The 144,179-nt window shown below is 42.6% G+C and overlaps 3 protein-coding genes, 7 non-coding genes and 3 pseudogenes across 16 annotated transcripts in view; all 13 read left to right on the top strand.

Moving 5' to 3' along the window:
* Positions 1 to 12,317, top strand: part of LOC132890854 (plasma membrane calcium-transporting ATPase 1-like) — a 14,645-nt gene extending 2,328 nt beyond the window's left edge. Inside the window, exons 2-20 of one of the 5 annotated variants that reach the window (XM_060928130.1) lie at positions 2,699 to 2,896; positions 3,284 to 3,541; positions 3,768 to 3,893; positions 4,810 to 5,002; positions 6,058 to 6,095; positions 7,133 to 7,282; positions 7,420 to 7,634; positions 8,202 to 8,444; positions 8,639 to 8,880; positions 9,141 to 9,378; positions 9,584 to 9,763; positions 9,991 to 10,078; positions 10,176 to 10,282; positions 10,472 to 10,663; positions 10,745 to 10,958; positions 11,145 to 11,356; positions 11,464 to 11,571; positions 11,656 to 11,844; positions 11,982 to 12,317. In XM_060928130.1, coding sequence (XP_060784113.1) covers positions 2,699 to 2,896; positions 3,284 to 3,541; positions 3,768 to 3,893; positions 4,810 to 5,002; positions 6,058 to 6,095; positions 7,133 to 7,282; positions 7,420 to 7,634; positions 8,202 to 8,444; positions 8,639 to 8,880; positions 9,141 to 9,378; positions 9,584 to 9,763; positions 9,991 to 10,078; positions 10,176 to 10,282; positions 10,472 to 10,663; positions 10,745 to 10,958; positions 11,145 to 11,356; positions 11,464 to 11,571; positions 11,656 to 11,844; positions 11,982 to 12,317 — 3,527 coding nt within the window. The remainder of the gene's footprint in view (positions 1 to 2,698; positions 2,897 to 3,283; positions 3,542 to 3,767; positions 3,894 to 4,809; positions 5,003 to 6,057; positions 6,096 to 7,132; positions 7,283 to 7,419; positions 7,635 to 8,201; positions 8,445 to 8,638; positions 8,881 to 9,140; positions 9,379 to 9,583; positions 9,764 to 9,990; positions 10,079 to 10,175; positions 10,283 to 10,471; positions 10,664 to 10,744; positions 10,959 to 11,144; positions 11,357 to 11,463; positions 11,572 to 11,655; positions 11,845 to 11,981) is intronic. The other 4 variants (XM_060928132.1, XM_060928131.1, XM_060928134.1 and 1 more) reach the window with 4 other exon arrangements.
* Positions 12,318 to 25,951: 13,634 nt separating this feature from the next.
* Positions 25,952 to 26,142, top strand: LOC132891089 (U2 spliceosomal RNA). Its single transcript, XR_009655267.1, has one exon. It is a non-coding gene; the product is annotated as a U2 spliceosomal RNA (small nuclear RNA).
* Positions 26,143 to 45,826: 19,684 nt separating this feature from the next.
* LOC132891088 (U2 spliceosomal RNA) lies at positions 45,827 to 46,017 on the top strand. Its single transcript, XR_009655266.1, has one exon. It is a non-coding gene; the product is annotated as a U2 spliceosomal RNA (small nuclear RNA).
* Positions 46,018 to 46,131: 114 nt separating this feature from the next.
* LOC132890853 (uncharacterized) lies at positions 46,132 to 52,524 on the top strand. Of its 2 annotated transcripts, none has more exons than XM_060928129.1 (4): positions 46,132 to 46,890; positions 49,782 to 50,366; positions 50,823 to 51,010; positions 51,526 to 52,524. In XM_060928129.1, exons 1-4 carry the CDS (start codon positions 46,858 to 46,860, stop codon positions 52,241 to 52,243), a joined length of 1,524 nt encoding a protein of 507 aa, XP_060784112.1. In that variant the 5' UTR covers positions 46,132 to 46,857; the 3' UTR covers positions 52,244 to 52,524. The 2 variants fall into 2 exon arrangements, with proteins under 2 accessions (XP_060784112.1, XP_060784110.1); XM_060928127.1 differs by having other exon boundaries at positions 46,132 to 49,052.
* A 901-nt stretch (positions 52,525 to 53,425) lies between these two features.
* Positions 53,426 to 60,460, top strand: LOC132889927 (plasma membrane calcium-transporting ATPase 1-like; annotated as a pseudogene).
* A 9,385-nt stretch (positions 60,461 to 69,845) lies between these two features.
* LOC132891087 (U2 spliceosomal RNA) lies at positions 69,846 to 70,036 on the top strand. Its single transcript, XR_009655265.1, has one exon. It is a non-coding gene; the product is annotated as a U2 spliceosomal RNA (small nuclear RNA).
* A 675-nt stretch (positions 70,037 to 70,711) lies between these two features.
* Positions 70,712 to 73,622, top strand: LOC132889925 (plasma membrane calcium-transporting ATPase 1-like; annotated as a pseudogene).
* An 8,929-nt stretch (positions 73,623 to 82,551) lies between these two features.
* On the top strand, positions 82,552 to 82,742 carry LOC132891086 (U2 spliceosomal RNA). The gene has a single exon (XR_009655264.1). It is a non-coding gene; the product is annotated as a U2 spliceosomal RNA (small nuclear RNA).
* Positions 82,743 to 85,355: 2,613 nt separating this feature from the next.
* Positions 85,356 to 87,811, top strand: LOC132890234 (plasma membrane calcium-transporting ATPase 1-like). Of its 2 annotated transcripts, XM_060927021.1 has the most exons (3): positions 85,356 to 85,461; positions 86,425 to 86,632; positions 86,792 to 87,811. In XM_060927021.1, the coding sequence occupies exons 2-3, from the start codon at positions 86,573 to 86,575 to the stop codon at positions 87,125 to 87,127; spliced, it is 396 nt and encodes a 131-aa protein (XP_060783004.1). In that variant the 5' UTR covers positions 85,356 to 85,461; positions 86,425 to 86,572; the 3' UTR covers positions 87,128 to 87,811. The 2 variants fall into 2 exon arrangements, with proteins under 2 accessions (XP_060783004.1, XP_060783003.1); XM_060927020.1 differs by lacking the exon at positions 85,356 to 85,461 and having other exon boundaries at positions 86,324 to 86,632.
* A 9,234-nt stretch (positions 87,812 to 97,045) lies between these two features.
* Positions 97,046 to 103,576, top strand: LOC132889924 (plasma membrane calcium-transporting ATPase 1-like; annotated as a pseudogene).
* On the top strand, positions 98,231 to 98,421 carry LOC132891085 (U2 spliceosomal RNA). The gene has a single exon (XR_009655263.1). It is a non-coding gene; the product is annotated as a U2 spliceosomal RNA (small nuclear RNA).
* A 13,034-nt stretch (positions 103,577 to 116,610) lies between the features above and the next one.
* LOC132891084 (U2 spliceosomal RNA) lies at positions 116,611 to 116,801 on the top strand. The gene has a single exon (XR_009655262.1). It is a non-coding gene; the product is annotated as a U2 spliceosomal RNA (small nuclear RNA).
* A 4,498-nt stretch (positions 116,802 to 121,299) lies between these two features.
* On the top strand, positions 121,300 to 121,463 carry LOC132891081 (U1 spliceosomal RNA). The gene has a single exon (XR_009655259.1). It is a non-coding gene; the product is annotated as a U1 spliceosomal RNA (small nuclear RNA).
* The last annotated feature ends 22,716 nt before the right edge of the window (positions 121,464 to 144,179 follow it).

Raw genomic sequence — 144,179 nt, 5'->3', positions numbered from 1 at the left:
TTCATACTCTATGTAATACCCAACAACTAGTGTGAGATTTTTGGCTTGTATCTTCAGTTTCTGAGATTTAGGGGTCGTGGCCCTAATAAGTGTTGCTGGGGGGACCTGCAAAGTTCCAGGATTCATTTTTGAGCAATTCATGCTAGATGCTTGGAATTTCCAGGGATTGTGTGATAGAACTAGATTTTTATTTTTTTTATTTCTAAAATGGTTGACCTACAGTTATGGCTTGCTGAAAACTTTTGTATTAAATTCTTTTGTGCCATGGTGCCTGGTATATGTTTGCACCAAACCACATCAGAGCTTTTTTTTTTTTTTTTTAAATACAATACTCCTTTTGTAGTACTTTTCTTAGCAACTAGGTGCATGTTTGGGGGGGGGATGAGAGCATTTAATTTCTGATTCATGTGGCACTAAACATGAATAATACCTATATTTCAAGTCACTATTGCCCATGTATAGCAAAGTCTACCATTAGAAATGACTCGTACCACTAGAAAAAGTAAGTTTGAGTTAGTAAATGCACAAAATTATAACGTTAGTACTATGAACCAAACTATATTAAGGCATCAAACACGCACTGTTTTAATACAAATGGACATTTCTGCCAAACTCAGTTCTACAACTTAAATAACAGCAATGTCAGGAAGCTAAAAGCTTTGAAGAAATGGTGTCTGCTTTGAGTTTGTACAATGCACTGAGATTCAGAAAAGGTGAAAATGTATACTACCTGCCAGTTGGTGTAATTGGGGCATCAGTGGTCTTCAGGATATGCACAAGTGGAACCCAACAGAGATCCTCTCTCCTGGGCTAAATGCAAGTCTTAGAGGGGCTACGAAATTGTATAAATGTGACTTGTTCCGCATCCAGTGTTACCTATCCACCACTTTTGGTCATGCATGCATACAGCAGGTTTCCCAGAAACTGTAGCTACAAGACAGATTTTGCAGATTTTTAATATGGTTTAATTCAAGGTACCAACTTCAGTTACTAATTAAAACATGCACTTTCCAGTATATTAGACTTTGCATATTGCCTTGTATGACTTTTTTTTTTTTTTGTATTAATGTCTCAGATCAGAAATTGACTTCAGACCTGCATCTAGTTACCAAGAGTACAGAACGGAGTATGCTGTATAAAATTGAAAAGATCTGATAATTTGTGGTTCAGTGTGAACATATTGTGGGCTCCGAAGAAGAAACCTTTATTTGTCACATGCACACTTCAGACACAGTGAAATTCATCCTCTACATTTAACCCATCTAAAGCAGTGAACGCGCGCGCGTGCGCACACACTCAGAGCAGTGGGCAGCCACACCAGAGCGCTCAGGGAGCAGTCGGTGTTCGGTACCTTGCTCAAGGGCACCTCAGCCCAAGGCCACCCCACGTCAACCTAACTGCATGTCTTTGGATTGTGGGGGAAACTGGAGCACCTGGAGGAAACCCACGCAGACACGGGGAGAACATGCAAACTCCACACAGGCCCTCTCCGGCCGCTGGGTTCGAACCCAGAACCTTGCTTTTAAAAAGAATGCTTTACGTATACTCGTGAATGCAGCACCGCTATGCATGCAAACCTTTAGACGCACGTTAATCCTTTCAGAAGAACCACTTGACCTTGGTTTCATTCATTGGTTAAGTTTTCAAGAAAAAGCTCATGACCACAGCCTGCCACTTTGGTCCATTTTGTCTGCATGATGGTAAGAGAATGGCTTTTGCATTCTACTTGTAGAATGCATTCTCCCTCTGTCAAAAGTGTAGACTATGGGGGGGGGGGGGGGGGACTATTGTTTGTATGCAAGTATAACCTAACGAACTACACAGCCCCTCACTTACGGAAAGTGTACCTGTTGGCTATTTACTCAACATGTCCCCCTATGCACCTGTGTGGTCCCCCCCCCCCCCTTTTTTCCCTTTTTTTTTTTTTAATAAGTCTCCCTATCTCAACCATAGATACAAGCTGAAAATTTTGCACACTAGCTGTTGGGTACATTTGGCATTTTATATTAAGTATGAAGAAAATCCAAGCTGGTCAATTGAGAAGCTATTTTTCTAAAGTCTGAGTTACCATGGAATTGCCAATAGAACACCCTAGTTTTCTAATTAGTGATTTTAGTCTGGCTCTGTAATAAACTGATAAGTGAGTGGATGGGCTTGTCTTTGTGTAATGCATAATTCATATCAATTTGGGACTCCGGACACACCGCAGACCTGATATTACTTCAGCAAGTAGATATAGACATATTTTATTTAAAAAGAGTGAGCACTTCTTGGAAGGGGGGAGACGATTTTTGGATCTTGCTTACTTGGACAATCTTATTGACCTTGCACTTTGCAGGCTTTGCTGTTGAGCCACGAATCCTGTTTTAGTGTTGGGCCTGTATTTAAGCCAATTCCTCTACCAGGTCTTGCAGTTTCGGGGCCTGGGATTTTCCATGCATGTGACCTAGAACCGGTCCGTTTTAAAGTTTGTACAGCTCCCATATTAGTGCCTTTTAAGTTGATCAGTAAAATTGTGCACTTTTTTTTTTGTGGACTGTTTACCTTGGGGTGAAATACATCTGAAAGTGATTGACTGCACTACTGATCAACTTGTATCCAAAATTTTTGCAGTGTGTCATGACTTTCTTGTATTATATACAAGATGTAGATCGTGAAAGTTATTGATTTTAAATGGCCTTTTTTCTTCTCATTTTAGGGCTGAGCATAAATGCTGATGACCTTGCAAAAAGAAGAGAAGAATTTGGAAAAAATTTCATACCTCCGAAGAAGCCAAAAACATTCCTTCAGTTAGTGTGGGAAGCATTGCAAGATGTGACACTAATTATTCTAGAAGTTGCAGCCATGATATCCTTAGGCCTTTCCTTCTATAGACCTCCAGATGCTGAAAGAGAAAGTGAGTGCATTTTAAGAACTATCCTTGCATTGATTACAAGTACATGATAGAAATGCATGAGCTTTTTAAAGGTTTCACACTAGCATTTGGCTTGTTGGTGTTATTCAGTTGTTACGCTGTTCTAAAGATATTGTCATGTTATAAGAGTCCTGTGCTAAGCTTGTCTTTCAGATGATAGTTTGACAAATACTTTGAGTGTTTTTTAAAATGATCAATATCTGAATCGAGTGCTGTGGGTCGTCGTCCGTGCCCCCCCCCCAGTTGTAGCCTAATCTATTTACATTTTAGACATTGAAGAAATCCTGTGAATTTTCATGTTGTGGTATGGAAGTGCATTGTGGTGTTACTCCTTAACTAGCAGTTTGGGGTGTGTGTTTTGTATGGCAGACTGTGGAAGAGCTGCAGGAGGAGTGGAGGATGAGGGTGAAGCGGAGACGGGATGGATAGAGGGTGCTGCTATCCTTTTATCTGTCGTCTGCGTAGTGCTCGTCACTGCCTTTAATGACTGGAGTAAAGAAAAGCAGTTTCGTGGCTTGCAGAATCGCATTGAACAGGAGCAGAAGTTCATAGTGGTACGAGGAGGCCAAGTCATCCAGATTCCTGTGGTTGAGATTGTTGTTGGAGACATCGCTCAAGTAAAATATGGTACAGTGCCTCTCCTGTAGCTCCAGTATTACCTCAATGATGTTTTCTTTATGTAACCATGACCAATTGAAGGTGTTATTGCCATTTCGTCAACGCAAGGCCAGTTTATTTTGCCTCTTGCCCCTCCTTCTGTTTTAGCTGATTAAAAGCTTTTATTTTGGCTTGTGAAGTAAAGCCTCTGTTTTTTGTCTGAGGCCTGACCATCTGGCCTGTGCTGTGCCTTCAGGTGACCTCCTTCCTGCTGACGGCATTCTAATCCAAGGAAATGATCTTAAAATTGACGAGAGCTCCCTCACAGGAGAGTCGGACCATGTCAGAAAGTCACTGGACAAAGATCCCATGCTACTCTCAGGTTCTGAGTTCTTAGAATTGTCATATTCAGACAGGGAGATGTTTTATTACTGTGCAAGAGTTTGAATGTGTGTTGTTGATCAGAAATCTTTATTCATTGACAAACATTATAAAATAATGAGCATTACATAAGACCCAGTAGCACAACTGGCGAGACAGTAGTACAGTACTTTTGTAAACAGCATATATCTGAAGAAATGGCTGATTTCATGCATGTGTGGTTCCACGAAATTAAGTTGTATGTGAGCTGATGGCTGATGAGGTGCATGGCACCAAGTTGGCTATAAGCCATGTATGACAAGATTTGAGTGGAAGAACGATTTTTCTGTTCCCATTTCACTGGATTGAGAGATGGATTTTTTTTTTTTGCAAACTTGATAACTTTGTCAAGTCATTTCCGCTTAGAATGTAAACAAACTGGCGAAATGACGGGAGCAATTTGTGAAAAATGCTGTAATTATTGAAAAAGATGTTCTTATCATACTTTTTATTCCAATCTTTTTTATTTATTTTTTTTTGGGGGGGGGGTTGTGGCTGGCAAACCAACTTCATGGTGCATTACTGCCACTGGCTGGGCTGGAGTATGGAACAGGTGATATGGGGGGGCAAACTTTTTTTTTTTTTTTTTTTTTTTCCCTTCCCCCTTTTAAATACTTGCTGATTTTGGGTTTTGTTTTCGAGTAGTTTTTATTTTGTCCTTGGATGGTTCAGCAACATGCTTTTGCCATCTTGTTGTTCTCTACTCAGGGTATACGAGCTGATACCCTAGTAGTAGAGTAGCCAATCAGTGTGCGATTGCTCATCCAGTGAATGTGGAAATGTACATGCACAATTGCATTTATCTGAACTTGAACAAAATGTTCTAAACCATTAAATGTTCTCTTAATGTTTTGTAACTGCTGATTGTCTTGCTTCAGGCACTCATGTTATGGAGGGATCAGGAAGGATGTTGGTCACCGCAGTGGGCTTGAATTCTCAGACTGGTATCATCTTTACCCTCCTTGGTGCAGGAGAGGATGAAGGAGAGGATGAAAAAGAAAAGGAGAGGAAAAAAAAGGAAAAAGAGTGGCAAAAGGAGGACAAAAAAGAAAAGGACAAAAAAAGTAAGCATTTGGACAAATGCTTGCACTTTCACATTATTCAGTGCATGTAAGGTAGGCTGCTAAGATATTGGACTTGAAGTGTTCCAAGCATGCTTGTCTACTTAATACTCAGTCTGCAAATTGGTAAGTTACTTTTTTTGGTATGTGTGAATGGCGATTGTCCTGTATGTTAACGGTTCAACACCATACACTTGCATGTACACTTCCAAAAAGGACCGTTTACCTCTGGTATGTTAGTTATGCATTATTTGCAGTGTAATCAACAAATGCACTATATAACCAAACGTTTGTGGACACCTGACCATTACACCAGTGTGTGCTTATTGAGCATCCATTCCAGATTTAGTCCATTCTTTGCTCCACTCTTCTGGGAAGGATTTCCCTTAGATTTTGGAGCATGGCTGTGGGGATTTGCCCATTCAGCCACAAGAATAGTAGCAAGTCATTGAGGTGTTGATGTTGGATGATCTGGTTCATCCCAAAGGTGTTCAGTGGGGTTAAGGTCAGGGCTCTGTTTAGGCCACTGAATTTTTTTCCATGTCAAACTTGGTAAACTTTTTTTTTTTTCTTTCATTGACTTCACTTTGTGCACAGGGGCACTGTCCTGCTGGAACAGGTTTGGCCTAGACCCGTTAGTTCCAGTGATGGGCAACTGTAATGCTACAGCATACAAAGACGCCCTATAAAATTGTGCACTTCAGACTTTGTGGTAACAGCTTGGGGAAGGCCCACATGGTGACCTCACACACTTTGGTGATCTAGTGTACCTCGCTCACAGTGGTCTTCCAAATGTTTGTGTGATCTTTTAATGAGTTTTCATCTACAGCAGAGGTCATGTAGAATGATTGGACTTGCTCCAGCAAAGGGAACGGTTCTTCCCTGTATGATAACGTGCATTACCACCACACAGCTCCTGTCTGCTGGCTGTTGAGGTGTTTCTGATCTGTGAAATGAGGGTTTGATATGTGCCCCAAGTTCATGAATAATAATGCAGAAAACCAATACAAATCATTGAACAAAAACTGGTCTTGCATTTAATGTCCTGTGACTATGCCTTTTTCCAACAGACAAACCGCAAGATGTATTGGACAAATACAAGGGTAAGAACTTTACAAAACATCTGACTTCATTATATTCGTCCAAATGGAGGCAGTTCTACTGTAACTGCAAGTGTAAACCTGAGAGCTGATTACTAAAACTGAAAACTATCCTTTTGTGTGTCTCTACTTGCTGCCCCAGTCATATGGCGCGCCAATGACTTTGCCTTTTTATGCTGATAGTAACAAGGAGCTTACTGAGACCTCGGAGGCTACAACGCTTCCCACCCTACTTATCAGTACATGGAGTATTAAATGTCTTGATCCTTTTTTTCATTGTGTTGTGCATTTACATTAGACATTTAGCAGACTCTTATCTAGAGCGGTGTACAACATAACCAGAGCAGGGGTTGGGTGTCTTGCTTAAGGGCACTTCAGCCATTCCTGCTGGTCTAGGGAATCAAACTGGTGACCTTTTGGTCCCAAAGCAGCTTCTCTGTCCATTAGGCCATGATGACCCTGTTTCCAAAAAAAAGTTGAGATGTGTAAAACAAAAACCAGAATGTTAAGATTTGCAAATCATGAAAACCCTGTATTTCATTCCATGTTTCAAAATGGTATAAAGACAACATATCATGTTCAAAGTGAAATTGTTTGAAAAATGCATGCTCATTTTGAATTGGATGCCAGCAGCACATTTTAAAAAATAAATAAGTTGGGACAGGGGCATGTTTGCTATGGTGTTGCATCACCTGGAGAAAGGACATCCATCATTACTTTAAGACATGAAGTGGTGTGGGGTGTTTTTTTTTTTTTTTTTTAATTGATACAAATAAAGAAAAAACATTTGACTGGTACGGTGTGTAAATATCATGCTCCAGATAGGAGCTTGAAGAGCAAAACCTGTTGAAGGTGAAATAAAGGACATGTGAACTTGCTTTGATTATGTCGTGTGCAGCACTAGGTGGGATCGAGGCAAAGATGGCATTGCCTTGCAACTTTTTTTTTTTTTGGCATATGATCCTAAAACCAGTTTTTGACAAGTTTGTTACACTTGTGTACTGATCATGTCGTCACTGCTGCTGATATTGGCTGTGCAGATAAAGATGGAGTTGGTGCTGAAGGGCAGCTTCTCAGCAGTGAGGATGGGGAAGTGGTTGAGGAGAAAAAGAAACCCAGTCTGCCAAAGAAAGAAAAATCTGTACTTCAAGGGAAGCTCACCAAACTAGCTGTGCAAATTGGAAAAGCAGGTTAGAAAAGAAATGGTGTGCTAATATTTGAATTTTACTTTTTACTTAAGTTCCTTGTATTCTACATGAAGGATTGTTTCACATTACCTGAAGCTATTCAGAAGCTCAATAACTTGCACTTGTGTCTTACTCACCAGGTCTTTTTATGTCAGCCAGCACAGTAATCATCTTGGTAGTACTGTTTTTGGTGGACACTTTTGTCATCCAAGGGCTTCCCTGGACTAAAGAGTGCACCCCAGTCTATATCCAGTTCTTTGTCAAGTTCTTCATCATTGGCGTTACTGTGTTGGTCGTTGCTGTGCCTGAGGGACTTCCTCTTGCTGTCACTATCTCCTTGGCGTACTCTGTCAAAGTATGAGTCCAAAAGCATTAAATTAAACTTTGTCCATACAATCTATAGAAAGGGTTTACAATATATCTAGTGAGCAGGTGCACACTGGCTATGGCCAAAGGTTTCTGGACACCTGACAATAACACTCGTATGTGCTTTTTTTTTTTTTTTTTTTTTTTTTTTAAAAACATCTCATTCCAGATGTGGTTAGGCTTCCCAGTAGAATTTGGTGAGAAGGCCTGGGGTACAGTTGGCATTTCAGTTTATCCCAAAGGCGTTCATTGGGGTTGAGGGAAGGGAAATTATAATGCTATGACACACTTGGACATCCTATACAATTGTGATTTTTAACTTTGTGGCAACAGTTTGGGGAAGGCCTTTGGTCTGATGGTCAGGTGTCCACAAACCTTTGGCCATATTGTATAGCTCTAGAAATGGCATGGTTCGTTTACTTGTATAAAGTCATAAGTAAACAGCTTTTGAATACCAACTTGAAGTGTTTAGTAAAATTATTATTCTTGGCTGTATAATGTTTCTCTTCATTTAGTTATGATGCTTTGCAACTGTTCTCTTGTCTTGATCTTTCAGAAAATGATGAATGATAACAATTTGGTCAGACACTTGGATGCATGTGAGACAATGGGCAATGCCACTGCCATCTGCTCTGATAAGACGGGCACGTTAACCATGAACAGAATGACTGTGGTGCAGGTGTATATAGGAGATAGACACTACAGGAGGGTGCCTGAACCCGATCTCATTCAAAGCAAGATCTTGGACCTGCTGATCATTGGCATTAGTGTTAACTGTGCATATACTACCAAGATCATGGTGAGAAATCATGGCTAGTGCAGTATGCATGTTTTGTAAGCTTATTTTTCCAGTGAATTTGTTGAAATGGTGTCTGAACCTAAACTGTTTCATTTCCATTCTACTAAATACTAGTGAATGAAATCCACTCTAAATACAATAGGTTTTTAAGTGCAGACTTGTAGTATAAATTTGTGCATTTTCTTTCTTTGTAGCCACCTGCGAAGGAAGGTGGACTACCTCGTCAGGTGGGGAACAAAACTGAATGTGCCTTGCTGGGGTTTACTCTTGACCTAGGCAGAGACTATCAAATCATCCGCAAAGAATATCCAGAAGAGAGGCATTTCAAAGTATATACCTTCAACTCCGTGAGAAAATCCATGAGTACGGTGTTGAAAAATTTTGATGGAAGTTACCGAATGTTCAGCAAAGGAGCCTCTGAAATTCTCCTGAAGAAGTAGGTTTACACTTGAGCTATTTTGGACTTGGAACGAGTGTAAATGTGGTGCCAGTGCTATGGATGAATTCAACTGAAGATTGAAACATTTGGTGTTGCTGTTTATGACTTCTTGGTGTGGTAGCATCTGCAGAAGTCTAGGCTTTCCATGTTATTGCTCACTTTTCTTACTATGGCCTACTGTAAAAACAGAACCTTAGACCTGTGGGTATATGGTATAGAAACCAATATATGCTGTACGTGTTGCTCTGTGTTTGCAGATGTTGTAAAATCTTAACAGCTAGTGGTGATGCCAAGGTCTTCAAGCCCAGAGATCGAGAGAACCTACTGAATAATGTGATTGAACCCATGGCTTTAGAGGGTTTGAGGACAATCTGCCTGGCCTACAGGGACTTTCCTGCATCAGATGGGGAACCAGACTGGGACAATGAGGCCAACATTCTCGCAGGCCTCACCTGCATCTGTGTCGTGGGCATTGAAGATCCAGTACGGCCAGAGGTGAGCGCACGCCTTGGTCTCATTTTACAGGTTTTGTAGCTAGTTTCTGCAGTTGCAGTACATATTCCTGCAATTTTAAATAAATCTGATTGACCAATGAAGATGGTCTTATTTCAGATGCTGAAAATAGTCAGCCATCCCTCAAGACTAATTTACTAGAGTACAGTATGTATGTTTGAAATATTGGGTGCTTTTACTGCCTCAGGTCCCTGATGCCATTAAGAAATGTCAGCGGGCAGGAATCACGGTACGTATGGTTACAGGGGACAACATTAACACTGCCCGTGCTATTGCCAGTAAGTGTGGCATCCTCCATCCTGGAGATGACTTCCTGTGCCTTGATGGCAAAGAATTCAACAGGCGAATACGCAATGAACTAGGAGAGGCAAGTTTACTAGCAATATACATAAATTTGTAATAGATGTTTTGAAGGGCTTTTTTTTTTTTTTTAAATGTAAACCATGCTGCATTGCTCAGCACTTGATTTGGATATTTATCCCATAAACTGACAAATGTGAAACAAGCAGCGTAGACCCAAAAAAAAGACCATATCTAAGAAATAAAGCATGACTTTCATGGTGTTTGTCAATCTATCATATGTCCTCGTTTCAGATTGAACAAGAACGTATTGACAAGATTTGGCCTAAACTGCGGGTGCTGGCGAGATCCTCTCCAACTGATAAGCATACATTAGTAAAGGGTAAGATTTTTAAACCAAGATGGTTTGATATTGCAAATTGTATCCCATTTTATAGATACTCAATCCAGCAATGCAACACTTGTGTGTACCATCTTAGGTATAATTGATAGCACTGCTGTAGAGCAAAGACAAGTAGTAGCTGTAACAGGAGATGGAACAAATGATGGCCCTGCCTTGAAGAAAGCTGATGTTGGCTTTGCCATGGTATGTTTCAAAATGCTGAACAGGATTTAAAAAAAAAAAAAAAGTGGAACGGGGATATACTGTGTGTGTGTGTGTGTAGTAGGGTGTGTGGGTTTTTTTTTTTTTTTTTGGGGGGGGGGGGATACTAATACAATTTGTGATGGATGTTGAGAGACGGTGGACACTCCATTATTTGTCATGTTTCTTTAGGGCATTGCTGGAACAGATGTGGCCAAAGAGGCTTCAGACATCATCTTGACGGATGACAACTTCACCAGTATAGTGAAAGCTGTCATGTGGGGGCGAAATGTCTATGACAGCATCTCAAAGTTCCTGCAATTTCAACTGACAGTCAATGTAGTGGCTGTAGTTGTGGCATTCACTGGTGCCTGCATCACACAGGTCAGTGTTCCCTTCAAATAATCCTCTTCTACTGGAGGTATTTTTATGTAGATGGCTAAGTTGAGTTTATCCCCCCCCCAGGACTCTCCACTAAAAGCAGTCCAGATGTTGTGGGTAAATCTGATCATGGACACGTTTGCATCACTGGCTCTGGCCACTGAGCCACCCACTGAGGCTTTACTTCTGAGGAAACCCTATGGTCGCAACAAACCCCTCATCTCCAGAACAATGATGAAAAACATTTTGGGTCATGCTGTATACCAACTCACTATCATCTTTACTCTGTTGTTTGCTGGTAAGAAGTGCATTTTGGGTTGGTTTGAGAAGCAATTTTACTCGTGTGAAAAGCCTGTATTAATAAGGGAGAGTAAACTGAAACTCCCTTGTGCAAAAACTGCAATATGAAGTAAACTTGAGGCCAAGAAATGGAATCTACCTTTTAATAACTAAAACTTTTGGCTTGTGACTCTTCCTCTAAAAGGTGAGAAGATCTTTGATATTGACAGTGGCAGGAATGCTCCTTTACACACCCCTCCTTCAGAACATTACACAATTGTCTTCAACACTTTTGTCATGATGCAACTCTTCAATGAGTTCAACGCTCGCAAGATCCACGGCGAGAGGAATGTTTTTGATGGTATCTTCAACAACCCAATCTTCTGTTCCATTGTTTTTGGCACATTTGTTGTTCAGGTAAAGAAAGACGGTCGTATTGTGGTAATAAAATTTTAGACTGAACAATGCTAGGGTTGGTTTGGGGGGGTTGGTTAATATTAATGAACACAAGTGCTCTCTTGCAGGTTGCGGTTGTCCAGTTTGGTGGAAAACCCTTCAGCTGTGTAGGACTTAGTATTGAACAGTGGCTTTGGTGTGTCCTCCTTGGCTTTGGATGCCTTATCTGGGGTCAGGTGAGCCCAGCGACACCTTGTCCTGTCTGTTGTTTTTATTTTGGGGGTTTCATGGTCCTCATTTGTTGCGATACCAATCCATAGCTGATAACCACCATTCCCACAAGTCGGCTGAAGTTCCTGAAGACTGCTGGCCATGGTACCCAGAAAGAAGAAATCCCAGAGGAGGAACTGGAGGAGATGGAGGCCCTGGATGAGATTGACCATGCTGAGATGGAATTGAGGAGAGGGCAGGTCCTCTGGTGTCGGGGCCTCAACCGAATACAGACACAAGTAAGTGATGGCTGTACCATCCTAAAAGATGGAGTGACATTCTACGGTCTTTCCCAGGCTAGACAAAATGCTTCATTAGTAAGTAGTCCATAGGTAATTCACACTTTGCTTTGGTTTATTTTTTTTATTTTAAACAGATCCGTGTGGTGAATGCTTTCCGGGAAGCCATGTCCCGTTATGAAGGCTTGGAGACTCCAGAATCACGAAGTTCCATTCACAACTTCATGACCCACCCAGAGTTCCACATCGAAGACTCTGAGCTGGCCATCCCCCTAATTGATGAACTGGAGCCTGAGGAAGATGGGCCAACAAAACGCACTTTTGTACCGTCGGCCATTCCTTCTGGCATATCTTCACCTTCCCAGAACAATAATTCTGCCAACAGCAGAACACATCACTACAAGGACTTGACAAAAACTGCCAAGAGTCAAACCCCTGGTAGTCCCATGCACAGTCTGGAGACGTCACTGTGATTTCACTCATGCTGACTAAGATCACATCTATACCAACTATGCTATGACCATGTCAACAAGGTCGGGTGAATGTGATTTCTTGGAGTAAGACGTTCCTGGATCAAAATCCCTGTGTTACTAAAATTTCACTTAACCAATCACTACCTGATGTAATAATGGTGTGCCTTTTAGTCCTCGCTTGAACATTTTTCCCCAGATATATTTCAACTCTGCATTTTCAGTTTAACAATTTACGTGACTCCATAATGAAGTTTGAAGCTGCACCACTTTCATCATGTTTTGGTTTGGTAGGTATGTAGTCTGCTAAACTAGTGCAACTTGGCGGAACTAACATCAACAAACTGAGTGCTTATTTAGGTTTCAGTGGGTTTTAACAGATTAACAATTTTGATTGCAAATGTACGTCTGCAGTGCAGAGCTAGACAGTAACTTTCTTGTCTGGAAATGAGATCCATGTGTCTGGATGGCATTTTCAAGCAAATAGTCAGAGTGGGTGTGACTGTGATTTGAGTGAAAGAAATATTCTAAAAACAAGGCCATGGTCAACCTATTTGAAGAATCATGTTCACAGAGGAGGCAACCAGGTATTTTTGCAGTGAGATGGAGACTTTGTCTGTAGGATTATTTAGTCTGAGAATGTAGTTAATCTTTTTATTGGTTTGTAAATGTTTTCTTCCCAGGGGATCTATGAAAAATAAAGGATTTATGGTTCATGCATTTTCCTTCAATTATTTCTTAATGGACTGGGTTCTGAGTTTGATCCAAATTGCTTATTCCTGTGTGCATGGGTGGGGTTTTGGTTTTTTTTTAATTAAGACTTTTTTTGTTCATATTTAAGTTAAATGGTTTTGTTTACATACTGTTGGAATAACACCTTCACATGAAATTTGAGCTACATTTAAGCTTTGTACATGGTTGCTGTGTATATAAACTTGAAAAGGAGTATACCAATTTATAGTACTGTTAATCCTTCAACATTTTGATTTAGCTTAGGAGTCTGGCATAATGGGAGAAAAGGGTTGTCACACAATATACAACTTGAACAAAAACTTTTACTAAATTGTGTACGCCATAGGCTAATAATTAACTGTTGTATTAAAGTGTTAGATGTGCGAACACTTTACCACCTGCCTTTTTTGATCACTGCATCTTTCTCAAGATTAGGTGCTGCAGTTCCTGGTTATTTCATTGCTAACACACATTTGGCACAACAATGCCAAATCACAGTAGTTGCACTCAGTAAGGACTTGAAATATAAGGGTTTAAAATTCAGGAACTTCAAGCAAAATTTATATGCAGTTTTGTGACGTCTTTCTACCGATATTCTCAGGCATTGTGTACTTCTGAAAGATGAACACACTGGAGTTTTAACAAATTGTCCCACAGGCAGTTTGGGAATATAACAAATTGACTATGTACAGAATACAGAAGGTTTTTTTTTTTTTTTTTTTTTTTTACCTCATGACCTGATATTGGCTTCTGTTAATTGTAAAAGGCAATTGGTTATGTTCTGTTGTGCAGCACATGATAAAGGTTGGGGATTAATGCTGATCCGTCTGTCTTTTTAGGGATATTCCCCCCCAGTAATATTTCAGTTACTTACGAGTAGTGTAAACTGTGGTTCAATATACATTTTAAGTGTGAGTAACCTGTTTTTGGCAATAAAAGATGTGTACTTGGTTAACTCAACAGCTGATATTGCAACAGAGTTTACAGTAGGTGATTGTGTACCATTGTTGATTTTATTGGTTCAAGGAGAGTTTTTGTTCAATGGAAGACAATTCAATATACTTTTTTTTTTTTTTTTTTGGGGTCGGTTTTAAAAGATGTATTTGGTGCAACAAACTAACGTTAGTGTTTTTCTGTGATATTAGGCATTTTGAATTTAAAGGATATACTTCAAGGGGTGGCCAGGCCTCATTTAAAGGTGCTATTTGTAACCATAATTTAAAAAAAAAATCAGAATATGAAAAGTTTCAATATTTGTCAGAAACGTCTCGTGTGTTTTTGTATAGATATCTACTGAAGTTAGCATTCTAACCAGCTAGCCCTAAGAGAGGCCTGACCAGCTGGCTTGAAATACTACTTTGTACCTTGAGGTAACAGTGAGTCACTAGCATCTGTCTGCCCTCAGTCCAAAATGAGAACAGGGAAAAAGTCAGTCAGGTATTGCACATGAATGCAGCTTTGCTCACAATTCTAAACTCTTAACAGCAGCCGTGATATGAGCTGGACAGCTGTATCAAGTTCAAGATGATCACTAACGTGTGCTGAAAAAGCCTCCCCCACTAGATTTGTTGTTGGGCTCTTTGTGTGTTAACGTTGCTAAAACGGTTGGCACAAAGGCGTCTCTGAACATGCACAATTATGTATGATCAGTACACAAAAAGCAGTACGGAGGGTGTCGTTTAATAGTAGTCGGACAGTACTCGGATCTACTACATCTGTAATATGCAAAGGTGCTACACTACGATATCCCATAATTCAGCTGGAGTCAAGTATCAAGAATGGTTTAATACATATCTTCAATTGCAGAATTTTTTATTCTTGTGGCATATATGAGTAGGTCATCTGTGAACATATGAGCTTGAGGACAGGTTAAATAGTGGCGGAGAATGTCAGAACTTGAACTTGGTCGTATACTCCAAAAACGTACTACAGTAATGGTTGAGTCGTAGGTTCTTAACCGACATTAGTAGGCCTACACGCGGAGTGCTTGGATGCGACCAAATGCAGTGAGATGTCAATTTGCTCTGGTTGCCCTGCCAATGACGCTGTGGAAGTTCAGTGACATAGATGGAATAAGTAGCTACAAGTTTATTCAGAAGGCTTAGTCTTGCGAACTTTGCTTTATGACCCCTTTAAATAAACAGACAAGTCAACAGGTATCTTTGTGCCAAGTGACACCTACGGTCAATTTAGAGCCACCAATTAGCCTAACCTGCATGTCTTTGGACTGTGGGGGAATCCGGAGGAAACCTATGCAGACACGGGGGGAATATGCAAACTCCATGCAGAAAGGCCCCTGATAGCCACTGGGCTTAAACCCATAACCTCCTTGCTGTGAGGCAACAGTGCTAACCTCTGCACTACTGTAAACAAACTAATTACAAACTATTTAAAAGCCATTTGTATAGTGACTTTTGTGTATATGTGAAGTGCTTAATTATGTTTCAACATGCAGTTTACAGGACATGTTGACTAGCCCTGGTTTTTAATTAACATTCATGTTACTTTGTGTGGGGGTGGCACGGTGGTGTAGTGGTTAGCACTATCGCCTCACAGCAAGAAGGTCCTGGGTTCGAGCCCGGTGGCTGGCCTTTCTGTGTGGAGTTTGCATGTTCTCCCCATGTCTACGTGGGTTTCCTCTGGGTGCTCCGGTTTCCCCCACAATCCAGAGACATGCAGGTTAGGCTAATCGGTGCCTCTAAATTGGCCATAGGTGTGAGTGTGAATGGTTGTCTCTGTGTCAGCCCTGCGATAACCTGGTGACTTGTCCAGGGTGTACCCTGCCTCTTGCCCATAGTCAGTTGGGATAGGCTCCAGCTCGCCTGCGACCCTGTAGAACAGGATAAGTGTTGACAGATAATGGATGGATGGGTTACTTTCAGGGCTTTACATTAGCACCTGCCCACCCACCAAATGCAGGTAAAATTCGGCTTTGGCGGGTAATGACTTTAGTCCCACTAGCCACTTTGGCGGGTGCTTTATTCTGTGGTATGACAATATATTTTAATTGTAGTTTTCTCTGAAGGCATCTGATATAATAAACACGTTGCAATGTAATATTACGCACCTACAACTCCCATGAGCACCTGCATAAACATTCTGACAACGTTAGAATTGTTGAGAACGTACTTTAACGTCTCAGATAAAATCAGTGATACGGTAACCTGCGGTTAATGAACGAAGCAACAAAGTTGCTGACGACTGACAAGTGCACTATGTGGCGGCGTATCGCTGGAGTTTCAAACCCTGCTGCTCAGGAAAAAAGGGGCAGAGATGAACAGGGCTGGAGGCAGCATTTTAAAATCACCGAGGTCAGTGATGTGTAATGCGCCCGCCGAAAAATGTTCAACATATTTAAATGAGAGGGGTGAATTACACGTCACACAAGAGATCTCATCTCATTATCTCTAGCCTCTTTATCCTTCTACAGGGTTGCAGGCAAGCTGGAGCCTATCCCAGCTGACTACGGGCGAAAGGCGGGGTACACCCTGGACAAGTCGCCAGGTCATCACAGGGCTGAGACATAGACAGACAACCATTCACACTCACATTCACACCTACGGTCAATTAGAGTCACCAGTTAATCTAACCTGCATGTCTTTGGACTGTGGGGGAAACCGGAGCACCCGGAGGAAACCCACGCGGACACGGGGAGAACATGCAAACTCCACACAGAAAGGCCCTCACCGGCCACGGGGCTCGAACCCAGACCTTCTTGCTGTGAGGCAACAGTGCTAACCACTCCACCACTGTGCCGCCACACAAGAGATCTATTCCTGAAATTACTTTTAATGGTGTTTGAACTGAATATCATCAGTTTTGAAAAAAAATCATGTATGTGGCAAGAGTAAGAATAATTTAAGCTTGTTTAATGGTTTGATCTGGCCCAAGCAATGAGGACAAAAGATACCCTAACCACGTAGCCTATGGAACTAAGATACATTAACAATCTGGCATCAGTTACACAAAAAAAAATTCTGGGAAAAAAAATCAGTATACACCACCATGTTTTAGGCAAAGTTATCCAAGGCAAAACATAAGTTGAAACTTTCCACTCTATTGCTTTGGCTTCTCGAATGATTTATTTTTAAAATCACAAACAAGGCAGGCTACAACTGCGCTGCTTCAAAAATGTCAATTTAACAGCTTCATGAAAGTGCACTGATGGTTACCATGGAAACCCCATGTCTCCTGCACTGCGTTCCTCCGCCGAGTCGCGCGCTCATTCGCTTTTGTGTTCTTGGCCTCAGAGCCGCGTGTGCGAAACAGACACAGAAGACAGAATCAGCGTTTAACATAATTAACAATGCACTTTTTATGGAGACGTTTTAATGTTATTCTTTATTTTTTTATCCAGTTGAATATTTAGCGTACAAATGTATTTTCAGTTCTTAAAAATGACCGAGGTCCGGACCTCAGTGGCCTCAGAGCTGGCTATGGCCATGGAGATGAACAAGACACTAATAGGAAGATAAGACAGTTCAATGACAAATGGAAGTTCGGGTGAGATTGGCTAGTTCATAGCAAAACCGAAAATACCCTGTATTGCGAAGACTGTAGAAAGTCTGGCAAAGACAGGCACCAGTAATTTTAAACTCAAAACTATAAAGGACCACGAAAAGTCAAATGCACACATCGGTACTATAACATCAAAACAGGCGAAGACAGCTGGTCACTACAGGACAGCATTGCTTTCAGTCCCTGGCTGTCATGAAGTCGGCTGAGCTGGAGAGGGTGAAGCTGCTGTTTAGAACCGTTCACGCGATTGGAAAGAAGTTGATCCCGCCCCAGCTATCAATTTACGGCCTGCTGGAAGCCTCAGGTCACGAAGATCATTTTTCATGGACCATTCAGACTCATTCAGACCCATTCAGACTTGATAATACACATAATACTTGCATATCAAAACATCAAATGTTTTTCAATGATAAATGTTTTGAATTGGACTTTTAATATTAGAATCAATTCAGTTGTACTGAATGTTATTTTTCATATTATATGATATTTCATATTGTAAGGGGCTTGAATTTGAGTTCAATAAACAGAATACTCTGTTCATATTTTTGTCTGAATTGGTTGCATGTTTTCATATAGGGAGCTACCTTAACAGCACTGAATACTTGAGTGCTACTGTAGAGATACATTATACGCTGCCATTCATAATTAAATCTAGATCTTCCGAACTTTAACATATCATAGTGAAGAAAAAACTGCGATTTCCTGGCAACAAAATTGTAGCTAGTGAAAAGGCTGAATGGCTAGTGACTCGGGAACTGGGATGTAGTGGTGCGTAAACGCACATAAACGCCGTTTACCCACCTCCAGATTTTAGGAAATAGCGTTTATGAACCTCTAAATATAGTTTACGCACGTCCAAGCATAGTTTACCCACCTCTAAATACAGTTTACGCACGTATGTCTCTTGTTTTATACAGATATTAAAACAGCTTTTCCGTTATTTTTCAATTGCCTACACCTAGTAGATCCTGCACAAGTTCTTGTGGGTTTTATCAACACTGCGTAGCCTACGCGTAGTAATTGTCTGTCTACCGCTCGCCCTCTTGCGGGAGCCAGCAGACTGCGAGATTCATTAGTCACTGATTACGTGTGTGAAGAAATGGTGAAGAAATGGATATTAGGCGATTTCTGAAGCGTCGGAGCATCACCCTTCCAGCTGATACCAGCAAAACGTCTTGACACAGTGAGTCCAAAAAGAATCCTGAACTTCACGTTTTTAGGATAAACTCCTCATCGTTTTGGTTTGTGGACCATGCCACTAACTAACGTTAGGTTGTTAACTTGTGCCAACAAATTAGCCTACCTTTCTGGCAGACAAATGACGTTGTTAGTGCAGTCTAAAGTTTTTGGTAATTATTATATCAACATAAATTCAGTATTTGTAGCGCACTGTAAGACAAATAGTTGTCATTTCATGTTAATCTCGAAGTCATGATGACAGCATGCTAGCTTCATGTCACGGACATAATATAGAGAACTTAAGGCCCGGTCACACAGCGCTTTACGGCTTTATCACGGCCAAAACCCGTCAAAAAGTGCTCTCCCGTGAAGCAGACGATGTTGTTCGTGTTGATGTCGAAGTTAAGACGTGTTACAGCCTCATCGCGTCTGTAGCACTGCCGATCACGTGTTGAGCGCGGACGTAAAACGGGCACTCCACTGCCATAGCACTGCCAAATCACGGGTAACCGCGGCTCAGCATCGTTGGAAGAGCGGCTTGCACGGCTTGCACGGCTGGTCTTCACAGTTGCCGATCCAGATCTCTTAGGCTGGTGTCAGTCTCTGCACAATTTCATCGTACATCGCAGGAGGCATCCTCATAAAGTTCTGAAAGGCTCTTGGATCTTCGTTACACAGCTCGACCATGAGACGGTCGTAAAGCCCAAGCTGAGGTCTCCTCGCAATCCAGTCACGCACCCAGATGTTCCGTACCACCCTCCTCCTCCTTCTTCTTCTTCTCTCAGCAAGGATATGTTGAGCCTGTATCAGTTGGTTCTGTTGGTGCTGGAGCATTAAGATGAGGACATCACAGCGTTGAGGGTTCATGTTCACCCCTTGACATCTAGACTGCAAGTGCCGAGGTCTCAGAAAATTACGGTATTTACATGCCGCAAATCAGAAGTGATGCAGAAGTGATTAGACAGTGATCAATCGAATTTAGAACTTGTTTGAGACGTCGTTTAACGGGCTTAGACAGTGCTATGTACGCGGAAAAATCCATTTCTCAGTGATAAGCCGCTAAACACACGCTATATCCCGTGATACCAACGCGTAACACCCGTCCGATGACCATGCTCTGCCCGTGATAGACCGCCAAACTTTCGCGTCTTACCACGTCTCCCCAAGTTTTAATAACGGCCGGGACACTGATTATCACGTGTTTTTCACGTGTGTTGCACGTCTTTACCACGTGTGCCGGCCGTGGTTGTCCGCGGTCTAAAGTTTTGAGCAGTCCAAAACTTTTTGCCGCGTCCGACGCCGTTCCGATTTTCCCCTGCGTCCTGTCACGTCTGTATATCGACTGTAACACGTCTTAACTTCGACATCAACACGAACAACATCGTCTGCTTCACGGGAGAGCACTTTTTGACGGGTTTTGGCCGTGATAAAGCCGTAAAGCGCTGTGTGACCGGGCCTTTAGCCTAAAGTAACGTTAGGCAAGTCACTCCTCCCCGCCCTTCTCGGTGTGTGGGTGTGTGTTTATTTTTTAAAGAAGGCTATAGCATTCAGATTGGGCAGAAATACTTGTCCACATGATTGGTGCAGGCCCGGCGCCAGGAACAGTTTACTAAGGGGGCAATTAGAAATCGCAAGGGGGCAAATATTTTTCATATAGTGTGTAGTAGTGATGGCGGTCTGACAACGTGTTTCAAACAATTAACTGCGCCAACCACAAAACCACGGACCCGAAGGTTGCTTTAGTCCGGGAAAATCATGTGATACATGACCAGGGCAGTTGCGCTTTATCAACACCCGTGCCCACCTGTTAACCCTCCCCTCCAATTTTCTCACAGACACGCGTTACAACCGGAAAGATGCCAAACATAAAAACACACACAAACCTACAGGCAAGTCCTTTAAATTTAAAATACATACAAATAACTCCGCGGCATGAAAACAAAACGTCAATGCAAGTAAGGTACTTGCCTCGGCGGCCAAAATCTCATCTCATCTCATCTGTAGCCGCTTATCCTGTTCTACAGGGTCGCAGGCAAGCTGGAGCCTATCCCAGCTGACCACGGGCGAAAGGCGGGGTACACCCTGGACAAGTCACCAGGTCATCACAGGGCTGACACAGACAACCATTCACACTCACATTCACACCTACGGTCAATTTAGTCACCAGTTAACCTAACCTGCATGTCTTTGGACTGTGGGGGAAACCGGAGCACGGCCAAAATCATAATTTAAAAAAAAATCAACAGACCTCGCAGCTGCACCAGTAATAACCTTCCTGACTCGCACCGAGTCAACGCTAACCACTTAATCCGCGATCCCAGTTTAGGCGTGTAGGGGACAAAACACTCTGAAGCCTACTAAGAAAGAAAATGGATTCACAATATTGTGATTGAATTCGTTTAATTCGGTGGGGGAAAGACTACTCCCGCAAACTTGACTGCATATTACAGGATATTGCAGAGACAGTACACTTGTAAGTGTACATGTAAAAACCCCGCCCACACGACCCCTCCCCTTGTCCTTATCACAGGTCTGTGTGTGCGCGGCTATCAGCATTTCACACATACACCCACAATAACTAGTAGTCCCGAGTAGTTAGGATTGATACATATGTCTAAAACAGGGTTAATATTAAATTCAGGCTTTTTGAAATAATCCTACCTTAATACAGTTGAATTCTACGATTGCAATGTAAGAATCATAACAACCAATCAGATTTGTTCTACCGTGCCAGTTTTAGTAGTGATTTATGTGAAATGTATTTTTGTGCAATGCGCAACCACTTAATATTTCGTATTTGAAAATGCAAATTATTAATACGTCTATAATACATTATATTTTCATAAGAAAACAATTAAGTGATCTGAGTCTCCGTTGAGGGGGCGGGGCTGTAGCCACGAGGGGGCGACGCCCCCTTTCGCCCCCCCATGGCGCCGGGCCTGGATTGGTGTACTTAGCCGTTTTAATTTAATTTTACAGATAGTGGTGGAGAGACAGACAGTGTTGCGGGGCCAGGAGAAACAGCAGGAGGAGAGACAGAAGGAGGAGAGAGTGAGAGGAGGAAAATAGGGCAAAGAGAGGATGAAACAGGATCAACTACAAGAGGAGAAAAGGGAGGAAAAGAGAGAAGGCAAATGGATGGAGAATCAGATAGGCCTTTAAGAGAAACTTTGATAGAGGAAACTGAGAGAGAAACAGAGAGAGGAGAAAATGAGGGAAGAAAAACAGAAATAGACAGAACAGAAGGAAGAGAAAATGAGGGAGGAGAATCAGACAGAGAAGATGCAGAGACAGACGAAATGGAGGCAGAGGAAACTGAGACAGTATCAGAAAGCATCAGATGCCATCCACACATCTGGACTGAAAGTATGTGTAATTTGCCATTCTTACACACAGTCTTTATTTTTCTCTCTTTATTGATTATTTAGATTTCATAAACACCACTCTACTTGGTGTCTCACACACACACACACACACACCCACACACACACACACACAAATGCTTGGACTCACTCACACATGCACACAAGTAAACACACATGCACATTCACACACACACACACACACACACACACACACACACACACACACACACACACACAAACACTTTCATACACACATACAAAAGTTAACATTCTTCTAGTGCAAGGTCTACTGCTGTGATATATCTGTCAGCTTATGGATTTCATATGGCCTACTGTTGGTATGTGTAATTTGCCATTCTTTCACACTGACATTATATTTCTCTTTATTAAGATTTAATAAACCTCAAACATACTTATTGTGTATCTTGTTTTATGAATGATACAGAGTAGAGACCTCAGGGAACCCTTGTCACACACATACATGCACTCACACACACAAGTACACACACATGCACATTCACAAACACTCTGTCATATACACACACACACACACACACACACACACACACACACACACACATGCACTGTCATGCACACACACACACACACTCCTATGTGTCAGAAAAGTTGTTTCATACAATACGCATCGTAGCATCCTTGCGTCATGCTTGCGTCGACTATGAATTGGCCCTTACAACGTCGTGGTCCCCCGATCCCAAAATTTATAGTTTACCCACCTCTTTTTTTACCACTACACCCCTGCTCGGGAAAACCACTAGCCACAGTGGCTGGTGAGCAAAAAAGTTAATGTAAAGCCCTGGTTACTTTGTGTGTCGAGTCCACTAAAGTAGGTCCTGCTTGAAGTTACTGTAATTGGTGAAAATCAGGGTCATTTAGGGCAAGTTGCATTCATGCTTAACAAACAAGCACTCTCGAGCGAAAATGTTGCCTGTAAATAGTGTTGAAAACAGGGATACGTCGTTAAAAATGTAGAAACCCGCCACCGCCATTATTAATTTCTCCTCCATTGTACTTGGGACTGGTGTGAAGGGAACCAAAATTTTCACGACTGTAGCGGGGAGCACTTCTTCATTCTGATTGGTTGTCTCTGAATGCGTCATAGCTCATTACCATAAAGTGGCCCGGACTTCCGCTTTAGTCTGATGCCCATAACTAATGGTCTTTTTCTCTTCCCCCCCCTTCTCACTAATGGCTGGTCGCTGCTGAGAGGCGCTGGGTTTCTAGTCGGTTACACGGTTTGGACCCAGAAATAGTTATCAGCGTGTCTTAACAAACGGACAGAAGCAAAACCAGAGTCGGTGTTGCTTTCCACCTGGAGACAACTTTGGCAAGTAAAAGGAATTAAGTTTGCTGCTGAACTTGCAGCGTTTGTTCTCAGTAAACAGTTGTTAATGCTAATATTGACCATTTTGTAATAACTTATAAAGGTAGCTAATTATATAACATTCACGAACAAGTACAGAGGCACATGGAAGGGAAAGAGAGAGAAAGGAAGGAAGGACGGACTCTAAGTCAAGTCAAGTTTATTTCTATAGCACTTTTAACAATAGACATTGTTGCAAAGCAGCTTTACAGAATTTGAATGACTTTAAACATAAACTAATTTTATCCCTAATCTATCCCCAATGAGCAAGCCTGTGGCAACAGTGGCAAGGAAAAACTCCCTCAGACGACATGAGGAAGAAACCTCGAGAGGACCCAGACTCAAAAGGGAACCCATCCTCATTTGGGCAACAACAGACAACATGACGATAACATTAACAGTTTTAAAATGAAGTCAGTTTCGTTGATGTTATTACTCTTCAATTGATGGAAATTTGAGTGCAAAACTGTTCATAACAACTGCAGTCCTAAAGTTAGCAAGTCAACTGTAGTCCTCAGCCATAAAAGCATTACTATAAGTGTCCAGAACATCTTCCAAGTGTGACTTTCAACTGTCCATATGGGGCTGTGCTGTCCTCCACAGGAGTGATATGATGAGACTCCAACCAGACATAGGGCATCAGGATGGATCAGGCAGGTCTGAGGAGCAGAAGAGGTCAGCATCTCCATCCATTATCTGTAACCGCTTATCCTGTTCTACAGGGTTGCAGGCAAGCTGGAGCCTATCCCAGCTGACTATGGGCTGGTACACCCTGGACAAGTCGCCAGGTGGTCAGCATCTCGATCTCAGGATTGACACGTACCGGTAACTCAAAGGGACAGGCGGGGAGAGGAAAAACACAGGTTGTTAGGTATGCCCAATGTCACCTGAATAAATAGAAACAGTATACATTTTGCACTAAAGCAGGAACTCTGGCAAAACTAATTATGACAGCATAACTAAAAAGGGAGAGCTAGAAAGTAACACAGGCATGAGGGAGCCCCGGGACATAAAGCAGCCATCCACTACACCATCAACAAACTCAAATGGGGGACATCCCAGTTTACCAAAACACTCTGTTTGAGAACCCTCCAGATCTACTCCTTTCCCTCATGAACACTATTAACAAAAGGCTTGACTAAACAGATATATCTTCACCCTAGACTTAAACTTAACTTCTAGGTTCTCAACCCTGGTTAGTTTTCTCTGCTTGCACTTCACCTGATTCAATTAATCGGCTAGTTAACAGCCCTCTGAGTTGCTTAGGTTAGGGAAGACATTAAAATGTTCAGGATAGCGGGTATTTTCGGACCCGGGATGTGTGAGCCTGTGTATTAAATTGTAGTTATAAAAAAAATTTCAAAAACAACAACATGGAGATATCATGTTCAGTGCCTTCGTTTTGGTTCTGCTGTTTAGACTCCGACCACCAGGCGGCGCTGTTGTTTGGAGCTGATATTAATTCTGTAGCAGCAATTTATGGTAAGGCTATATATTTATTTATATTTACCGTTTCGATTAGTGTAACATCGTCTAAGCTACGCACAAGTGGTGTTTTATTTTATTTTTTGGAAGGCATAAGTATCCTTTAATGCATTATGGTGTGAAATGTGCCTCCTGTAAATCGAGAATAAATGAAATTAAGGTAAGCACCGCTGACTGTGACTAAGCAGGCCTAGTGTATAACCTGCAGTATGAAAATGGCGGAGTAGTGACTCAGGTGTAAAGATGAACTAATTTTCCTTTTGCGTAAACTTAAGACTGAAAAGAGCGTGTTTTTGGGAAAGTGGAGAATTTTATTGGTGTAACTTTTCAACCTTTGTATCACGAAAAGTACGTTTTCTTACTTTTTCCTTATAAATCGGTGGGTTTTTGGCGAAATTTTGCATGCAGTATGTGTTTTTAAATGATGGTATGTATTAGGATTATTGCCCACAATTTATCATATTTTCGCCGAGAAATCCTCGTGAAACAAGTTTTACAGATTTGCACGCAATCAATTTGGTCTGTGTCCTTTCCCGAGGTGGTGACGGTTTTCTCCTGCAATACTACGTTTGACCACTGAGTGACAATGTTATATAATTCAGGACAATTTTGACATGTTTTTAAATGCCAGACATTCGGTTTGTCGTGTTTTAGCTGTTTCAATCAAAGTATTTTAATCTCGTTTAAAGGTTTCTTTTGGAAACCTGTTTTCTAAATCGGTGTGAGTTTGTAGTGAGGAGGATTTTGTGTTCTCGTCTCCGATTGGTCAGTTTCTGCATACATTATCATTTCCTTTGGGTTTTGGTGATTTTAAGACGCTTAAATCGCCTTTTTCTCTGCTGATTTTTGCATTACCTATATATTTCCTATATTTTATACTGGCTTATTATACAATATTAAGAGACAGGAGGATTTGCCGTCCTCGGGTTTACAGTTGTGTAGAATGTCCCGGGTTGTTGGTTGGTAGCCTCGGTATCGCTTCTCGGCCTTTTGGCTAAGATCAAGTGTAGTATCTGTTCTTATCAGTTTAATATCTGATACGTCCCCTATCCGGGGACCATATATTAAATTGATTTTTGGAACAGGGAGATGGAATAGGGGCTTGCTCCGTCCACTCCACGCATCGACCCGGTATTGCAGTACTTCCGGGAACGGTGCACCCCCTTCTTATTGTTAAAGGAAGATCATGTCTGCATATCTGTCTGTTGTTGTTTAGTCTGTCAGTTACATGAGCGTGTAGGTAAGAGTGATGAAAGATGTGTTGATGAATAAACAGACTATATCAAGAAGGTGGAAAGAGTACTTTGAGGATTTATTAAATGAGGGGAATCCGAGAGAGAAAGGGTCAGATTCATCGGAGACAGCAAATCAGGAAGCAGAGTTGGTTAGTAAGGATGAGGTGAGGGCTGCCATGAAAAGAATGAAGACTGGGAAAGTAGTCGGACCAGGGCCCTGTACTACGAAGCGGGTTTTCTGGCTTACCAGGGTAACTTCGAGAGTAACTTGATCACGTGTAGTGTAACTTCCCGATTAACCCATACTACGAAAGTTGGCTATGTTCAAACCGAGGTATGCTGCCATGGCAATTTACGCTGCATCTCAAACCTGCTCGTCTCAGGTAATGTTCTTGGTTAACCCGAGGTTTCCGATTAACCACACCCTTTTTAAACACCACCTCTCCACCGACATTTCCTCTAGAGACAATGCCAGCGTACCTGGATGACCCGTGCGATATCGGAGCGCAGATTAGAGATGGGATCCGCATCTTTGTGATCCGTTCTTTGAAAAGAGCCGTTCAAAAGACTGGCTCATTTGGCTCTTTTTAAATATTTATTCAGTTTTAAGAAGACAGCGTCTAAAGAAGCCAGATCCCTCTGCTTAGACAGTGACAATATTTCTGGACATACCTTTTATATAAAGCAACCTAGCAACATTATTGTAACCCCTAAAAGCTCATAAATAACCATTAAAAAACAATGAGGGCTTCAATGAATGTCCATGCAGAACGGCTTTTCTGTAAAAAAAAAAAAAGAACCCACTTAAGAACATTATCAAGAACACAAGAATATTTTATAGAAAAACACTTGTTTTACAAAAATATTTAAGTCTGAGATACAAAATAGATACAACTACAATAAATATAACACAAGAACTAGTTATCACACAAGAACATTTTAATAGAAAAAAACAAACTTTCTATATTAAAAATATTGAAATTGTAACAATAGATACAACTAAACAGTCAGATAAATAGATAAAGTTATAACAAGAACACAAGATTATTTTAATAGGAAAAAACAAACTATTAATGCAAAAAATATATTATTAGAAAAATCGATACAACTAGACAAACAGATAAATAAATAAAATACACAAAAATAGAACAAACAAAATGACGATAGAATAAATTAAATGAACGTCCGTGCAAAGTAGTTTTCCCACAATATTATCATTAATATCACACAACAACATTATAAACTATATACAAAACAATTTGAACTATTAGGCAAAGAGATAAAACTTGAATAAATAAAAGGCAAATGCTGTTTAGCCTACTTCTTGTCCTTGGGCAAAAGCTTTTTCATCTGAAACACAGTACAGAAAAAGAACGACAGAAAGAACGGCTCCCCCAGCTCGAGACTCGAGAGTCACAACACTAGCGCAGATTGTGAGGGGCTCTCTCCGGAGGGCGAGGGTATTTAGAGACCGCCAGAATCCGCTGGCATACCCGGACGATGTTCTTCATGAACGATATAGATTATCAGCTGAGGGAATTCGTTACCTTTGCCAGCTGATCGAGGCAGACGTCTGCAGTGTAACCCGCCGAAGCCAGGCCCTCACAATCGAGCAAATTATGTGCTTGTCATTGCGTTACTTTGCCAGTGGACAATATATGTATTCCATCGGTGATGCTGAAAACCTCAGTAAGAACACTGCATGTCGTATGATTCGCAAAGTGGTGCTTGCCCTAACCAAACTGATGAATGCATTTGTCGTGTTCCCTGGGCATTTAACCGCACTTCAGATCAAAGAAGGGTTTTATGCAATCGCAGGTAATTACTAATATCAAATTGTGTCTGTTTGCCTACTCTCATAGAGACAATTGTGACTGACAATTGATATGACTAACAAAATATACAGGTTTCCTAAGAGTAATAGGAGCCATTGACTGCACTCACATCCGAATCAGTGCACCCCTGGGAGAGAGGGGGATTATGTGAATAGAAAATCCTTCCATAGCATCAACATACAGGTAAAAGGTCTACTTCATATAGGCCCACATTCAAATAGGTCATGTCCATACCTCAAATCAACCTCTCAGTACTGGTCCCATTTTGCGTTAGGTGATGTCAATTTTTCAGGCAGTAACACAAAATAAAGAAAAGCCAAAATCACCACTCATTCCTACTGTATTTATTTATTCAAGTTCTCCCGTTCCTGAAAAGAAAAGACAGAAAAGCCAAATGAATGGTTGCTTGCACGCGCGCACACACACACACACACACACACACACACCATTATGAATGATGTTTTTATATTTCATTTTCACCTGTTGCCAGGTGCGTTTGGCACTGCTGTTGCCTCTGAAATGTTCACAGGACATACACCAACTTAGTCAAAGGGACTGAACAGTCAGCCATCCTAATTCATGCGACTCATGTGCACATATCAGCTTAAGTAGGCTACTCCATGAATTTACCATACCAAATTTTATTCAGGATTTTTCGGACATTAAACAAGCTATATATGACTGGGGCCACGTCGAAGGACCATTTTCTGTGACTTGTGATTGATCATGAAGCTTTCTCTCATCCTATACTTCTGTTCTGGAACATGTAGAAGGGAGAATGTACTTACGCATTTACCCGATCGGCAATTCGTTGCCAACATGCTTGCCGCTCCTTATTGGCAGCCGCTGTGTTAGATTTTGCTCTTAATGTTGTTTTGAACTCCTTGTAGCTTTGCATTATGACAGCGCATTCTTCCTCCGTGAAGTACGGTGACCATGCCATTGTGAACAGCAGGGGCGTGTTTAGCCTATTTTTGGGGGTGCTCAAGCACCCCCAAAAACGAGCTCAGCGCCCCCTAGCTCAGCACCCTCAAAAACACTGCTTTTGGACGTAATTTTCAGAAATAAGTGCCCTTGCGCACTGCGCAATGAATGTGTGCACGGGCGTGTGTGTTCTTGAATTCACCTGTTACGTGATAGTTCTATGACCAGTAAAATACCTCTCCTCCTTGCGTCCCCTCTGATTGGGTTGCCTGTCCGCGCGAGTGCTTGCTACAACATGGTGTTTTTTTTAACTGGATTCCACGCCGATGAGGAACTCGAAGTAGCACCTGAGTATAGAGTGCTCCGAGATGATGCTAAAAATAGTAACCATGCGGTCGGCGCGGCCATCTTGGAAGTCACTCGCTCCAGAGCGCGCATAGAGTACACATCATAGAGTAAACATTCACCGATTCGTTTCTGCGTTAGAGGGCTTAGAAGCTTTGATTTTTTAAGAATTTAGACATCTGAAGTGATGGAGCACTACTGTGAAAGTTTGGATAAGCAGGCACGGGAGCGTTATGCTGAGAAGGTACGTTTCATTGGGAATGTAGATCCATACACTGTTAGTGAGAAGGAATGGAAAGCTGACCCCAGCTTGTTGCCGCATATTTATCAATTATTTTAGTCAGTGAATAAAATGTAGGCCTAGTATGTAACTTGTACTAACAGCATGTGTACATAAACATTACTAGGCCTAGATCTTAAATGCCATTTGATGCAACAATGCACTGCAGTAGACATAAGCTACCTAATGTGACAAATATATCTATTAATCATTGCTGAAAGTACATAGAAAAGATAATAGTTTGTATCACATTTATTTTAGTAACTATGAAATTCAAGACAATTTAACCTACCTGTCACAAAGTGATCAGAACAAATCCGGATACAGTCAAGTTGTCCTAAATTTGATCGGTTAATGGCAGCCAGCCACTGTCGTGTCCTCCGCTTGCTTTTCTCCTGTGCTGCAATTCCCTGGTTTGTCATGACTTTAGGGAGTCTGTGGAAGCTTTCGCCACCCTTTTCCCCCCGGCTACTACAGCCAACAATGACACGCGTATTCGGCATTTTGCTTCGCTGAGCAACAACAATGCACTGACACAGCGACGTTTGACTTCCAATATGGCCGCTGCCGGGTTCACGCTGAACTCGAAGCACTCTATTACTGGCATAGCGAGATGTGAAGGTACGGACTGGAGTTACAATTGTTAAACACAACACAAAAATAGTATATGCATAATGCAATATTGATGTTCTCTGGTCTATGAACAGAATGATAAAAACGACATTTATCATCCATATCGAGATACTTTTGTGCAGAGCTGTACAAGTGCTACGGTGCTAGACCACCGTGTGTTAGTCAATTTTATTTAATGTAACATAGCGTTTACTAATGTAAACTAATGTAAAATCAGAACACACTATTATTACACAATAACACATTAATTAACAATTACCACTGTTCAAAATGAATAGCTCCAACATTACAAATGCAGTAGTAGGTCTTGTTTAGTTAAAAATATAACGTAAATATTTGTGTCAGTGGTTGTAAATGTGTAGATATCATAGTTTATTGGGTCAGCTTCTGTTAAAACATTGCATAAGTCTAGTCTTGTCTAGTCTAGTCTAGTCTTCTTGTCTAGTTAAAGTGCCATTCCACCATTGGATGTATTCTTTGGCATAAAATACAATATATTTTATGACAACATGACTAGACAGAGAAATCTTTTAGCTTCAAAATGATATATCAAACATAATTTTTTGACAACAACAAGTATATTAATTTTGCGACCAAAGTCACCTACCCTTTTAATTTCTGCGCGGTAGTGAAACGTGATGTCATCGGCAGGTTCCCCTTCTTGTGTACCATGTGTCGGTCTATTTTTAGATCAGGAAACCCCCAAAGTGAGAGAGTCATTTCTCCTCGTATATGGGGGCCAAAAAAATTGCGAAACATTTTGAGTTAATCTTTCAGTTAGCTAGATTTATTGGTATTAGCTAGATTTGTTGGTATTATTTTTATTGCGTTCTATCCACCATTGCTGATAATATGTGCCACGTCACACGTCACGTGGTACACAAGAAGGGGAACCTGCCGATGACATCACGCGCGGAAATTAAGGTGGGGTTTACATTAGACCGTATCAGCGGATCATCAGATTAACGTTTTTAAAACGATTAGTGTGCACACAGCAACGCCAATACACGATTCGCGTGCACATAGCAACGCCAATACACGGATACGCTCGGCTCCGCAGGCATCCTGCGCTCCAAATCACTCCACCCTGAACAGCGAGTGCCCTCTGGAGGGTGCGCACTCCGGCCTTGCACAGCTCACAGAGCGCGCGAGTATAGCGCACGAGCAGTGATTTGGGACTGAGCCGCTGTGTGTGTGATCTCAGTGCATGTCAGGCATGCGCGTCACTTACCACTTGCAAGTGGAAGGATGGCAAGCCTAAGGCAATCATAACTACACAATGGGCAGTATTTGCATCAGTATTTGCAGTATTTTCATACTTTTATACTCTTTAATGAAAGGTGATACAAGGCGGAAGCCCGCGCCGTTTTTCAGCAGTTGCGTCACATGACCAACGCCAGCGAATCAGGAAGGTGGATGTCACAGTGACGTTGTCCAATGACGACGCCAGCTAGAGCTCAGCACAGCATATCCGCGTATTCTCAATGTTTACACAGCACCGGACCAGACACGATTTGGATTAAATACGTGGACCCTGGCGGATTCCCGTTTCCCGGCGTTTTAATGTAAACGGACAGTGCATCCACGAAGAAAACGAGACAGATACGGTCTAATGTAAACTTGGCCTAAAAGGGTAGGTGACTTTGGTCGCAAAATTAATATACTTCTCATCTCATTATCTCTAGCCGCTTTATCCTTCTACAGGGTTGCAGGCAAGCTGGAGCCTATCCCAGCTGACTACGGGCGAAAGGCGGGGTACACCCTGGACAAGTCGCCAGGTCATCACAGGGCTGACACAGAGACACAGACAACCATTCACACTCACATTCACACCTACGCTCAATTTAGAGTCACCAGTTAACCTAACCTGCATGTCTTTGGACTGTGGGGGAAACCGGAGCACCCGGAGGAAACCCACGCGGACACGGGGAGAACATGCAAACTCCACACAGAAAGGCCCTCGCCGGCCACAGGGCTCGAACCCAGGACCTTCTTGCTGTGAGGCGACAGCGCTAACCACTACACCACCGTGCCGCCTGATATATCATTTTGAAGCTAAAAGATTTCTCTATCTAGTGATACCATTTATATATGTTGTCAAAATATATTGTATTTTATGCCAAAGAATACATCCAATGGGTGGAATGGCACTTTAAGTCTAGTCTAAATGCGGAATAAACGTGGAAACACTGTCGTTCAAGCCAGGTGCCTCTGTCAGTTCTGGGGGCTAAGCACCCCCAAAGATCAGATGCTAGAATCGCCCCTGGTGAACAGTGGTGATTTGTGCTGATAGCCTCCCCTTTAACGTGAACGCGCATTAACCCTGATTAGGTTAACACAGGTTCAACAAATCAACTTCATAACTGGCGTCGTAGTACCGTTTAACCCCAAACAAGATAACCAGGTTTTGTCAACCCCGGTTTAGCGGGGGAACCCTGGGTTACTTCTGGGTAGGTTGACCTCCGTTCGTAGTACAGGGCCCAGATGGTATCCAGGTTGAGGCTTGGAGATGTTTGGGTGAGACGGCTGTGAAGTTCATAACGAGATTGTTTAATAACATCCTAGAGAATGAGAAAATGCCTAATGAATGGAGAAAGAGTGTGCTAGTCCCAATATACAAGAATAAGGGAGATGTACAGAGCTGCAGTAATTACAGAGGAATAAAATTGATGAGCCACACCATGAAGCTATGGGAAAGGGTATTGGAGGCGAGATTGAGAAGAGAGGTAGCAATCTGTGAACAGCAGTACGGGTTTATGCCAAGGAAGAGCACGCCGGATGCAATTTTTGCTTTAAGAATGTTAATGGAGAAGTACAGAGAAGGCCAGAGAAAGCTACATTGTGTGTTTGTAGACCTGGAGAAGGCATATGATAGAGTGCCGAGAGATGTATGAGAGAGAGTGGAGTGAAATGAGGAGTGTATTAGAGTGGTGCAAGACATGTATGAGAACAGTGAAACAGCAGTGAGGTGTGCAGTTGGAACGACTGAACGGTTCAAGGTGAAGGTGGGACTCCATCAAGGATCTGCTTTGAGTCCTTTTTTGATTGCCATAGTGATGGATAGCTTCACGGACGAAGTGAGGCAAGAGTCACCATGGAACGTGATGTTTGCAGATGATGTTGTGATATGTGGTGAAAGTAAAAGGAGGTTGAGTTGGGTTTGGAGAGATGGAGGTATGCATTGGAACGAAGAGGAATGAAGGTAAGCAGGACCAAAACAGAATACATCATACATGAAAATCCCTCACCTTTCGGCGAAATTCGCCGTTTTGAAACCAAAATGGGTGACCTACATGAATCGTGTAGATCCGATGAGAAAAAAATGGGGGGGGGGGGGTGTGTGTGTGTGTGTGTTTGACCCAAAGGGCAAGGAGGTCGCTTCGCACACATAGACGGTTCGTGCCGGTTTGCGCCTCCTCCTCCTGTTTTGATATTGACGCCATAGCGACGAGTACATCTCGCTGCGAAGGGCAAGCAGCAGCATTTTGCGCCTCTTCTCCTGCTGGCCAGAGCGTGCACACATCAGTCAGAGTGCAGACCAGACCACTGGAAGCTGGATTGAGTCATCGTACTGAATTTCCTACTTTTTTCAAACTTTCCTGATTGCTATCAAAACAAACACAACTTCCGGCTTGATTACGTCAGCATTCGAAAGAGGGCGCGCTCGTCTTTTGACAATCCCTGTGTCCGAAATTGCTCGCTACTCACTATATAGGGCACTGTATAGTGGAGACGCCATTTTGTAGTGCTGTCCGTGCTGAAAGAAATCAAATTAAAAGTCTCAAATTTGATTTAATAAAAGACAGCAGCAAAGAAGAAAGTTTGATTAAAATCAGCACAAATTTGATTTAAAAAGAACTGAAAGCTGCAGGTACTTCCATATCTTGGCAGGCTGAGTGGTATGCTGGGGCACCTCTTGCCAGCAGACCAGGATATCCAGAGGGAACTTGTGCGGTTCAGTGTTGACCTGACCATCCCCAGCTTCAAGGAGGGAGAGAGTATCGTGGAGTGGTGGGGTCATGTCTTCGACAAACCAGACAAGTACCCCTCCCTGGGTGCACTGGTTAAGTGTTGCCTCTCCATCTTTCATGGACCTAGAGTCGAGTCCTCATTTAGTCTGATGAATGATGTAACTGATCAAAGGAGTGGCAACATGAATGTGGAAACCTTTAATGCAATACAGACGCTCAAGTACACGCTGATGTCCAGGGGGAAGACAGCTATGCAGCTCTTTAGAAGGGAGGACGTGAAGTTTTGGGAAGTGGACAGAACATTGTGCAAGAACATTAACTCTGCAGCAGCCACATACAAACACCAGCAGAGGGTGAACAAGGAGGAAAAGCAGCAGCAGCAGAGCAAGTATGGCTCTCAAGCAACTTGCAGTGCTCAGCAGGAGAGAAGCGGGCAAGGCTGAAACATGTGGCAACTCAGCGAAAGCCGGCCATGGAGACACTGGTGGTCCAGGCAAATAAAAGGAAAAAATGATCACTATTCCTTGTGTGTTCTCCACTTTCTTCGTTCTGTTATTCGCATTTTTTTCCAGGGCGTAATTTCGCTATAACTACATGTATTTGAATTTGTATTTGTACTGTATGTCCTTGTGCAAATGTCAATACAGTATACTTAGTAAGGAGGCTATAATATTTATTCTGGGGGAGGACCCCCCCAAAGAAAATAAAACAACACCAGAGGCCACGTCCGCCTCACAGCAAGAAGGTCCTGGGTTCGAGCCCCGGGGCCGGCGAGGGCCTTTCTGTGTGGAGTTTGCATGTTCTCCCCGTGTCCGCGTGGGTTTCCTCCGGGTACTCCGGTTTCCCCCACAGTCCAAAGACATGCAGGTTAGGTTAACTGGTGACTCTAAATTGACCGTAGGTGTGAATGTGAGTGTGAATGGTTGTCTGTGTCTATGTGTCAGCCCTGTGATGACCTGGCGACTTGTCCAGGGTGTACCCCGCCTTTCGCCCGTAGTCAGCTGGGATAGGCTCCAGCTTGCCTGCGACCCTGTAGAAGGATAAAGCGGCTAGAGATAATGAGATGAGAGGCCACGTCACCACTCGCGCACCCTTCTCACCTTTTTCACCCCTGACCCGTTTTCATGCCTGATACATGTGCATCAATGAGAATGGGGATGAGAGTGTAGTGAAGATGCAAGGAGTAGACATAAAGAAAGTTGGTGAATTCAAGTACCTGGGGTCAACTGTGCAAGAAAATGGGGGCTGCGATAGTGAGGTGAGAAAGAGAGTGCAGGCAGGGTGGAGCAGTTGGAGAAGGATTTCAGGAATCATTTGTGATAGGAAAGTCCCAGCAAAAGTGAAAGGGAAGATGTATAAGACAGTAGTGAGACCAGCTGTGATGTATGGATTGGAGACAGGAGGCAAAGTTGGAGGTGGCGGAGTTGAGGATGTTAAGGTTTGCGATGGGAGTGACAAGGTTGGACAGGATAAGGAACGAGCACATCAGAGCGACAGCACATGTGGAGAGCTTGGGAATTAAGCGAAGAGAGATGAGACTGAGATAGTGTGGACACATCCTGAGAAGAGCTGTAGAGCATGTGGGAAGGAGAATGTTGAGGATGGAGTTGCCAGGCAAACGAAAATGAGGAAGGCCAAAGAGGAGATACATGGATGTGGTGAGAGAGGACATGAAAGTGGCAGGTGTGGTAGAAAAGGATGTGGAAGACAGAGAGCAATGGAGACGAAAGATCCGCTGTGGCGACCCCTAATCAGGAGCAGCCAAAAGAAGTAGTTGTTACATGCGCGTCCATTCAGAAGTTCAGGGACGACAGAGAGGAGGAGTATAGGAGCCTGGTGAGGGACTTTGCCATTTGGTGCAACAGGAACCATCTGCAGCTCAACACCTCGAAGACAAAGGAGCTTGTTATTGACTTTTTGGGAGGTCCAGACCAAGGTCACGGTCAGTTCTGATCGAGGGAGTCGAGGTGGAGGCTGTGGATTTCTACAAGTATCTCGGGCTGTGGCTGGACAGCAAGCTGGACTGGACTTGCAACACCAACCACTTGTACAGGAAGGGACAGAGCAGGCTGTACTTCCTGAGGAGGCTGTGGTCCTTTAAAGTGCATATAATGGGTAAATTCAGGAGCAAGATCAATGTCTCATCTCATCTCATCTCATCTCATCATCTCTAGCCGCTTTATCCTGTTCTACAGGGTCGCAGGCAAGCTGGAGCCTATCCCAGCTGACTATGGGAGAGAGGCAGGGTACACCCTGGACAAGTCACCAGGTTATCGCAGGGTTGACACAGAGACAACCATTCACAGCTATGGCCAATTTAGAGCCACCAATTAGCCTAGTGCATGTTTTTGGCTTGTGGGGGAAACCCACACAGACATGGGGAGAACATGCAAACTCCACACAGAAAGGCCAGCCACCGGGCTCGAACCTAGGACCTTCTTGGTAAAGGGGCATGCTTTAACAATACACATACTGTACTTAAGAAGTGCATTTTGGGTTGGTTTGAGAAGCCATTTTACTCATGTGAAAAGCCTGTATTAATAAGGGAGAGTAAACTGAAACTCCCTTGTGCAAAAACTGCAATATGAAGTAAAATTGAGGCCAAGAAATGGAATCTACCTTTTAATAACTAAAACTTTTGGCTTGTGACTCTTCCTCTAAAAGGTGAGAAGATCTTTTTTTTATATTGATAGTGGCAGGAATGCTCCTTTACACACCCCTCCTCCAGAACATTACACAATTGTCTTCAACACTTTTGTCATGATGCAACTCTTCAATGAGTCAGGGATGAGAATTTTCCACCGATCGGCGGATTTCCGACTTTTTCAGACCAAAATGATCGTTTTTGAGATCGATGTAAATCCATTGAGAAATTTTCGGGGGGGGGGCATGATTAACGATCTGTGGTCACCTTATAACGCAGACATCCCAAGTCTCCCAGAACTTCCGGGAGTCTCCTGCATATTGATAGAAGCGAGCAAGAGCGTGCGCGCGCAACATTAAGGTCTGCATCACGCATCTTAGAATGTGCGTGCGCGAGGGAGACTGTGTGCAGTGTTGCCAGATATCGCTGACGTTTTCCATCCCAAAATATGTTCAAAACCCGCCAAAATGCACTTAAAACCACCCAATGTGGCAACACTGACTGTGTGCCTGTTCATGTAGCGCATGCCAGACAAAGAGCATCCTGATTGGGTTACTCAGCAAAATAAGCCAATCAGCTTTCAGTGTGGGCGGGCTTTTATCCCTTTTCTCGAGGACCAAAGCTTTCAGTTGAGTCAGTGCAGCCTACAGGACCGGCATAGCAGAGAGAGAGTGCGCGCCCTAAAAAACGAAAGTACAAAACCCACTTCAGCTCAGATTACACAAAAGAATCTCCCTGTCTAATAAGGGTAGAAAATAATGACAGTTTCGCGCGATGTACTGTTTGCAGCAGTGATTTCAGCATTGCCCATGGTGGCTTAAATGATTGTAAAGGACATGCTGAGGTGAGGAGTGTCATTTCATGTGCATTATATTATTTCGGTCTACAACAGGCTGTCATGAAAAGACCAAACTTATTGAAGATTTCCGTAAAGTAACAATGTATGAATATACATCATATATATCAAATACACGTCATATATAAGTGTGTATCTTTTTATAAATGAGGTTAGCTTGTCTAATGTAGCATGTTGGGGAGAATCATAGTATCATATCTATATTTCTGATAAAATTTTAGGTATGATACCGTGTATAACTCTCCTACTTATTGCTCATTTCATGGGGGGGGAATTGCTGGGATGTGCCGCGCGGGAGCGTCTGCCCACATTTTTTTAGGCCAAGATGAACTTATAGTTTTTGATTTAAAATTTTTTTCCAATTTGTAATGCCCATTGTACATGCCTGTTCTTTAACTCAAAATCACCATCTTGATCTTCAAATTGACCATATGGTATATGCATTACATTACACAACATCCTGTCCAGATAAAACCTAGTTAGTACACACAACAGTTGAAAGGGAAGTGATGAGTGATGTTGAATGTTGCCTGCTTAATATGCAAGACCTCCTGCTACCATGATAACATCAGAAGAAAGCTTCAGAGAATTATATGACAGAACTTTTTTCTGGTTTGCACTTCATTTTAAAGGATTAGAGTATTCAAAGACATGAATAGCAAAAATGCAGAAATATAATGCTGTAGAGCTCGTTTATATTAAAAGGTGCATTGATTTTTTGAAATCATCAAATGTGAATTGATTAAAAACAAGTCTCTTGTACCATATTAATCATTTTCACCTGGTAGTCCACCAAGAAGGGGAATTTATTTCCAAATACATTGCAACTTTTTGCTGATAAAATTAATGGTTTTGGGGTAAAAAAATAAATAAAAAATAGCCAAAAATCATTAGCCCCTGGGCCCCGCCCCCCTGGGCCATGGGCCCCGCCCCCCTGGGCCATGGGCCTCGCCCCCCTGGGCCATGGGCCCCGCCCTGGTTTTTTCAGACTTTTTAAATATTTTTCATTCTCATCCCTGATGAGTTCAACGCTCGTAAGATCCATGGCGAGAGGAATGTTTTTGATGGTATGTTCAACCATCTTCAGTTGATGGTTTTGAAGATTTGGTGTCTTCCAAATCTTCAGTTTGGTGGAAAGCCCTATCAGCTGTGTAGGACTTAGTATTGAACAGTGGCTTTGGTGTGTCCTCCTTAGCTTTGGATGCCTTATCTGGGGTCAGGTGAGTCCAGAGACACCTTGTCCTGTCTCCTTGTTTTTCTTTGGGGGGTTTCATGGTCCTCATTTTTTGCAGTACCAATCCATACCGGTAGCTGATAACCACCATTCCCACAAGTCGGCTGAAGTTCCTGAAGACTGCTGGCCATGGTACCCAGAAAGAAGAAATCCCAGAGGAGGAACTGGAGGAGATGGAGGTCCTGGATGAGATTGACCATGCTGAGATGGAATTGAGGAGAGGGCAGGTCCTCTGGTGTAGGAGCCTCAACCGAATACAGACACAAGTAAATGATGGCTGTACCATCCTAAAAGATAATGGAATGACATTCTACTGTCTTTCCCAGGCTAGACAAAATGCTTCATTAGTAAGTAGTCCATAGGTAATTCACACTTTGCTTTGGTTTATTCTTTTATTTTTACTACTACTTTTTATTTTAAACAGATCCATGTGGTGAATGCTTTCCGGGAAGCCATGTCCCGTTATGAAGGCTTGGAGACTCCAGAATCACGAAGTTCCATTCACAACTTCATGACCCACCCAGAGTTCCGCATCGAAGACTCCGAGCTGGCCATCCCCCTAATTGATGAACTGGAGCCTGAGGAAGATGGGCCAACAAAACGCACTTTTGTACCGTCGGCAATTCCTTCTGGCATATCTTCACCTTCCCAGAACAATAATTCTGCCAACAGCAGAACACATCACTACAAGGACTTAACAAAAACCGCCAAGAGTCAAACCCCTGGTAGTCCCATGCACAGTCTGGAGACGTCACTGTGATTTCACTCATGCTGACTAAGATCACATCTATACCAACTATGCTATGACCATGTCAACAAGGTCGGGTGAATGTGATTTCTCGGAGTAAGACGTTCCTGGATCAAAATCCCTGTGTTACTAAAATTTCGCTTAACCAATCACTACCTGATGTAATAATGGTGTGCCTTTTAGTCCTCACTTGAACATTTTTCCCCAGATATATTTCAACTCTGCATTTCAGTTTAACAATTTACGTGACTCCATAATGAAGTTTGAAGCTGCACCACTTTCATCATGTTTTGGTTTGGTAGGTATGTAGTCTGCTAAACTAGTGCAACTTGGCGGAACTAACATCAACAAACTACTGAGTGCTTATTTAGGTTTCAGTGGGTTTTAACAGATTAACAATTTTGATTGCAAGTGTACGTCTACAGTGCAGAGCTAGACAGTAATTTTCTTGTCTGGAAATGAAATCCATGTGTCTGGATGGCATTTTCAAGCAAATAGTCAGAGTGGGTGTGACTGTGATTTGAGTGAAAGAAATTTTCTAAAAACAAGGCCATGGTCAACCTATTTGAAGAAATCATGTTCACAGAGGAGGCAACCAGGTATTTTTGCAGTGAGATGGAGACTTTCTGTCTGTACGATTATTTAGTCTGAGAATGTAGTTAATCTTTTTATTGGTTTGTAAATGTTTTCTTCCCAGGGGATCTATGAAAAATAAAGGATTTATGGTTCATGCATTTTCCTTCAATTATTACTTAATTGACTGGGTTCTAAGTTTGATCCAAATTGCTTATTCCTGTGTGCATGGGTGGGGTTTTGTTTTTTTTAATTAAGACTTTTTGTTCATATTTAAGTTAAATGGTTTGTTAACATACTGTTGGAATGACACCTTTACATGAAATTTGAGCTACATTGAAGGTTTGTACATGGTTGCTGTGTATATAAACTTGAAAAGGAGTATACCAATTTATTTATAGTACTGTTAATCCTTCAACATTTTGATTTAGCTTAGGAGTCTGGCATAATGGGAGAAAAGGGTTGTCACACAATATACAACTTGAACAAAAACTTTTACTAAATTTCGTATGCCATAGACTAATAATTAACTGTGTTAGATGTGCAAACACTTTACCACCTGCCTTTTTTGATCACTGCATCTTTCTCAAGATTAGGTGCTGCAGTTCCTGGTTATTTCATTGCTAACACACACACATATTTGGCACAACAATGCCAAATCACAGTAGTTGCACTCAATAAGGACTTGAAATATAAGGGTTTAAAATTTGGGAACTTCAAGCAAAATTTATATGCAGTTTTGTGACGTCTTTCTAACGATATTCTCAGGCATTGTGTACTTCTGAAAGATGAACACACTGTGGAGTTTTAACAAATTGTTCCACAGGCACTTTGGGGATATAACAAATTGACAATATGTACAGAATACAGAAGTTTTTTTTCACCTCATGACCTGATATTGGCTTCTGTTAAGAATTGTAAAAGGCAATTGGTTATGTTCTGTTGTGCAGCACATGGTAAAGGTTGGGGGTCTCCCCCCCAAAACAAACAAACAAACAAACAAACCCACTGTAGTTTCGTTCTTATTTTGGGGATTAATGCTGACCCATCTGTCTTTTTAGGGATATTCCCCCCAGTAATATTTCACTTACTTATGAGCAGTGTAAACTGTGGTTCAATGTACATTTTCTTAAGTGTGAGTAACCTGTTTTTGGCAATAAAAGATGTGTATTTAGTTAACTCAACAGCTGATACTGCAACAGAGTTTAGGTGATTGTGTACCATTGTTGATTTTATTGGTAATATTGGGTCAAGGAGAGTTTTTGTTCAATGGAAGACAATTCAATATACATTTTTTTTTTTTTGTCGGTTGTAAAAGATGTATTTGGTGCAACAAACTAATGTTAGTGTTTTTCTGTGATATTAGGCATTTTGAATTTAAAGGATATACTTCAAGGGGTGGCCAGGCCTCATTTAAAGGTGCTATTTGTAACCATAATTTTAAAAAAAAATCAGAATATGAAAAGTTTCAATATTTGTCAGAAATGTCTAGTGTGTTTTTGTATAGATATCTACTGAAGTTAGCATTCTAACCAGCTAGCCCTAGGAGAGGCCTGACCAGCTGTCTTGAAATACTACTTTGTACCTTGAGGTAACAGTGAGTCACTAGCATCTGTCTGAACTAGATTGGCTAGTTCATAGCAAAACCGAAAATACCCTGTATTGCGAAGACTATAGAAAGTCTGGCAAAGACAGGCACCAGTAATTTTAAACTCAAAACTATAAAGGACCACGAAAAGTCAAATGCACACATCGGTACTATAACATCAAAACAGGCGAAGACGGCTGGTCACTACAGGACAGCATTGCTTTCAGTCCCTGGCTGTCATGAAGTCGGCTGAGCTGGAGAGGGTGAAGCTGCTGTTTAGAACCGTTCACGCGATTGGAAAGAAGTTGATCTCGCCCCAGCTATCAATTTACGGCCTGCTGGAAGCCTCAGGTCACGAAGACCATTTTTCATGGACCATTCAGACTCATCTGATGATGAATGTAATGAGGATATTTAATGTCTCTCTCTACACATGTTCACATACATACACACACTATTAATAGATAATACATAATATACATAATAATACTTGATAATACACATAATACTTGCATATCAAAACATCAAATGTTTTTCAATGATAAATGTTTTGAATTGGACTTTTAATATTAGAATCAATTCAGTTGTACTGAATGTTATTTTTCATATTATACGATATTTCATATTGTAAGGGGCTTGAATTTGAGTTCAATAAACAGAATACTCTGTTTATATTTTTGTCTGAATTGGTTGCATGTTTTCATATAGGGAGCTACCTTAACAGCACTGAATACTTGAGTGCTACTGTAGAGATACATTATACGCTGCCATTCATAATTAAATCTAGATCTTCCGAACTTTAACATATCATGGTGAAGAAAAAACTGCGATTTCCTGGCAACAAAATTGTAGCTAGTGAAAAGGCTGAATGGCTAGTGACTCGGGAAAACCACTAGCCACAGTGGCTGGTGAGCAAAAAAGTTAATGTAAAGCCCTGGTTACTTTGTGTGTAGATTCCACTAAAGTAGGTCCTGCTTGAAGTTACTGTAATTGGTGAAAATCAGGGTTGTTTAGGGCAAGTTGCATTCATGCTTCACAAACAAGCACTCTCGAGCGAAAATGTTGCCTGTAAATAGTGTTGAAAACAGGGATACGTTGTTAAAAATGTGGAAACCCGCCACCGCCATTATTAATTTCTCCTCCATTGTACTTGGGACTGGTGTGAAGGGAACCAAAATTTTCACGACTGTAGCGGGGAGCACTTCTTCATTCTGATTGGTTGTCTCTGAATGCGTCATAGCTCATTACCATAAAGTGGCCCGGACTTCCGCTTTAGTCTGATGCCCATAACTAATGGTCTTTTTCTCTTCCCCCCCTTCTCACTAATGGCCGTGTCGCTGCTGAGAGGTGCTGGGTTTCTAGTCGGTAACACGGTTTGGACCCAGAAATAGTTATCAGCGTGTCTTAACAAACGGACAGAAGCAAAACCAGAGTCGGTGTTGCTTTCCACCGGGAGACAACTTTGGCGAGTAAAAGGAATTACGTTTGCTGCTGAACTTGCAGCGTTTGTTCTAAGTAAACACTTGTTAATGCTAATATTGACCATTTTGTAGTAACTTATAAAGGTAGCTAATTATATGACATTCACGAACAAGTACAGAGGCACATGAAGGGAAAGAGAGAGAAAGGAATGAAGGACGGACTCTAAGTCAAGTCAAGTTTATTTCTATAGCACTTTTAACAATAGACATTGTTGCAAAGCAGCTTTACAGAATTTGAATGACTTTAAACATAAACTAATTTTATCCCTAATCTATCCCCAATGAGCAAGCCTGTGGCAACAGTGGCAAGGAAAAACTCCCTCAGACGACATGAGGAAGAAACCTCGAGAGGACCCAGACTCAAAAGGGAACCCATCCTCATTTGGGCAACAACAGACAACATGACGATAACATTAACAGTTTTAAAATGAAGTCAGTTTCGTTGATGTTATTACTCTTCAATTGATGGAAACTTGAGTGCAAAACTGTTCATAACAACTGCAGTCCTAAAGTTAGCAAGTCAACTGTACAGTAGTCCTCAGTCATAAAAGCATTACTATAAGTGTCCAGAACATCTTCCAAGTGTGACTTTCAACTGTCCATATGGGGCTGTGCTGTACTCCACAGGAGTGATATGATGAGACTCCAACCAGACATAGGGCATCAGGATGGATCAGGCAGGTCTGAGGAGCAGAAGAGGTCAGCATCTCCATCCATTATCTGTAACCGCTTATCCTGTTCTACAGGGTTGCAGGCAAGCTGGAGCCTATCCCAGCTGACTATGGGCTGGTACACCCTGGACAAGTCACTAGGTGGTCAGCATCTCGATCTCAGGATTGACACGTACCGGTAACTCAAAGGGACAGACGGGGAGAGGAAAAACACAGTTTGTTAGGTATGCCCAATGTCACCTGAATAAATAGAAACAGTATACATTTTGCACTAAAGCAGGGACTCTGGCAAAACTAACTATGACAGCATAACTAAAAAGGGAGAGCTAGAAGGTAACACAGGCATGAGGGAGCCCCGGGACATAAAGCAGCCATCCACGACACCATCAACAAACTCAAATGGGGGACTGACAGCATCCATACATCCCAGTTTACCAAAACACTCTGTCTGAGGACCCTCCAGATCTACTCCTTTCCCTCATGAACACTATTAACAAAAGGCTTGACTAAACAGATATATCTTCAGCCTAGACTTAAACTTAACTTCTAGGTTCTCAACCCTGGTTAGTTTTCTCTGCTTGCACTTCACCTGATTCAATTAATCGGCTAGTTAACAGTCCTCTGAGTTGCTTAGGTTAGAGAAGACATTAAAATGTTCAGGATAGCGGGTATTTTCGGACCCGGGATGTGTGAGCCTGTGTATTAACTTGTAGTTATTTATTTATTTTAAATAAAAAACAACAACATGGAGATATCCTGATCAGTGCTTTCGTGTTGGTTCTGCTGTTTAGACTCCGACCACCAGGAGGCGCTGTTGTTTGGACCTGATATTGATTCTGTAGCAGCAATTTATGGTAAGGCTATATATTTATTTATATTTACCGTTTCGATTAGTGTAACATCGTCTAAGCTACGCACAAGTGGTGTTTTATTTTATTTTTTGGAAGGCATAAGTATCCTTTAATGCATTATGGTGTGAAATGTGCCTCCTGTAAATCGAGAATAAATGAAATTAAGGTAAGCACCGCTGACTGTGACTAAGCAGGCCTAGTGTATAACCTGCAGTATGAGTAGTGACTCAGGTGTAAAGATGAACTAATTTTCCTTTTGCGTAAATTTAAGACTGAAAAGAGCGTGTTTCGTGTTTTTGGGAACGTGGAGAATTTTATTGGTGTAACTTTTCAACCTTTGTATCACGAAAAGTACGTTTTCTTACTTTTTTCCTTATAAATCGGTGGGTTTTTTGGCGAAATTTTGCATTCAGTATGTGTTTTTTAAATGATGGTATGTATGAAGATTATTGCCCACAATTTATCATATTTTCGCCGAGAAATCCTCGTGAAACAAGTTTTACAGATTTGCACGTAATCATTTTGGTCTCTGTCCTTTCCCGAGGTGGTGACGGTTTTCTTCTGCAATACTACATTTGACCACTGAGGGGCAATGTTATATAATTCAGGACAATTTTGACATGTTTTTAAATGCCAGACATTCGGTTTGTCGTGTTTTAGCTGTTTCAATCAAAGTATTTTAATCTCGTTTAAAGGTTTCTTTTGGAAACCTGTTTCCTAAATCGGTGTGAGTTTGTAGTGAGGAGGATTTTGTGTTCTCGACTCCGATTGGTCAGTTTCTGCATACATTATCATTTCCTTTGGGTTTTGGTGATTTTAAGACGCTTAAATCGCCTTTTTCTCTGCTGATTTTGGCATTACCTGTATATTTCCTATATTTTATACTGGTTTATTATACAATATTAAGAGACAGGAGGATTTGCCGTCCTCGGGTTTACAGTTGTGTAGAATGTCCCGGGTTGTTGGTTGGTAGCCTCGGTATCGCTTCTCGGCCTTTTGGCTAAGATCAAGTGTAGTATCTGTTCTTATCAGTTTAATATCTGATACGTCCCCTATCCGGGGACCATATATTAAATTGATTTTTGGAACAGGGAGATGGAATAGGGGCTTGCTCCGTCCACTCCACGCATCGACCCGGTATTGCAGTACTTCCGGGAACGGTGCACCCCCTTCTTATTGTTAAAGAAAGATCATGTCTGGATATTTGTCTGCTGTTGTTTAGTCAGTTAATTACATGAGCGTGCAGGTAAGAGTGATGAAAGATGTGCTGATGAATAAACAGTATATCAAGAAGGTGGAAAGAGTAGCCTGGCTAACGCGACTTCAAAGCTTTCCGAGCATTTGGTCTATTAAGCCAAACCGTTTCCCAGAGCTCGTGGTTGACCCGCCTCCCTGAAATGCCTCAGTTTGCTACTGGTCGAAGCCAGAAAAGGCTGTGACGAAGCTTAAACCAATCACATCACTCTTTCCTCTGACGTATGTGACGCGACGGAAACTGCTTGAGTAACTGGTAGATTAAACTCTTACCGAAGTCGGTCGGGAGCAAGGCGAAAACGTCCTTCTTTTCAATAAATACCTCCAGGACTGCTCTTTGCTCCGTTTTCAATGGGAACTTCCCGTTGAATGCTTTCAATACAGCATCTACCGCTGTAAACAATCTATGGCTTCCGGTCGCAGTTCTACTACGTCAGTGCCTTGAACACGCCTCTACCCAGGGCCGTTGGAGATGCTCAAAGTTGATTGGTTCCCGATTTTTCGGGAGCTTTGAAATGCTGTAGATAGCCTGCCTGGCCAGCCTAAACTCGGAACAGGCCCTCGTGTTGCGTCACGCTTAGGATGGGCGGGCCCAGGCTATGGAAGGAGTCCTTTGAGGATTTGTTAAATGAGGGGAATCCGAGAGAGAAAAGGTCAGATTCATCGGAGACAGCAAATCAGGAAGCAGAGTTGGTTAGTAAGAATGAGGTGAGGGCAGCCAGGAAAAGAATGAAGACTGGGAAAGCAGTTGGACCAGATGGTATCCAGATTGAGGCTTGGAGATGTTTGGGTGAGACGGCTGTGAAGTTCATAACGAGATTGTTTAATAACATCCTAGAGAATGAGAAAATGCCGAATGAATGGAGAAAGAGTGTCCCATCTCATCTCATTATCTCTAGCCGCTTTATCCTTCTACAGGGTCGCAGGCAAGCTGGAGCCTATCCCAGCTGACTATATGGGCGAAAGGCAGGGTACACCCTGGACAAGTCGCCAGGTCATCACAGGGCTGACACATAGACACAGACAACCATTCACACTCACATTCACACCTACGGTCAATTTAGAGTCACCAGTTAACCTAACCTGCATGTCTTTGGATTCTGGGGGAAACCGGAGCACCCGGAGGAAACCCACGCGGACACGGGGAGAACATGCAAACTCCACACAGAAAGGCCCTCGCCGGCCATGGGGCTCGAACCCAGGACCTTCTTGCTGTGAGGCGACAGCGCTAACCACTACACCACCGTGCCGCCCCAGAAAGTGTGCTAGTCCCAATATACAAGAATAAGGGAGATGTACAGAGCTGCAGTAATTACAGAGGAATAAAATTGATGAGCCACACCATGAAGCTATGGGAAAGGGTATTGGAGGCGAGATTGAGAAGAGAGGTAGCAATCTGTGAACAGCAGTACGGGTTTATGCCAAGGAAGAGCACGCCGGATGCAATTTTTGCTTTAAGAATGTTAATGGAGAAGTACAGAGAAGGCCAGAGAAAGCTACATTGTGTGTTTGTAGACCTGGAGAAGGCATATGATAGAGTGCCGAGAGATGTATGAGATTGTATGTATCGTATGAGAAAGAGTGGAGTGAAATGAGGAGTGTATTAGGGTGGTTCTCCACTACAGTTGCAAATTGGTGTCACCTCACTTAAGTATTCTGAGACCAGGCCTTTAAATAAAATCAGGGTGTCTGTGTTCATATGCCTTCCTATTGATTATAAAAATTAATTGATATTAAATTTTATCCACTCAAATATAATAGTGTTGGTAGAATTTTTCATTGGAAGTACCCAAGGGGGTCCAAAATGCGTGTCTCATACATCCCAGAAGGAAAATAAACCCTTGCTGAAAAATATTTATTGGTGTTATTTTGTGTCACCCATTTAAATATGATCAGTATTGTCCATGCAGCATGAAGAAAAGCACATTTTGAAAATATTTCCAATACTAGTCAGAAATTTTCCCGCCAAGAAATTGAGTTTTGGTGTCCCAAGTAATTAAGTCAGTACACTAACAGTACTAACTAGACACACCTGGGGAAAATGGACAGAACTATTCTAATGAGATGACTGCAGTGCATTGTGGGAATCCCACAAGTTCAAGGGAGGGAAACATTGAATTTCATATTGTGGTAGTTTTCCAGCATTGTTCAGGTTTGCATGGCAATTTTTAACAGAATTTATAATAGCAGTCAATACACTAACACTTCTAGAATGATGTAGGCCCAGCTTTGTCATGAAAACATGTTTGTGCCATGAATGTGAGTTAGAAGACGTTTCAACTAGACTACAATGCACAGGCATCATATACACATCTGCACCCTGGTGACCAGATGATGAGCTATTTGTCCATACACTAACAGTCCATACACTAACACCGGGGTCTGTTTGTGTACTGACTATTGTGTTAGTGTATTGACCAATTTGATAGGATGACAGTTTGATGTCTCTCGATCCCTTTTGTCAACCTACTAGTATGGACCCTTTTCAGTCACGTGACCTTCGTAAACGCGACCACCATTTTGGACATGTAGCGGACTTCAGCTCCAATTGGTTTGAATGCGAGGAAGGCGACAAACGGAGAACATACAAGAAAAATGAGCGCGATGCAGAAAATACCTTCGCTATCCAGCGACGTAGGGCATTTACAGGGCGAGCAGAGGGAGAGGTATTTTCAAAAATTGAGGTTAGCAGGCTTAGAGAGCGACGTTTATCTGCTTCCACTTGGATTGTTTACAGACGTACGGAAGTACACGAAGCCCTCGTCTTTACCTGACTTCGGCCCACATGATCTTTATACCTATGTGGTTAAAAACCCATCGCCATACACAGGTATTGATCTGAAAGCATATAAGAGTTTGGATGCCTACAAATATTTTGTGTCAGGCTGGGTTACATGCCTAAATCAGTGGGTCGTCCCTGGAGCCGATGGTCGCCATCTGATTACAGCTAAGGTTTGTTCACATTTTCATTTACTTTCGGTCCTCAGGATAAACAAAATGTTATTAAATGTCATTGAAATAACTTCTTAGTCTCTTGAGACATGGCCCGTTATAAATTCGCTGTTACCAGGGTCGGTGCCTGTGTTGTAGCAGTGTACTAGCAGCTAGCTGTTAGCACTAGCCACTACTGTAGCACTAGCCACTACTGTTAGCACTAGCTAATATCAACAAAATAGAAGCTAGCATGTTACTGTAGCAATGTTTACGTTCAGTCATTTGGATGACTGTTAAAACGTTACACTCGTGGATCGGTGAGCACTATGCGAGTACACACTGAAAAAAGTGAGACAAAGCTGTTGTTCATTTAATGTTTGTTTTCATTCCAGTGAATAAAAAAAAATAGTTTGATCCCATATCCCTCCCTGTCTCTCTCCAGCTCATTTCCTGTCTCTACACTGTCCTATCCAATAAAGGTGAAAAGCCCCAAAAAAAATCTTTAAAAAAAGACTGTATTAATTTTAATTTCGGAAAATCTGAAATAATTGCTTTGGTTGAACCATCAGAAATTGGTTTACATGAAGTTAAATATTTCAGGTCAAATCAAATGAATTACTTATATTGTATAACACTACAATATTACGTGTGATTGATTGCCTCAATTTTTTTAATTTGAGCCAATGTTTACTTTTTTTCAGTGCAGGTACATCAAGTAATGTTGGCTTTTGTACGTTCATATTACAGGTTCATCACTCGTGCGCTCTCTCTGCCGAGCAGCTGAAACCATGGGCTGTGATTCAAAAAGATGGAACTGTTCTGTGTGGACACTGTACGTGCCAGGCTGGGCTTGGTGAAGTATGTTCGCACGTCACAGCCATGCTTTATGCCCTCGAAGCAGCTGTACGCCATGTCCAAGACAAAAGCTGTACAGATGGACCTAGGCAGTGGGGACAGCAGGGCTCCGTCGAGACAGGCAAGAGCTTGTTTGCTCCAGGGACAGAGATTGACTTCACAAGCCCAGCAAGGAAACGCACTGGCCAGCCAGCACAAGGGGAAACGGTGGAGAAGAAGAAACGCACTGCACCACCCATCACAGCTGAGCAGACTAAGCTCTTCTATGAAACCCTGAAGAACACTGGTCTCAAGCCCGCATTACTATCCGTGCTGCCAGGGTACTGTCAAGACTACATTCCTAAACAGGTTGCCCTCGGTCTACCAAAGCCATTGCCAGAGCTCCTCTACAAGCCTGAACACAGTAAACTTTCACACAATGACCTAATGGCTGAATGTGAGAAGGCGTTCTCTTCACTGACCGTTACTGAGGAGCAGGTAAAGTGAACTAATACCTGAAATGTCTCATGTGTTTGAATCAATTGTGAATAGTATGTTTCATTACTTACCACATGACTGTACACTTAAATAGTTGCACAGTTCCCCAGAAATAATGTTGTTCACCATACAAATTACCATATAGCTAAAAGGACATTTGGGTCTTTCCATCTGTAATCTTTGGGTCTTTGTTTACATATTTTTACTTGGGGGAGTATGCACAGCAGAGATCGGAAATTTTGGATATGATCTATTGGGCGTATTACCCATAACATAGACTTTTTTTTTTTTTCAAACAAATCTGAGGGGTTGAGTGGGGCCTATCTGATGATTCCAGCTGGAATTACCCATTTGTCATGTGCTTTTATTTAAATGTTGTCCAGATCATTGTTTGCACCGACTGTATGTACTCTTTTAACAGTCATCATATAATGTGCTTGATTTGTTTTCTAACAGGCAGAGCACATTGAGCGGGAGACCCGACTACAGGCGAAGGCCAAGCTGTGGTTTTCTATGAGGGAGGGCAGGATCACAGCTTCCATGTTCAAGGACTCAGTACGGACCAATCCTGCGAGCCCTGCTAAGAACCTCATACGCCAGATCTGTTATCCACAAGCTAAAAAATTTGCAACTGAAGCAACACAGTATGCCTAACTAACAGTTCACCGCAACATAGTACACAAAGCCAAAGTTGTTTATTTGCCATTTGTGGCCCTCTGAGACAATAAGTAATACAACATGACAATGACACATCAATACGATATCGGGGCAGCTGTGGCCTAGTGGTTAACAAGTTGGTCTTTCAATCTGGTGGTTGTAGGCTCAAATCCCTCCTGACCTCTCACTACACCTCCATCCATGACTGAAGTGCCCTTGAGCAAGGCACCTAACCCCATATTGCTCCAGTGACTGTAACAATGCCCTGAAAAATTAAAAACTGTAAGTTGCTTTGGATAAAAGCATCAGCTGAATTTAATGTAATAATAAAAAAGATATTGCGACATTACATTATATGGTTCGTAAAGACACAAGAATATTTGAAGTAAGATTGTTCAGTGACTGTGTTGACATAAGCCTAATTGGAGTAGGGAAGAAGCTGTTAATAGTCTGCCTTTTTGTGATTTTACAGTATGCATTCTTTTTTACATATGCATTTCAGATGGGGATGTGACAATGAGGAGCGAGCCAGACAGTGCTACGTGGAGCTGCAAAGAAAGATGCATACAGACTTCAAGGTGGAGCAGTCGGGGCTTCAGATCAACCCTGCTTATCCGTTCCTGGGGGCATCTCCTGATGGCCTTGTTTCCTGCGCTTGTTGTGGTGACGGGCTGCTTGAAATAAAGTGTCCTTTCAGTGGCAAGGACGTTGGACTCCAGGTAGCTGCAGAGAACAGGGACTTCTGCCTGGAACTGAGCAATGGCATCTTCAAACTGCGGAGAGACCACAGGTACTACTACCAGGTTCAGGCTCAGTTGTTTGTCACAGACAAAGCGCACTGTGACTTTGTAGTTTGGTGCACTAAGGGTGGAAATCAGGAGCTCTTCATTGAGCGTATTGCCGCAGACCACCAATTTTTCAGCCATGCCCTAGCTGCTGCCACCACCTTCTATAAACAGGGAATTCTTCCTGAACTGTTGGCAAAGGCATTTACAAGTCCACAAGTCCTGGCCCCTCCACAACCAACTGCCACACAAGCTGAACCTGCATGGTGCTACTGCAAGGCAACAGTGCAGACCACCGACATGCTTAGATGCCACTATGAGCAGTGCCAGATCAAACTGTTTCACTTAAAGTGTCTCGGGTTGAAAAATGTCCCCAGGAGGAAATGGCTATGCCACAACTGCAGAGTCTTGGCACCAGTAGGCAAGACAGCGTAATAATATTTGTAGGTCTGCTTAATCACTGTGTATCACTGCCAATCCCATAACTTGTTTGTACTGTTTATACCCAGTATGCTCACCACTTTGGATAGTTACCACTTAATTTTTCTGTATTATATGTAAATAGCATTTTTATATACATGTTGTATCCCTTTTTACATCCCTCAACTGTGTTGTCTATCCCCTTTAAATGCCTGGACTGAAGTAAATTTTTTTCGTTCCCACCGAACATGTACAGCTTTACATTAAGTGTAAATTGTACTTCTAAATAGTTACAATAAAAGACACTCTGTTCCATCTATGCACTGAGAACAGACTTGTTTGCACTGACATTTTCAGCCAGTATGCAGCTTAAACAAAGTAACACAACAAATAGTTGTACAAGCATATGTGCATGGATTTATTCTTAACAAACTTACAGGGAAAAGAGCCCAGTGCTCTGTAAAAAAAGGTATTTACAAAATTCTTTAGTAATGTAATTAATTTCTAGTAATGTACATATAAACACAATCGGGTGACATTTGCAGTGAGAATCTCTGATAAAGATCCTAGTCAAAAGGAATCACAGAAGGACAGATGTTAGTCAGAGCACAGGCTACCCTTACCATTTTGTCCAGAGTAGTTAACTCAGAATCATCAGCATTGTACAGTAGCGATATTGGTACATGACCCTGGAGCATTGTGTATTTTGACCTTGCAAGCCCGATCACTCGTTCCATGTGAATGCGCACAGAGGCTAACTTTCGAGTATCCTCCAACTCCAGAGGACTCAGCTGCTTTTTACCTCTGGCGAATGCAGGGACTACTACTCTTGCACAATAAAGGCCCACCTGATCTTCAATTGTAAAACCTCTGTCTGCTAAGATAAGATCACCAGGGAGTAAATTGTCTAAAAAGCCACTGTTTGCTGTAATATGGGCATCTGTTGTTCTTCCTCCCCATCCCCTCGAAATGAATGAGATCACACCCTGTGGAGTAATTCCAATCAAATATTTCATTGTGTTATGAGCTTTATACTTTGAGTATGTTTGGCATTTTGCTTTCAGATCTGAAGGCGTTTCCATAAAGATTTCGAAACAATCAATAATACTGATGCAGTCAGGAAAATGTTTCCTGAAACACATAGGTAGTGCTGTCTTTACATCTTCTCGTTCAGGCCAAATCACACAACTAGGGACCATGTGTTCATCCATAATGGAAAGTACATTTTCAAACACTCGTGAAACTGTTGAACAACTCACATTAAACAGATAGCCTAGGAACTGCATTGTTAGATTCATTCGTAATCGCATACAGGTTAACAACACTTGCTGAAAACATGACATGGAGAGGGTATCTTTCAACTGCAAACTGACCATACTTAAGATGGAAAGCAGAAGAGTAAAACTTGGTAAACCAGTCAAACATCTCACTTTCTCATCATTGTTCTGAAAGGATTCTTCTGACAGCAGATCACAGGAAACCAGCTTTGACTTCAAGTCGGCATTGTCAGCACGCAGATTTTGACACTCCATCTCCAAAGCAGTCATGTCAGCCATAGTGAGATCAGTTTGACAACACACACTGTGATCTGCATCGCCATCATCACCAACGTCCAGGTTCAGCGGTTCATTACAGTCAGACAGTCCCAGCAAGGCATGAGCAACAATGATCCTGTCCTCGGCCTCTCGCTTCTTTCTTTTAAGATCCTGACGTTGGTGAAACCTCTCAAGGCTGGTTTCTGCCCGTCGTTTTTGTGGAGACGTCAGATACTTGAACACACTGGGCACGTAGTCCGGAGATAAGGGATTGTTGTTTTTCTTGCCTGAAATAACAGTAACGACACATTAGCAACGCCGTACAGAAATAACGGTTTATGGCACAGACCCTTTCGGTTCTTGCTCATCTAGCTGCTACAATGACTGCTTAGACTGCAACAATAATACCTAACACACATTTAAGTATCCGTCGTAAAGACGTGAAACTCGAGTGACGAGTGTGTTCATTGATAAGCTCACACAATCTAAAAGTAGACATACCATCACACTGCCCTGGCGCTGTGTACAGTTTACCTTCTATGGTTTGTGCACGCACTATTTGCCATTACTTTCTCCAACCGTTGTTACAGATTACAGGGAACGGCCTGGATTTAAGAGACAAATACATGTTCCTCTTGTTTTGAACACTTATTTGTAGGCAGTGCTTAATTTGTAAAGTGGGAGGGCCCGGAGCGCAGAGGATGAGCGGCTCCGGTGCGGAAAAAAGAGGGGGGGAGGGGGGCGCGGCGCTGCGCTTCTGGGCATGTTTTGTAATAACACTGCAAATTAAGTTCATCTGCAGATATTTTGTGGATGTCGTTTCATGAGAGAAATCACCAACAAGACAGATATCAAAATCAGACATTAACACTAAATAAACTTGCATTTTTTTATTTAAATTTTTTTTGTGTGTGTGTTACATAGTCAAAAGAGGTGTCGGATCACCGGATCCAGTGTAAATAGCTGCCGGAGCCAACGCCCGAGGTTCCGGAGCGCGCTCCGGCTTGCTCCCCCTCAAATTAAGCGCTGTTTGTAGGACACTGCCTCTGATCTGTCCTACAGTCTACCAACAGCAAAGGAACACAACGCTAACTAATAGCTACTACAGAAGAACAAAGAGGTTACAATGGGTTATTTTAGCCTATTTGGTTACACACTCGCCGCCACAGAATGTTAACAGCAATGTAATGCCTTTTCTGGCTAATTTTATTTGTCTTACCTCCAACAAAGTGGTCACTGCACAAGCGCTGGTATGCCGAGGGCTGCCAATCTTTCCTGTTTATGGCCGCTATCCATCTTCTCCGTCGGTCAGCATTTACCGGGATCCGATAAAATGATAACCCTTGCCTTGTTTGATGGTTACTACATCCAGGTGCACAACAATATAGTGGCATGATGGAAGTCTTGCTGAAAATAAACACTTTCTTTGCTGCCGTTCCTCAATGCTGGCTGTGGTAAACTGCTGGTAGTTCATGTCCAAAATGGCAGCCGCATTTGTCGTGACGTCACGTGAAAAGGGTCCATAGGCCTATACCTAGTACATGTATCCTACCAGGATATCTTTAAAGGTTTTCTGATTAGGCCTAGTCAATTTCTGAGAGTGTCTGTGTACTAATTTAAAAATTTGAATTTGCCCCTCCCCCTGTACTCATCTTTTACAAACTGTTAATTTTACTTCCAGCTTCCCCTACTTACTACCTGGTTGAATGATTGATCTTTGGTTGAAAATAGCTAGGTGAATCCCAAGGAAGGTATGTACTAGTACACCAGGAAGAGTTGATCATGTCTAAAAACTTAATTGTCAATAATAAAGGGGGCCAATATTAAGAAAATCTGTTGAGTTGGTGGTCACTGTTCTAATATTTTTTCACACCACCTGTACTTGTTGAGGGTTTTCTAATTTGATGGTGATCCATAGAGTAAATATAAATAGATAATAATAATAATATATATATATATATATATATATATATATATGAATAAGAAATATACATAATATACTGTATATAAATATCATTATGCAAATATAAATACATTTTAAGTTTTCCACACCGCAACTCATTCCTTAGACATAGAGTTGGTGTCAAAAATACCAATGGGAGATGGAAACATTATGTTTTTATCATCGCTGGGAACTGCACTTTGTCTCCAGTTTTAATAGGTTGTTTTTAAATTTTGCTTTCAGATGCCACCAAAACCTGCAGTAACTGCATCTGCTATACGCCACTGAAAGTATATGGAACGCGTAAAAGCAGATCCACAGCGATATCAGGAGTATCTTGAAAAGCAACGGGAAAAAAACAGGGCACGTAAAGAAGCTGGAGAATTTAAATCCATAAACTCGAGGTCCAAACGGGATCGCCAGGTCCCGGGTTCGAATCTGGACAAGACCTGAGTCTGGGGTGTGTTTCACACATTGATCATTTCATTATCCCAGGAAGCTCCTCGGCCTAAATTAGCCTATCTGTGCAAAAAATGGGCCTTAAACACTAATCATCCATCCGTTACTCCAGATGATCCACCACTGGTAGTAGGCCTAGAGTCCTCTGGCGCGAGTCAACTTTCCCCTCCACATGATGTTACTGATGCTTCAGTTGGACGTTGGTGTGTTGTCCGTTACAGTGGGAAGTTGTATCCAGGTATAGTTGATGAAGGTGATGTTGAGGTGCAATGCATGAAAAAGGCTGGCCTCAATAGATGGTATTGGCCTGCATATGAAGATATCGTTCATTATGATGTAGTAAAGGACTTCATCTCCTTCATCCAAGAAGTTGTCCCCGTCACCAGAAATTCCAAGAACTTTAGGCACATCATGATTCCTACATCTACATGGACCCAACTCGTAAAAAATCACCCAGATTTGGTGTAGTGATTGGGACATTTATCCAGCGCCTGGTGTAGTCATGAATTTGGACATTGTTTGGATTGACTAAAATGTCAAAAGCACGGGCAAATTTAGAAAAGTGAGGAAATGTTAATTAGGCTACTTTATAATTGGTGTCATGAAATGTTCCCTTAGGTTCTTATATGTTTTGTTCCTAATTTTGTTAACACATGGTTAATGTTGTTGCCATTTTTGAGGTTCAAAAATTAAATCTATTACTGTTCTGCTCAAATAATCAACTTCGTTGTCTTATTTTTGAACATGTCAGTACACAAACATGCTGTCAGTACACAAATGCTGCAGCCTTTTAATACATATATTTATTGTTCTATTGGGATAAATATACATTTTCAAATAGAATTATTTATAATAAGGCCCAGATTTGTAATTGGGGTCAATTACATTTTGATTTTGGTCAGAGAGTATGGATTTATTGGGCATTTCAGAGACCTGTTTGTGTACTGACAGAGACAAGGGCAACCTTGACCTTGAAATGACCTTGACCTTTGACCTTGAATTTTGCCATATCGAGCAATAAGAGGATACTTTGATAAAACTCCAAAATTGGCTACCAGAATTCTGCCTTATGAACTTATCAGTTTGCTCAAGGTCCATATCCATATCCATATTGCAACTATAGTGGAGAACCACCCATTAGAGTGGTGCAAGACATGTATGAGAACAGTGAAACAGCAGTGAGGTGTGCAGTTGGAACGACTGAACGGTTCAAGGTGAAGGTGGGACTCCATCAAGGATCTGCTTTGAGTCCTTTTTTGATTGCCATAGTGATGGATAGCTTCACGGACGAAGTGAGGCAAGAGTCACCATGGAACATGATGTTTGCGGATGATGTTGTGATATGTGGTGAAAGTAAAAAGGAGGTTGAGTTGGGTTTGGAGAGATGGAGGTATGCATTGGAACGAAGAGGAATGAGGTAAGCAGGAGCAAAACAGAATACATGTGCATCAATGAGAATGGGGATGAGAGTGTAGTGAAGATGCAAGGAGTAGACATAAAGAAAGTTGGTGAATTCAAGTACCTGGGGTCAACTGTGCAAGAAAATGGGGGCTGCGATAGTGAGGTGAGAAAGAGAGTGCAGGCAGGGTGGAGCAGTTGGAGAAGGATTTCAGGAATCATTTGTGATAGGAAAGTCCCAGCAAAAGTGAAAGGGAAGATGTACTGAATAAGACAGTAGTGAGACCAGCTGTGATGTATGGATTGGAGACAGGAGGCAAAGTTGGAGGTGACGGAGTTGAGGATGTTAAGGTTTGCGATGGGAGTGACAAGGTTGGACAGGATAAGGAATGAGCACATCAGAGCGACAGCACATGTGGAGAGCTTGGGAATTAAGCGAAGAGAGATGAGACTGAGATAGTGTGGACACATCCTGAGAAGAGCTGTAGAGCATGTGGGAAGGAGAATGTTGAGGATGGAGTTGCCAGGCAAACGAAAATGAGGAAGGCCAAAGAGGAGATACATGGATGTGGTGAGAGAGGACATGAAAGTGGCAGGTGTGGTAGAGAATGATGCGGAAGACAGGGAGCAATGGAGATGAAAGATCCGCTGTGGCGACCCCTAATCAGGAGCAGCCAAAAGTTGTTGTTAAATGCATATCCATTCAGAAGTTCAGGGATGACAGAGAGGAGGAGTATAGGAGCCTGGTGAGGGACTTTGCCATTTGGTGCAACAGGAACTATCTGCAGCTCAACACCTCGAAGACAAAGGAGCTTGTTATTGACTTTTTGGGAGGTCCAGACCAAGGTCACGGCCAGTTCTGATCGAGGGAGTCGAGGTGGAGGCTGCGGATTTCTACAAGTATCTCGGGCTGTGGCTGGACAGCAAGGTGGACTGGACTTGCAACACCAACCGCTTGTACAGGAAGGGACAGAGTAGGCTGTACTTCCTGAGGAGGCTGTGGTCCTTTAAAGTGCATATAATGGGTAAATTCAGGAGCAAGATCAGTGTCTCATCTCATTATCTCTAGCCGCTTTATCCTGTTCTACAGGGTCGCAGGCAAGCTGGAGCCTATCCCAGCTGACTATGGGAGAGAGGCAGGGTACACCCTGGACAAGTCACCAGGTTATCGCAGGGTTGACACAGAGACAACCATTCACAGCTATAGCCAATTTAGAGCCACCAATTAGCCTAACGTGCATGTCTTTGGATTGGGGGGGAAGCCCACGCAGACATGGGGAGAACATGCAAACTCCACACGGAAAGGCTAGCCACCGGGCTCAAACCCAGGACCTTCTTAGTAAAGGGACATACTTTAATAATGCACATACTGTACTTAAGAAGTGCATTTTAGGTTGGTTTGAGAAGCCATTTTACTCATGTGAAAAGCCTGTATTAATAAGGGAGAGTAAACTGAAACTCCCTTATGCAAAAACTGCAATATGAAGTAAAATTGAGGTTAAGAAATGGAATCTACCTTTTAATAACTAAAACTTTTGGCTTGTGACTCTTTCTCAAAAAGGTGAGAAGATCTTTTTGATATTGATAGTGGCAGGAATGCTCCTTTACACACTCCTCCTCCAGAACATTACACAATTGTCTTCAACACTTTTGTCATGATGCAACTCTTCAATGAGTTGAACACTTGTAAGATCCATGGTGAGAGGAATGTTTTTGATGGTATCTTCAACCATCTTCAGTTGATGGTTTTGAAGATTTGGTATCTTCCAAATCTTCAGTTTCGTGGAAAGCCCTATCAGCTGTGTAGGACTTAGTATTGAACAGTGGCTTTGGTGTGTCGTCCTTGGCTTTGGATGCCTTATCTGGGGTCAGGTGAGTCCAGAGACACCTTGTCCTGTTTCTTGTTTTTCTTTGGGGGGTTTCATGGTCCTCATTTTTTTGCAGTACTAATCCATACCCGTAGCTGATAACCACCATTCCCACAAGTCGGCTGAAGTTCCTGAAGACTGCTGGCCATGGTACCCAGAAAGAAGAAATCCCAGAGGAAGAACTGGAGGAGATGGAGGTCCTGGATGAGATTGACCATGCTGAAATGGAATTGAGGAGAGGGCAGGTCCTCTGGTGTAGGGGCCTCAACCAAATACAGACACAAGTAAGTGATGGCTGTACCATCCTAAAAGATAATGGAATGACATTCTACTGGCTTTCCCAGGCTAGACAAAATGCCTCATTAGTAAGTAGTCCATAGGTAATTCACACTTTGCTTTGGTTTATTCTTTTATTTTTACTACTACTTTTTATTTTAAACAGATCTGTGTGGTGAATGCTTTCCGGGAAGCCATGTCCCATTATGAAGGCTTGGAGACTCCAGAATCACGAAGTTCCATTCACAACTTCATGATCCACCCAGAGTTCCGCATCGAAGACTCCGAGCTGGCCATCCCCCTAATTGATGAACTGGAGCCTGAGGAAGATGGGCCAACAAAACGCACTTTTGTACCGTCGGCCATTCCTTCTGGCATATCTTCATCTTCCCAGAACAATAATTCTGCCAACAGCAGAACACATCACTACAAGGACTTGACAAAAACCGCCAAGAGTCAAACCCCTGGTAGTCCCATGCACAGTCTGGAGACGTCACTGTGATTTCACTCATGCTGACTAAGATCACATCTATACCAACTATGCTATGACCATGTCAACAAGGTCGGGTGAATGTGATTTCTCGGAGTAAGACATTCCTGGATCAAAATCCCTGTGTTACTAAAATTTCACTTAACCAATCACTACCTGATGTAATAATGGTGTGCCTTTTAGTCCTCACTTGAACATTTTTCCCCAGATATATTTCAACTCTGCATTTTCAGTTTAACAATTTACGTGACTCCATAATGAAGTTTGAAGCTGCACCACTTTCATCATGTTTTGGTTTGGTAGGTGTGTAGTCTGCTAAACTAGTGCAACTTGGCGGAACTAACCTCAACAAACTACTGAGTGCTTATTTAGGTTTCAGTGGGTTTTAACAGATTAACAATTTTGATTGCAAGTGTACGTCTACAGTGCAGAGCTAGACAGTAACTTTCTTGTCTGGAAATGAGATCCATGTGTCTGGATGGCATTTTCAAGCAAATAGTCAGAGTGGGTGTGACTGTGATTTGAGTGAAAGAAATTTTCTACAAACAAGGCCATGGTCAACCTATTTGAAGAAATCATGTTCACAGAGGAGGCAACCAGGTATTTTTGCAGTGAGATGGAGACTTTCTGTCTGTACGATTATTTAGTCTGAGAATGTAGTTAATCTTTTTATTGGTTTGTAAATGTTTTCTTCCCAGGGGATCTATGAAAAATAAAGGATTTATGGTTCATGCATTTTCCTTCAATTATTTCTTAATGGACTGGGTTCTGAGTTTGATCCAAATTGCTTATTCCTGTGTGCATGGGTGGGGTTTTGGTTTTTTTAATTAAGACTTTTTGTTCATATTTAAGTTAAATGGTTTGTTTACATACTGTTGGAATGACACCTTCCCATGACATTTGAGCTACATTTAAGCTTTGTACATGGTTGCTGTGTATATAAACTTGAAAAGGAGTATACCAATTTATAGTACTGTTAATCCTTCAACATTTTGATTTAGCTTAGGAATCTGGCATAATGGGAGAAAAGGGTTGTCACACAATATACAACTTGAACAAAAACTTTTACTAAATTTTGTACACCATAGGCTAATAATTAAGTGTTGTATTAAAGTGTTAGATGTGCGAACACTTTTTACCACCTGCCTTTGTTGATCACTGCATCTTTCTCAAGATTAGGTGCTGCAGTTCCTGGTTATTTCATTGCTAACACACATATTTGGCACAACAATGCCAAATCACAGTAGTTGCACTCAATAAGGACTTGAAATATAAGGGTTTAAAATTTGGTAACTTCAAGAAAAATTTATATGCAGTTTTGTGATGTCTTTCTAACGATATTCTCAGGCATTGTGTACTTCTGAAAGATGAACACACTGTGGAGTTTTAACCAATTGTTCCACATGCAGTTTGGGGATATAACAAATTGACAATATGTACAGAATACAGTTTTTTTTCACCTCATGACCTGATATTGGCTTCTGTTAAGAATTGTAAAAGGCAATTGGTTATGTTCTGTTGTGCAGCACATGAAAAAGGTTGGGGGTCTCCCCCCCCCCAAAAAAAAACAACAAACAATCCCAGTGTAGTTTCGTTCTTATTTTGGGGATTAATGCTGATCCATCTGTCTTTTTAGGGATATTCCCCCCAGTAATATTCCACTTACTTATGAGCAGTGTAAACTGTGGTTCAATGTACATTTTCTTAAGTGTGAGTAACCTGTTTTTGGCAATAAAAAATGTGTATTTAGTTAACTCAACAGCTGATATTGCAACAGAGTTTAGGTGATTGTGTACCATTGTTGATTTTATTGGTAATATTGGGTCAAGGAGAGTTTTTGTTCAATGGAAGACAATTCAATATACATTTTTTTTGTTGTTGGTTTTAAAAGATGTATTTGGTACAACAAACTAATGTTAGTGTTTTTCTGTGATATTAGGCATTTTGAATTTAAAGGATATACTTCAAGGGGTGGCCAGGCCTCATTTAAAGGTGCTATTTGTAACCATAATTTAAAAAAAAAATCAGAATATGAAAAGTTTCAATATTTGTCAGAAATGTCTAGTGTGTTTTTGTATAGATATCTACTGAAGTTAGCATTCTAACCAGCTAGCCCTAAGAGAGGCCTGACCAGCTGTCTTGAAATACTACTTTGTACCTTGAGGTAACAGTGAGTCACTAGCATCTGTCTGCCCTCAGTCCAAAATGAGAACAGGGAAAAAGTCAGTCAGGTATTGCACATGAATGCAGCTTTGCTCACAATTCTAAACTCTTAACAGCAGCCGTGATATGAGCTGGACAGCTGTATCAAGTTCAAGACGATCACTAACGTGTGCTGAAAAAGCCTCCCCCACTAGATTTGTTGTTGGGCTCTTTGTGTGTTAATGTTGCTAAAACGGTTGGCACAAAGGTGTCTCTGAACATGCACAATTATGTATGATCAGTACACAAAAAGCAGTACGGAGGGTGTCGTTTAATAGTAGTCGGGACAGTACTCAGATCTACTACATCTGTAATATGCAAAGGTGCTACACTACGATATCCTATAATTCAGCTGGAGTCAAGTATCAAGAATGGTTTAATACATATCTTCCATTGCAGAATTTTTTATTCTTGTGGCATACTGTACATGAGTAGGTCATCTGTGAACATCTGAACTTGAGGACAGGTTAAATAGTGGTGGAGAATGTTAGAATTGTGCCCTTAATACTTGGTCGTATACTCCTAGAACGTACTACAGTAATGGTTGAGTCGTAGGTTCTTAACCGACGTTAGTAGGCCTACACGCGGAGTGCTTGGATGCGACCAAATGCAGTGAGATGTCAGTTTGCTCTGGTTGCCCTGCCAATGACGCTGTGGAAGTTCAGTGACATGGATGGAATAAATAGCTACAAGTTTATTCAGAAGGCTTAGTCTTGCGAACTTTGCTTTATGACCCCTTTAAATAAACAGACAAGTCAACAGATATTGTTGGGGTTCAACCCAGTCTGAAACGGTCAATCGGTCAACTTATTTCTCGGGACCCCCGCCCTCGTACCACCCAGACGTCTGGGACGGAATACTGCAAAAAAAACAGAGAACCAGAGATCGGTTTAACTGCTGTTTATTCACAGTATTCTCGCCAAAGATGAAAGATTACAAACACCTTTTATAACAAATCATAATCTCTCCAAACGGCTATGGTGTCTGTCAAATGTGTGTGTGTGTGTGTGTGTGTTTGTATGTGACCTCAGAGAGGGGTGTGTGTGTGTGTCAATGGCAGGGTGTGAGTAAGTGACATTTTGATATCTGTGTCTATGTGCTAGGTCAGCAAATCACATCTTAATTCCATATGTATGTGTATGTGTGAATGAAACCTTCAATCATAAGCAAAAATAATATTTCAGCAATTCAGCAATTTCATTTACGCACGTCAAAGCGCGCGAGATGTTTTTTCGACAATGTTTTAAACAAAGACTATGTTTGGTCTAACAAAAAAGTGGTGTTCTCCACTGGACGAAGGTCAGGCTATACAGGAGCAGTTTAAAATCACTGCCATAGTATATGCAATAGTCCAAAATAATAAAGGATCTTAAAAAGCTCTAAAATATAAAGTCTTAACTCTTTGTTCAGCAATAAGGCTACCATTACATCCAACATTAAAGTGTGTGTGGGTTGATCTGACATCAAAACAGACCTTGGCATCGTTCAGACACATCTCTGATCAAAAATACACATTTCATATCAAAATAAACAAAATGTTCCCAAACAATGTCCAGCCGAGACAGAAGGTCATTTTAACTGAACCGAAGTTAATCCTTAATTTTGTCACCATTTTAATAAATTACTGCCTTCTTGGTCAAGAATAATACTTATATAAACCTAACAGATATCTTTGTGCCAAGTGACACCTACGTACGGTCAATTTAGAGCCACCAATTAGCCTAACCTGCATGTCTTTGGACTGTGGGGGAATCCGGAGGAAACCCATGCAGACACGGAGGGAATATGCAAACTCCACGCAGAAAGGCCCCTGATAGCCACTGGGCTTAAACCCATAACCTCCTTGCTGTGAGGCAACAGTGCTAACCTCTGCACTACTGTAAACAAACTAATTACAAACTATTTAAAAGCCATTTGTATAGTGACTTTTGTGTATATGTGAAGTGCTCAATTATGTTTCAACATGCAGTTTACAGGACACGTTGACAAGCCCTGGTTTTTAATTAACATTCATGTTACTTTGTGTGGGGGTGGCACGGTGTGTAGTGGTTAGCACTATCGCCTCACAGCAAGAAGGTCCTGGGTTCGAGCCCAGTGGCTGGCCTTTCTGTGTGGAGCATGCATGTTCTCCCCATGTCTGCGTGGGTTTCCTCTGGGTGCTCCGGTTTCCCCCACAATCCAGAGACATGCAGGTTAGGCTAATCGGTGCCTCTAAATTGGCCATAGGTGTGAATGTGAGTGTGTATGGTTGTCTCTGTGTCAGCCCTGCGATAACCTGGTGACTTGTCCAGGGTGTACCCTGCCTCTTGCCCATAGTCAGCTGGGATAGACTCCAGCTCGCCTGCGACCCTGTAGAACAGGATAAGTGGCGACAGATAATGGATGGATGGGTTACTTTCAGGGCTTTACATTAACACCCGCCCACCTGCCAAGTGCGGGTAAAATTCAACTTTGGCAGGTAATGCAATATATTTTAATTGTAGTTTTCTCTGAAGGCATCTGATATAATAAACGCATTGCAATGTAATATTACATGCCTACAACTCCCTTGAGCACCTGCATAAACATTCTGACAACATGTTAGAATTGTTGAGAACGTACTTTAACATCTCAGATAAAATCAGTGATACGGTAACCTGCGGTTAATGAACGAAGCAACAAAGTTGCTGACGACTGACAAGTGCACTATGTGGCAGCTGGAGTTTCAAACCCTGCTGCTCAGGAAAAAAGGGGCAGAGATGAACAGGGCCAGAGGCAGCATTTTAAAATCAATGAGGTCAGTGATGCGCAAAGCACCCGCCGAAAAATGTTCAACCTATTTAAATGAGAGGGGTGAATTACACGTCACACACGAGATCTATTCCTGAAATTACTTTTAATGGTGTTTGAACTGAATATCATCAGTTTTGAAAAAAAAAAATCATGTATGTGGCAAGAATAAGAATAATTTAAGCTTGTTTAATGGTTTGATCTGGCCCAAGCAATGAGGACAAAAGATACCCTAACCACGTAGCCTATGGAAATACGATACAGAAACTTTCCACTCTATTGCTTTGGCTTCTCGAATGATTTATTTTTAAAATAACAAACAAGGCAGGCTACAACTGTGCTGCTTCAAAAATGTCAATTTAACAGCTTCATGAAAGTGTGCTGATGGTTACCATGGAAACCCCGTGTCTCCTGCACTGCGTTCCTCCGCCGAGTCGCGCTCTCATTCGCTTTTGTGTTCTTGGCCTCAGAGCCGCGTGTGCGAAACAGACACAGAAGACAGAATCAGCGTTTAACATAATTAACAATGCACTTTTTATGGAGACGTTTTAATGTTATTCTTTATTTTTTTATCCAGTTGAATATTCAGCGTACAAATGTATTTTCAGTTCTTAAAAATGACCGAGGTCCGGAACTTGGTGGCCTCAGAGCTGGCTATGGCCATGGAGATGAACAAGACACTAATAGGAAGATAAGACAGTTCAATGACAAATGGAAGTTCGGGTGAGATTGGCTAGTTCATAGCAAAACCGAAAATACCCTGTATTGCGAAGACTGTAGAAAGTCTGGCAAAGACAGGCACCAGTAATTTTAAACTCAAAACTATAAAGGACCACGAAAAGTCAAATGCACACATCGGTACTATAACATCAAAACAGGCGAAGACGGCTGGTCACTACAGGACAGCATTGCTTTCAGTCCCTGGCTGTCATGAAGTCGGCTGAGCTGGAGAGGGTGAAGCCGCTGTTTAGAACCATTCACGCGATTGGAAAGAAGTTGATCTCGCCCCAGCTATCAATTTACGGCCTGCTGGAAGCCTCAGGTCACGAAGGCCATTTTTCATGGACCATTCAGACTCATCTGATGATGAATGTAATGAGGATATTTAATGTCTCTCTCTACACATGTTCACATACATACACACACTATTAATAGATAATACATAATATACATAATAATACTTGATAATACACATAATACTTGCATATCAAAACATCAAATGTTTTTCAATGATAAATGTTTTGAATTGGACTTTTAATATTAGAATCAATTCAGTTGTACTGAATGTTATTTTCATATTATACGATATTTCATATTGTAAGGGGCTTGAATTTGAGTTCAATAAACAGAATACTCTGTTTATATTTTTGTCTGAATTGGTTGCATGTTTTCATATAGGGAGCTACCTTAACAGCACTGAATACTTGAGTGCTACTGTAGAGATACATTATACGCTGCCATTCATAATTAAATCTAGATCTTTCGAACGTTAACGTATCATGGTGAAGAAAAAACTGCGATTTCCTGGCAACAAAATTGTAGCTAGTGAAAAGGCTGAATGGCTAGTGACTCGGGAAAACCACTAGCCACAGTGGCTGGTGAGCAAAAAAGTTAATGTAAAGCCCTGGTTACTTTGTGTGTAGATTCCACTAAATTAGGTCCTGCTTGAAGTTACTGTAATTGGTGAAAATCAGGGTTGTTTAGGGCAAGTTGCATTCATGCTTCACAAACAAGCACTCTCGAGCGAAAATGTTGCCTGTAAATAGTGTTGAAAACAGGGATACGTCGTTAAAAATGTGGAAACCCGCCACCGCCATTATTAATTTCTCCTCCATTGTACTTGGGACTGGTGTGAAGGGAACCAAAATTTTCACGACTGTAGCGGGGAGCACTTCTTCATTCTGATTGGTTGTCTCTGAATGCGTCATAGCTCATTACCATAAAGTGGCCCGGACTTCCGCTTTAGTCTGATGCCCATAACTAATGGTCTTTTTCTCTTCCCCCCCTTCTCACTAATGGCCGTGTCGCTGCTGAGAGGCGCTGGGTTCCGAGTCAGTAACACGGTTTGGACCCAGAAATAGTTATCAGCGTGTCTTAACAAATGGACAGAAGCAAAACCAGAGTCGGTGTTGCTTTCCACCTGGAGACAACTTTGTCGAGTAAAAGGAATTACGTTTGCTGCTGAACTTGCAGCATTTGTTCTAAGTAAACAGTTGTTAATGCTAATACTGACCATTTTGTAATAACTTATAAAGGTAGCTAATTATATAACATTCACGAACAAGTACAGAGGCACATGGAAGGGAAAGAGAGAGAAAGGAAGGAAGGACGGACTCTAAGTCAAGTCAAGTTTATTTCTATAGCACTTTTAGCAATAGACATTGTTGCAAAGCAGCTTTACAGAATTTGAATGACTTTAAACATAAACTAATTTTATCCCTAATCTATCCCCAATGAGCAAGCCTGTGGCGACAGTGGCAAGGAAAAACTCCCTCAGACGACATGAGGAAGAAACCTCGAGAGGACCCAGACTCAAAAGGGAACCCATCCTCATTTGGGCAACAACAGACAACATGACGATAACATTAACAGTTTTAAAATGAAGTCAGTTTCGTTGATGTTATAACTCTTCAATTGATGGAAACTTGAGTGCAAAACTGTTCATAACAACTGCAGTCCTAAAGTTAGCAAGTCAACTGTACAGTAGTCCTCAGCCATAAAAGCATTACTATAAGTGTCCAGAAGATCTTCCAAGTGTGACTTTCAACTGTCCATATGGGGCTGTGCTGTCCTCCACAGGAGTGATATAATGAGACTCCAACCAGACATAGGGCATCAGGATGGATCAGGCAGGTCTGAGGAGCAGAAGAGGTCAGCATCTCCATCCATTATCTGTAACCACTTATCCTGTTCTACAGGGTTGCAGGCAAGCTGGAGCCTATCCCAGCTGACTATGGGCTGGTACACCCTGGACAAGTCGCCAGGTGGTCAGCATCTCGATCTCAGGATTGGCACGTAACTCAGAGGGACAGACAGGGAGAGGAAAAACACAGGTTGTTAGGTATGCCCAATGTCACCTGAATAAATAGAAACAGTATACATTTTGCACTAAAGCAGGGACTCTGGCAAAACTAACTATGACAGCATAACTAAAAAGGGAGAGCTAGAAGGTAACACAGGCATGAGGGAGCCCCGGGACATAAAGCAGCCATCCACTACACCATCAACAAACTCAAATGGGGGACTGACAGCATCCATATATCCCAGTTTACCAAAACACTCTGTCTGAGGACCCTCCAGATCTACTCCTTTCCCTCATGAACACTATTAACAAAAGGCTTGACTAAACAGATATATCTTCAGCCTAGACTTAAACTTAACTTCTAGGTTCTCAGCCCTGGTTAGTTTTCTCTGCTTGCACTTCACCTGATTCAATTAATCGGCTAGTTAACAGTCCTCTGAGTTGCTTAGGTTAGGGAAGACATTAAAATGTTCAGGATAGCGGGTATTTTCGGACCCGGGATGTGTGAGCCTGTGTATTAACTTGTAGTTATTTATTTATTTTAAAATCAAAAACAACAACATGGAGATATCCTGATCAGAGCTTTCGTGTTGGTTCTGCTGTTTAGGCTCCGACCACCAGGCGGCGCTGTTGTTTGGAGCTGATATTGATTCTGTAGCAGCAATTTATGGTAAGGCTATATGTTTATTTATATTTACCGTTTAGATTAGTGTAACATCGTCTAAGCTACGCACAAGTGGTGTTTTATTTTATTTTTTGGAAGGCATAAGTATCCTTTAATGCATTATGGTGTGAAATGTGCCTCCTGTAAATCGAGAATAAAGGAAATTAAGGTAAGCACCGCTGACTGTGACTAAGCAGGCCTAGTGTATAACCTGCAGTATGAAAATGGCGGAGTAGTGACTCAGGTGTGAAGATGAACTAATGTTCCTTTTGCGTCAATTTAAGACTGAAAAGAGCGTGTTTCGTGTTTTTGGGAAAGTGGAGAATTTTATTGGTGCAACTTTTCAACCTTTGTATCATGAAAAGTACGTTTTCTTACATTTTTCTGATAAATCGGTGGGTTTTTTGGCGAAATTTTGCATTCAGTATGTGTTTTTTAAATGATGGTATGTGTTAAGATTATTGCCCACAGTTTATCATATTTTCGCCGAGAAATCCTCGTGAAACAAGTTTTACAGATTTGCACGTAATCAATTTGCTCCCTGTCCTTTCCCGAGGTGGTGACGGTTTTCTTCTGCAATACTACATTTGACCACTGAGGGGCAATGTTATATAATTCAGGACAATTTTGACATGTTTTTTAATGCCAGACATTCGGTTTGTCGTGTTTTAGCTGTTTCAATCAAAGTATTTTAATCTCGTTTAAAGGTTTCTTTTGGAAACCTGTTTCCTAAATCGGTGTGAGTTTGTAGTGAGGAGGATTTTGTGTTCTCGTCTCCGATTGGTCAGTTTCTGCATACATTATCATTTCCTTTGGGTTTTGGTGATTTTAAGACGCTTAAATCGCCTTTTTCTCTGCTGATTTTGGCATTACCTGTATATTTCTTATATTTTATACTGGTTTATTATACAATATTAAGAGACAGGAGGATTTGCCGTCCTCGGGTTTACAGTTGTGTAGAATGTCCCGGGTTGTTGGTTGGTAGCCTCGGTATCGCTTCTCGGCCTTTTGGCTAAGATCAAGTGTAGTATCTGTTCTTATCAGTTTAATATCTGATACGTCCCCTATCCGGGGACCATATATTAAATTGATTTTTGGAACAGGGAGATGGAATAGGGGCTTGCTCCGTCCACTCCACGCATCGACCCGGTATTGCAGTACTTCCGGGAACGGTGCACCCCCTTCTTATTGTTAAAGAAAGATCATGTCTGTTTATCTGTCTGCTGTTATTTTAATTAGTCTGTTATATGAGTGTGCAGGTAAGAGTGATGAAAGATGTGTTGATGAATAAACAGTGTATTAAGAAGGTGGAAAGAGTACTTTGAGGATTTATTAAATAAGGGGAATCCGAGAGAGAAAAGGTCAGATTCATCGGAGACAGCAAATCAGGAAGCAGAGTTGGTTAGTAAGGATGAGTTACAGAGAAGGCCAGAGAAAGCTACATTGTGTGTTTGTAGACCTGGAGAAGGCATATGGAGACAGCAAATCAGGAAGCAGAGTTGGTTAGTAAGGATGAGTTACAGAGAAGGCCAGAGAAAGCTACATTGTGTGTTTGTAGACCTGGAGAAGGCATATGATAGAGTGCCGAGAGATGTATGAGATAGAATCAGGAGTGTATTAGAGTGGTGTAAGACATGTATGAGAACAATGAAACAGCAGTGAGGTGTACAGTTGGAACGACTGAACGGGTCAAGGTGGGACTCCATCAAGGATCTGCTTTGAGTCCTTTTTTGATTGCCATAGTGATGGATAGCTTCACGGACGAAGTGAGGCAAGTGTCACCATGATACATGATGTTTGCGGATGATGTTGTGATATGTGGTGAAAGTAAAAAGGAGGTTGAGTTGGGTTTGGAGAGATGGAGGTATGCATTGGAACGAAGAAGAATGAAGGTAAGCAGGAGCAAAACAGAATACATGTGCATCAGTGAGAATGGGGATGAGAGTGTAGTGAAGATGCAAGGAGTAGACATAAAGAAAGTTGGTGAATTCAAGTACCTGGGGTCAACTGTGCAAGAAAATGGGGGCTGCGATAGTGAGGTGAGAAAGAGAGTGCAGGCAGGGTGGAGCAGTTGGAGAAGGATTTCAGGAATCATTTGTGATAGGAAAGTCCCAGCAAAAGTGAAAGGGAAGATGTATAAGACAATAGTGAGACCAGCTGTGATGTATGGATTGGAGACAGGAGGCAAAGTTGGAGGTGGCGGAGTTGAGGATGTTAAGGTTTGCGATGGGAGTGACAAGGTTGGACAGGATAAGGAACTAGCACATCAGAGTGACAGCACATGTGGAGAGCTTGGGAATTAAGCGAAGAGAGATGAGACTGAGATAGTGTGGACACATCCTGAGAAGAGCTGTAGAGCATGTGGGAAGGAGAATGTTGAGGATGGAGCTGCCAGGCAAACGAAAACGAGGAAGGCCAAAGAGGAGATACATGGATGTGGTGAGAGAGGACATGAAAGTGGCAGGTGTGGTAGAGAAGGATGCGGAAGACAGAGAGCAATGGAGACAAAAGATCCGCTGTGGCGACCCCTAATCAGGAGCAGCCAAAAGAAGTTGTTGTTACATGCGCGTCCATTCAGAAGTTCAGGGATGACAGAGAGGAGGAGTATAGGAGCCTGGTGAGGGACTTTGCCATTTGGTGCAACAGGAACTATCTGCAGCTCAACACCTCGAAGACAAAGGAGCTGGTTATTGACTTTTTGGGAGGTCCAGACCAAGGTCACGGCTAGTTCTGATCGAGGGAGTCGAGGTGGAGGCTGCGGATTTCTACAAGTATCTCGGGCTGTGGCTGGACAGCAAGGTGGACTGGACTTGCAACACCAACCGCTTGTACAGGAAGGGACAGAGTAGGCTGTACTTCCTGAGGAGGCTGTGGTCCTTTAAAGTGCATATAATGGGTAAATTCAGGAGCAAGATCAGTGTCTCATCTCATTATCTCTAGCCGCTTTATCCTGTTCTACAGGGTCGCAGGCAAGCTGGAGCCTATCCCAGCTGACTATGGGAGAGAGGCAGGGTACACCCTGGACAAGTCACCAGGTTATCGCAGGGTTGACACAGAGACAACCATTCACAGCTATAGCCAATTTAGAGCCACCAATTAGCCTAACGTGCATGTCTTTGGATTGGGGGGGAAGCCCACGCAGACATGGGGAGAACATGCAAACTCCACACGGAAAGGCTAGCCACCGGGCTCAAACCCAGGACCTTCTTAGTAAAGGGACATACTTTAATAATGCACATACTGTACTTAAGAAGTGCATTTTAGGTTGGTTTGAGAAGCCATTTTACTCATGTGAAAAGCCTGTATTAATAAGGGAGAGTAAACTGAAACTCCCTTATGCAAAAACTGCAATATGAAGTAAAATTGAGGTTAAGAAATGGAATCTACCTTTTAATAACTAAAACTTTTGGCTTGTGACTCTTTCTCAAAAAGGTGAGAAGATCTTTTTGATATTGATAGTGGCAGGAATGCTCCTTTACACACTCCTCCTCCAGAACATTACACAATTGTCTTCAACACTTTTGTCATGATGCAACTCTTCAATGAGTTGAACACTTGTAAGATCCATGGTGAGAGGAATGTTTTTGATGGTATCTTCAACCATCTTCAGTTGATGGTTTTGAAGATTTGGTATCTTCCAAATCTTCAGTTTCGTGGAAAGCCCTATCAGCTGTGTAGGACTTAGTATTGAACAGTGGCTTTGGTGTGTCGTCCTTGGCTTTGGATGCCTTATCTGGGGTCAGGTGAGTCCAGAGACACCTTGTCCTGTTTCTTGTTTTTCTTTGGGGGGTTTCATGGTCCTCATTTTTTTGCAGTACTAATCCATACCCGTAGCTGATAACCACCATTCCCACAAGTCGGCTGAAGTTCCTGAAGACTGCTGGCCATGGTACCCAGAAAGAAGAAATCCCAGAGGAAGAACTGGAGGAGATGGAGGTCCTGGATGAGATTGACCATGCTGAAATGGAATTGAGGAGAGGGCAGGTCCTCTGGTGTAGGGGCCTCAACCAAATACAGACACAAGTAAGTGATGGCTGTACCATCCTAAAAGATAATGGAATGACATTCTACTGGCTTTCCCAGGCTAGACAAAATGCCTCATTAGTAAGTAGTCCATAGGTAATTCACACTTTGCTTTGGTTTATTCTTTTATTTTTACTACTACTTTTTATTTTAAACAGATCTGTGTGGTGAATGCTTTCCGGGAAGCCATGTCCCATTATGAAGGCTTGGAGACTCCAGAATCACGAAGTTCCATTCACAACTTCATGATCCACCCAGAGTTCCGCATCGAAGACTCCGAGCTGGCCATCCCCCTAATTGATGAACTGGAGCCTGAGGAAGATGGGCCAACAAAACGCACTTTTGTACCGTCGGCCATTCCTTCTGGCATATCTTCATCTTCCCAGAACAATAATTCTGCCAACAGCAGAACACATCACTACAAGGACTTGACAAAAACCGCCAAGAGTCAAACCCCTGGTAGTCCCATGCACAGTCTGGAGACGTCACTGTGATTTCACTCATGCTGACTAAGATCACATCTATACCAACTATGCTATGACCATGTCAACAAGGTCGGGTGAATGTGATTTCTCGGAGTAAGACATTCCTGGATCAAAATCCCTGTGTTACTAAAATTTCACTTAACCAATCACTACCTGATGTAATAATGGTGTGCCTTTTAGTCCTCACTTGAACATTTTTCCCCAGATATATTTCAACTCTGCATTTTCAGTTTAACAATTTACGTGACTCCATAATGAAGTTTGAAGCTGCACCACTTTCATCATGTTTTGGTTTGGTAGGTGTGTAGTCTGCTAAACTAGTGCAACTTGGCGGAACTAACCTCAACAAACTACTGAGTGCTTATTTAGGTTTCAGTGGGTTTTAACAGATTAACAATTTTGATTGCAAGTGTACGTCTACAGTGCAGAGCTAGACAGTAACTTTCTTGTCTGGAAATGAGATCCATGTGTCTGGATGGCATTTTCAAGCAAATAGTCAGAGTGGGTGTGACTGTGATTTGAGTGAAAGAAATTTTCTACAAACAAGGCCATGGTCAACCTATTTGAAGAAATCATGTTCACAGAGGAGGCAACCAGGTATTTTTGCAGTGAGATGGAGACTTTCTGTCTGTACGATTATTTAGTCTGAGAATGTAGTTAATCTTTTTATTGGTTTGTAAATGTTTTCTTCCCAGGGGATCTATGAAAAATAAAGGATTTATGGTTCATGCATTTTCCTTCAATTATTTCTTAATGGACTGGGTTCTGAGTTTGATCCAAATTGCTTATTCCTGTGTGCATGGGTGGGGTTTTGGTTTTTTTAATTAAGACTTTTTGTTCATATTTAAGTTAAATGGTTTGTTTACATACTGTTGGAATGACACCTTCCCATGACATTTGAGCTACATTTAAGCTTTGTACATGGTTGCTGTGTATATAAACTTGAAAAGGAGTATACCAATTTATAGTACTGTTAATCCTTCAACATTTTGATTTAGCTTAGGAATCTGGCATAATGGGAGAAAAGGGTTGTCACACAATATACAACTTGAACAAAAACTTTTACTAAATTTTGTACACCATAGGCTAATAATTAAGTGTTGTATTAAAGTGTTAGATGTGCGAACACTTTACCACCTGCCTTTGTTGATCACTGCATCTTTCTCAAGATTAGGTGCTGCAGTTCCTGGTTATTTCATTGCTAACACACATATTTGGCACAACAATGCCAAATCACAGTAGTTGCACTCAATAAGGACTTGAAATATAAGGGTTTAAAATTTGGTAACTTCAAGAAAAATTTATATGCAGTTTTGTGATGTCTTTCTAACGATATTCTCAGGCATTGTGTACTTCTGAAAGATGAACACACTGTGGAGTTTTAACCAATTGTTCCACATGCAGTTTGGGGATATAACAAATTGACAATATGTACAGAATACAGTTTTTTTTCACCTCATGACCTGATATTGGCTTCTGTTAAGAATTGTAAAAGGCAATTGGTTATGTTCTGTTGTGCAGCACATGAAAAAGGTTGGGGGTCTCCCCCCCAAAAAAAAAACAACAAACAATCCCAGTGTAGTTTCGTTCTTATTTTGGGGATTAATGCTGATCCATCTGTCTTTTTAGGGATATTCCCCCCAGTAATATTCCACTTACTTATGAGCAGTGTAAACTGTGGTTCAATGTACATTTTCTTAAGTGTGAGTAACCTGTTTTTGGCAATAAAAAATGTGTATTTAGTTAACTCAACAGCTGATATTGCAACAGAGTTTAGGTGATTGTGTACCATTGTTGATTTTATTGGTAATATTGGGTCAAGGAGAGTTTTTGTTCAATGGAAGACAATTCAATATACATTTTTTTTGTTGTTGGTTTTAAAAGATGTATTTGGTACAACAAACTAATGTTAGTGTTTTTCTGTGATATTAGGCATTTTGAATTTAAAGGATATACTTCAAGGGGTGGCCAGGCCTCATTTAAAGGTGCTATTTGTAACCATAATTTAAAAAAAAAAATCAGAATATGAAAAGTTTCAATATTTGTCAGAAATGTCTAGTGTGTTTTTGTATAGATATCTACTGAAGTTAGCATTCTAACCAGCTAGCCCTAAGAGAGGCCTGACCAGCTGTCTTGAAATACTACTTTGTACCTTGAGGTAACAGTGAGTCACTAGCATCTGTCTGCCCTCAGTCCAAAATGAGAACAGGGAAAAAGTCAGTCAGGTATTGCACATGAATGCAGCTTTGCTCACAATTCTAAACTCTTAACAGCAGCCGTGATATGAGCTGGACAGCTGTATCAAGTTCAAGACGATCACTAACGTGTGCTGAAAAAGCCTCCCCCACTAGATTTGTTGTTGGGCTCTTTGTGTGTTAATGTTGCTAAAACGGTTGGCACAAAGGTGTCTCTGAACATGCACAATTATGTATGATCAGTACACAAAAAGCAGTACGGAGGGTGTCGTTTAATAGTAGTCGGGACAGTACTCAGATCTACTACATCTGTAATATGCAAAGGTGCTACACTACGATATCCTATAATTCAGCTGGAGTCAAGTATCAAGAATGGTTTAATACATATCTTCCATTGCAGAATTTTTTATTCTTGTGGCATACTGTACATGAGTAGGTCATCTGTGAACATCTGAACTTGAGGACAGGTTAAATAGTGGTGGAGAATGTTAGAATTGTGCCCTTAATACTTGGTCGTATACTCCTAGAACGTACTACAGTAATGGTTGAGTCGTAGGTTCTTAACCGACGTTAGTAGGCCTACACGCGGAGTGCTTGGATGCGACCAAATGCAGTGAGATGTCAGTTTGCTCTGGTTGCCCTGCCAATGACGCTGTGGAAGTTCAGTGACATGGATGGAATAAATAGCTACAAGTTTATTCAGAAGGCTTAGTCTTGCGAACTTTGCTTTATGACCCCTTTAAATAAACAGACAAGTCAACAGATATTGTTGGGGTTCAACCCAGTCTGAAACGGTCAATCGGTCAACTTATTTCTCGGGACCCCCGCCCTCGTACCACCCAGACGTCTGGGACGGAATACTGCAAAAAAAACAGAGAACCAGAGATCGGTTTAACTGCTGTTTATTCACAGTATTCTCGCCAAAGATGAAAGATTACAAACACCTTTTATAACAAATCATAATCTCTCCAAACGGCTATGGTGTCTGTCAAATGTGTGTGTGTGTGTGTGTGTGTGTGTTTGTATGTGACCTCAGAGAGGGGTGTGTGTGTGTGTCAATGGCAGGGTGTGAGTAAGTGACATTTTGATATCTGTGTCTATGTGCTAGGTCAGCAAATCACATCTTAATTCCATATGTATGTGTATGTGTGAATGAAACCTTCAATCATAAGCAAAAATAATATTTCAGCAATTCAGCAATTTCATTTACGCACGTCAAAGCGCGCGAGATGTTTTTTCGACAATGTTTTAAACAAAGACTATGTTTGGTCTAACAAAAAAGTGGTGTTCTCCACTGGACGAAGGTCAGGCTATACAGGAGCAGTTTAAAATCACTGCCATAGTATATGCAATAGTCCAAAATAATAAAGGATCTTAAAAAGCTCTAAAATATAAAGTCTTAACTCTTTGTTCAGCAATAAGGCTACCATTACATCCAACATTAAAGTGTGTGTGGGTTGATCTGACATCAAAACAGACCTTGGCATCGTTCAGACACATCTCTGATCAAAAATACACATTTCATATCAAAATAAACAAAATGTTCCCAAACAATGTCCAGCCGAGACAGAAGGTCATTTTAACTGAACCGAAGTTAATCCTTAATTTTGTCACCATTTTAATAAATTACTGCCTTCTTGGTCAAGAATAATACTTATATAAACCTAACAGATATCTTTGTGCCAAGTGACACCTATGTACGGTCAATTTAGAGCCACCAATTAGCCTAACCTGCATGTCTTTGGACTGTGGGGGAATCCGGAGGAAACCCATGCAGACACGGAGGGAATATGCAAACTCCACGCAGAAAGGCCCCTGATAGCCACTGGGCTTAAACCCATAACCTCCTTGCTGTGAGGCAACAGTGCTAACCTCTGCACTACTGTAAACAAACTAATTACAAACTATTTAAAAGCCATTTGTATAGTGACTTTTGTGTATATGTGAAGTGCTCAATTATGTTTCAACATGCAGTTTACAGGACACGTTGACAAGCCCTGGTTTTTAATTAACATTCATGTTACTTTGTGTGGGGGTGGCACGGTGTGTAGTGGTTAGCACTATCGCCTCACAGCAAGAAGGTCCTGGGTTCGAGCCCAGTGGCTGGCCTTTCTGTGTGGAGCATGCATGTTCTCCCCATGTCTGCGTGGGTTTCCTCTGGGTGCTCCGGTTTCCCCCACAATCCAGAGACATGCAGGTTAGGCTAATCGGTGCCTCTAAATTGGCCATAGGTGTGAATGTGAGTGTGTATGGTTGTCTCTGTGTCAGCCCTGTGATAACCTGGTGACTTGTCCAGGGTGTACCCTGCCTCTTGCCCATAGTCAGCTGGGATAGGCTCCAGCTCTATATATGACCCTGTAGAAGGATGATGAATGTAATGAGGATATTTAATGTCTCTCTCTACACATGTTCACATACATGCACACACTATTAATAGTTAATACATAATATACATAATAATACTTGATAATACACATAATACTTGCATATCAAAACATCAAATGTTTTTCAATGATAAATGTTTTGAATTGGACTTTTAATATTAGAATCAATTCAGTTGTACTGAATGTTATTTTTCATACTATACGATATTTCATATTGTAAGGGGCTTGAATTTGAGTTCAATAAACAGAATACTCTGTTTATATTTTTGTCTGAATTGGTTGCATGTTTTCATATAGGGAGCTACCTTAACAGCACTGAATACTTGAGTGCTACTGTAGAGATACATTATACGCTGCCATTCATAATTAAATCTTGATCTTCCGAACGTTAACGTATCATGGTGAAGAAAAAACTGCGATTTCCTGGCAACTAAATTGTAGCTAGTGAAAAGGCTGAATGGCTAGTGACTCGGGAAAACCACTAGCCACAGTGGCTGGTGAGCAAAAAAGTTAATGTAAAGCCCTGGTTACTTTGTGTGTAGATTCCACTAAAGCAGGTCCTGCTTGAAGTTACTGTAATTGGTGAAAATCAGGGTTGTTTAGGGCAAGTTGCATTCATGCTTAACAAACAAGCACTCTCGAGCGAAAATGTTGCCTGTAAATAGTGTTGAAAACAGGGATACGTCGTTAAAAATGTGGAAACCCGCCACCGCCATTATTAATTTCTCCTCCATTGTACTTGGGACTGGTGTGAAGGGAACCAAAATTTTCACGACTGTAGCGGGGAGCACTTCTTCATTCTGATTGGTTGTCTCTGAATGCGTCATAGCTCATTACCATAAAGTGGCCCGGACTTCCGCTTAAGTCTGATGCCCATAACTAATGGTCTTTTTCTCTTCCCCCCCTTCTCACTAATGGCCGTGTCGCTGCTGAGAGGCGCTGGGTTTCTAGTCGGTAACACGGTTTGGACCCAGAAATAGTTATCAGCGTGTCTTAACAAACGGACAGAAGCAAAACCAGAGTCGGTGTTGCCTTCCACCTGGAGACAACTTTGTCGAGTAAAAGGAATTACGTTTGCTGCTGAACTTGCAGCATTTGTTCTAAGTAAACAGTTGTTAATGCTAATACTGACCATTTTGTAATAACTTATAAAGGTAGCTAATTATATAACATTCACGAACAAGTACAGAGGCACATGGAAGGGAAAGAGAGAGAAAGGAAGGAAGGACGGACTCTAAGTCAAGTCAAGTTTATTTCTATAGCACTTTTAACAATAGACATTGTTGCAAAGCAGCTTTACAGAATTTGAATGACTTTAAACATAAACTAATTTTATCCCTAATCTATCCCCAATGAGCAAGCCTGTGGCGACAGTGGCAAGGAAAAACTCCCTCAGACGACATGAGGAAGAAACCTCGAGAGGAACCAGACTCAAAAGGGAACCCATCCTCATTTGGGCAACAACAGACAAGATGATGATAACATTTACAGTTTTAAAATGAAGTCAGTTTCGTTGATGTTATAACTCTTCAATTGATGGAAACTTGAGTGCAAAACTGTTCATAACAACTGCAGTTCTAAAGTTAGCAAGTCAACTGTACAGTAGTCCTCAGCCATAAAAGCATTACTATAAGTATCCAGAAGATCTTCCAAGTGTGACTTTCAACTGTCCATATGGGGCTGTGCTGTCCTCCACTGGAGTGATATGATGAGACTCCAACCAGACATAGGGCATCAGGATGGATCAGGCAGGTCTGAGGAGCAGAAGAGGTCAGCATCTCCATCCATTATCTGTAACCGCTTATCCTGTTCTACAGGGTTGCAGGCAAGCTGGAGCCTATCCCAGCTGACTATGGGCTGGTACACCCTGGACAAGTCGCCAGGTGGTCAGCATCTCGATCTCAGGATTGGCACGTAACTCAGAGGGACAGACGGGGAGAGGAAAAACACAGGTTGTTAGGTATGCCCAATGTCACCTGAATAAATAGAAACAGTATACATTTTGCACTAAAGCAGGGACTCTGGCAAAACTAACTATGACAGCATAACTAAAAAGGGAGAGCTAGAAGGTAACACAGGCATGAGGGAGCCCCGGGACATAAAGCAGCCATCCACTACACTATCAACAAACTCAAATGGGGGACTGACAGCATCCATACATCCCAGTTTACCAAAACACTCTGTCTGAGGACCCTCCAGATCTACTCCTTTCCCTCATGAACACTATTAACAAAAGGCTTGACTAAACAGATATATCTTCAGCTTAAACTTAAACTTAACTTCTAGGTTCTCAACCCTGGTTAGTTTTCTCTGCTTGCACTTCACCTGATTCAATTAATCGGCTAGTTAACAGTCCTCTGAGTTGCTTAGGTTAGGGAAGACATTAAAATGTTCAGGATAGCGGGTATTTTCGGACCCGGGATGTGTGAGCCTGTGTATTAACTTGTAGTTATTTATTTATTTTAAAATCAAAAACAACATGGAGATATCCTGATCATTGCTTTCGTGTTGGTTCTGCTGTTTAGGCTCCGACCACCAGGCGGCGCTGTTGTTTGGAGCTGATATTGATTCTGTAGCAGCAATTTATGGTAAGGCTATATATTTATTTATATTTACCGTTTAGATTAGTGTAACATCGTCTAAGCTACGCACAAGTGGTGTTTTATTTTATTTTTTGGAAGGCATAAGTATCCTTTAATGCATTATAGTGTGAAATGTGCCTCCTGTAAATCGAGAATAAATGAAATTAAAGCCGCAAGCGGCCTCGACGGGCCCTCGCGCCAGCGGCCAAGGGGGGCGGGGGCATGCGTCCCCGCGAAAAACCTTCCACAGCTTCTTCGGCAAGAGACATTACACCCACAATGGCGACAAAGCACAGAATTGGACACATGGCAACAATAGGGTCTCGCACTGTACGGTGCTCGGGGCCTAATAATAATGGTTCTCAGTAGCGGTGGCAGTCCAAGAAAAAGGGGCAAAATTTCGAGCGTAGTCGACCATGGCAAGCGCCCCAATAACGGTCTTGAAAAGAGTTTGCTTGCCAAGTTTGACAAATCAGAAGCTGCAATGTCATTTCTGCCATAACCAGCACCCCCAGGGGCGAAAGTGCACAAAATTTGGCGTATATGTCAGGAGAGCTATGAAGAGTTTGCGTATGAAGTTTGATGACAATTGAGTAAATAGAAGATGAGATATAGATTTTAGAAGAATAATTTTTTTGGTTTTTCCCATGTCAGTAGGTGGCGCTATGCTGTACATGAGCGATTATGAGATGGAAAAATAAGTGTCTACAACAGCAACGTACTATCACAAGGTAGTGGTGTGAAGGAAAAGCATTATGGAATTATTTACCAAAAACCCGTTTTGGAGAAATTGCGTCGGCCAAAAACAGCGCCCCCCATGGACGAAAATTCCCAAAATGTGGTATACATGACATGGGAGGTAGTAAGAGGGTGGCCGTGAAGTTTGATCAAATTTGAGGAAAGACTGGAATTTTTGCCCAAAAATAGCGCCCCCAGTGGCGAAATATCACAGAAATTGGGTAACATGTCAGAAGCCCAATGAGTGATTTGCGTGTGAAGTATGAGCAGTTTTGAGCAATTAGAAGATTAGTCATGAATTTTTAAGCATGTAAAATTTTGAAGTGAAAATTGATTGACGTATAACTTCTGAACGGTTTATCCTACGTGAAACGTATTTAGTAACTTTTGTCAGCCATGTCTGTAGATGATGTGTATCAATTTTGGTGACATTCCCATGAACGGTCTAGTGGCCCTTTTCCACTACCCTTTTTCAGCTCACTTCAGCTCGCTTCAGCCCGACACGGCTCGCGTTTCGACTACCAAAAACCAGCACGACTCAGCTCGTTTCAGCCCTGCTTAGCCCCTAAAACTCGCACCGTTTTGGAGTGGGGCTGAAGCGAGCCAAAGCGAGCCGACTGAGGCTGGAGGCGTGAGCAGACACTCCCCTGTGCACTGATTGGTGAGGAGGCGTGTCCTCACATGCCCACACACGCCCCGCGAGCGCGCTGGGATCTGTAAACACCGCAAACCCGGAAGAAGAATAATTACGAATTACGAGAATTTCTGAAGCCTTATGCGCCTCGCCTCATCTATACACTCTTGCCAGTTTTACAGATTTGCACGCAATCAATTTGGTCTCTGTCCTTTCCCGAGGTGGTGACGGTTTTCTTCTGCAATACTACATTTGACCACTGAGGGGCAATGTTATATAATTCAGGACAATTTTGACATGTTTTTAAATGCCAGACATTCGGTTTGTCGTGTTTTAGCTGTTTCAATCAAAGTATTTTAATCTCGTTTAAAGGTTTCTTTTGGAAACCTGTTTTCTAAATCGGTGTGAGTTTGTAGTGAGGAGGATTTTGTGTTCTCGTCTCCGATTGGTCAGTTTCTGCATACATTATCATTTCCTTTGGGTTTTGGTGATTTTAAGACGCTTAAATCGCCTTTTTCTCTGCTGATTTTGGCATTACCTGTATATTTCCTATATTTTATACTGGTTTATTATACAATATTAAGAGACAGGAGGATTTGCCGTCCTCGGGTTTACAGTTGTGTAGAATGTCCCGGGTTGTTGGTTGATAGCCTCGGTATCGCTTCTCGGCCTTTTGGCTAAGATCAAGTGTAGTATCTGTTCTTATCAGTTTAATATCTGATACGTCCCCTATCCGGGGACCATATATTAAATTGATTTTTGGAACAGGGAGATGGAATAGGGGCTTGCTCCGTCCACTCCACGCATCGACCCGGTATTGCAGTACTTCCGGGAACGGTGCACCCCCTTCTTATTGTTAAAGAAAGATCATATCTGTCTGCTGTTATTTTAATTAGTCTGTTATATGAGTGTGTAGGTAAGAGTGATGAAAGATGTGTTGATGAATAAATATTGTATTAAGAAGGTGGAAAGACTACTTTGAGGATTTATTAAATAAGGGGAATCCGAGAGAGAAAAGGTCAGATTCATTGGAGACAGCAAATCAGGAAGCAGAGTTGGTTAGTAAGGATGAGGTGAGGGCTGCCATGAAAAGAATGAAGACTGGGAAAGCAGTTGGACCAGATGGTATCCAGATTGAGGCTTGGAGATGTTTGGGTGAGACGGCTGTGAAGTTCATAAGGAGATTGTTTAATAAGATCCTAGAGAATGAGAAAATGCCGAATGAATGGAGAAAGAGTGTGCTAGTCCCAATATACAAGAATAAGGGAGATGTATAGAGCTGCAGTAATTACAGAGGAATAAAATTGATGAGCCACACCATGAAGCTATGGGAAAGGGTATTGGAGGCGAGATTGAGAAGAAGAGAGGTAGCAATCTGTGAACAGCAGTACGGGTTTATGCCAAGGAAGAGCACGCCGGATGCAATTTTTGCTTTAAGAATGTTAATGGAGAAGTACAGAGAAGGCCAGAGAAAGCTACATTGTGTGTTTGTAGACCTGGAGAAGGCATATGATAGAGTGCCGAGAGATGTATGAGATTGTATGTATCGTAGGAGAAACAGTGGAGTGAAATCAGGAGTGTATTAGAGTGGTGCAAGACATGTATGAGAACAATGAAACAGCAGTGAGGTGTACAGTTGGAACGACTGAACGGGTCAAGGTGAAGGTGGGACTCCATCAAGGATCTGCTGTGAGTCCTTTTTTGATTGCCATAGTGATGGATAGCTTCACGGACGAAGTGAGGCAAGAGTCACCATGGAACATGATGTTTGCGGATGATGTTGTGATACGTGGTGAAAGTAAAAAGGAGGTTGAGTTGGGTTTGGAGAGATGGAGGTATGCATTGGAACAAAGAAGAATGAAGGTAAGCAGGAGCAAAACAGAATACGTGTGCATCAATGAGAATGGGGATGAGAGTGTAGTGAAGATGCAAGGAGTAGACATAAAGAAAGTTGGTGAATTCAAGTACCTGGGGTCAACTGTGCAAGAAAATGGGGGCTGCGATAGTGAGGTGAGAAAGAGAGTGCAGGCAGGGTGGAGCAGTTGGAGAAGGATTTCAGGAATCATTTGTGATAGGAAAGTCCCAGCAAAAGTGAAAGGGAAGATGTATAAGACAGTAGTGAGACCAGCTGTGATGTATGGATTGGAGACAGGAGGCAAAGTTGGAGGTGGCGGAGTTGAGGATGTTAAGGTTTGCGATGGGAGTGACAAGGTTGGACAGGATAAGGAAAGATCACATCAGAGTGACAGCACATGTGGAGAGCTTGGGAATTAAGCGAAGAGAGATGAGACTGAGATAGTGTGGACACATCCTGAGAAGAGCTGTAGAGCATGTGGGAAGGAGAATGTTGAGGATGGAGCTGCCAGGCAAACAAAAACGAGGAAGGCCAAAGAGGAAATACATGGATGTGGTGAGAGAGGACATGAAAGTGGCAGGTGTGGTAGAGAAGGATGCGGAAGACAGGGAGCAATGGAGACGAAAGATCCGCTGTGGCGACCCCTAATCAAGAGCAGCCAAAAGAAGAAGTTGTTACATGCGCGTCCGTTCAGAAATTCAGGGACGACAGAGAAGAGGAGTATAGGAGCCTGGTGAGGGACTTTGCTATTTGGTGCAACAGGAACCATCTGCAGCTTAACACCTCGAAGACCAAGGAGCTGGTTATTGACTTTTTGGGAGGTCCAGACCAAGGTCACGGCCAGTTCTGATCGAGGGAGTCAAGGCGGAGGCTATGGATTCCTACAAGTATCCCGGGCTGTGGCTGGACAGCAAGCTGGACTGGACTTGCAACACCAACCACTTGTACAGGAAGGGACAGAGCAGGCTGTACTTCCTGAGGAGGCTGCAGTCCTTTAAAGTGCATATAATGGGTAAATTCAGGAGCAAGATCAATGTCTCATCTCATTTCATTATCTCTAGCTGCTTTATCCTGTTCTACAGGGTCGCAGGCAAGCTGGAGCCTATCCCAGCTGACTATGGGAGAGAGGCAGGGTACACCCTGGACAAGTCACCAGGTTATCGTAGAGGTTGACACAGAGACAACCATTCACAGCTATGGCTAATTTAGAGCCACCAATTAGCCTAACCTGCATCTCTTTGGATTGTGGGGGAAACCTGGAGCACCCAGAGGAAACCCACGCAGACATGGGGAGAACATGCAAACTCCACACAGAAAGGCCTGCCGCCGGGCTCGAACCTAGGATCTTCTTGGCAAAGGGATGTACTTTAACAAGTGCACATACTGTACTTAAGAAGTGCATTTTGGGTTGGTTTGAGAAGCCATTTTATTCATGTGAAAAGCCTGTATTAATAAGGGAGAGTAAACTGAAACACTCTTGTGCAAAATCTGCAATATGAAGCAAAATTGAGGCCAAGAAATGGAATCTACCTTTTAATAACTAAAACTTTTGGCTTGTGACTCTTTCTCAAAAAGGTGAGAAGATCTTTTTGATATTGACAGTGGCAGGAATGCTCCTTTACACACCCCTCCTCCAGAACATGACAAAAGTGTTGAAGACAATTGTGTAATGATGCAACTCTTCAATGAGTTCAACGCTTGCAAGATCCATGGTGAGAGGAATGTTTTTGATGGTATCTTCAACCATCTTCAGTTGATGGTTTTGAAAATTTGGTATCTTCTAAATCTTCAGTTTGGTGGAAAGCCCTATCAGTTGTGTAGGACTTAGGTGGGGTTTACATTAGACCGTATCAGCGGATCATCAGATTAACGTTTTTAAAACGATTAGCGTGCACACAGCAACGCCAATACACGATTCGAGTGCACACAGCAACGCCAATACACGGATACGCTCGGCTCCGCAGGCTTCCTGCGTTCTAAATCACTCCGCCCTGAACAGCGAGTTCCCTCTGGAGGGTGCGCACTCCGGCCCTGCGCAGCTCACAGAGCGCGCGAGTGAAGTGCACGAGCAGTGATTCGGGACTGAGCCACTGTGTGTGTGATCTCAGTGCATATCGGGCATGCGCGTCACTTACCACTTGCAAGTGGAAGGATGGCAAGCCTAAAGACAATCATAACTACACAATGGGCAGTATTTGCATCAGTATTTGCAGTATTTTCATACTTTTATACTCTTTAATGAAAGGTGATACAAGGCGGAAGTCCGCGCCATTTTTCAGCAGTCGCGTCACATGACCAACGCCAGCGAATCAGGAAGGTGGATGTCACAGTGACGTTGTCCAATGACGACGCCAGCTAGAGCTCAGCACAGCGTATCCGCGTATTCTCAATGTTTACACAGCACCGAACCAGACACGATCTGGATTGAATACGTGGACCCTGGCGGATTCCCGTTTCCCGGCGTTTCCAGGCGTTTTAATGTAAACGGACAGTGCATCTGCGAAGAAAACGAGACAGATACGGTCTGATGTAAACTTGGCCTTAGTATTGAACAGTGGCTTTGGTGTGTCCTCCTTGGCTTTGGATGCCTTATCTGGGGTCAGGTGAGCCCAGAGACACCTTGTCCTGTCTCTTGTTTTTCGTTGGGGGGTTTCATGGTCCTCATTTTTTTGCAGTACCAATCCATACCGGTAGCTGATAACCACCATTCCCACAAGTCGGTTGAAGTTCCTGAAGACTGCTGACTATGGTACCCAGAAAGAAGAAATCCCAGAGGAGGAACTGGAGGAGATAGAGGCCCTGGATGAGATTGGCCATGCTGAGATGGAATTGAGGAGAGGGCAGGTCCTCTGGTGTAGGGGCCTCAACCGAATACAGACACAAGTAAGTGATGGCTGTACCATCCTAAAAGATAATGGAGTGACATTCTACTGTCTTTCCCAGGCTAGACAAAATACTTCATTAGTAAGTAGTCCATAGGTAATTCACACTTTGCTTTGGTTTATTCTTTTATTTTTACTACTACTTTTTTATTTTAAACAGATCCGTGTGGTGAATGCTTTCCGGGAAGCCATGTCCCGTTATGAAGGCTTGGAGACTCCAGAATCACGAAGTTCCATTCACAACTTCATGACCCACCCAGAGTTCCACATCGAAGACTCCGAGCTGGCCATCCCCCTAATTGATGAACTGGACCCTGAGGAAGATGGGCCAACAAAACGCACTTTTGTACCGTCGGCCATTCCTTCTGGCATATCTTCACCTTCCCAGAACAATAATTCTGCCAACAGCAGAACACATCACTACAAGGACTTAGCAAAAACCGCCAAGAGTCAAACCCCTGGTAGTCCCATGCACAGTCTGGAGACGTCACTGTGATTTCACTCATGCTGACTAAAATCACATCTATACCAACTATGCTATGACCATGTCAACAAGGTCGGGTGAATGTGATTTCTCGGAGTAAGACATTCCTGGATCAAAATCCCTGTGTTACTAAAATTTCACTTAACCAATAACTACCTGATGTAATAATGGTGTGCCTTTTAGTCCTCACTTGAACATTTTCCCCCAGATATATTGCAACTCTGCATTTTCAGTTTAGCAATTTTCATGACTCCATAATGAAGTTTGAAGCTGCACCACTTTCATCATGTTTTGGTTTGGTAGGTATGTAGTCTGCTAAACTAGTGCAACTTGGCGGAACTAACCTCAACAAACTACTGAGTGCTTATTTAGGTTTCAGTGGGTTTTAACAGATTAACACTTTTGATTGCAAGTGTACAGTACGTCTACAGTGCAGAGCTAGACAGTAACTTTCTTGTCTGGAAATGAGATCCATGTGTCTGGATGGCATTTTCAAGCAAATAGTCAGAGTGGGTGTGACTGTGATTTTGAGTGAAAGAAATTTTCTAAAAACAAGGCCATGGTCAACCTATTTGAAGAAATCATGTTCACAGAGGAGGCAACCAGGTATTTTTGCAGTGAGATGGAGACTTTCTGTCTAGGATTATTTAGTCTGAGAATGTAGTTAATCTTTTTATTGGTTTGTAAATGTTTTCTTCCCAGGGGATCTATGAAAAATAAAGGATTTATGGTTCATGCATTTTCCTTCAGTTATTTCTTAATTGATTGAGTTCTGAGTTTGATCTGAATTGCTTATTCCTGTGTGCATGGGTGGGGTTTTGATTTTTTTAATTAAGACTTTTTGTTCATATTTAAGTTAAATGGTTTGTTTACATACTGTTGGAATGACACCTTTACATGAAATTTGAGCTACATTGAAGGTTTGTACATGGTTGCTGTGTATATAAACTTGAAAAGGAGTATACCAATTTATAGTACTGTTAATCCTTCAACATTTTGATTCAGCTTAGGAGTCTGGCATAATGGGAGAAAAGGGTTGTCACACAATATAAAACTTGAACAAAAACTTTTACTAAATTTTGTACGCCATAGGCTAATAATTAACTGTTGTATTAAAGTGTTAGATGTGCGAACACTTTTTTACCAGCTGCCTTTTTTGATCACTGCATCTTTCTCAAGATTAGGTGCTGCAGTTCAAAATTTATATGCTGTTTTGTGATGTCTTTCTAACGATATTTTCAGACATTGTGTACTTCTGAAAGATGAACACACTGCGTAGTTTTAACAAATTGTCCCACAGGCAGTTTGGGGATATAACAAATTGACAATATGTACAGAATACAGAAGTTTTTTTTCACCTCATGACCTGATATTGGCTTCTGTTAAGAATTGTAAAAGGCAATTGGTTATGTTCTGTTGTGCAGCACATGATGATAAAGGTTGGGGGTCTCCCCCCCCCAAAAAAAACCCCACTGTAGTTTCATTCTTATTTTGGGGATTAATGCTGATCCATCTGTCTTTTAGGGATATTCCCCCCCCCCGGTAATATTTCAGTTACTTATGAGCAGTGTAAACTGTGGTTCAATGTGCATTTCTTAAGTGTGAGTAACCTGTTTTTGGCAATAAAAGATGTGTATTTAGTTAACTCAACAGCTGATATTGCAACAGAGTTTAGGTGATTGTGTACCATTGTTGATTTATTGGTAATATTGGGTCAAGGAGAGTTTTTGTTCAATGGAAGACAATTCAATATACACCTTTTTTTATGTTGGTTTTAAAAGATGTATTTGGTGCAACAAACTAACATGTTAGTGTTTTTCTGTGATATTAGGCATTTTGAATTTAAAGGATATACTTCAAGGGGTGGCCAGGCCTCATTTAAAGGTGCTATTTGTAACCATAATTTAAAAAAAAAATCAGAATATGAAAAGTTTCAATATTTGTCAGAAATGTCTAGTGTGTTTTTGTATAGATATCTACTGAAGTTAGCATTCTAACCAGCTAGCCCTAAGAGAGGCCTGACCAGCTGTCTTGAAATACTACTTTGTACCTTGAGGTAACAGTGAGTCACTAGCCTCTGTCTGCCCTCAGTCCAATATGAGAACAGGGAAAATGTCAGTCAGATGTTGCACATGAATGCAGCTTTGCTCACAATTCTAAACTCTTAACAGCAGCTGTGATATGAGCTGGACAGCTGTATCAAGTTCAAGACGATCACTAACGTGTGCTGAAAAGGCCTCCCCCACTAGATTTGTTGTTGGGCTCTTTGTGTGTTAATGTTGCTAAAACAGTTGGCACCAAGGCGTCTCTGAACATGCACAATTATGTACGATCAGTGCACAATTATGTACGATCAGTACACAAAAAGCAGTACGGAGGGTGTCGTTTAATAGTAGTCGGGACAGTACTCAGATCTACTACATCTGTAATATACAAAGGTGCTACACTATGATATCCCATAATTCAGCTGGAGTCAAGTATCAAGAATGGTTTAATACATATCTTCCATTGCAGAATTTTTTATTCTTGTGGCATACATGAGTAGGTCATCTGTGAACATCTGAGCTTGAGGACAGGTTAAATAGTGGCGGAGAATATCAGAATTGTGCCCTTAGTACTTGGTCGTATACTCCTAGAACGTACTACAGTAATAGTTGAGTCGTAGGTTCTTAACCGACGTTAGTAGGCCTACACACTGAGTGCTTGGATGCGACCAAATACAGTGAGATGTCAATTTTCTCTGGTTGCCCTGCCAATGACGCTGTGGAAGTTCAGTGACATGGATGGAATAAATAGCTACAAGTTTATTCAGAAGGCTTAGTCTTGCGAACTTTGCTTTATGACCCCTTTAAATAAACAGACAAGTCAACAGGTATCTTTGTGCCAAGTGACACCTACGATCAATTGAGAGCCACCAATTAGCCTAACCTGCATGTCTTTGGATTGTGGGGGAATCCGGAGGAAACCCATGCAGTCATGGGGAGAATAATAATAATTAACTGTTGTATTAAAGTGTTAGATGTGCGAACACTTTACCACCTGCCTTTTTTGATCACTGCATCTCTCAAGATTAGGTGCTGCAGTTCCTGGTTATTTCATTGCTAACACACATATTTGGCACAACAATGCCAAATCACAGTAGTGGCACTCAATAAGGACTTGAAATTTAAGGGTTTAAAATTTGGTAACTTCAAGCAAAATTTATATGCAGTTTTGTGATGTCTTTCTAACGATATTCTCAGACATTGTGTACTTCTGAAAGATGAACACACTGCGTAGTTTTAACAAATTGTCCCACAGGCAGTTTGGGAATATAACAAATTGACAATATGTACAGAATACAGAAGTTTTTTTTTCACCTCATGACCTGATATTGGCTTCTGTTAAGAATTGTAAAAGGCAATTGGTTATGTTCTGTTGTGCAGCACATGATGATAAAGGTTGGGGTCCCCCCCCCAAAAAAAAAACAACAACAACAAAAACCACTGTAGTTTCATTCTTATTTTGGGGATTAATGCTGATCCATCTGTCTTTTAGGGAAGGGATTTCCCCCCTGGTAATATTTCAGTTTCTTATGAGCAGTGTAAACTGTGGTTCAATGTGCATTTCTTAAGTGTGAGTAACCTGTTTTTGGCAATAAAAGATGTGTATTTAGTTAATTCAACAGCTGGTATTGCAACAGAGTTTCTTGTGGCATACATGAGTAAGTCATCTGTGAACATATGAGCTTGAGGACAGGTTAAATAGTGGTGGAGAATGTCAGAATTGTGCCCTTAGTACTCGGTCGTATACTCCTAGAACGTACTACAGTAATGGTTGAGTCGTAGGTTCTTAACCGACGTTAGTAGGCCTACACGCTGAGTGCTTGGATGCCACCAAATGCAGTGAGATGTCAATTTGCTCTGGTTGCCCTGCCAATGACGCTGTGGAAGTTCAGTGACATGGATGGAATAAATAGCTACAAGTTTATTCAGAAGGCTTAGTCTTGCAAACTTTGCTTTATGACCCCTTTAAATAAACAGACAAGTCAAAAGGTATCTTTGTGCCAAGTGACACCGACGTACGGTCAATTTAGAGCCACCAATTAGCCTAACCTGCATGTCTTTGGACTGTGGGGGGAATCCGGAGGAAACCCATGCAGACATGGGGAGAATATGCAAACTCCACGCAGAAAGGTCCCTGATAGCCACTGGGCTTAAACCCATAACTTCCTTGTTGTGAGGCAACAGTGCTAACCTCTACACTACCGTAAACAAACTAATTACAAACTATTTAAAAGCCATTTGTATAGTGACATTTGTGTATATGTGAAGTGCTCAATTATGTTTCAACATGCAGTTTACAGGACACGTTTACTAGCCCTGGTTTTTAATTAACATTAATGTTACTTTGTGTGGGGGTGGCACGGTGGTGTAGTGGTTAGCACTATCGCCTCACAGCAAGAAGGTCCTGGGTTCAAGCCCGGTAGCTGGCCTTTCTGTGTGGAGTTTGCATGTTCTCCCCATGTCTGCGTGGGTTTCCTCTGGGTGCTCCGGTTTCCCCCACAATCCAAAGACGTGCAGGTTAGGCCAATTGGTGGCTTTAAATTGGCCATAGCTGTGAATGTGAGTGTGAATGGTTGTCTCTGTGTCAGCCCTGCGATAACCTGGTGACTTGTCCAGGGTGTACCCTGCCTCTTGCCCATAGTCAGCTGGGATAGGCTCCAGCTCGCCTGTGACCCTGTAGAACAGGATAAGTGGCGACAGATAATGGATGGATGGGTTACTTTCAGGGCTTTACATTAGCACCCACCCTCCCGCCAAATGCGGGTAAAATCCGGCTTTGGCAGGTAATGACTTTAGTCCCACTAGCCACTTTGGCAGGTGATTTATTCTGTGGTACCGGTATGACAATATATTTTAATTGTAGTTTTCTCTGAAGGCATCTGATATAATAAACGCATTGCAATGTAATATTACGCACCTACAACTCTCATGAGCACCTGCATAAACATTCTGACATCGTGTTAGAATTGTTGAGAACGTACTTTAACGTCTCAGGTAAAATTAGTGATACGGTAACCTGCGGTTAATGAACGAAGCAAGAAAGTTGCTGACGACTAACAAGTGCACTATGTGGCGGCGTATAGCTGGAGTTTCAAACCCCGCTGCTCAGGATAAAAGGGGCAGAGATGAACAGGGCTGGAGGCAGCATTTTAAAATCACCGAGGTCAGTGATGCACAAAGCGCCCGCCGAAAAATGTTCGACATATTTAAATGAGAGGGGTGAATTACATGTCACACAAGAGATCTATTCTTGAAATTACTTTTAATGGCGTTTGAACTGAATATCATCAGTTTTGAAAATAAATCATGTATGTGGCAAGAGTAAGAATAATTTAAGCTTGTTTAATGGTTTGATCTGGCCCAAGCAATGAGGACAAAAGATACCCTAACCACGTAGCCTATGGAACTAAGATACATTAACAATCTGGCATCTGTTACACCTACACAAAAAAAATTCTGGGAAAAAAATCAGTATAAAATCTCTTAAATCTATTAAAATCTATTGATTAGTCGACTACTAAAATAATCGTTAGTTGCAGCCCTAGTGTCCAGAGCATCTTCCAAGTGTGACTTTCAACTGTCCATATGGGGCCGTCCTCCACAGGAGCGATATGATGAGACTCCGACCGGACATAAGGCATCAGGATGGATCAGGTAGGTCCGAGGAGCAGAAGAGGTCAGCATATCCATCCATCCATCCATCCATCCACCCATTATCTATAACCGCTTATCCTGTTCTACAGGGTTGCAGGCAAGCTGGAGCCTATCCCAGCTTACTATGGGCTGGTACACCCTGGACAAGTCGCCAGGTGGTCAGCATCTCGATCTCAGGATTGACACGTAACTCAGAGGGACAGACGGGGAGAGGAAAAACACAGGTTGTTAGGTATGCCCAATGTCACCTGAATAAATTCTTCAATATAGGACTAGGTGTTATGGTCCCTACATAAATCAAGGCAAGTGAAAAGGAAACCTGGTTGGAGTGGGATTTAGGCCTGATGACCATGTGGTGCAACCAGCCCAACTCATCGTCAGTTGTGTGCCCTGGCTTCATTGGGTGTTTCGGCCATTTTATCACAAGACACCCTCTTCCAAGGTTGGCCCACCACAGGATGATCAAACCTGGGTGTAAGTTGTGCTGTGGCACCACACGGTCACCTTGCAGCCCAAGTTGTATCCCTCCGTTTCAGCCACAGCCAATGACTACTTTGCTCTGCTGCAGAGGCCAGTTCTTTCAATGCCCTCCGTTGGGCCTGCCCTCTGATGCCCACTTCCTTCAGAAGCCTTGTGGTCGTTCTGGCCACAAAGCCTCTGCAGCCCACCTCCACTGGCCACACCTTCACATTCCACCCCCGCGCCTCCGCTTCAGCTGCCAGGTCAGCATAGCGCAGTCTCTTCCTTTCATACGTTTCACTGATCGCATCCTCCCATGGGACGGTGAGCTCCACGATGAAGACGCGCTGGCAGGATCTTGACCATAGAACCAGGTCTGGGCGCAAGTTGGTTACTGCGATTTCGGGTGGAAAGATAAGCCTCTGACTGAGGTCCACCCGCATCTCCCAGTCCCGGGCTGCAGACAGTGGTTCCGTCTCCAACGGGGTTGGCTTGGTCACCCTTTTCGCCCCTTCCCGAACGAAGGCCATTCTCCGTAGGACATCCGGCTGTGGATTTGGAGGCATGGCATTGGCGATTACCCTCTTGCTCTCAAGTTTGGCCGCCAGGCTCTTCAGCACCTGATTATGGCGCCAGGTGTATCTACCTTGCGTAAGGCTAGTCTTGCAACCCACCAAGATGTGCTTTAAACTTGCTGGGGCTGCACACAGGGGACAGGCTGGTTCCTCTCCATACCAGCGGTGTAAATTGGTTGGAGAGGGCAGGACATCATACGTGGCCCTCAAGATGAAACTAAGCCTATTCGCCTCCATGCTCCACAGATCGTTCCAAGTGATGTTCCTCTTCTCAACACCCTCCCATCTCATCCACCGGCCTTGCTGCGCTTGGGAGACTGCTTTAGCACACCTGGCTGCTTCCTCCTGACGGCGCACCTCCTCCACTACCATGTGCCGTCGTTCAGCTGGAGTGGCCTTTTGCCAAGTAGGTGTTTTTTCCATGCCCAGGCCGCCCCTGCCATGCTGGATATGGCCTACTATATCCCGGTGCTTGAGGGCGGTCTTTGCCACTACCACAGCTGCTGCTGGCTTCCACTTCCTTCCTGTTGCCAGTGTAGGGGCAGCTCCTCTGACAAATGGATCCCGGGATTCGGTGAGGGTCATTTCCATCCTTACTTTGGCACATTTGTATTCCTCCACTAGGCTTGAGACTGGGAGGGAGAGAGCACCATTGCCATACAGGCCTATGCTGCTGAGACAACGTGGCAGTCCAAGCCACTTCCTCACCTGCGCATTCACCAACCTTTCCAGGCGGTTGGCATGGGATAGCGTGACCTCGTAGATGGAAATTGGCCACATAAGACGGGGCAGCAGTCCAAACTGAAAGCACCACAGTTTCAACTTTCCTGGTAGAGAAGTATTGTTGATCTTTCTGAGGCCACTGATGGTATCTTGCTTGAGTTGTTCCACCTGCTTCAAGTCCTTGAGCTCTGCGCTGTACCAGCGGCCAAGACTTTTCACCGGTTTCTCCAGAACTGTTGGTATTGGCTCGTTATTGACGTGGAACCTCTCACTAGCAAGCTGGCCTTTAACAATGGAGATGCTGCGAGATTTACTTGATTTAATCTCCATCCGTGCCCATTGAATGTTTTCCTGGAGCTTCCCCAACAGGCGTTTGGTGCATGCACTTGTTGTTGTTATTGTTGTCATGTCATCCATGTACGCCCTGATTGGAGGGAGACGCAACCCATTCTTCAGCCGTTCCCCTCCAACCACCCATCGTGACGCCCGGATGATGAGCTCCATTGCCATGGTGAACGCCAGTGGGGAGATGGTGCAGCCCGCCATTATGCCTACTTCGAGGTGCTGCCAGGCAGTTGTACTAGCCTGTGCTGTCACGCAGAACTGGAGATCCTGGAAGTATGCTCTGACCAGCCTTGTGATGACCTCGGGGACTTGGAAGAAATTGAACGCTGTCCACAATATCTCATGCGGCACCGACCCAAAGGCATTGGCAAGATCTAAAAAGACCACACGCAAGTCTTTCTTCTCCTTCCTCGCTGTCTGTATCTGATTCCAGATGATGTTTGTGTGCTCCAGACAACCTGAGAACCCACTTATCCCTGCTTTCTGCACTGTGGTGTCAACAAAGCTGTTCTTCTGCAGAAAAGCCGAGAGCCTCTGAGCCACAATGCTGAAGAATAACTTTCCTTCCACATTCAGAAGACCAATTTGGCGGAATTGGTCAATGGTTGAGGCATCCTTCTCTTTGGGAATCAGGATCCCTCCCGCCCTTCGCCATGCCTTTGGAATAATTCCTTTTTCCCATGCCACCCTCATCAACTTCCAGAGGTACCGCAAGACCCCTGGCGTGTTCTTGTAGAGCCTATATGGAATGCCATTGGGCCCAGGGGCTGATGCAGCTCTTGCTCGCCTTACTGTACTCTCAATTTCGCTCCATGTAGGGGGCCTTGTTTCCATCTGGTGCTCAGCTGGCTGGATTGGTGGCATGTCACTCGGAATACTGGCTGGTATATGCCTCTGACTGTCGGAGTAAATCTTTCTCAGGTGCTCCTCTAGTTCCCTTATGGGTGCTTTGAGGGTACCAGATTTCTCCTTGACAAAGAGGGCTTTGATGAAACTGTAGGGATCTCTATAGAAGGCTGTCCTCACTCGCTCCTTCTTCTTATGTTGTTTTCTCAGGCACTCAGCTCGTCGCAGTGCTGCCAGACGCTGCTTGATGTCTGCCTGTAGTGCCTCCAGAGCCTTCCGCTCTCCTTCCGTGGCCTTCTTCCACTGCTTTCTCAGGCACCTTCTGTCCTTCACAAGCCTATCGATCTCGCATTGCCTCCTGGACTGGGGATGAGCTGGTTCCTTCCGTACTTTATGGTTCCCACTTTTCACTCCAAACCTCTCTGCCCCATAACTGTAAATAATTTCCCCAATCTTGTCCAACTTCCTCTCCACACCTCCTTTCAGACCTTCCAGGAGGTGAACAATGTCTGTGTTGATGGTTTCCCACTCCTTTTTCTGACAGGATTTGGGCCACAAAATTCGAGGCCTTCGTCCCTCCATCTTCCTCTCTACTGCCATCTGTAGCTGGATGAGCTCCGGGCTCACATCCACAGGTGAATCCATGCCTGTTTGAGCTTTGTCTGGGGTTCTAATACCCTTTGGACTGTGGTGAGTTTCCTGCCACTGGGCTTCACTCGACTGATTTGCCCTACCCCTGAGGAAGTAGTGGTCAATGCGAGGCCCCTCGCTAGGCTCTCTCAGGCATTTTTTCAGTCCCTGATGGATCTTGAGACCCTTCTCTGATGTCATTTTTTTCCAGCCACAGATGCAGCTTCTATAGTATAGAATTTCTATAATATAGAAATAGTATACATTTTGCACTAAAGCAGGGACTCTTGCAAAACTAACTATGACAGCATAACTAAAAAGGGAGAGCTAGAAGGTAACACAGGCATGAGGGAGCCCCAGGACATAAAGCAGCCATCCACGACACCATCAATAAACTCAAATGGGGGACTGACAGCATCCATACATCCCAGTTTACCAAAACACTCTGTCTGAGGACCCTCCAGATCTACTCCTTTCCCTCATGAACACTATTAACAAAAGGCTTAACTAAACAGATTTATCTTCACCCTAGACTTAAACTTAACTTCTAGGTTCTCAACCCTGGTTAGTTTTCTCTGCTTGCACTTCGCCTGATTCAATTAATCGGCTAGTTAACAGTCCTCTGAGTTGCTTAGGTTAGGGAAGACATAAAAATGTTCAGGATAGCGGGTATTTTCGGACCCGGAATGTGTGAGCCTGTGTATTAAATTGTAGTTATTAAAAAAAAATTCAAAAACAACAACAACATGGAGATATCATGATCAGTGCTTTGGTGTTGGTTCTGCTGTTTAGACTCCGACCACCAGGCGGCGCTGTTGTTTGGAGCTGATTTTGATTCTGTAGCACCAATTTATGGTAAGGCTATACATTTATTTATATTTACCGTTTAGATTAGTGTAACATCGTCTAAGCTACGCACAAGTGGTGTTTTATTTTATTTTTTGGAAGGCATAAGTATCCTTTAATGCATTATGGTGTGAAATGTGCCTCCTGTAAATCGAGAATAAAGGAAATTAAGGTAAGCACCGCTGACTGTGACTAAGCAGGCCTAGTGTATAACCTGCAGTATGAAAATGGCGGAGTAGTGACTCAGGTGTAAAGATGAACTAATGTTCCTTTTGCGTCAATTTAAGACTGAAAAGAGCGTGTTTCGTGTTTTTGGGAAAGTGGAGAATTTTATTGGTGTAACTTTTCAACCTTTGTATCACGAAAAGTACGTTTTCTTACTTTTTTTCTTATAAATCGGTGGGTTTTTTGGCGAAATTTTGCGTTCAGTATGTGTTTTTTAAATGATGGTATGTATTAAAATTATTGCCCACAGTTTATCATATTTTCGCTGCGAAATCCTCGTGAAACAAATTTTACAGATTTGCACGCAATTTGGTCTCTGTCCTTTCCCGAGGTGGTGACGGTTTTCTCCTGCAATACTACATTTGACCACTGAGGGGCAATGTTATATAATTCAGGACGATTTTGGCATGTTTTTAAATGCCAGACATTCGGTTTGTCGTGTTTTAGCTGTTTCAATCAAAGTATTTTAATCTCGTTTAAAGGTTTCTTTTGGAAACCTGTTTCCTAAATCGGTGTGAGTTTGTAGTGAGGAGGATTTTGTGTTCTCGTCTCCGATTGATCAGTTTCTGCATACATTATCATTTCCTTTGGGTTTTGGTGATTTTAAGACGCTTAAATCGCCTTTTTCTCTGCTGATTTTGGCATTACCTGTATATTTCCTATATTTTATACTGGCTTATTATACAATATTAAGAGACAGGAGGATTTGCCGTCCTCGGGTTTACAGTTGTGTAGAATGTCCCGGGTTGTTGGTTGATAGCCTCGGTATCGCTTCTCGGCCTTTTGGCTAAGATCAAGTGTAGTATCTGTTCTTATCAGTTTAATATCTGATACGTCCCCTATCCGGGGACCATATATTAAATTGATTTTTGGAACAGGGAGATGGAATAGGGGCTTGCTCCGTCCACTCCACGCATCGACCCGGTATTGCAGTACTTCCGGGAACGGTGCACCCCCTTCTTATTGTTAAAGAAAGATATTGTCTGGATATTTGTCTGCTGTTGGTTGGTTATATGAGCGTGTAGTTAAGAGTAATGAAATATGTGTTGATGAATAAACAGTGTATTAAAAAGGTGGAAAGACTACTTTGAGGATTTATTAAATGAGGGGAGTCCGAGAGAGAAAAGGTTAGATTCATCGGAGACAGCAAATCAGGAAGCAGAGTTGGTTAGTAAGGATGAGGTGAGGGCAGCCATGAAAAGAATGAAGACTGGGAAAGCAGTTGGACCAGATGGTATCCAGATTGAGGCTTGGAGATGTTTGGGTGAGACGGCTGTGAAGTTCATAAGGAGATTGTTTAATAAGATCCTAGAGAATGAGAAAATGCCGAATGAATGGAGAAAGAGTGTGCTAGTCCCAATATACAAGAATAAGGGAGATGTACAGAGCTGCAGTAATTACAGAGGAATAAAATTGATGAGCCACACCATGAAGCTATGGGAAAGGGTATTGGAGGCGAGATTGAGAAGAAGAGAGGTAGCAATCTGTGAACAGCAGTATGGGTTTATGCCAAGGAAGAGCACGCCGGATGCAATTTTTGCTTTAAGAATGTTAATGGAGAAGTACAGAGAAGGCCAGAGAAAGCTACATTGTGTGTTTGTAGACCTGGAGAAGGCATATGATAGAGTGCCGAGAGATGTATGAGATTGTATGTATCGTAGGAGAAACAGTGGAGTGAAATCAGGAGTGTATTAGAGTGGTGCAAGACATGTATGAGAACAGTGAAACAGCAGCGAGGTGTGCAGTTGGAATGACTGAACGGTTCAAGGTTAAGGTGGGACTCCATCAAGGATCTGCTTTGAGTCCTTTTTTGTTTGCCATAGTGATGGATAGCTTCACGGATGAAGTGAGGCAAGAGTCACCATGGATCATGATGTTTGCGGATGATGTTGTGATATGTGGTGAAAGTAGAAAGGAGGTTGAGTTGGGTTTGGAGAGATGGAGGTATGCATTGGAACGAAGAGGAATGAAGGTGAGCAGGAGCAAAACAGAATCAATGAGAATGGGGATGAGTGTAGTGAAGATGCAAGGAGTAGACATAAAGAAAGTTGGTGAATTCAAGTACCTGGGGTCAACTGTGCAAGAAAATGGGGGCTGCGATAGTGAGGTGAGAAAGAGAGTGCAGGCGGGGTGGAGCAGTTGGAGAAGGATTTCAGGAATCATTTGTGATAGGAAAGTCCCAGCAAAAGTGAAAGGGAAGATGTATAAGACAGTAGTGAGACCAGCTGTGATGTATGGATTGGAGATAGGAGGCAAAGTTGGAGGTGGCGGAGTTGAGGATGTTAAAGTTTGTGATGGGAGTGACAAGGTTGGACAGGATAAGGAACGAGCACATCAGAGCGACAGCACATGTGGAGAGCTTGGGAATTAAGCGAAGAGAGATGAGACTGAGATAGTGTGGACACATCCTGAGAAGAGCTGTAGAGCATGTGGGAAGGAGAATGTTGAGGATGGAGCTGCCAGGCAAACAAAAACGAGGAAGGCCAAAGAGAAGATACATGGATGTGGTGAGAGAAGACATGAAAGTGGCAGGTGTGGTAGAGAAAGAGGCAGAAGACAGGGAGCAATGTAGACGAAAGATCTGCTGTGGCGACCCCTAATCAGGAGCAGCTAAAAGAAGAAGTTGTTACATGCATGTCCATTCAGAAGTTCAGGAATGACAGAGGCCGAATCCCATTTCACCCCTTGGACCAACCCCTTGGCCCTTCCCCTCCATTTTGTGCGTTCACGTGAAGGGGTAGGGGTATCCCAATCCCAGTTAACGCGGAGGGGTAGGGGAAGGGGTAGGGCTTCTGTACCCCTCCAAACGGAGATTTTCCTGGAGCTGACTCCGAACGAAGGGGTTTGAGTGATTTCCCACAATGCCATGCGGATTTCAGCGAGATTTCATGCGGATTTCAGAAAGATGGCGGTTCCCGCGGCGAAAGATTGTCATAAATGTATTTTCTCCATTATTTACGTGTTTTAAGTTGTTATCCAGAGGAAACACGCCGCTTGATTCGCTTTCGAGCTGAGAATGAGCAGCGATTTCTGAAATCCAAGCTGCTGCTAAAAAGCTTTGGGAGTGAGTATTGTTTTCGGTTGCTTGACTGCGTACGTTTTGTTCTGTTATTCTCGCTTTTATTGTTTACATGAGTGTTCTGACACCTCATTCTGTCGGATGTGGTGCACGAAGCGCCAAAGATATCCCATTCAGTGGTGTTAGTTAACAAATCACACCCTGCCAGCAGAGATTTCTGGTTCTGGCTCTGACTGTAGCGGCTGGTCGCAGCCAATGACGCATTTGGTCGCGTTTTGCTAACGTAAACGCTGACGGAGGTACGCGATGACGTATGCGATCGTTGAAGGGCTATCCCAATACGTAGGGGTTGAATTTCAAGCCCTATCCCTTGTAGCTCAATTTCAAGGGGAAGGGGTAGAAATTAGAATTGAGCCAGAGAGGAGGAGTATAGGAGCCTGGTGAGGGACTTTGCCATTTGGTGTAACAGCAGCTCAACATCTCGAAGACCAAGGAGCTTGTTATTGACTTTTTGGGAGGTCCAGACCAAGGTCACGGCCAGTTCTGATCGAGGGAGTCGAGATGGAGGCTGTGGATTCCTACAAGTATCTCGGGCTGTGGCTGGACAGCAAGCTGGACTGGACTTGCAACACCAACCACTTGTACAGGAAGGGACAGAGCAGGCTGTACTTCCTGAGGAGGCTGCAGTCCTTTAAAGTGCATATCATGGGTAAATTCAGGAGCAAGATCAATGTCTCATCTCATCTCATTATCTCTCGCCGCTTTATCCTGTTCTACAGGGTCGCAGGCAAGCTGGAGCCTATCCCAGCTGACTATGGGAGAGAGGCGGGGTACACCCTGGACAAGTCACCAGGTTATCGCAGGGTTGACACAGAGACAACCATTTACATTCACAGTTATGGCCAATTTAGAGCTATCAATTAGTCTAACCTGCATGTCTTTAGGTTGTGGGGGAAACCCGGAGTACCCAGAGGAAACCCATGCAGACATGGGGAGAACATGCAAGCTCCACACAGAAAGGCTAGCTACTGGGCTTGAACCCAGGACCTTCTTGGTAAAGGGACATACTTTAACAAGTGCACATACTGTACTTTAGAAGTGAATTTTGGGTTGGTTTTAGAAGCCATTTTATTCATGTGAAAAGCCTGTATTAATAAAGGTGAGTAAACTGAAACTCCCTTGTGCAAAAATTGCAATATGAAGTAAAATTGAGGCCAAGAAATGGAATCTACCTTTTAATAACTAAAACTTTTAGCTTGTGACTCTTTCTCAAAAAGGTGAGAAGATCTTTTTGATATTGACAGTGGCAGGAATGCTCCTTTACACACCCCTCCTCCAGAACATGACAAAAGTGTTGAAGACAATTGTGTAATGATGCAACTCTTCAATGAGTTCAATGCTTGCAAGATCCATGGTGAGAGGAATGTTTTTGATGGTATCTTCAACCATCTTCAGTTGATGGTTTTGAAGATTTGGTATCTTCCAAATCATCAGTTTGGTGGAAAGCCCTATAAGCTGTGTAGGACTTGGTATTGAACAGTTGCTTTGGTGTGTCCTCCTTGGCTTTGGATGCCTTATCTGGGGTCAGGTGAGCCCAGAGACACCTTGTCCTGTCTCTTGTTTTTCGTTGGGGGGTTTCATGGTCCTCATTTTTTTGCAGTACCAATCCATACCGGTAGCTGATAACCACCATTCCCACAAGTCGGTTGAAGTTCCTGAAGACTGCTGACTATGGTACCCAGAAAGAAGAAATCCCAGAGGAGGAACTGGAGGAGATAGAGGCCCTGGATGAGATTGGCCATGCTGAGATGGAATTGAGGAGAGGGCAGGTCCTCTGGTGTAGGGGCCTCAACCGAATACAGACACAAGTAAGTGATGGCTGTACCATCCTAAAAGATAATGGAGTGACATTCTACTGTCTTTCCCAGGCTAGACAAAATGCTTCATTAGTAAGTCGTCCATAGGTAATTCACACTTTGCTTTGGTTTATTCTTTTATTTTTACTACTACTTTTTATTTTAAACAGATCCGTTTGGTGAATGCTTTCCGGGAAGCCATGTCCCATTATGAAGGCTTGGAGACTCCAGAATCACGAAGTTCCATTCACAACTTCATGACCCACCCAGAGTTCCGCATCGAAGACTCCGAGCTGGCCATCCCCCTAATTGATGAACTGGAGCCTGAGGAAGATGGGCCAACAAAACGCACTTTTGTACCGTCGGCCATTCCTTCTGGCATATCTTCACCTTCCCAGAACAATAATTCTGCCAACAGCAGAACACATCACTACAAGGACTTAACAAAAACTGCCAAGAGTCAAACCCCTGGTAGTCCCATGCACAGTCTGGAGACGTCACTGTGATTTTCACTCATGCTGACTAAGATCACATCTATACCAACTATGCTATGACCATGTCAACAAGGTCGGGTGAATGTGATTTCTCCGAGTAAGACGTTCCTGGATCAAAATCCCTGTGTTACTAAAATTTCACTTAACCAATCACTACCTGATGTAACAATGGTGTGCCTTTTAGTCCTCACTTGAACATTTTCCCCCAGATATATTGCAACTCTGCATTTTCAGTTTAACAATTTACGTGACTCCATAATGAAGTTTGAAGCTGCACCACTTTCATCATGTTTTGGTTTGGTACAGTAGGTATGTAGTCTGCTAAACTAGTGCAACTTGGCGGAACTAACCTCAACAAACTACTGAGTGCTTATTTAGGTTTCAGTGGGTTTTAACAGATTAACAATTTTGATTGCAAGTGTACAGTACATCTACAGTGCAGAGCTAGACAGTAACTTTCTTGTCTGGAAAGGAAATCCGTGTGTCTGGATGGCATTTTCAAGCAAATAGTCAGAGTGGGTGTGACTGTGATTTGAGTGAAAGAAATTTTCTACAAACAAGGCCATGGTCAACCTGTTTGAAGAAATCATGTTCACAGAGGAGGCAACCAGGTATTTTTGCAGTGAGATGGAGACTTTCTGTCTGTAGGATTATTTAGTCTGAGAATGTAGTTAATCTTTTTATTGGTTTGTAAATGTTTTCTTCCCAAGGCAAGGCAAGTTTATTTATATAACACATTTCATACACAATGGCAGTTCAATGTGCTTTACAGAAGTAAAAACAAAACAGTAAACAATAGAGAATAAAATTACATAAAATAATTTTATTTTTATTCTAATATATAATATTATAAGAATTAAACAATTAATTAAAAGAATTAAAAGAAAATAATAAGAATTAAACAATAGTAGAAATAAAATAATAAAATGAAGTAGTAGTTCAAATAGGAGGAGAAAAAAAAATATTCCCAGGGGATCTATGAAAAATAAAGGATTTATGGTTCATGCATTTTCCTTCAGTTATTTCTTAATTGACTGGGTTCTGAGTTTGATCCGAATTGCTTATTCCTGTGTGCATGGGTGGGGTTTTGATTTTTTTAATTAAGACTTTTTGTTCATATTTAAGTTAAATGGTTTGTTTACATACTGTTGGAGTGACACCTTTACATGAAATTTGAGCTACATTTAAGGTTTGTACATGGTTGCTGTGTATATAAACTTGAAAAGGAGTATACCAATTTATAGTACTGTTAATCCTTCAACATTTTGATTTAGCTTAGGAGTCTGGCATAATGGGAGAAAATGGTTGTCACACAATATACAACTTGAACAAAAACTTTTACTAAATTTTGTATGCCATAGGCTAATAATTAAATGTTGTATTAAAGTGTTAGATGTGCGAACACTTTACCACCTGCCTTTTTTGATCACTGCATCTTTCTCAAGATTAGGTGCTGCAGTTCCTGGTTATTTCATTGCTAACACACATATTTGGCACAACAATGCCAAATCACAGTAGTTGCACTCAATAAGGACTTGAAATTTAAGGGTTTAAAATTTGGGAACTTCAAGCAAAATTTATATGCAGTTTTGTGACGTCTTTCTAACGATATTCTCAGACATTGTGTACTTCTGAAAGATGAACACACTGTGTAGTTTTAACAAATTGTCCCACAGGCAGTTTGGGGATATAACAAATTGACAATATGTACAGAATACAGAAGTTTTTTTTTTTTTTCACCTCATGACCTGATATTGGCTTCTGTTAAGAATTGTAAAAGGCAATTGGTTATGTTCTGTTGTGCAGCACATGATGATAAAGGTTGGGGGTCTCCCCCCCCCCAAAAAAAAACACTGTAGTTTCATTCTTATTTTGGGGATTAATGCTGATCCATCTGTCTTTTAGGGATATCTCCCCTGGTAATATTTCAGTTACTTACGAGCAGCGTAAACTGTGGTTCAATGTACATTTCTTAAGTGTGAGTAACCTGTTTTTGGCAATAAAAGATGTGTATTTAGTTAACAGCTGATATTGCAACAGAGTTTAGGTGATTTGTGTACCATTGTTGATTTATTGGTAATATTGGGTCAAGGAGAGTTTTTGTTCAGTGGAAGGCAATTCAATATACACCTTTTTTATGTCGGTTTTAAAAGATGTATTTGGTGCAACAAACTAACATGTTAGTGTTTTTCTGTGATATTATGCATTTTGAATTTAAAGGATATACTTCAAGGGGTGGCCAGGCCTCATTTAAAGGTGCTATTTGTAACCATAATTTAAAAAAAATCAGAATATGAAAAGTTTCAATATTTGTCAGAAATGTCTAGTGTGTTTTTGTATAGATATCTACTGAAGTTAACATTCTAACCAGCTAGCCCTAAAGCTGGGCATACACTGTGTGATTTTTTTCAATCCCGGTATTCAGCTGCTGCTCACACTGTACGAGTGAATCGCAGGGGTAAACAGCATGCAGCTTACGATTCCTGTTCTCACACTATACGATCCGATGCTTGGATGCGATGCTCAGGATTTCAAACAGTTTTGATTTTCATCCGATCGATCGGGAGGAGGTCGTGAGGTGTTAATCGCTTGTCGTTACCCCATGTATACTACACGATCCGAGACGCACCATTGAGCCAAAACTCGGCCCGATCTCCAAAATAGTCGCACGAGTGAAAATCGGGTCAAAATCGGGTCAAAAATCGCACAGTGTGTGCCCAGCTTTAGAGAGGCCTGACCAGCTGTCTTGAAATACTACTTTGTACCTTGAGGTAACAGTGAGTCACTAGCATGTGTCTGCCCTCAGTCCAAAATGAGAACAGGGAAAAAGTCAGTCAGGTGTTGCACATTAATTGTGAGCAAAGCTGCGTTCTAAACTCTTAACAGCAGCTGTGATATGAGCTGGACAGCTGTATCAAGTTCAAGACGATCACTAACGTGTGCTGAAAAGGCCTCCCCCACTAGATTTGTTGTTGGGCTCTTTGTGTGTTAATGTTGCTAAAATGGTTGGCACAAAGGTGTCTCTGAACATGCACAATTATGTACGATCAGTGCACAATTATGTACGATCAGTGCACAATTGTGTACGATCAGTACACAAAAAGCAGTACGGAGGGTGTCGTTTAAAAGTAGTCGGACAGTACTCAGATCTACTACATCTGTAATATGCAAAGGTGCTACACTATGATATCCCATAATTCAGCTGGAGTCAAGTATCAAGAATGGTTTAATACATATCTTCCACTGCAGAATTTTTTATTCTTGTGGCATACATGAGTAGGTCATCTGTGAACATCTGAGCTTGAGGACAGGTTAAATAGTGGTGGAGAATGTCAGAATTGTGCCCTTAGTACTTGGTCGTATACTCCTAGAACGTACTACAGTAATGGTTGAGTCGTAGGTTCTTAACCGACGTTAGTAGGCCTACACGCTGAGTGCTTGGATGCGGCCAAATGCAGTGAGATGTCAATTTGCTCTGGTTGCCCTGCCAATGACGCTGTGGAAGTTCAGTGACATGGATGGAATAAATAGCTACAAGTTTATTCAGAAGGCTTAGTCTTGCAAACTTTGCTTTATGACCCCTTTAAATAAACAGACAAGTCAACAGGTATCTTTGTGCCAAGTGACACCTACGTATGGTCAATTTAGAGCCACCAATTAGCCTAACCTGCATGTCTTTGGACTGTGGGGGGAATCCGGAGGAAACCCATGCAGACACGGGGAGAATATGCAAACTCCATGCAGAAAGGCCCCTGATAGCCACTGGGCTTAAACCCATAACCTCCTTGCTGTGAGGCAACAGTGCTAACCTCTGCACTACTGTAAACAAACTAATTACAAACTATTTAAAAGCCATTTGTATAGTGACTTTTGTGCATATGTGAAGTGCTCAATTATGTTTCAACATGCAGTTTACAGGACACGTTTACTAGCCCTGGTTTTTAATTAACATTAATGTTACTTTGTGTGGGGGTGGCACGGTGGTGTAGTGGTTAGCACTATCGCCTCACAGCAAGAAGGTCCTTGGTTCAAGCCCGGTGGCTGGCCTTTCTGTGTGGAGTTTGCATGTTCTCCCCATGTCTGCGTGGGTTTCCTCTGGGTGCTCCGGTTTCCCTCACAGTCCAAAGACGTGCAGGTTAGGCTAATTGGTGGCTCTAAATTGGCCATAGGTGTGAATGTGAGTGTGAATGGTTGTCTCTGTGTCAGCCTTGCGATAACCTGGTGACTTGTACAGGGTGTACCCTGCCTCTTGCCCATAGTCAGCTGGGATAGGCTCCAGCTTGCCTGTGACCCTGTAGAACAGGATAAAGCGGCTAGAGATAATGAGATGAGATGAGATAATGGATAGATGGGTTACTTTCAGGGCTTTACATTAACGTCCGCCCACCCGCCAAATGCGGGTAAAATTCGGCTTTGGCGGGTAATGACTTTAGTCCCACTAGCCACTTTGGTGGGTGGTTTATTCTGTGGTATGACAATATATTTTAATTGTAGTTTTCTCTGAAGGCATCTGATATAATAAACACATTGCAATGTAATATTACGCACCTACAACTCCCATGAGCACCTGCATAAACATTCTGATAACGTGTTAGAATTGTTGAGAACGTACTTTAACGTCTCAGATAAAATCAGTGATACGGTAACCTGTGGTTAATGAACGAAGCAACAAAGTTGCTGATGACTGACAAGAGCACTATGTGGCGGCGTATAGCTGGAGTTTCAAACCCTGCTGCTCAGGAAAAAAGGGGCAGAGATGAACAGGGCCCGAGGCAGCATTTTAAAATCACCAAGGTCAGTGATACGCAAAGCGCCTGCTGAAAAATGTTCAACATATTTAAATGAGATGGGTGAATTACACGTCACACGAGATCTATTCCCGAAATTACTTTTAATGGTGTTTGAACTGAATATCATCAGTTTTGAAAAAAAAAAATCATGTACAGTGGGGCAAAAAAGTATTTAGTCAGTCACCAATTGTGCAAGTTCTCCCACTTAAAAAGATAAGAGAGGCCTGTAATTTTCATCATAAGTATACCTGAACTATGAGAGACAAAATGAGAAAAAAAATCCAGAAAATCACATCAAATCTGATTTTTAAAGAATTTATTTGCACATTATGGTGGAAAATAAGTATTTGGTCAATAACAAAAGTTCATCTCAATACTTTGTTATATACCCTTTGTTGGCAATGACAGAGGTCAAACGTTTTCTGTAAGTCTTCACAAGGTTTTCACACACTTGCTGGTTTTTTGGCCCATTCCTCCATGCAGATCTCCTCTAGAGCAGTGATGTTTTGGAGCTGTCGCTGGGCAACACGGACTTTCAACTCCCTCCAAAGATTTTCTATGGGGTTGAGATCTGGAGACTGGCTAGGCCACTCCAGGACCATGAAATGCTTCTTACGAAGCCACTCCTTCGTTGCCTGGGCAGTGTGTTTGGGATCATTGTCATGCTGAAAGACCCAGCCACGTTTCATCTTCAATGCCCTTGCTGATGGAAGGAGGTTTTCACTCAGAATCTCACAATACATGGCCCCATTCATTCTTTCCTTTACACGGATCAGTCGTCCTGGTCCCGTCACAGAAAAACAGCCCCAAAGCATGATGTTTCCACCCCCATGCTTCACAGTAGGTATGGTGTTCTTTGGATGCAACTCAGCATTCTTTCTCCTCCAAACACGACAAGTTGAGTTTTTACCAAAAAGTTCTATTTTGGTTTCATCTGACCATATGACATTCTCCCAATCCTCTTCTGGATCATCCAAATGCTCTCTAGCAAACTTCAGACGGGCCTGGACATGTACTGGCTTAAGCGGGGGACTCGTCTGGCACTGCAGGATTTGAGTCCCTGGCGGCATAGTGTGTTACTGATGGTAGCCTTTGTTACTTTGGTCCCAGCTCTCTGCAGGTCATTCACTAGGTCCCCCCATGTGGTTCTGGGATTTTTGCTCACCGTTCTTGTGATCATTTTGACCCCACAGGGTGAGATCTTGCGTGGAGCCCCAGATTGAGGGAGATTATCAGTGGTCTTGTATGTCTTCCATTTTCTAATAATTGGTCCCACAGTTGATTTCTTCACACCAAGCTGCTTACCTATTGCAGATTCAGTCTTCCCAGCCTGGTGCAGGCCTACAATTTTGTTTCTGGTGTCCTTTGACAGCTCTTTGGTCTTAGCCATAGTGGAGTTTGGAGTGTGACTCTTTGAGGTTGTGGACAGGTGTCTTTTATACTGATAACGAGTTCAAACAGGTGCCATTAATACAGGTAATGAGTGGAGGACAGAGTAGCCTCTTAAAGAAGAAGTTACAGGTCTGTGAGAGCCAGAAATCTTGCTTGTTTGTAGGTGACCAAATACTTATTTTACCGAGGAATTTACCAATTAATTCATTAAAAATCCTACAATGTGATTTCCTGGATTCTTTCCCCCCATTCTGTCTCTCATAGTTGAAGTGTACATATGATGAAAATTACAGGCCTCTCTCATCTTTTTAAGTGGGAGAATTTGCACAGTTGGTGGCTGACTAAATACTTTTTTGCCCCAGTGTATGTGGCAAGAGTAAGAATAATTTAAGCTTGTTTAATGGTTTGATCTGGCCCAAGCAATGAGGACAAAAGATACCCTAACCACGTAGCCTATGGAACTAAGATACATTAACAATCTGGCATCCGTTACACCTACACAAAAAAAATTTCTGGGAAAAAAATCAGTATACACCACCATGTTTTAGGCAAAGTTGTCCAAGGCAAACATAAGTTGAAACTTTCCACTCTATTGCTTTGGCTTATTGAATGATTTATTTTTAAAATCACAAACAAGGCAGGCTACAACTGTGCTGCTTCGAAAATGTCAATTTAAATTTGTCATGAAAGTGCGCTGATGGTTACCATGGAAACCCCGTGTCTCCTGCACTGTGTTCCTCCGCCGAGTTACGCGCTCATTCGCTTTTGTGTTCTTGGCCTCAGAGCTGCGTGCGCGAAACAGACACAGAAGAAAGAATCAGCGTTTAACATAATTAACAATGCACTTTTTATGGAGACGTTTTAATGTTATTCTTTTTTTTATCCAGTTGAATATTTAGCGTACAAATGTATTTTCAGCTCTTAGAAATGACCGAGGTCTGGACTGCTGGGGCATCAGAGCTGACTACGGCCATGGAGATGAACAAGACACTAATAGGAAGATAAGACAGTTCAATGACAAATGAAAGTTCGGGTGAGATTGGCTAGGTCATAGCAAAACCGAAAATACCCTGTATTGCGAAGACTGTAGAAAGTCTGGCAAAAACAGGCACCAGTAATTTTAAACTCGAAACTATAAAGGACTACGAAAAGTCAAATGCACACATCGGTACTATAACATCAAAACAGGCGAAGACGGCTGGTCACTACAGGTCAGCATTGCTTTCAGTCCCTGGCTGTCATGAAGTCAGCTGAGCTGGAGAGGATGAAGCTGCTGTTTAGAACTGTTCACGCGATTGGAAAGAAGTTGATCCCGCCCCAGCTATCAACTTACAGCCTGCTGGAAGCCTCAGGTCACGAAGACCATTTTTCATGGACCATTCAGACTCATCTGATGATGAATGTAATGAGTAGAGTTGAGCCAGATACTCGGCTGAAATGAGTATCCGGTACGGATAAAGCACTTTTGCTGAGTACGAGTAATACGAGTCAATATCTGTGCTCGGACTGATTGAAAATCCTCACACAGCATCACAGCGCCCCTCCCCTACGCACACCGCTCTGATCACTCACACAGAGAAGAGCTCTGTGTCTCTCCGGTTCGTGGCTCTTTTCTGTTAATGTTTCGAGTTTCTTCAGCTTCAAGTTTGTTTTTATTTCAGTTTGTACTTACTTATAACCAGTAGAGTTCTGGTAAACGTGGGTTCGTTCAGATGTGGTGCTTGGTAGAAAGCGACTCGCGTTGCGTCTCTGCCTGTCGGAGATTTTTTATCTTTTTTTAACCATCGGTTAAAAACAGCTTTTTTTTTTTTACTTCAGGCATTGAGTGTCTGACACTTTCTTGCTGTAATTCATGTAAAAATAAAGGTAGTAGTGGTATAAGTACCGTAAAATACCAAATAATAGCCGAGTTCCAATTAACCGCCGAGTTCCCTTTAACGGCCGGGTGTACGCGTGTGTTGTGACAAATAAAGGCCGGTTCCGAATACTCGCCGGGGTCTAAAAAAAAAAAAGCGTCCGAACGTTCTATCTAGAATCTTGAGGCCCAGCACTTTTCTGGTTTTCTGGTGTTTAAACGATTTTGCATTGCATAGTTTTCTACCGAAACAATATGAATGAATGAATGAATGAATGAATGAAATTATTTCTATAATACTGTTTACAACATTTTGTTACGTGATAATAAACATGCCATTTCAATGTTATAATCTTGGTCTACCGTAATATTTCTTGAGGAATGCAACTCCGTAACTTTTGACAGATGTCTTAGCCACCCCTTTGGGTATATCCAACGAAAGCCAGCGTGTGTGGTGACATTGAGGACTGCGGGTTTCCAAGGTTGGACTGCTGCTTCTGTTAAACGACCTAAATTGCCGAATGCATGCGTCAAAGCACACACTGAGTTTTATTAAAGACCTTATACCATTTCACTTGCCCTTACCCATTCGGATCTGGAAGACGCTTTACAAAAAAGGTGAGAGCGTTCTAACATGCATTTCAGTCTGCTCGCGGCCAATCTAATCCAAGGGGCCTTTTCAACAAGTAATCTGTCGTGCAAGTTGGGCAGAAGCACGCGTCAGGCAGGCAACATGTAGGCCTACAAGTCAGTAACCTATTCAACTAACTTTCATCCGAACTTTAAGTTTTCTACGGGGTCGAGCCACCGTACCAACTCACTCGGGGAATAGGCTCATATCGGCCAAATAGGGAGACGTCTTGGAGAGAAACGTGATGCAAGATGACAGTATGTAGCCACTGCAGGTCACTTATTTTTCAGCATAAGAAAAAACCCTTTGGTTTGACACTTCGCACCCTAATTATGTTGCTTCAACGTCGCGCCCTCCATGCAATTTCAGATTGACAGACATCGCGAAGCGCAAAGGGCGGAGGCTGCATGGGTGAGGGTGATAGCAAGTGACCATAACTTTGCAGAGTAATTAAATCACAGTGCTGCGCACAGACAATGGTGTGGTTTCTTGATTATTTTGTAAAGCATGCGCTTAACTAGTCATTAACAGGAAAAGGTGTGTGATTTATCCTTTATCCACCCCGACTGTGCCATGCGAAGATGCATTCTGCGTCTTCAAAATTCCCCGAAGTCGGCACCGTGCTATCTGTAATCTAACTCTAAACAAACTGTAAGTTATACTGGTTAAAAGTAGGCCTATCTGAGAATGATTTTTTTCCCCGTTTTGAGGTAGATTTTGGGGAAGGTGTTTGTGAAGAAGGACTTAATCGCCTGTTCCAAATAGCCGCCTAGTCTCTAATACGCGCCGGGTCTCTTACGTGATTGAGACAAATAATCGCCCGGGCTATTATTTGGTATTTTACGGTATTACAAATTAAGCTACACACTCTCTCTCTCTCTCTCTCTCTCTCTCTCTCTCTCTCTCTCTCTCTCTCTGCCGGTCGTCGGAGTTTTTTTTTTTTAAACCATCAGTTGGCTCTAACCAGTTTTATTTTACTTCACGCACTGAGTGTCTGACACTTTCTAGGTAGCAGCGGTATAAATAATATTACAAATTAAGCTACACACACACACACACACACACACACACACACACACACCTGGTGTGGAAATAAAAAAAAAATAAAAAAGAACCAAAAAAAATCACACTGATCATAAAAAAATTAAAAGTTAAAAAAGAAAGTTATGTTGAGTATGAAAACTCTTGTTCATTACATTTCATTTCATAATTGCAACCGCATGTGTTGTATTCATTGTTGCAAAACTTGTTCTGTAAATAGTTCGTTTGCTATCGTGATCAAAACCATTGATCTGAAGCTCAATGCTGATGCTGTCCTGTAAATAGTTTTCTAATCAGCAATAAATATAACAATTTCTGATCAATCCATATCAATTGCATGCTTAAAATAAGATACTGGTTAAAGCCCCGCCCGTTTCAAGACAACCAGACCCACTTCCGGGTTAAATCCCGCCCAATTCCGGGTTAGGCCCCGCCCACTCCGAGTACGGATACGGATACAGATAATTCATATGGTTAACAGATACAGATAATGCTGTACTCGCTCATCCCGAGTAATGAGGATATTTAATGTCTCTCTCTACACATGTTCACATACATACACACACTATTAATAGATAATACATAATATACATAATACTACTTGATAATACACATAATACTTGCATATCAAAACATCAAATGTTTTTCAATGATAAATGTTTTGAATTGGACTTTTAATATTAGAATCAGTTCAGTTGTACTGAATGTTATTTTTCATATTATACGATATTTCATATTGTAAGGGGCTTGAATTTGAGTTCAATAAACAATATATTTTTGTCTGAATTGGTTGCATGTTTTCATATAGGGAGCTACCTTAACAGCACTGAATACTTGAGTGCTACTGTAGAAATACATTATACGCTGCCATTCATAATTAAATCTAGATCTTCCGAACTTTAACGTATCATGGTGAAGAAAAAACTGCGATTTCCTGGCAACAAAATTGTAGCGAGTGAAAAGGCTGAATGGCTAGTGACTCGGGAAAACCACTAGCCACAGTGGCTGGTGAGCAAAAAAGTTAATGTAAAGCCCTGGTTACTTTGTGTGTAGATTCCACTAAAGTAGGTCCTGCTTGAAGTTACTGTAATTGGTGAAAATCAGGGTTGTTTAGGGCAAGTTGCATTCATGCTTCACAAACAAGCACTCTCGAGCGAAAATGTTGCCTGTAAATAGTGTTGAAAACAGGGATACGTCGTTAAAAATGTGGAAACCCGCCACCGCCATTATTAATTTCTCCTCCATTGTACTTGGGACTGGTGTGAAGGGAACCAAAATTTTCACGACTGTAGCGGGGAGCACTTCTTCATTCTGATTGGTTGTCTCTGAACACGTCATCGCACATTACCATAAAGTGGCCCGGACTTCCGCTTTAGTCTGATGCCCATAACTAATGGTCTTTTTCTCTTCTCCCCTTCTCACTAATGGCCGTGTTGCTGCTGAGAGGTGTTGGGCTTCTAGTCGGTAACACGGTTTGGACCCAGAAATAGTTATCAGCGTGTCTTAACAAACGGACAGAAGCAAAACCAGAGTTGGTGTTGTTTTCCACCTGGAGACAACTTTGTCGAGTAAAAGGAATTAAGTTTGCTGCTGAACTTGCAGCGTTTGTTCTAAGTAAACAGTTGTTAATGCTAATATTGACTATTTAGTAATAACTTATAAAGGTAGCTAATTATATAACATTCACTAACAAGTACAGAGGCACATGGAAGGGAAAGAGAGAGAAAGGAAGGAAGGACGGACTCTAAGTCAAGTCAAGTTTATTTCTATAGCACTTTTAACAATAGACATTGTTGCAAAGCAGTTTTACAGAATTTGAATGACTTTAAACAGAAGCTAATTTTATCCCTAATCTATCTCCAATGAGCAAGCCTGTGGCGAGAGTGGCAAGGAAAAACTCCCTCAGACAACATGAGGAAGAAACCTCGAGAGGAGCCAGACTCAAAAGGGAACCCATCCTCATTTGGGCAACAACAGACAACATGACGATAACATTAACAGTTTTAACATGAAGTCAGTTTTGTTGATGTTATAACTCTTCAATTGATGGAAACTAGAGTGCAAAACTGTTCATGACAACTGCAGTCCTAAAGTTAGCAAATCAACTGTAGTCCTCAGCCATAAAAGCATTACTATAAGTGTCCAAAGCATCTTGCAAGTGTGACTTTCAACTGTCCATATGGGGCCGTCCTCCACAGGAGCGATATGATGAGACTCAGACCGGACATAAGGCATCAGGATGGATCAGGCAGGTCCGAGGAGCAGAAGAGGTCAGCATCTCCATCCATCCATTATCTATAACCGCTTATCCTGTTCTACAGGGTTGCAGGCAAGCTGGAGCCTATCCCAGCTGACTATGGGCTGGTACACCCTGGACAAGTCGCCAGGTGGTCAGCATCTCGATCTCAGGATTGACACGTAACTCAGAGGGACAGATGGGGAGAGAAAAAACACAGGTTGTTAGGTATGCCCAATGTCACCTGAATAAATAGGAACAGTATACATTTTGCACTAAAGCAGGGACTCTGGCAAAACTATGACAGCATAACTAAAAAGGGAGAGCTAGAAGGTAACACAGGCATGAGGGAGCCCCGGGACATAAAGCAGCCATCCACGACACCATCAATAAACTCAAATGGGGGACTGACAGCATCCATACATCCCAGTTTACCAAAACACTCTGTCTGAGGACCCTCCAGATCTACTCCTTTCCCTCATGAACACTATTAACAAAAGGCTTAACTAAACAGATATATCTTCACCCTAGACTTAAACTTAACTTCTAGGTTCTCAACCCTGGTTAGTTTTCTCTGCTTGCACTTCGCCTGATTCAATTAATCGGCTAGTTAACAGTCCTCTGAGTTGCTTAGGTTAGGGAAGACATAAAAATGTTCAGGATAGCGGGTATTTTCGGACCCGGAATGTGTGAGCCTGTGTATTAAATTGTAGTTATTAAAAAAATATTCAAAAACAACAACAACATGGAGATATGATCAGTGCCTTCGTTTTGGCTCTGCTGTTTAGACTCCGACTACCAGGAGGCGCTGTTGTTTGGAGCTGATATTGATTCTGTAGCAGCAATTTATGGTAAGGCTATATATTTATTTATATTTACCGTTTAGATTAGTGTAACATCATCTAAGCTACGCACAAGTGGTGTTTTATTTTATGGAAGGCATAAGTATCCTTTAATGCATTATGGTGTGAAATGTGCCTCCTGTAAATCGAGAATAAATGACATTAAGGTAAGCACCGCTGACTGTGACTAAGCAGGCCTAGTGTATAACCTGCAGTATGAAAATGGCGGAGTAGTGACTCAGGTGTAAAGATGAACTAATGTTCCTTTTGCGTAAATTTAAGACTGAAAAGAGCGTGTTTCGTGTTTTTGGGAAAGTGGAGAATTTTATTGGTGTAACTTTTCAACCTTTGTATCACGAAAAGTACGTTTTCTTACTTTTTTTCTTATAAATCGGTCGGGTTTTTGGCGAAATTTTGCATGCAGTATGTGTTTTTAAATGATGGTATGTATTAAAATTATTGCCCACAATTTTATCATATTTTCTCCGAGAAATCCTCGTGAAACAAGTTTTACAGATTTGCACGTAATCAATTTGGTCTCTGTCCTTTCCCGAGTTGGTGACGGTTTTCTCCTGCAATACTACATTTGACCACTGAGGGGCAATGTTATATAATTCAGGACAATTTTGACATGTTTTTAAATGCCAGACATTCGGTTTGTCGTGTTTTAGCTGTTTGAATCAAAGTATTTTAAGCTCGTTTGAAGGTTTCTTTTGAAAACCTGTTTCCTAAATCGGTGTGAGTTTGTAGTGAGGAGGATTTTGTGTTCTCGTCTCCGATTGGTCAGTTTCTGCATACATTATCATTTCCTTTTGGTTTTGGTGATTTTAAGACGCTTAAATCGCCTTTTTCTCTGCTGATTTTGGCATTACCTATATATTTCCTATATTTTATACTGGTTTATTATACAATATTAAGAGACAGGAGGATTTGCCGTCCTCGGGTTTACAGTTGTGTAGAATGTCCCGGGTTGTTGGTTGGTAGTCTCGGTATCGCTTCTCGGCCTTTTGGCTAAGATCAAGTGTAGTATCTGTTCTTATCAGTTTAATATCTGATACGTCCCCTATCCGGGGACCATATATTAAATTGATTTTTGGAACAGGGAGATGGAATAGGGGCTTGCTCCGTCCACTCCACGCATCGACCCGGTATTGCAGTACTTCCGGGAACGGTGCACCCCCTTCTAACTGTTAAAGAAAGATCATGTCTGGTTATCTGTCTGCTGTTGTTTAGTCAGTCAGTTACATGCGCGTTTGGGTAAGTGTCATGAAAAAATATGCTGATAAACAGTGTATTAACGCTTTGAAGCTCAAGGTCTTTTAGACATTCTGAGGCAGTTTGGTAAACCTGTACAGTTTTAAGTATTTGATTTAACTAAAACTATAATGAAATGAGAGTAACATGAATGTAATGAAAAAAAGTTTTATTAAAATTCACTGTAAGCACAAATAGACAAAAACCTGTTTTCAAAGGTGTTCAAATCTTGTAAAAATACACAGTATAAATATATCTGAGTGGGGCTTTCAAAGTTTGAACATTGTAAACATAGGTCTTGGCTACATAATAGTAACGAGCATTTAGAAATTGTATGTAGTTTCAATACATATTGTAAAAAAGTCTGACAAATGTAAGTCACAAGTCTCTTTCACATGCATACTAATGAGACGGGCGTATCACACCTATGAAAGGCCATCCCAGCTGTCTTTGTCCATGTGGTGTTGACTGTTATGCCGCTTTTCCACTACAAACGCGGCTGAGCCGTGCCGTGCCGAGTCGAGCTGAGCGGGGCTGTTGGAGTTGCATTTCGACTACAACCGCGCTGAACCGTGCTGGCTGGAAGTGGGTGGACACATTGGGTGGAGTTAGCGAAAGTGGGTGGACGTCATGTGATGTCGTTAAGCAGCGCAAACAGTGACATCAGTGACAGTGGCGGAACAAGTCAGAGCCGGGCCGGGGGCGGGGCAAATGACCGGGCCCTTTATTAAAGCTTATCATAACATCATTTTAGGCTACAAAATGTCCGCAACTGCGGTGTTTACCAATTTCAACACTACCGGGTGCAACTATGTTATTTAGTACATCAAGTCCTTCAAACGAACATGTAACTCAGAAACAAAAAACATTAGGATACTGTACATGGCTCATAATAAAACATCAATAGCCTATACTGCGCACATTATTTGAAGGGCATACGAATGAGCGCTCAGAGGTTTCAACAGTGATAGGAAGAGTCAGAAATAAAAGGAGGGCGGTGCAAACCTCACTGAATGCACTGTGTTTACCAATTTCAACACTCCGGGGTGCAACTATGTTATTTTGTACATTAAGTCCTTCAAACGAACATGTAACTCAGAAACAAAAAAACATTCGGCGACATACTGTACATGGCTCATAATAAAACATCAATAGCCTACTGCGCGCATTATTTGAAGGGCATACGGCGAGCCTTGCGCTCCGCGAACTCGTCCACGATGCTCTGTATGTCACTGATTCAGTGATCTTTTAAGCGGTAGTCTCACGACCCGAATAGTAAACAATAAACATGGAGGACATGGAGTCGTTAGTGTTGCTGGTCTTGGTGCTGTGGCTTGACAACGCCAACAGATACTGGCAAGAGCGTGTAGATGAGGCGAGGCGCATAAGGCTTCAGAAATTCTCGTAATTCGTAATTCTTCTTCTTCCGGGTTTGCGGTGTTTACAGATCCCAGCGTGCTCGCGGGGCGTGTGTGGGCATGTGAGGACACTCCTCCTCACCAATCAGTGCACAGGGGAGTGTCTGCTCACGCCCCCAGCCTCAGTCAGCACGGTTTGGCTCGCTTCAGCCCTACCCCAAAACGGTGCGAGTTTTAGGGGCTAAGCAGGGCTGAAACGAGCTGAGTCGTGCTGGTTTTTGGTAGTCGAAACGCGAGCCGTGTCGGGCTGAAGTGAGCTGAAGCGAGCTGAAGTGAGCTGAAAAAGGGTAGTGGAAAAGGGCCATTAATCTGACAATAGCTGTCAATTGATGCTCTGCCAGGATTTAGAATAATAATAGAACAATAGAGTTTAGATTATCCTGTTCTACAGGGTCGCAGGCAAGCTGGAGCCTATCCCAGCTGACTACGGGCGAAAGGCGAGGTACATCCTGGACAAGTCGCCAGGTCATCACAGGGCTGACACATAGACACAGACAACCATTCACACTCACATCTACGGTCAATTTAGAGTCACCAGTTAACCTAACCTACATGTCTTTGGACTGTGGGGGAAACCGGAGCACCCGGAGGAAACCCACGCGGACACGGGGAGAACATGCAAACTCCGCACAGAAAGGCCCTCGCCAGCCACGGGGCTCGAACCCAGACCTTCTTGGTAAAGGGACATACTTTCATATAAAAAAAAAAACAAAATTGGTCCAGAATATGTACTTTAACATCTGCAGGAAACTCCTGTGGATGTTCTATGAGTCTGTGGTTGCCAGTGTCCTGTTTTACACCGTGGTGTGCTGGGGGGGTAGTATATCCAGGCTGGACAAATTGATCAGGCGGGCCATCTCTGTGGTTGGCATGAAGTTGGACTCTCTGGTGATTGGTGGTAGAGAAGAAGTCTATGGACAAACTACTGAATATCATGGATGATGCCAGTCACCTTCTACACACCGTCATCAGCAACCAGAGGAGCCTGTTCAGTGACAGAATGCTCCTTCCTAAGTGCAGGACGAACAGACTTTAAAACTCCTTTGTCCCTCACGCCATCAGACTGTACAACTCCTGTCTGGGGGGGAGGGAGGCAGGGTAACAGGAGGACAGAGGACGGGAAGGAGCAGTAGCCTAGCCTGACAAAAAGCAATACTGGACAGTGTGCAATATAAATGTGCAATACCTCTCCTGCTGGACTTTTTTTTCCTTTTCCCATATCTTATTCTTTTTTATATTTCTATATGTAAATAATTTAATTTATCTAGAAGTTTTCTCTATTTTCTATTCTCTGTTTATCCTGTAATGATGCTACTGGAATTTTAATTTCCTTGAGGGAACCCTCCCAAAGGGATCAATAAAGTTCTTTCTAATCTAATGTTGTTTAGTTTGTTTCTGGAGTCCTGTATTTGTGATCTATGAATCACAAGCCCTTTTGGCTTGATTAGTCTCTATTTCTGAGTCGCTTGTGCTCCTTTTCTATAGAAATCCTCTATAATTGTACAACTTTTTTTTTTTCTCGAAAGCATACTAATAAAGTCTCATCTCATCTCTAGCCACTTTATCCTGTTCTACAGGGTCGCAGGCAAGCTGGAGCCTATCCCAGCTGACTATGGGCAAAAGGCGGGGTACGCCTTGGACAAGTCGCCAGGTCATCACAGGGCTGACACATAGACACAGACAACCATTCGCACTCACATTCACACCTACGGTCAGTTTAGAGTCACCAGTAAATCTAACCTGCATGTCTTTGGACTGTGGGGGAAACCAGAGCACCTGGAGGAAACCCACACGGACACGGGGAGAACATGCAAACTCCACACAGAAAGGCCCTCGCCGGCCACGGGGCTCGAATCCGGACCTTCTTGCTGTGAGGCGACAGCACTAACCACTGCACCACCATGCCACCCTGCTAATAAAGTATCCAGCGAATTATCAAAGTTTACCCCCAGAAAAGGGTTTTTACGTGGTTCATGCAGCAGCAGCATCAGTGTGGTTTTGAAGAAGCTGCTCTGCCCTTAAACTAGCTTGTCTTTTTCCACGATTCAGATCCTAATCTCTCTCTGACATGAACATTCAACTCGCTACTTGGACTTTTTGTTGCATTAAAAACTACCTGACCAAAGCTTGCGTATTATTTACTGTAAAACATGTAGCATTTAATATTTTTTGTGTCATTAACTCGCAGGAATAAGAGTCGATAGCATGTTTAAGTTATAAAAATGCAACTTGTAGTCCTGGATAGAACGGATTTCCTGCGGGCGATTTAACTTGACACGGCACCAGATATTTAATCACAGTCACAAAATTTGTAAAGTTATACGGTTAATAAATCGTGAATGAGTCTTCGTTTGTGGCAGGCGGAACTATAAATCCGGAGCGGTGTATCCTATACGGACTCATTACCGGTCGGACAGAAATGTCTGCGCTCATGCGTGTTTTTTCAGACATTGTAATTAAATAGTAACTAGTAACTGTATAAAGTTAATGGCACGTTTTCCTACCCCTGCCTCTCATTTATTCGCTAAAACAGTGAATGAAGGCGAGATTTATTTTAGAGAAGTCATTTTGTTTTAGCTATAACTCAACCTAATCTGCACACAGAGGGGTGGGGCTAACTGTGAGTGAGGCTTTAAAATAACCTTCATAAAAAATGTTAATAACGTTCTTCCTGCTTACCGTGTAATAATGTGCTATTTCTTCTGGACTGATTACTGTGATTAAAAAAAAAGTCTGTTTCAATAAATAAATAAAAAAAAACTGTGTTCTGAGCATTGCGGATGTACTTATTCAGCAGCAGTGCATTGTGGGAAGTATGGTGCTGAATTATTAAGAAAATAGACGACCATACAGATTTGTGTAATAAAAGTAGTCTTATTTTTTTGCTGTACTTTTAGAATGCAGTGTTTTAGCCTCAGATGTGAAGTAATGATTAGTGCCATTTTTTTTGCCCTGTTGGTAAACCGTATCTGCTGTGGTGTAGTCGCTGGCCGATGGCACTACAATTCATACTTACCTGGCAGGGGAGATACCATGATCAAGAAGGTGGTTCACCCAGGGCGAGGCTCAGCCATTGCACTCCGGTTGTGCTGACCCCTGCGAATTCCCCAAATGTGGGAATCTCGACTGCATAATTTCTGGTAGTGGGGGACTGCGTTCGCGCTCTCCCCTGATGTTGTTTGTACTAATATCAGATTACACACTTTTTTTTTTTTGCAGAAGATATTTGAGCGTTTTACTGAGCGTTGTGTAGTAACCGTTGAACTCAAGCAGCTGTGTGCATTTGACTGACAAGCTATTATAGTGAATAGGAATGATACTATATAGAAGCAATGCATCTTGTTTTATGAGTGATATTACAGGAAAATAATCCATGGCGGAGTCGTTAACTGGGCATTGTCTTCTGTAAAAGGCCAAGGTTTTTTTTTTACTGTACATACTGAAGTATATTAATTCTTTTATACTAGTAATTGGTTTTGAATTTATTAAAATAAGAGATATGATACCGTCCTGAAGACTTTTCAGTGGCAGAAAATGTAGGGTGTTAAAGTGCATATCCTGGACCAGAATGTCCCTTTACACACTCATTCAGAAGGGTAATTTTGCACAAGGCCATCTGTCCAGAGCAGAAAAAAAATAACAAAACGCATCTGGAAAAATCCCAAGGGAGTCTGGAGCCAGATTCGTGACGTCACCTGCGGAAGCGCCAGCAGGCTGCGCGAGCTTGCACGGTTTCAGTGCACAGCCTGTGTAGACCAAGTTTAGCAGCTAGCGATTTTGCATTGAAATATGGAATTGTCACCTGAAAGGAAAGAGAGAAAGCACAACTTTATTCATCACACACTTGTGAAATTTCCTCTCTGCATTTAACCCATCGGAAGCAGTGAACACACACACATACCCAGAGCAGTGGGCAGCCATGCTAATAGCGCCCGGGGAGCAGTTGGGAATTAGGTGCCTCGCTCAAGGCCGTCCCATATTAACCTAACCTGCACGTCTTTGGATTGTGGGGGAAACCGGCACACCCGGAAGAAACCCACACAAATACGGGGAGAACATGCAAATTCCACACAGAAAGGCCCTTGCTGGCCACTGGGTTCGAACCCGGAACCTTCTTGCTGTGAGGCGGCCGTGCTAACCACTACACCACCTGCCTGAGCGCAATGTGGGAAACGATGAGTACTAATCCCATCAAGATTGGTGTTGCTACACCCTCCTATGATATATTAAAGTTATACGGTATAACTTTACTTAACCGGTTTTAAGGCCGAGGCCTTTGACCGCTATAGACCAAAGTCTCATCTCATTATCTCTAGCCGCTTTATCCTGTTCTACAGGGTCACAGGCAAGCTGGAGCCTATCCCAGCTGACTATGGGCAAAAGGCGGGGTACACCCTGGACAAGTCGCCAGGTCATCACAGGGCTGACACATAGACACAGACAACCATTCACACTCACATTCACACCTACGGTCAATTTAGAGTCACCAGTTAACCTAACCTGCATGTCTTTGGACTGTGGGGGAAACCGGAGCACCCAGAGGAAACCCACGCGGACAACAGGGAGAACATGCAAACTCCGCACAGAAAGGCCCTCGCCGGCCACGGGGTTCGAGCCCGGACCTTCTTGCTGTGAGGCAACAGCGCTAACCACTACACCACCGTGCTGCCCTAGACCAAAGTCATGTAAATAAAAAATTTATGGTGAAAGTAAGAAATACCGTTACCGACCTGCTCAATTAAGACTGATTTGACGCCATTGATTGTGGGTTGACTCTCATTAAAACAGGATAGGGTGTTATAACTTATGCAACATACATGTACATGCATGCATTTTCACTGATAAAATGTAAAAGGCTAATTAAATAATCAGATGAACTGAGACAATCACATTCTGAAGCAAATTAAATAATCTTATGGCCCTTTTCCACTACCCTTTTTCAGCTCACTTCAGCTCACTTCAGCCCGACACGGCTCTCGTTTCGACTACCAAAGAACAGCACGACTCGGCTCGCTTCAGCCCTGCTTAGCCCCTAAAACTCGCACCGTTTTGGAGTGGGGCTGAAGCGAGCCAAAGCGAGCCGAGTGGGGCTAGGGGCGTGAGGAGACACTCCCCTGTGCACTGATTGGTGAGGGGGAGTGTCCTCACATGCCCACACACGCCCCGCGAGCACGCTGGGATCTGTAAACACCGTAAACCTGGAAGAAGAATAATTACGAATTACGAGAATTTCTGAAGCCTTATGCGCCTCGCCTCATCTATACGCTCTTGCCAGTATCTGTTGGCGTTGTCGGTGACAACAAGCCACAGCACCAAGACCAGCAACACTAACGACTCCATGTCCTCCATGTTTATTGTTTACTATCCGGGTCGTGAGACTACCGCTTAAAAGCTCACTGCTGTCACTGTTTGCGCTGCTTAACGACATCACGTGACATCCACCCACTTTCGCTAACTCCACCCAATGTGTCCACCCACTTCCAGCCAGCACGGTTCAGCATGGTTGTAGTCGAAATGCAACTTCAATAGTCCCGCTCAGCTCGACTCAGCCCAACTCAGCACGGCACGGCTCAGCCCGACTCAGCCGCGTTTGTAGTGGAAAAGCGGCATTATACTGGTAACTTAAACACATAATACAAGTTACATGCATTAATCTAAATGCAGGTAAACAATTTTTTTTTTTATAAATCCAAATGAGAGTCGGAGCTTACCCGTCTGTGTTCTTGCTTCTTGAAGACCCATCTTGTGGCCGATTGTTTTGAAACAATCTGACTTTCAGTTCTCCGTTCATTCACTTCTTCCACGTAAGGGCGAGATGGCAGTAATATCCAGTTGAGAAATAAGACGGCTGGACCACTCATTCTCTATTTTGTCCATACTGAGTACTCCACCATTACTGCTCTGCTCAGGCAATTACTAAAACCCGGGACGGGATGTCACTGGTTTTAGCAACAACCGCGGGGAGGTCACTGCCCAAGCGATATATCACGTCCCGTTCCGTCCCAGGTTTTAGCAGCAACTCTTGGCTCACTCCGGGAGGATTGGTGCAACTGAACTTTGCTTTTTAAAAAAAATAAATAAATACTTTATAATTTTCTTTTTCTTTAATTGTTGGTACTGCACCCTCTTTCAATACGGGCTTATAGCCAACACGCCTCAACAGATCAGAGGTCTCATACGAGTCTTCAGTAAAATGTGCAGAGCAGAGGAGAGACCACTTCATAGGTGCCCAATGTGCCCGTGAACTTCTTGCAAAACATGTCCAAATCTTTGCAGTTTGGAGATTCTTGGACCATGAATGCAACGTAAATCCGCCTTCTGTCGTGTTGCTGGTGGGTGCAGCAACACATCTACGTGGCATGGCAATAAATTGGCTCAAAATGAAGGATCGGAGTTGCAGTCAGCTCTGTGTTTTAGTATAGCAGAAATGGCGATGAGACCGATAAACTTCCCGCTGTGACGTTGCGGACATCAGGGTCATTCACTCAGACCGCTACCTATGTAAATCACTTTAATCGTAAAAATTACTATATTAGATTTATTGTTAATGCTTAAAACTATTCCTGTGCCATTCTTGAGGTCTCAAGGCATTTATAAACAAAAGTGAGGCCATGGCTCTGCCTATATGCTTTAACCTTTTTATATCTTAGCGTTTTGATGCTTTTGCCTGTAGTTGGCTGAGTGTTCTCACATAATGCCTTGCGCAATGATCTAAATTTAACTGGAGTTTAGTTTTAGGTAACGGGCAAACTGGTTTGTTTTGCCTGTAGCTTGACCACCTGACGTACACATCGAGGAAGCATGACTAATGACAGCTTTCAAACAATCTTTTTAAATTGCTGAAAATATTTTTTGCTGACTTATTCCCTAATGTGTAAAAATGCAGTATTGCTTCTGGACGGACTTGTGATTTTAGTGCATGTGCCATGACGCACAAATCCTGAGCATCGTAGATCTTGTTACATATTCAGCAGCAGTGCATCATGGGAAGTCTTGTACTGTTTTGTTGGCAACAAAATGGGTGGCCACATGGCTTTGTGTAGTAATGAAATTTGCCTGTATATTTGTTTGCACAAAGCTATTGCTATTATTTGTTTGCAAAGTTTCTCTACTCATCACGCAGATACGAATGATGGTGCAAAGTTTGATGTATATGATTCCAGTATACTCGACAAACACAGATCAGAGGTGACAAACCACCTAGAAGAGAGATGGTGAACCAGTGGGTGAAGGACAACCTCAGAGGAGATGCAGAGAATTTCCAACAAGTGTCCATTCTCCATAAGGCCAACATGGACAGGTGTATTTACAGTCACAGAGGGTTTGAGGATCACACCTTTTAGATGTAGGAACTCTAGTCATTACCCCACCCAAATGGATGTTCAGTCCGGGCAGCCTGATCCAGATGATACTGATGTGGGGGCAGCACAGTGTCCAGCACATCATGCTCACAATGACAACCTCCACTGGCTTTGGGTGAGTAGCTGTTTGACTGCTAGAATGAAATATGGTACAGTGGTTGCTGCAAAAAAGACTGTTTGAATTTGCCATATTTGTATGGTTTTTATTTATTTATTTAAATAAATAGGAGGATGTCTGCAGCCCAAACCCTCAACCTGGCTTTCAGAAGCTGGAAATGTTCTGCTCTGGCTTGGTAGAGATTGGCCTGATGGAGGACAAGCTGTCACTTTACACTAAGCAGAGGAACAGGGTCTCTGAAGTCTGAAATGCGGTGGAGAAGCAGGGCAGCAGTAATTCAACTGGCTGTACAGAACACACTGGGGCAACACCCTCTACTGCCACACAAAAAGGGATGATCTTTGTGATGCTGCTGTAATATGAAGAGTGAAGATGTGCCAGCACAACAGGCTATACATGCTGGTCACCAGAGGCGATTCTAGAGTCTGTTGTGGCCCCAAGCAAAAATTTCCAGGGGGCCCTTCTGACCAGTGTTCATCACCAATATGTTATAAATAATCTGACACCAATGAAAAATGTATGAAACCAAAGTTTTTTAAATTCCAAATGTGAAAATACAATGGTAAAGAACAATAAAAACAATAAAAAACAAAATAAATAAGCCCTCGGGCCCCGACTCTCGGGGGGCCCCTGGGCTAGGGGGCCCCAAGCAGTTGCCTGCCTTGCCTGTTCACAAGCTGCGCGTCTGCTGGCCACCTCAAGGGTCTCGCACTAGTCCTGAGAAGAGTGCCATCTTGAAGGTGTATGAGTGAATCCAGCACTGCATTTTGGTGGACGAGCCAGTCCTCTACCAAAAATTTACATCAAGACCGTGTGGGACCTTTCACCAAGACCGGCTCCTGAACCTCATCTCATCTCATTATCTCTAGCCGCTTTATCCTGTTCTACAGGGTCGCAGGCAAGCTGGAGTCTATCCCAGCTGACTACGGGCGAAAGTGCATACCATAAAACAACTATCCACAATCACAAAGACCTCCTCCATTTTGGAGATTGCTGGCCCCTTTGATACAGGCACTAATGCTTGACAGTCAAGCAACCCCTAGGATTGCTGGTTCATCTACATCAGTCCATTTAATTGTACCCATAATGCACACTGTGCAGTGTTGGCAGTCCTTCATTCTGGGTAAGAGCTACACAATACAAGCATCAGCTGAAGGAACAGGAGTAGGAGCCGAACTGTTGCATGTGCAGAATTTCCTGTCTGCACATTTTGTCCCTGGGTTGGCTGGCCACATTGAAATAAATAAAAAAGGTCTGAATGAGTGTGTATGACTACTATGAACACTGCATCTCTGTTTACAAGTTCTAGTTTTCATTTTTTAGTTTCAAATTGACTGTCACTTTAGACCAATTTGTTTTTTGCTTTTTTTGAATATAATTGACTAAGAGGTGGTTTAAAGGTAGTTTCTTTCTGTTGCTATGTGTGAAAATATCTGATTGTTCTATAGGCACGTGTCCTTAAGCTTTTCCCTGTGTCAGATTTACTAGCCATAAGAGATGCGGTACTGATGTACAAGTGTATGAACAATCTTGCGCCTGATTATCTTATTAGCCTGTTCAGGAAACGCTCTAGCATACATCAACATAACACTAGGAACAGCAACAATCTGAATATTCCTAAGTGTCGTACCGTTAAGGCACAGCACTCATTTCTTTATAGAGGGGCTTCTGTCTGGAATTCACTTCCTAAGGGCCTCTGCATACTCTTGCGACAAGGCTTTTGCAGATAGCTTTTCGCAGACAGTTGTAATTTATCGTTGAGCGGGGAGTAATAGGCGTGCACGATGTTATTCACCGCCACAACGCAAGGGGGCACGAAGTCGCGAAATCGCTAGGAGTAGTTGGTGGGTGTGGTTAGTGGAGTGTTTATCCTCCGGTTACTTATAATGACTAGAACTGGAGTCGTATAGATGTACGTACTTCCTCGATCAACTGCTCTTCGTGCTGCTCCATCTTCGCTCGTGTTTTTAAAAATGGCGGTCGTGAAAACAAAACAAACCGGGAAAGTAGGGAAGTGGAAGTGCGTGTACAGTGGATGTAGAGTGGACCAATCTTGTCTGCGACGCTGTCTGCGAGGCTGTCTGCGGTGGTCACAATTTTTGGGAGGTGCGCGCAGAGCGTCTGCGAAGGGGGGGGCTTCGCAGACGCCATCTGCGACGCCATCTGCGACGCCATCTGCGAGGACTGGGTTGTCAGCATAAATTGGCCTTCAGGCTATTTCTAATTCTTCATCAGTGTCAGTATTTAATCGGAATTTGAAGTCGCAGTATTTGGAAAGGTGGGTGAGTGCAAATTGAATTGATGATAACAAATATTAGTATATTTATTAGATCTTAGTTTGTTTGTTTTTTAGCTTTTTATATATTTTTCTAGATTAATATTTTTAAAAAATTGTATTAGATTTTATCAAATTTTACATTTAAAATGTATGATTATTATTTGTAATTAGAAATATTTATGATTAGATTTTTGTAAATTAGGTATGAAGATCCCGTGTTTGGGAACCTAATAAAGCTTATTGTATTGTATCCTTACCTATGAGTAGTCTGGCACTTTGTGTCCCTATACTTTTTTTTTTTAATGCACTCCAGTTATTGCATTCATTAATTCTATAACTCACTGTAGCACTGACTACTTTATTGAAGTGTATGAAATGAACATGGGGGGGGGACTTTCTGCTGCAATGTAAATAAAACTGTCGGTCGATGTGAACTTGTGGCTGTTAACGGCACTTGTAGCCACAGAATGACTTTCGTATGACTGTGATGTCACGTGGGGTGATGTAAACACAGGTGCACACAAAGATGAATGTTCATGCACTATCAACATCTACATTTTGTGTGGTGCACACTTTGGGGTTGTGTGTGGGTTGTTTTTTTTTTTTTTTTCTCCCAGATTTGTTTTGGAGTGGTGAGGGTAATGATCATATGGTATTGTTAAACAATTGAACTGTTTATAAAAACCTGTCTGTTTGACTTACCGTTTATATTGATCAATGAGGTGGCACTGACTGACTTAGCAAGGAGTTGGTTCTATTAAAAAATAAAAAGTAGCTTCTGATGTAGTAAGCTACTTTTGCTCCATGTTGGTGTAGCTAAGGGGGAGGCAGTGAAGCTTCATGTGCAGTAATTAGCAACTTACCAAACCCTGCTAGCGGAATGATGAGAAAATGAAGCAGCCCCCTTCAAAAAAAAATGTGAAACCAAACCTCAAGAGGAACCACTCCTGAATGAAATTAAGGGTGAAACAAAAGGGAAATTTTTACATGCATGTCTGAAGTTATTTTGTGAGTTTGTGTGCCTTGGGTGCAATATTCATGTCTTTTGCCAGTCACATACCTGTGCAGTTCATCACTTAAACAACTTTTATATTTGTGCTGCAATTTTGTGGCCTAGACTACAGAACTATCAACCTTTGTAGCACTTGTGGTGTATTGTATTTATTTATTATTTCTATATAATAAAGGTGTGGAGCCTTGGCAACTTCCGGAACTGGTGCGTTTATATTGATATCACGTGACACTTTAATTGCACAGAGATGGAGTCCTTTCAGTTAGTTATGTGGCTGATGACAAACCAGACCACACTTCAGTGTAATGGACTATTTTCTGTAGATTCGTGACGTAGTTCCACTATCCATTTCACACTTCTAGGTTTTAAGATGGTGTGGAAATGCTCATCTAGAGTCAAGCCAAATTTATTTCTATAGCGCGTTTGACAATAAACATTGCCGCAAAGCAGCTTTACAGAATTTGAAAGACTTAAAACATGAGCTAATTTTATCCCTAATCTATCCCCAATGAGCAATCCTGTGGCAACGGTGGCAAGGAAAAACTCCCTCGGACGACATGAGGAAGAAACCTCGAGAGGAACCAGACTCAAAAGGGAACCCATCCTCATTTGAGCAACAACAGACAACATGACTATAACATTAACAGTTTTAACATGAAGTCAGTTTCGTTGATGTTATAACTCTTCATTAATGGAAACTTGAGTGCAAATCTGTTCATGAGAACTGCAGTCCTAAAAGTACCATAGATTGTTCTGCACTGAGAAGTCAAAGAACATAAAAAGGTAAACCAGTGTAGGAAGATTAAATTGGTCACTTAAATAACTGCTCCAGCTGATGTAACCCCTGGTACTTTGTACTTATATTCACGTATGTCTAATGTAAAATAGCGTAAATATATTCATGATGTAATAATGGTCATCGGCCAGATAAGCAAGTTTTATTATATAGGAGACCTTTTATGACCTCACTGTGAATAGGGATAAATTGATATTTTGGTTATTATGTTTAATATTTTTAACAGGCTACGTTTTATGTTAAAAAAAAAATTGTTGCTAGACACAAAGTGAAACCAAGTCAATAAACCAACGCTCTTCATTCAGGTAGAAAGTCTAATTGGATAAAAATATTTTTCTTTATTTTTTTAAATTGATGCATATTACAAACACAATATATAACATCACTTGGATGACACAGCAACGGCACAATAATACATCATTACAATTTACAGACATGGGGGGGAGAAGAGGAAATACAATTATCTTTTTAGGACTGTGAGGAACAGGCACAGTAGCCTGTCATTATTATTATTATTATTATTATTATTATTTATTTTATTTTTTTTTACAACGAGGAGTTGAATGAGTCTAACTCCAACATAAACTCTCAGAAGAAAGGCTGTTTTTCTTGCCATTTTTTTTAAATGAAAGAAAAATTTTGCCTCCAAAATAAAGTTCAACACATATTCCAGTGATTGTAGGATTTTCATAATAAAAAATGAAATCTTTATCACTAAGGGACTATGGTGTCTCGAGATGGCTAAAGAGGTGATTGTTTAGATCATTGCTAAATGTTTTGCAGGGATGAGAGTGGGTGCTGATGAAAAAAGCAGAAAATCTGTAATAAGGGGGGTCCGGGGGGAATTTTTTTTCAAAATGAGACCTTACACACCCCCTGGGAATTTTTTTTCAAAATGAGACCTTACACACCCTGTTTCCTGCAATCTGAGCTGTAGTTAATTAAAACACCTGATGCCTATTTTAATACTTATTGAAATAAAAACACTATTATATAGAACAATATGTATCAAAATCAATGTGTATTGCATTAATTCAAAATAATATCTACATTTTATGGGGACTGGTTATTACTCATTGTCAACATCACTTGTTTTTCTAAAAAATGTCGATTAAAATTCATAGTTATTTACAGTTCCATTAATAATTCAAATTTTCATATATTCAATATATTGAATTAAAAACATTCATATCTTATGGAAACTGACCTTTTCCTAATGTCCACATTATTTGTATATGATTTCTTCACAATGTCTATTTAAACTTTAAAGTTATATAGTTATCATCAACACTGTCAGCTATAATTCAAATTATCATATATTCAATGTATTGAATCAAACAAATGCATATTTTATGGGGACTGTCTTTATCTTATTGTCCACATCACTTGTATGTTTTCTTCAAAAGGAAAATGTCTATTTACACTTTTTACAGTTAAAAGTTATTTACAGTTCCCAGTTATTTTTGAAATAAATTTCCATTTGATCATTTAGACTTCAGCTTCTTGGCCAAAGCCAAAAGTTTATCAGTCCTCTCTTTTTTCCTTTTTCTTTCATTAGCCAGCGCCTCCTGTGTTTTTACATGCTCTAACCTGGTTCTCTTCTGCTCTCTCTCACACTCCTCTCTTGCTTTCCTTTTGCTTTGCGAAACTTTTTTATACCAGCATCAATTTCACGTACCTTCGCTTCATCTCGCTTGTCAATAGTATTCGGCATCTTGAGAAAAAACGCCGATTAGAGGAAAGTATTTTTGATATGCAGCTCACGAACATGTGTAAGTTTTGATAAAAGAAAGCGGATGTGGGTGTCTTTGTAAAAACTGATTTGATGGGCTATTATGGTCTCGACATCGATGTTTTGACCAATAACAATGTAGATAACACGAATTTTACATCACATTCAACAAGACTAAACGTGACTAAAGATGGCAACTTACAAATAATGTGTAAACATAGTTGGAGTTACAACCCTGATTCCAAAAAAGTTGGGACAAAGTACAAATTGTAAATAAAAACGGAATGCAATGATGTGGAAGTTTCAAAATTCCATATTTTATTCAGAATAGAACATAGAGGACATATCAAATGTTTAAACTGAGAAAATGTATCATTTAAAGAGAAAAATTAGGTGATTTTAAATTTCATGACAACAACACATCTCAAAAAAGTTGGGACAAGGCCATGTTTACCACTGCGAGACATCCCCTTTTCTCTTTACAACAGTCTGTAAACGTCTGGGGACTGAGGAGACAAGTTGCTCAAGTTTAGGGATAGGAATGTTAACCCATTCTTGTCTAACGTAGGATTCTAGTCGCTCAACTGTCTTAGGTTGTTAGGGTTTTGCTGGGATTCGAACCTGGTTCGTTGGTGTGATGATCCAGCAAACCCCCACTAGGCCACCAGGGGAATGACTCAAATGCAGAGGCGTGAGGCGGAAGTAGAAAAAGTAACAAAAGGTTTATTTATACTATGTACACTATATACAATCCAGGGCAAAACAAAAAAAAAACAAAAACAAAGAGTATAATTCAAAAAGAAAAAGGCAAAAATGCAAAAGCTCAGAAGATCCACAAAACACAGTACAAAGGAAACTGGAGATAAACATAACAGCACAAAGACTCCGTGACAAGAGGACTGAACTCAGGGGTATAAATACACAAACTAATTAAGGACACAGGTGAAGATAATTAGGACTAACAGGCAATTAACAAAAAAAAACACAAAACACAGGAACAGTGGCGGCCTCTAGAGGCCAAAATAAATATGACACGAAAAGGAAATAACAGCGGCCTCTAGAGGCCAAAACAGTCCAAGTCCTAACAGGACCCCCCCCCTCTAGGAGCGTCTCCTGACGTTCCCAGGGCAATCCGGATGGGCCGAATGGAAGTCCCGACACAGTTCTTTATCCAGGACATCCCGAGCAGGAACCCAGCAGCGCTCCTCAGGACCATAGCCCTCCCAGTCCACCAGATATTGCAACCCGCCGCGGACCCGGCGGGAGTCAAGCAGGCGATGCACAGTGAACACAGTCTGCCCCTGGAAGATGCGGGGGGGTGGGGGGTTCCTAGGGGCAGGGGCATACGTAGACGTCAGTACAGGCCGCAACAGGGAAACATGGAAAGTGGGGTTGATCCTCAGAGTCCGGGGCAACTGAAGCCGGTAGGAGACAGGGTTCACCCTGCGCACCACCTTGAAGGGGCCAATGTAGCGAGGAGCAAGCTTGCGGTTCTCCACCCGCAGCGGAAGGTCCTTAGTGGACAGCCAAACCCGCTGCCCAGGGCGGAAAGTGTGTGCAGGTCTTCTGTGGCGGTTGGCCTGAGTCTGGTTGGTTCTGGAGGTCTGTATGAGGGTCTTCCTGACCTTGCTCCAGGTCTTGCGACACCGTCTCACATATTGGTTGACCGAGGGCACCCCCGCGTCCTCCTCCTGGTCCGGGAACAGAGGTGGCTGGAACCCGAATTGGCACTGGAATGGCGACAGCTTGGTGGCCGATGACTGCAGGGTGTTGTGGGCGTACTCTGCCCATGGCAGCCAGGTGCTCCACGATGTCGGGTTATCCATAGCCAGGCCTCGCAGGGTGGTTTCCAGGTCCTGGTTGAGCCTCTCCGTCTGACCATTGGACTGTGGGTGAAACCCAGAGGAGAGGCTGGCAGTGGCTCCGATGACCTTGCAGAACCCGTGCCACACTCGGGAGGAGAACTGGGGCCCTCGGTCTGAGACGATGTCCTGTGGAAGACCAAAGACTCGGAAGTCATGATTAAATATAAGTTTCGCTGTTTCAAGAGCAGAGGGGAGTTTGCACAGAGGTATGAAGCGGCAGGCCTTGGAGAATCTGTCAACAATGACCAAAATGACCATGTTACCTTGTGACTCAGGGAGACCCGTGATGAAGTCGACTGCCATGTGGGACCAGGGACGCCGGGGAATGGTCAGAGGATGCAGGAGACCCTGGGGACGCTGTCGTGGGTTCTTGGTTCTGGTGCAAACCTCACAGGACAGGACAAATGACCTTACTTCCTGCTCCATGTTAGGCCACCAGAAGCGTCTTTTCAGGAAGTCCAGGGTCCTCCGAGCTCCCGGGTGGGCGGTGAGAGGGGAAGAGTGACCCCACTGGAGAACCTTGGCCCGGGCTTGATGTGGGACGTACAAGAGGCCCGGTGGCCCCGTCCCAGGACCGGGGTCCTGGCGTTGGGCTCGTCGAACAGCCTCCTCAATACCCCAGCGGACAGGGGCCACAATCCGGGACACCGGGATAATAGGCCCGACTTCATTCTCCCTGTTAGTGGCAGAGAACAGCCTGGACAGTGCGTCAGGTTTGGTGTTCTTGGAGCCGGGACGGTACGAGAGGGTGAAGTCAAACCGACTGAAAAACAGGGCCCACCTAGCCTGTCGAGGGTTCAGTCTCTTGGCTTGCTGGAGGTACTCCAGGTTCTTGTGGTCAGTCCAAACCAGGAATGGATGTTGCGCTCCCTCCAGCCAGTGCCTCCACTCCTCAAGGGCCAGTTTGACCGCTAGCAGTTCTCGATCCCCCACATCGTACCGGGACTCCGCAGGACTCAGGCGGTGGGAGAAGTAAGCGCAGGGGTGCAGCTTTCCTTCCGAACGTTGAGAGAGTACCGCGCCGACACCACTGTCCGAGGCGTCCACCTCCACGATGAATGGTTGGGAGGTGTCCGGGAGGACCAGAATGGGTGCCGTGCAGAAGCGGGCCTTGAGGTCTTTGAACGCCTTTTCTGCCTGAGGAGACCAGCCATAAGATCCACCTGTCCCTTTGGTGAGGTCTGACATGGGTGCTGCCACAGAACTGAAGTTCCTGATGAACTTGCGGTAGAAGTTAGCGAATCCTAAGAACCGCTGAACCTCCTTAACGGACTTGGGAGTAGGCCAGTCCCGGACGGCCAGGGTCTTGGCAGGGTCCATTTGGAGTTGGCCTGTCCGTACAATAAATCCCAGAAAGGAGACCTCGGGAACATGAAATTCGCATTTCTGGGCCTTGGCGAACAGATTGTTCTGTAGCAGCCTCTGGAGAACCTGGCGGACATGGTGGCGGTGCTCCTGCACGGTCTTGGAAAAGATAAGGATGTCATCGAGGTAGACAAAGACGTACAGGTTAATCATATCCCTTAAGACGTCGTTGATTAGGGCCTGAAAAACAGCTGGTGCGTTGGTGAGTCCGAAGGGCATCACCTGGTATTCGTAGTGCCCAGACGGGGTGTTAAAGGCAGTCTTCCACTCGTCTCCCTGTCGGATACGGATGAGGTGGTATGCGTTCCGTAGGTCCAACTTGGTGAAGACGGTGGCACCTTGGAGCAGGTCGAAAGCAGTGGACATCAGCGGAAGGGGATATCGGTTGCGCACAGTGATCTTGTTCAGGCCCCTGTAGTCAATACATGGTCGAAGCCCCCCATCCTTCTTGCCGACAAAGAAGAAGCCGGCACCAGCAGGTGAGGTGGAGGGTCGAATGAACCCAGAGACCAGGGCGTCTTTGAGGTATTCCTCCATAGCCTTGCGTTCTGGCTGAGAGAGGGAAAACAGTCTGCCACGAGGAGGGGTAGTCCCAGGGAGCAAGTCGATGGCACAGTCGTAGGCCCGGTGCGGAGGAAGAACGGCGGCCCTGCTCTTGCTGAATACCTCCTTGAGATCCCAGTACTCTGTGGGAACTTGAGATAACTCGGTGAGATCAGGGGGCTCGGCAGGAGACACAGGAGAGCTAGAGAGCAGACAAGAGGCATGGCATGCAGGGCCCCATTCCACAACCTGGCTTGTTACCCAGTCTATGCGAGGGTTGTGGCGAGTAAGCCAAGGAAGGCCTAGAATAACTGGGAACTCAGGTGAAGGAATCAGGTGCAGGGATATTTCTTCCTTGTGACCTTGAGACTGGAGGAAGACTGGAGAAGTAACTTGAGTGACTCTTCCATCACCTAACGCTTGGCCATCGAGGGCAGACACAGACAGAGGGACTTCAAGAGGTGCAGTAGGTATATTGATGCTTTGGGCGAAGTGAATATCCATAAAGTTCCCAGCCGCCCCTGAGTCTATCAAAGCTTGACAAGAGTGGACAGACTCACCCCAGGAGATGGAGACCGGGATGTAGATTCCTTGGCCAGGGAGTCCGGGAGAGAGGGTAGGCCCCGTCACAACCCTCCCTCGGCTGGACGGGGCGGTCCTTTTCCCAAGAGTTCGGGACATGATGCTCGGAAGTGACCAGGCTTGCCACAGTAGATGCAGCACTTGTCCCTCCTTCTGCGCTCCCTCTCAGATGCGGAGAGGCGAGTACGACCCACTTGCATGGGTTCTGGACAGTCACTGAAGGAGGTAGACGGTCTCCAGGTAGAGGTAGGGAGGCTGGGGGGGCTCAAGGCTTGGTGGCGTTCTCTCATCCTGTTGTCCAGACGAATAGCATGTGAGATGAGGGTTTCGAGGTCACTTGGGCATCCAATAGAGGCCAGACCGTCCTTGATGGGGTCAGACAGACCATGGTGGAAGGCTGACACCAGGGCAGTCTCGTTCCATCCACTTACTGCTGCGAGTGTTCGGAACGAGATGGCGTAATCTGCGACGCTTCCTCCTTGCCGGATGGACATGAGCTTTCGGGCTGCGTCGGTACTGATGTCTGCCTGATCGAAGACCCGAAGCATCTCTTCAGAAAACAGCTGGAAATCAAAGCACTCAGGTCCCTGTCTTTGCCAGATAGCAGTAGCCCAGGCTCGCGCCTTACCAGCTAATAAGGTGATCACAAAGGCAATCTTGCGGCGATCCGTAGTGTAGGTGGTAGGCTGAAGCTCAAAGGTGAGTTGACACTGGGTAAGGAACTCTCGGCACTCACTGTGCTTGCCGTCATACCTCTGTGGTGCAGGAAGGCTGGGTTCACGAGGTGAAGAAGGCAGCATGGCAGGAGGCACTGGAGCAGGAGTGGGAGCTGGATCAAGAGCAGGAACTGGATCAGGAGCAGGAGATGCAGGCAGAGATGTCAGCTGTGCCAGGGTTTTCCCAATTTGCTGAAGCAGTTCCTCGTGGCGAGCAAGGGCCTCACGTTGGCTGGTGAGCGTACGTCCATGAGCGTCCATAGTCGCTCCGAAGCGTGTCAAAGCTGCCATAATTCCCTGAAGGTTGGCCGGGTAGACAGTTGAAGCAGCCTCTGCTGAGTCGGTCATGACGGAGTCTTTCTGTTAGGGTTTTGCTGGGATTCGAACCTGGTTCGTTGGTGTGATGATCCAGCAAACCCCCACTAGGCCACCAGGGGAATGACTCAAATGCAGAGGCGTGAGGCGGAAGTAGAAAAAGTAACAAAAGGTTTATTTATACTATGTACACTATATACAATCCAGGGCAAAACAAAAAAAAAACAAAAGCAAAGAGTATAATTCAAAAAGAAAAAGGCAAAAATGCAAAAGCTCAGAAGATCCACAAAACACAGTACAAAGGAAACTGGAGATAAACATAACAGCACAAAGACTCCGTGACAAGAGGACTGAACTCAGGGGTATAAATACACAAACTAATTAAGGACACAGGTGAAGATAATTAGGACTAACAGGCAATTAACAAAAAAAAACACAAAACACAGGAACAGTGGCGGCCTCTAGAGGCCAAAATAAATATGACACGAAAAGGAAATAACAGCGGCCTCTAGAGGCCAAAACAGTCCAAGTCCTAACATAGGTCTTTTTTGTCGTATCTTCCGTTTTGTGATGCGCCAAATGTTTTCTATGGGTGAAAGATCTGGACTGCAGGCTGGCCAGTTCAGTACCCGGACCCTTCTTCTACGCAGCCATGATGCTGTAATTGATGCAGTATGTGGTTTGGCATTGTCATGTTGGAAAATGCAAGGTCTTCCCTGAAAGAGACGTCGTCTGGATGGGAGCATATGTTGCTCTAGAACCTGGATATACCTTTCAGCATTGATGGTGTCTTTCCAGATGTGTAAGCTGCCCATGCCACACGCACTAATGCAACCCCATACCATCAGAGATGCAGGCTTCTGAACTGAGCGCCGATAACAACTTGGGTCGTCATTCTCCTCTTTAGTCCGAATGACACGGCATCCCTGATTTCCATAAAGAACTTCACATTTTGATTTGTCTGACCACAGAACAGTTTTCCACTTTGCCACAGTCCATTTTAAATGAGCCTTGGCCCAGAGAAGACGTCTGCGCTTCTGGATCATGTTTAGATACGGCTTCTTCTTTGAACTATAGAGTTTTAGCTGGCAACGGCGGATGGCACGGTGAATTGTGTTCACAGATAATGTTCTCTGGAAATATTCCTGAGCCCATTTTGTGATTTCCAATACAGAAGTATGCCTGTATGTGATGCAGTGCCGTCTAAGGGCCCGAAGATCACGGGCACCCAGTATGGTTTTCCGGCCTTGACCCTTACGCACAGAGATTCTTCCATCTCATCTCATCTCATTATCTCTAGCCGCTTTATCCTGTTCTACAGGGTCGCAGGCAAGCTGGAGCCTATCCCAGCTGACTACGGGCGAAAGGCGGGGTACACCCTGGACAAGTCGCCAGGTCATCACAGGGATGACACATAGACACAGACAACCATTCACACTCACACCTACGGTCAATTTAGAGTCACCAGTTAACCTAACCTGCATGTCTTTGGACTGTGGGGGAAACCGGAGCACCCGGAGGAAACCCACGCGGACACGGGGAGAACATGCAAACTCCGCACAGAAAGGCCCTCGCCGGCCACGGGGCTCGAACCCAGACCTTCTTGCTGTGAGGCGACAGCGCTAACCACTACACCACCGTGCCGCCCCGAGATTCTTCCAGATTCTCTGAATCTTTTGATCATATTATGCACTGTAGATGATGATATGTTCAAACTCTTTGCAATTTTTCACTGTCGAACTCCTTTCTGATATTGCTCCACTATTTGTCGGTGCAGAATTAGGGGAATTGGTGATCCTCTTCCCATCTTTACTTCTGAGAGCCGCTGCCACTCCAAGATGCTCTTTTTATACCCAGTCATGTTAATGACCTATTGCCAATTGACCTAATGAATTGCAATTTGGTCCTCCAGCTGTTCCTTTTTTGTACCTTTAACTTTTCCAGCCTCTTATTTCCCCTGTCCCAACTTTTTTGAGATGTGTTGCTGTCATGAAATCTCAAATGAGCCAATATTTTGCATGAAATTTCAAAATGTCTCACTTTCGACATTTGATATGTTGTCTATGTTCTATTGTGAATACAATATCAGTTTTTGAGATTTGTAAATTATTGCATTCCGTTTTTATTTACAATTTGTACTTTGTCCCAACTTTTTTGGAATCGTGGTTGTAATAAAGTTTGAACAGCATGAAGGAACATATCCCAACCCCCTGAAATTAATTAAAAAAAATTCTCAACGGATTTGGCATAATATAAAAAGCTCGTTTTTTACTCAGAAAAAGTGGAAATCCGCCGAAAAGCGGAAAACTCTCATCCCTGGTTTTGGTCCTTTCACATAAAAAAAAATAAAAATGGAGCAGTGTTTCGTCCATGTCCCCACAAAAAGAACAATCCGTGCTTATGTCTGTATATTTAGCTAAGGTAACATTAATAGGGTGAATTTTGTGAAGAATCTTAAAATGAACTTCACTTTATTTGTTATGTGGTATTTGTTACGTAAAAGCCACACTTTTTTCCAATTAATATCCTGAATCAGAGATCCCCAATAAAATTTCCCCTTTGGTGCAGTTCTTTTTCTGACCTGAAAGCTCTGGCGAATATGTTTATCACATTTCCTGTCTACCACATTAATCGCATTCAATAAAAGTTGTGTTGTACTACTACTAGGCAAACCATAAGATAGATGACTTTTAATTAGTTGGATTAATCCCTTAGAGATAGCTTTAACTGGGGTGGCACAGTGGTGTAGTGGTTAGCACTGTCGCCTCACAGCAAGAAGGTTCTGGGTTCGAGCCCAGTGGCCGACGGGGGCCTTTCCGTGTGGAGTTTGCATGTTCTCCCTGTGTATGCATGGGTTTCCCCCACAGTTCAAAGACATGCGGTTAGGTTAACATGGGGCGGCCTTGGGCTGAAGTGCCCTTGAGCAAGGTACCTAACCCCTAACTGCTCCCCGGGTGCTGTAGTGTGGCTGCCCACTGCTCTGGGTGTGTGTGTGTGTGTGTGTGTGTGTGTGTGTGTGTGTGTTCACTGCTTCAGGTGGGTTAAATGCAGAGGATGAATCTCACTGTGCATGCGACAAATAAAGGTTTCTTCTTAATTAATAAATTAAACTCCCTAAATGGGACTGGGAGGCCATGGCATGACAAAAATTGTTCATAAGTCAATATAGAGCCAGATCTACCAAATAAAGCAATGATATTATGAATGCCATTTTCAAACCATCTGGGGTAAAATAGGGATATATTTTTAATTGCAACATCTGCATTGTTCCAAATAAGCATTTCATGAGGTGAGAAGTTATGAACGAAACATAATTTCCAGGCAAGAAAACACTGCTGGTGAAATTTAGATATCGTAATTGGTAGATTAATCGGATGAAAATATACAGTGGTGCTTGAAAGTTTGTGAACCCTTTGGAATTTTCTATATTTCTGCATAAATAGGACCTAAAACATCAGATATTCACACAAGTCCTAAAAGTAGATAAAGAGAACCCAGTTAAACAAATGAGACAAAAATATTATACTTGCTTATTTATTGAGGAAAATGATCCAATATTACATATTTGTGAGTGGCAAAAGTATGTGAACCTTTGCTTTCAGTATCTGGTGTGACCCCCTTGTGCAGCAATAACTGCAACTAAACATTTCCGGTAACTGTTGATCAGTCCTGCACACCGGCTTGGAGGAATTTTAGCCCATTCCTCCGTACAGAACAGCTTCAACTCTGGGATGTTGGTGGGTTTCCTCACATGAACTGCTCGCTTCAGGTCCTTCCACAACATTTCCATTGGATTAAGGTCAGGACTTTGACTTGGCCATTCCAAAACATTAACTTTATTCTTCTTTAACCATTCATTGGTAGAACGACTTGTGTGCTTACGGTCGTTGTCTTGCTGCATGACCCACCTTCTCTTGAGATTCAGGCCCTGTCCACATGGCAACGGATTCAGGTAAATCCGATACAATTGTTTATCGTTTCGGCCTGGCATCCACACGGCACCGGCGTTTTGGGTGCCCCAAAACGCAATCTTTTGAGAACGGGTTCCAGAGTGGAAAGATCTGGCAACGTTGCCGTTGCGAAGTCGTCTGGATGAGTAGAACGGATTTGTTTACGATGACATCACAACCACATGACTGTGAGTCCTTCACGCCGGGTAGAAGTGTAACGAACTCGATGCGAGTTGTCAACAAATCCTATAACTTGGTTCATGAAACGCGCTTACAAAATATTTTCACTGTGAATATTTATTGTGTAATGGTGCAAAGTGAGAGAGAGAGAGAGAGAGAGAGAGAGAATAGCCCTTAGGGCAGAGTCAATCCCGCCAGCAAAAATAGGGAAAAAAAAAGGAGCGATCTCACCTCTTCAGATGTTGGTTTAAGTCCTACAATACATTCCTCAAAAAGGGTGTAGAAGAACAAATTAATCCATCAACGTGTAGCATTCAATTTATTCCAGACCATTAAAGACGCCGCCTTCCGCGTAGAATCATACGTCATCCTCACCGCCATATTGGATGGGTCAAAGCGGAGAATAAAGATGCCTCATTCATGTGCTGCGTTTAACTGTACCAACAGGTTTACCATCCAAACAAGATCACATGGGATTACCTTTCACAGGTGAGACTGGAAAAATACTTTTCATTGTATTTGGTCATTATAACGTAATTTTACGAACAGATTTTTCTGACTTTGTGGCTAATATGAAGTCTCGCGCATAATAGTTTATGCGCGTGTGTCCTTACTTCTTCTATTGTTCTGGTGTCTCCGAAGGGACCGTCTTACAGCGCCCCTAGAGGTGTGGCATGTGTATTGCATCGTTTTCAGCAAGCGTTGCGTTGCCATATGGACCTGATATTTTACTGATCGTTGCCCATGTGGACGCGATATTTTTTTAAATAATATCTCGTTGCCGTTGTCGTGTGGATGTAGCCTCAGTTCTTGGACAGATGTCCTGACAGTTTCCTTTAGAATTTGCTGGTATAATTCAGAATTCATTGTTCCATCAACGACGGCAAGCCGTCCTGGCCCAGATGCAGCAAAACAGGCCCAAACCATGATACCACCACCACCACCATGTTTCACAGATGGGATAAGGTTCTTATGCTGGAATGCAGTGTTTTCCTTTCTCCAAACATAATGCTTCTCATTTAAACCAAAAAAGTTCTATTTTGGCCTTATCCTTCCACAAAACATTTTTCCAATAGCCTTCTGGCTTGTCCACGTGATCTTTAGCAAACTGCAGATGAGCAGCAATGTTCTTTTTGGAGAGCAGTGGCTTTCTTCTTGCAACCCTGCCATGCACACCATTGTTGTTCAGTGTTCTCCTGATGGTGGACTCATGAACATTAACATTAGCCAATGTGAGAGAGGCCTTCAGTTGCTTAGAAGTTACCCTGGGGTCCTTTGTGACCTCGCCGACTATTACACGCCTTGCTCTTGGAGTGATCTTTGTTGGTCAACCACTCCTGGGGAGGGTAACAATGGTCTTGAATTTCCCCCATTTGTACACAATCTGTCTGACTGTGGATTGGTGGAGTCCAAACTCTTTAGAGATGGTTTTGTAACTTTTTCCAGCCTGATGAACATCAACAATGCTTTTTCTGAAGTCCTCAGAAATCTCCTTTGTTCGTGCCATGATACACTTCCACAAACGTGTTGTGACGATCAGACTTTGATAGATCCCTGTTCTTTAAATAAAACAGGGTGCCCACTCACACCTGACTGTCATCCCATTGATTGAAAACACCTGACTCTAATTTCACCTTCAAATTAACTGCTAATCTTAGAGGTTCACATACAACCCCGATTCCAAAAAAGTTGGGACAAAGTACAAATTGTAAATAAAAACAGAATGCAATAATTTACAAATCTCAAAAACTGATATTGTATTCACAATAGAACATAGACAACATATCAAATGTCGAAAGTGAGACATTTTGAAATTTCATGCCAAATATTATCAATATCAATAAATGATATTCAAATATCATTTGAAATGTCATGACAGCAACACATCTCAAAAAAGTTGGGACAGGGGCAATAAGAGGCTGGAAAAGTTAAAGATACAAAAAAGGAACAGCTGGAGGACCAAATTGCAACTCATTAGGTCAATTGGCAATAGGTCATTAACATGACTGGGTATAAAAAGAGCATCTTGGAGTGGCAGCGGTTCTCAGAAGTAAAGATGGGAAGAGGATCACCAATCCCCCTAATTCTGCACCGACAAATAGTGGAGCAATATCAAAAAGGAGTTCAACAGTGTAAAATTGCAAAGAGGTTGAACATACCATCATCTACAGTGCATAATATCATCAAAAGATTCAGAGAATCTGGAAGAATCTCTGTGCGTAAGGGTCAAGGCCGGAAAACCATACTGGGTGCCCGTGACCTTCGGGCCCTTAGACGGCACTGCACCACATACAGGCATGCTTCTGTATTGGAAATCACAAAATGGGCTCAGGAATCTTTCTAGAGAACATTATCTGTGAACACAATTCACCGTGCCACCCGCCCTTGCCAGCTAAAACTCAATAGTTCAAAGAAGAAGCCGTATCTAAACATGATCCAGAAGCGCAGACGTCTTCTCTGGGCCAAGGCTCATTTAAAATGGACTGTGGCAAAGTGGAAAACTGTTCTGTGGTCAGACGAATCAAAATTTGAAGTTCTTTATGGAAATCAGGGACGCCGTGTCATTCGGACTAAAGAGGAGAAGGACGACCCAAGTTGTTATCGGCGCTTAGTTCAGAAGCCTGCATCTCTGATGGTATGGGGTTGCATTAGTGCGTGTGGCATGGGCAGCTTACACATCTGGAAAGACACCATCAATGCTGAAAGGTATATCCAGGTTCTAGAGCAACATATGCTCCCATCCAGACGACGTCTCTTTCAGGGAAGACCTTGCATTTTCCAACATGGCAATGCTAAACCACATACTGCATCAATTACAGCATCATGGCTGCGTAGAAGAAGGGTCCGGGTACTGAACTGGCCAGCCTGCAGTCCAGATCTTTCACCCATAGAAAACATTTGGCGCATCATAAAACGGAAGATATGACAAAAAAGACCTAAGACAGTTGAGCAACTAGAATCCTACATTAGACAAGAATGGGTTAACATTCCTATCCCTAAACTTGAGCAACTTGTCTCCTCAGTCCCCAGACGTTTACAGACTGTTGTAAAGAGAAAAGGGGATGTCTCACAGTG

Source organism: Neoarius graeffei, chromosome 8, assembly GCF_027579695.1.
Source record: "Neoarius graeffei isolate fNeoGra1 chromosome 8, fNeoGra1.pri, whole genome shotgun sequence".
In the NCBI taxonomy this organism is placed as follows: domain Eukaryota; kingdom Metazoa; phylum Chordata; class Actinopteri; order Siluriformes; family Ariidae; genus Neoarius; species Neoarius graeffei.
Note: the sequence above shows the minus strand (reverse complement) of the source record. Positions and strands in the feature narration are given on the sequence as shown.

Bases quoted from the DNA above. Each gene is read 5' to 3' on its own strand.
- LOC132890853 (XM_060928127.1), top strand. From the start codon at position 48,696: ATGAGCGCGATGCAGAAAATACCTTCGCTATCCAGCGACGTAGGGCAT. The intron at 49,053-49,781 runs GTTTGTTCACAT...TTCATATTACAG, and splicing joins GCCATCTGATTACAGCTAAG to GTTCATCACTCGTGCGCTCT. The intron at 50,367-50,822 runs GTAAAGTGAACT...GTTTTCTAACAG, and splicing joins TGACCGTTACTGAGGAGCAG to GCAGAGCACATTGAGCGGGA.
- LOC132890234 (XM_060927021.1), top strand. From the start codon at position 86,573: ATGGAATTGAGGAGAGGGCAGGTCCTCTGGTGTAGGGGCCTCAACCGA. The intron at 86,633-86,791 runs GTAAGTGATGGC...TATTTTAAACAG, and splicing joins TCAACCGAATACAGACACAA to ATCCGTGTGGTGAATGCTTT.